At 43.8% G+C, this 102,240-nt stretch overlaps 1 protein-coding gene across 1 annotated transcript; it reads right to left on the minus strand.

Annotated features, from left to right (window-relative positions):
- Positions 1 to 3,037: 3,037 nt before the first annotated feature.
- Positions 3,038 to 63,099, minus strand: SYT12 (synaptotagmin 12). Its single transcript, XM_056851564.1, has 7 exons — positions 63,036 to 63,099; positions 61,475 to 61,668; positions 56,048 to 56,437; positions 19,039 to 19,254; positions 16,787 to 16,907; positions 14,575 to 14,708; positions 3,038 to 3,265 (listed from the first exon to the last, which is right to left on the minus strand). The coding sequence occupies exons 1-7, from the start codon at positions 63,067 to 63,069 to the stop codon at positions 3,092 to 3,094; spliced, it is 1,263 nt and encodes a 420-aa protein (XP_056707542.1). The 5' UTR covers positions 63,070 to 63,099; the 3' UTR covers positions 3,038 to 3,091.
- Positions 63,100 to 102,240: the final 39,141 nt, after the last annotated feature.

Below are 102,240 nucleotides of genomic sequence, written 5' to 3' on the forward strand. Positions count from 1 at the left end.
AATAAACGTGGTATTTCAGAGTTCCTAACAGCTACAATGGCAGGAAAGGCCCGACATGGGGGAGGGGGAGACTGACTTACATACCAGGATCTATTCTCTCTCTTGTAAATGTTCTCAGGCTGTACAATATTGGGCCTTCTGGTAGCACTGGGCTTCTTTTTGGCATAATGTCAATACCACCTTGGCCCAGGCCAGATATTGATTCATGTATGGCAGTGGGATTGTCTGGATCTTGATTTAGGCATCCCCTAGCAAACTTCCAGAAGGACCAGTATCCATCAAAACCTTTGGCTATTTAGCAGCTGGAAGAGCACAAATCCTGTGGATGATTGCAGGAGTTCCCTCATGGTAAATAGCCCTCAGCCAATGTATAGGTGCTACTCAGTGAAATAGGCAATGGTCCTCATGCAGCATCATCTTCAGGATCTGGTGAAAGCACTAAACTCTGTGGTCAAAGACTGATGGGTACAATAAGCAATTCCCAGTTGTCACAGTTTTGGTGAATGTTGTTCCTTTGGTTTTTAGGATGGCCTTAGACCCTAGACACCAACGACTGCACATTCTTTAGGTTATGCTTCAGAATATTGCATGGTATAATATTCTTGCTTTTGATATTCGGCTACAAGACAGTGGGAAAGTAATATATGTTCATAAGAAGATCCACCCCTCCCCAATACAGCACTGTGTCTACTTAGTAGGAACAAACTCATACAATGCAAAAACATTTTTTTCAAATAACTCATGCTGGGGACTCATGAAGTCAGAAAATCTAGACGTTCTTTCATTTGATGGTTTGGTCCAGATGCTAACACTAGTCCAACTGAGGTCTTTATTTGCATAGAAGGAAAATTAAGCATCTTGTTAGCTTTATTAAATGTGATGGGGAATACTATTTCCTCCTCCAACCTATGCAAAATCTATCACACCAGTACGCACTTGCTGGGGCCTTAGTGAAGCAATACATGTTGATGTGAGGGAGCAAGTCAAGTTTCAAAAGACCAAAGAGAAAAGAGCTTCCTTGATGAATTCCCAAAACCAAATGGATTCAGCATACACTTTAGCAGCCATAGTTCTGCTGTTGCATGGCTGATGTCTATCAGTTCCAACATGTTAAGATAATTGTTTGGGGAAAAGATTTACACTTGAGGGCCAAAGTGACCAAGGGTGCTTTTCAGATCATCAAGGCATGGTTTTATCCCCATGTCTGTACATGGCTCCTGTTCAAGTCAGACAAAGCAACACATTCTGTAAGTCCAAAAGATCTTTCAAAGCCAAGCTTACATTGCTCAAGATGAGAGTCAGAACTGGCACACTGGAGAAAAGTGTGCTGGGGTATCCATTTTATTGACAGTCCTTCTCTTGCAATTCTATTGAAATTTGCATAATTTTAACCGGTTCAGTAACAGGCTTAAATTGAGTTTTCACAATTCTTAATCATTAAAAAAAATCCATTTTACCATGTGTCAAAATGGCGACCCTGTCCATCAGATACCCAGATTCACAGATTCTGAGATGCAGAGTTCCTGTGTGATCTGCAGCTTTCTCATTGATTCTGCTAGTGACAAAGAGTACTTGAACACTCTGCAGACAGTAAGCCAAGGGAAACAAAGCAAGTGATTGTACATAAGGGCTTGTTTTAACTGAGAAACCTCTCTTTTCTCCTTGGGAAACCATTCCTTTAGATACTGGATGCAAATATTTAGAATCCTGTGACCGATGTGGACCTGAAGGTCACCCAATTCATCCCTGTCAGGAGGAATCCTGCAGGCATGCATCAACATCCATATCACATACTTGCTCCTTTGCCACACATTTCTCTGAATGCTTTTGCTCTCAAAGTAGGCATAGACTTGGCCAAGAAAAGCACCTGCTATCTACAGATACCATGTGACCACAACTTAGGGAGATCTCCAAGAATTACAACTGGTCTCCTGATTGCAAATCCCCTGGAGAAAGTGGCTGGTTTGGAGGGTGGATTCTAGGGCATTATACTCCACTGAGGTCCCAACCATGTGCTCCCCATGTTCTACCTGCAAATCTCCAGGCATTTCCCAACCCTGAATTGGCAACCCTACGACAACTGTATCCAAGCACCTTCTGTGGGAAGAAATCTAGGGCAGAAAGGAGCCTTCTAAGTGATAGTAATGTTAATCCTGAGACATTACACTTAATCAGAATTACATTTTAGTCTAGAGTTCTTGGATGGTCATTTGAGGTCTTTGCGATCATGCAAAACACCTTGTGGGTAAATACAATTGTTGCAAAGAAGCGGAAGAAGAAGCCAGGGGCACCTTCAGGACCAATTTTTCATAGAATAAGCTTTTCTAGGGAAGCCTACTTCCTCATATGCACAAAGTACATACATTTCATGAATTGAAAGTCCTTTCCTACAAAAACTCACATAGCCTCTTGGTTTTTGCTGCAATGAATATGGCGACTCTTTTGGAATATGCACCAACTTCAAGATGCAAATGATTATGGTATGATGAGGCTGTGAAATTAAATATATTTACTTGGAAGTCTTTCTCCTTAAAATCAAGTTCCTTTGCACTGCATGAATCTTGTCTGCCCATAAATGTGACAAAGACTGAGTTACACAGGTAGGATCCCAAGTAAACCAGTTTGGAAGCAGGATCTATTGAACTAAGTGGGTGAAACCAAGCCTGCCACTCCCACCCCATACCCCAGCTGGTGAAAAGACTGCATGGGGCATCAATATTCAGTATAAAATTAATTCATCTGTGTTTGGGAGCCCCACTGGGTTTGCCCAAGCTGGTGACGTTTAGACTGATGGCGCCACAGTCCACCTGGTTTGTAAACAAGCTATTGCAGCAACAAGCTATCGCAAGCTATTGTGTATTCCAGTAGCTTCCTCTTCTACAATTGAATTCTCTAAAGCTTTCTCAAGGTTCCTGTGGTCCCATTCGGCAATTAATCTTTTCTTCTGTTTTTTTTTTTTTTTTTTTGTGAATAACTGGGAAAATAGTTTTTTGCTCCTAGGTGTTGTAAACTCCATTTGCCAACAGCTTCTGCCTACTGGAAGAGTTTAGGCACCATGAAGGAATATTCACACCAAGGTGCGAGTATGTCTTTAGCTTCGTCGAAGTGGGTGCCACATGGACACTGGCTTCCTCAAGGTGGCCAACATCTGGTTCCAGTGCGTGATGCCCATGCCACCTGCTGCTGGACCTATGACAACATGGCCAATGTTTTCAGCTCTCCCATCTTCACAACATTCTGCCACAGTCACCCGCAGAGATAACTCCTGTGAAGAGATAAGTGCATATTAATAACCCTCCAATGTAAACATCTTAGAATTCTGCTACTTTGATTTTCACCAACATCTGTTTTATTTAGAGCAGTTCATGGTATAGTGGAGCATTGAGTAACTTGAGCTGAAGTTCATTCTCATACTTGGGAAGCAAGATAATCCCACAGGTATCGGCTCACATCCTAATGTATCTTCTTACATCAGTTATGGCCGGTATAGCTTTGCATAGCATCTATAGCTTTTCCTGCAGCCAAAATGAAATGTTAGGTGTTTACACAAAGGGATATTGTGCATCCATAAAACCCTTTGTGCTCCACAGCTATCCTGTAAACAGACTGGTGTGGGGCAAAATGGGGGAAAGTGCCAGGGCAGCAGTGCAAAGAGAGCTGCATGACAGGGACCAGGATCCTTATGATGCATCCTGTGAGCTGTTACCCCAGAGTAACATCTTATACTAGGATCAACCATAAGGTGTGTCTGTACCAAATTCAGTTAAATTAAGCGCAACTCTATAAAGGTTAACATAAAGAGAGACCTGAAAAAGTAGTTACAGATATCATGAGAGATGATTTATAATTTCTTTAATTCTGCCCATCATTAGCTATACTGTTACCAGGTCTGTGTGACACTAAAGGACCTAATTTACAAGACTAGATTCTGTATTACATCTCTATGACGCAAAGTATAAAACTACAGAGCAAGGGGGTGATGCTGCTCATAAAGGTTCAAACACAAAGCATCATGTCCTCCAAATGATGAAAAATTAACAATACGTTAATAGCTGTGAACTTAGGCATATCGTGAGAGGGAGGGGAGGAAGGAATGAGTCAGTGCTCGGCTCTTGTAGCCCTTTTTTACATGCTCAGGGTACTGCCGATTGCCACTCTGGGATCAGGAAGCAATTTTCCTCCAGGCCACATTGGCCAGGGATCCTGGAAGCATTTTTTGGCCATCTTCTGGGCATACAGCAGGGGTCACTGTGAGTATGGGAGGGGGGAGGTAGCTGTGAATTTCGTGCATTGTGCAAGGAGTTGGATTAGATGACCCGGGAGATCCCTTCCAACTCTATGTTCCTACATTTCTATGTTTCTAGCTAAGAAATACTGCGAACTGTTTTATCTACATATTGTCGAAGGCAGAGTTCATTGGTCAGAGTTCATTGGTCCTTGTAGGTTATCACGGTCACACAGCCTGGATAACCTACAAGAACCAATGTTTTATCTACCTTCTTGATAAATATCTTTAATGGTTTGGGTGGGTCATCACAGCTACCTTTTCAGGTACACCGTCTGCTTAAAACAGCGAGTGCTTAGTCATGAGTCTCAGCATTTTAAACTCTCCAAAGCCCCTGAACACATGAAACATGATAAATTTCAACAGCTGGCAGCTATAGAGGGTTGGCCTGCTCCAAGAATAAATTAGGCAACCCAGACATCTGATCTGCATTAGGACAACAGTAGTGAATCCCAGACTTCTGGCTCTGCTCAGATTATCTAAAGGAACTAATGAAAAAGTTATTTTGTTGCTCATTAAAAAGTCAGCATTCGCGTGAATAATGACCAAGTGAAATGTGTAAATCAAGAACAGTTCTATTAACCACAATACGCAGAGAGATTTCTTTCCTGCCTGAGCTGAGGAGTACAGCCAGCTTCCTGCAAAGCTGCATAAACAACGGAGACTATTTCAGTATGCTGATAGGACCTGGCCTTGCTTCCTTGAACTAAATTATTTTGAAAGGCAAACAAGCAAGCAATGCAAAACGAATTGCAAAGGCAAGCACACCATATATGATCTTGCATCTCAGAAATCTATTAAGAACTGAGAGGAAGATCCCTGGCACCCAGTGCAAAGATAGTGATGTTGTTACCCAGTATTCTGAAGGGACATCACCATGTATGTCAGAGGGCACCGGGGTGGGGGCGGGGGCGTGCAACTCAAGCTTTGATTTTTTGCGGACATGGTCCATTATGCCTAGGTTGAGCCTGTCATATTAGATAGTGGTACATATTTGTTTTTTTCAATTGATCATTTTACACTGCTTTAAGATTCCTTTTGGATCCAAAAGTGGCAAAATTAAAAATAACTGAGCAACCCAGATCCAGCACAGGACATACTAACATAGTATACCATCCATGGATCCCCTTACTGGGTCAAAATTTATGTGTTGAATAGGGTTCTCTATACAGGAATAGCATCCCCTGGCTGGATACCTGCATATCCCAACTAGGACTAGATATGCAGTTTCTGTTGTATTGGAAGCTAGTCACAGAATCATAGAGTTGGAAGGGACCAACCGGGTCATCTAGTCCAACCCTCTGCACAATGCAGGAAATTCACAACTACCTCCCCCTCCACACACCCAGTGACCCTTACTCCATGCCCAGAAGATGGCCAAAAAAAATCTTCCAGGATCCCTGGCCAATCTGGCCTGGATGAAAATTGCTTCCTGATCCCAAAGTGGCGATCAACATTTCCCTGGGCAGGTAAGAAAGGGCCATGAGAGCCAGACACTGACACAACCCTTCCTGCCCTCCTTCTCATGAACTGCCTAAATTCACAAGTCCTCTGATGAAGTGTGGATGAGTATGTGATATTGTGTTTATCAGCAAAACATTATGCGGATGGTATGTGCCATCGTGTGCATTTTGCGATACAGACATGAGTGCACATTCTCCTATCTGAGGCCCCTGAGGCGATTTATTATTTAGCCATATAGCCACATTTTACCTGCCTTAAACAATGCTTTGCAGCATGTAACTGTTTCTGAACTGGGGATTACGCAAACAAAGCATTATAGAGCAAAGCAAATGAACGAGCCACTTCTAACAACATCTCCAGCCATATTTAATCAAAGAATCATCGAAACAGTCAACATATATATTCCCTTGCAATCCAGAAGGCAGTTTTGCACTTCCAATGTTCAGCCTAATGTACCATAAGCATCAGTCTCAAATATTCATTTCCCCAGAATTTCAAAAGTCTGTATACTCCAGCAACATGGTGAGACCCAGTGCCCTAAGCAGGCAAACTGTACGGTGCCTGTAGTTAATGGGTAAAGTCTCAGCACTGGTTTTTATCCTGGCATAATTTTTTTAAAAATGATAAACCCATCATAGAGGGGGTTTATCTTAACTCCTCTTGGCTTTATATTTATGGGCTCCCTCACAAGCAATGAGGCGACTGCTGCCATTCACCATAATGTGTGTGTGTGTGTGGGGGGGGGAGGATGAATGTAATATATTCCAGATATAATCATGTGGGGACACAGTGACAAGAACTGTGCGCAGCAAGGGGAGGTGACATGAGGGAGGAGCATCCTTCCCCTAAGCAACCGCAACTGGTTCTCTTCCACTGACACTTACTTCTAGTCTCACTGTCCCACTGGAAGAAATCAGCTGGTGTTTCATGTGGGGGGGAGTGAAGTATGGGGGAAGAGGGTTCAGTCTTCCTCTTCCACCCATCCCGCACTTTAAATTGTTTCCCTACACACCGTTTCCTTGCTTTCCACTGATCCAGCTTTTACGCACAGTTCTGCTCCCTCCCCTAGGGAGAGAGGAGGAAGTGGAACAACCTCTGCCACCTCAACTAGACAGAAAAGGGGAAAAAAACATCCTATTGTGTTATCATTAAAAGGGCTCTTACCCTATGCTGGCTTAATCGTGTGCCTTGAAAACTCATTCCACTATACAAAACTCTGAGAAGTGAAGCTCATCTATTATCATCGCTGATCTTACTGTCTGCAGATATGAGGCTCACTTCACGCTGAGGTTAAGTGACTGCGGCCCTGGACAGCCTGGCCTGCGGAAAGCTGTTATCTATAATGTCTCCAACTGATTTTAATTTGAGTCCTAGAAGCAGTTGTGCATTCCCCAGCCTATATACCATTTTTTCAATACCAAGAAGGCTTTAAAATCAAAGCTTAAAAACCAAATGCCAGAGATATTGGCCGCCAAACCTTGTGCCTTTGGCCCATCCCTACGTATTCATCATGGTTCCTCCCTTTCCCCCAGCAAATTTCTCATTTATCTTTTGATATTTATGTGTTTCTCTTGCATCCACAAAGACTGAACTGTTGAAATCTAAATGCTTGGCAATCAGTTTGCTCCCCAAGAAATCTCTCCCTGCAGCTCTAACTTAAGATCAGTAGATTATACCTAAATGCAAAAAGAATGTTATAAGGCGGAATTGCCATAGCAGAAGGGAAGGATTCTGTGAAGCTGGCCAGGAATTTCTTATCTTGTTACTAATTCATATGCAAGAACAATTGCAGAGAGGAGCAAAGCAGTCCTAGGCAGAGTTTCTCCGGAAAAGCCCACTGATATAAATGGCCAGACTGGATAACTGTGCATATGATGGCACCTTGTAAGTGCCTATTACTTGGAGTAAGGCCCACTGGTCACAGTGGAATACTTCTGAGTAAACATGCATGGGTGCACGCCCATGCCATTCATTCCACTGCAGGTCCACTAAAATCAATGTGGATTCTCCAGAACACATCGTTTGCTTACTGTGGCCTATGGGCTATAAAGACTGGGGGCTGGGGAAAGCAACCAGATGCAAAGGAGGGTAGGGTTCCTGATCAATCAACCGCTGTGTAGAAGTGGGAATTCTGGCAGATGTACTTTCCCCCACTCCCTTCTGGTGACAAGCTCCACCCTTCCAAAACTCCCTCTTCTCAGCTCCTGTTAAAGAAGTCCTTTGTGATTGCTCTGGTCAGCCATGTTTTAAGAGCTGCCGCTGTATCAATAAACAATGACAAACAAACCCATAGCAAAATCAGCTCAATACCTGCCAATATCTTTTTGGCATTAAAGATGTACACATTTTGCCATTTTTTTAAACCTTCCTTCTAAAAGTCTGACAGCAAACCCTCCTTCTATCAGTGCCTGAATGACTGGCATACAGATGTTGCTGCTCCTTGCCTCCTCCTACTTAAATGCAGTCTGTTGACCATAATCTTGTTTAGGGGAGGGGCCCATGGCTCAGTGGTAGAGCATCTGCTTGGCATGCAGTTGATGCCAGGTTCAATCCCCGGCATCTCCAGTTAAAGGGACCAGGCAAGTAGGTGATGGGAAAGACCTCAGCCTGAGACCCTGGAGAGCCGCTGCCCGTCTGAGTAGACAATACTGACTTTGTGGACTGAGGGTCTGATTCAGTATAAGGCAGCTTCATGTGTTCATGTGATATCTTCCTGCATACTAGGGAGAAGAGAGGAGGTAATGGAATGGAAGGAAGGAAACCACCTGAGGGGAAGAGTGTTGGAAACAGGTATACAGACAGGTCTGTAGTGGGTTTGGGGGCTTCAGGGGGAAAGACAGAAAAGGTATTCATCGACACCCCCATTTTGTAACAACTTAATCTGCTAACGCTCTCTGACTGATCAGCCCGGGTGACAAATTGTTTCTTCCAGGTCAATCATTTGTGGAACTTCAATGCCCCTCCGTGCAATCCTGAGTAGTTACATCCTTCTAAATCCATTGAAGTCAGTGGGGCTTAGAAAGGTGCACCCCTGTTGGGATTGCACTCAAGCTCAAACATTTTATTAGCCACCCACAACTGTATTCTTATTCAAGGTGTAGTTTCTTTCCTGCTTGCAAAAAAACAAAACAAAACCCTGTGCAGATTTATGTACAAAATTTGTTTCTTGGTCTCCCACCTCTTCGGTATCATCACATTTTCTGAGCCATTGTCTTGGCCTCTGCATTTCCCCCCAAGAAAGGAAGGGAAAAGCCACAGTGGTAGGTCTTTGCTTGGTTGTTATGGTAACTCATCAAATTTCTTATTACCATGCAGTTGCTGAATAAAGAGTTCTCCTTATTATTGCTCCTTTGAAGATTACTCTTTCAGATATATTAGCTTCCAGCGAAGGAGACATGGAATGACCAAAAAGCAAATGAAATTATATTTGGCCTCTCAGGTGATGCAGGGATTTTGTTGCAACCCAACCCTCCAATTCTGTAGGGCTCTCTCCTTTCCCAGGGTTTAATTTGACTGTCTCTGCCTTGCACACCAATACCTTGTACGCAGAAACCTATTTCCCATCAAGAAAAGACTTGCGAACTCAGAAAGATTAAAAACTACAGATGTCAGAAGCAGTAAAGAGAAATGAATATTGTACTCCTATACTAATTTAGGTGGATGTTGTTGTCGACGAATGTTTTTGCATGGATTCATCTGAAGGTCCCATTCACTCAATCATTTCTCGATCTACCTGCAGTGACGGTTTGAGAAGGCAAGGCAAAAATGGAATTTAGCCAGCAGTAGTGGGAATACGCACCTGGCTTGGCATGGGCAGATGCAGCTGGAAACCAGCATGTGCTAGTTTTGGGAAATGACCATGTGAAATGACCTCAAGATAAAACTACTGCTGAACTCATCCCCAAAACAGACCTTTCAATTAACACTTTGGTTAGGATTGCACTGTTAGTCTCACAAACCCTTTTAATATTGCTGGTATATTTTTAAAAGCTCAGATGGGCAGCCTTGATCCTGGTTTTAGCTGCTGCAGAACAAATAATACTTTAAACTATGAAATCTTAAGGCACATCCTAACCCTCCACTTTGGGGCAGAGATGTCCTGGTCTTCCCAATTTGTCTTTGAAACTCTAAGGCTGTACCACTCTTTCTAGCTCCAAAGCCAATCAAAAGCTCTTAGGATGCTGATCACACACCCAGTGCTAGCCCATCTTGGCCAACAACATCCTGGCATACAGGGTGACTCGTAGCTGTGAGCCAAAAATTTAGACTCTGACAGTGCAGGCACATGACTTGCTCAGCAAAAACTGAAATGGATGTGGGTGGGGAGGGACATAACCTGAGGACAGAGACCATGGTTTTGCAAACAGAAAGTCACAGGTTCAAATCCTAGCATCTCCAGTTAAAAATATAAAAATTAAATTGAAATCTATCCTAGAGATAACAATGCTCTGGTGTGAATACTCAGAGCTGCTGGAAAGTATTTCGTCATAGCCTCCCTAATCTTTCTATCATTACCTGAAATAATGTTTAAACAATGGTAAACCTCAGAGTAGTAAGGATAAATTTCCAGAACAGAAACTAGCAGGGAAGCTTTGGGTTCAGGATACAACTTCAAGAGAATGGAGCCTTGGATACTCACCGTGAGGGCTCCTTCTCTTCCGAGGAGAAGGGCATCTTTATGTGTGGGTGTTTTCCTGCTCTTTCCAGGAGGCAGGACCAAACTTTACTTCCTGTCTCCTTGGCGGGAAGACCACCCTTGATCCCCAGTTACAGGCTTGCCTAGCTACTTAGAGAAGTGTAAAAACATCAAACTGGGAACAGTACAAACAAGGTAAAGTTAGGAAACAGGAACTGTAATGCATTATACATTGACCCTAACTGACCCTGGTGGGTTGACGAATAAACTGAAACGCTAACGGAGCGTTATAACTTAACACTGACCCTGGCTAACCCTGGCAGATAGACAGGTAAAACTGATATAACCTATCCTGTTCCTTCTGTTATCCGTTTTAGCCCAGGTGGGCAAGATGCCCTTTGCCTCGGAAGAGAAGGAGCCCTCACAGTGAGTACCCAAGGCTCCATTCTCCTCCGAGGCAAGGGCATCTTTATGTGTGGGACTTCCAAGAGCTCCCTATATGGGTGGGTTAATTTCCTTCGTCCACGACATGTTGGAGAATCCTGCGTCCAAAGGCCGCCTGTGCGGAAGACCAGGTATTAATTTTGTAATGTTTGACGAAGGTGTTAATGGAGGACCAGGTGGCAGCGTGACAGATCTCGTCAACTGGAGCCTGTCTGTTAAATGCTGCCATTGTAGCTGAGCTACGTAGTGAGTAAGCAGTAATATCGTCTGGAACCGGGACTTTGGAAGCTTTATATGACACCACAATACACTGTCTCAAGGTGTAGCTGATAGCAGCTGTCGACATCCGCAACCACTTGTTGGGGTTGGAGATGTTGATGAACATAGAGTCTGATTTTCTGAACTCTGTCGTTCTGGTGATGAATATGCGTATGGTTCGTAGAAGATCCAAGGAATGCCAGGCTTTTTCTATTTGGCATGATGGTTTCGGACAGAAGGAGGGCAGAGAAATCTCTTGGGATCTATGAAAAAGGGAATTTACCTTTGGGACGAAGGTAGGGTCCAGTCTTAAGACTAATTTATCCTTGTGGAATACGCAGAGGCCTTTGCTGATTGATAGTGCTCTCAGCTTTGAAACTCGGCGGGCCGAGGTGATCGCGGTCAAGAACAAGACATTCATCTGAAGGAATCTTAGGAGTACTCAGAGGTTCAAAGGGGTCTGAGGTAAGGGCTTTTAGAACTAGATTAAGTTTCCATGTAGGGAAACGATGTACCGTAGGTGGTCTGATTTGAGTAACTCCTTTTAAGAAGGTAACGATGTCCCGATGTTGAGAGGTGGGAACACCTTCAGAAAAGGGAATCACCATGGATATAGCCACCACTTGGCGTCTGAGAGTGGACGCGGTCAGATTTAAGCGTACTCCTTCCTGGAGAAACTCTAAGATCTTGTTGACTCCCGGCTCTAGGGGATCTACCTTTTTCCTACGAGACCATCGAACAAAAGCCTTCCAACATGAGGTGTAGATGCGCCTGGTAGCCGGTTTGCGTGCCTCCAGGATGGTGTTCACCACTTCTTCCGAATAGCCGCACGTTAGGAGTCTCCTCCGCTCAAGACTCAGATGGTCAAACAGTACCACTGGGGGTCTGAGTGGACTAGTGGTCCTTGCTGCAGCATGTTCCGGGTGGTTGGTATTCTCCAAGGATCCCGAATTGACAGTCTGAGCAGTGTGGTGAACCATGGTCTGCGGGGCCAGAACGGGGCTACTACCAGAACTTTGGCCTTCTCCAGCTGAATCTTGCGGAGTACTCTGGGAAGGATAGGAAGGGGTGGGAAGGCATAGAGGAGCTCCTGAGGCCAGGGGTTCAGAAGAGCATCTGCTCCCTCTGCCAGTGGATAAAAGTATCTGGTGAAGAAGCGTGGGACCGTGTGGTTGTTGGCTGATGCAAATAAGTCGATTGCCGGGAGGCTGAATCTGCGCGTGATGCCCTGGAAGGTTTGTTGATCCAGGGCCCATTCTCCTTCCTCTATGGTCTGACGGCTTAGCCAGTTAGCCATAGGCATTGTCTCTGCTCTTGCAGGATCCCTGCAAACCCCCCATGAAACTCCACCAAAGGGGGCACATTAAAACAAGCCAACAAAAAGAGCCTTCAATAGATGGGCACCTCTTTTTATAATAATGGGTTTAATATGTTAACATAGTTTAATAGACTCTGTCAGTAACAGATTCAATGGCTACATTCTGAGAGTCCAATAGCCAGTGGGCTATTTGGACATTCTCCTTGAATAAACGGAACAATTAAAAATAAATCAGAAGTAAACCACAGTGGAGACAATATGAACCAAGAGTCTGATTCCATATAAAGCAGATTTAAATTTGTGCAAAAGTCATGAGAATTAGCACTTGGATGCAATCAGCTTAGAACTGATTGGACATTAGGTAGGCTGGAGGTATGTAGCAAATGATCCTCATCCTGGTCCTGAAAAAGCATCTTCCACTTGTTTGTTATTAGGGAACGCCCAAACTCCTGGATGTTCAGGCCATCTCACAGTTGCCAGTTGCAAATATCTTGACTGATCAATGTTCAGACTGAGTGTTCGCTGAGCCATTCCTTGGATTTCACCAGGCAGCTGCATGTTTAACACAATAGCAAGCATGCATGATCGGTCTTTGCACATATGCGCTGTGCAGCACAAACACAAAGGCCAGAGAAATCACAGATTCCAAAGAAAGGACACTAGACAAAGAAGTAAAATTATCGAAAACAAACAAATAAATGGTGTACCAAACATCGAACTTGCCTCCCTCCCTTTTGGGAGCCACATCTCCTGGCGACAGTACTGTAGTTAATTTGAGGGGGGGGGGGATCTGTTCTTTTTCTTTTTAAGCACAGATATGATCAGAAGGATGGAAGGTTTACCATCCTCCCTATGGCCCTCAGGGTTTGCACAAATAGCTAAAGAGTCAGCAAAGGTAGGAACAGAATTTATAAGTATAGCTGGAGAAATGCTATGCAAGGCACAAAACCTACCAAGCTGTGCAGCACTATACTGGAGTGAAATGGGGAACAAGGGAACAGCTCTGGGGTAACGAGTGCTATTAATGCCCAAGCACACTGGGTTTTTGGCATGTAACTCTATGGTGACCGTGACCATTTCATCCTTTTGACAACAAATAGCTGGGAAGAAGCGGCACAGAAAGAGCCCACGTCACTGCCTTGCCAGTACCACTAGATACAGCCAAAAACATTTTTCTACTTTTGGCTCAGAGCACACCTGAATTTGGATACCTATGGTAGTCTGCACACTCTCCCTCTCAGATCCAGAACGACCTGGTTCACCAGTACACAGGGTCAATCAGTTAATAACGCTCAGAGATCAACCTAATAGTACAAATAGTCACAAACAACAACAGTGACAAAAACTACCAAGCAACCAATCAGGTTCATAAGGAGTTTGGGATTGTTGTGCCAGCAAACTAATCCTGGGATTGGCTCACCAGAATTGCTCCCATTGAATATATTAAGTTTGTCTGAAAAGCTCATTCGTGGCAAAGTTCACAGCATCCTATCCATTATGTTACTCAGGAGGAAAATACTGAGACAGCAGAGGCAAATTCTGTCAAGGTTGTACCTCTACATCAGTGGTGGCGAACCTATGGCACGCGTGCCAGAGGGGGCACTCAGAGCCCTCTCTGTGGGCACGTGCGGCGTTGCCTCAGCACAGAGTTCGCCTGAGTTCGTTACTAGAAAGCCAGAGGGACACGGGGCCGGGCTGCTCCACACCCCCTCTCCACATGTGCCTGAGGGCATTTCTCACATCACCCGTCCCTCTGCCCAGCAGCCCAATGGGAGCGCTTCCTCCCTCCCCTGTCACATGTGGCAGGGCGGCTCACATGCCGGGCAGCTCACATGTGGCGTGAGGGTGCAGCCTGGACAGCGGCCTGTTGAGTCTGTGGCGAAGGTGATTCCTGTGGTGGGGTTGGAGAGGAGCTAGGTTGGAGGGGAGCATAGCTCACAGCGTGGCATAGCTGGAGGGGAGTAGAGCGCTCAGGCCACAGTGTTGGCACTTTGCGATAAATAAGTGGGTTTTGGTTTGCAGTTTGGGCACTCAGTCTCTAAAAGGTTCTCCATTACTGCTCTACATCATTTGTGCTATTGCTTTGACCTGTATGCTTGATGCTATAGGATGCTGTTTCAGCGCAGACGTACATCAAACAGTCCTCACTTTGGACCAGGGGATGCTTACCTGCAGGACGATTGCTGGCACTGAGAAAATCATGGCTTCATTAAACACCGGGTTTGTGTCATCTCTTTTTGTCGCTGTCTTCTTCTTGCTGATCTTCCTCCCATCCTGCAGCAAGTACACTTTCACAAAAGGATCTGATTGGATGGTAAGAAGCAGATCATCTTAACTGGGTCACTGTTTCAGGACAACTGTCTTCTGTATCCAGGCTACCTTTGAAGCTCTGAAACGTCTCAATTTGGATATGGCTAATGTATCTTTGGAAGCTGCACATATCCTGCCGATTTGGACTACGTAAACGGGTGTGGTACACTTTAGTACTATTTGGTAAAATATTTTAAGGATTTTTTTAGCTGTTTTAAACTGCTATTCCCCTCACAGCCTTTGGGGTGGAGTGGGATAGTAAATCTACATAAATAAATAAAAAACTAGATGCACTCTCTTATGACAACCAAGAGAAATCTAGTTAATTGAAATGGGAAACTAATTGATCACATCTTAGCCTTTCTGAAGATAATCACCTCGGGCAGATTATCATTTTCTGTGGATAGGTATTTAAGTAGCCCAAACAGGATGCCCGACACCCTGTAGAATATTTGATGACAGCCCCTGCCGTGATGGCTCTCTGGAGAGGCCCGGAGAAGCCGGAACTAAAATAGGAGGTGAAATTATTTCCCTCTTTTCCAGATGCAGCGATCTGGCTCTTACACTACCAGCACAAAAAGGTGTAAAACCAATGCCAAAACCAGTAGCTGTACAGTTTACTAGGTTAATGACTAAATCCACTAATTTTCCCCCAGTGCGTTTCTCACTATCATACTTTTTAAAAATAAGTATCTTATTGCTTATGATTTAGATATTAGGCTGTGGGCATGGTTAGTTCATTGCACCCACAGATTGAAGAGTGTGCTGTTCTAATATCTCATTAGTAGCGTATGGCTAGCCAGGACTTATATCATGAACCAGAAATGTCCCCTTCATGGCTTCTCCTTGTCTAGGCTACGATAAGGGAGAAAAAGACAAGGCGCTCCTCATTCCACTCTGCTGATGAATGTGTTACTTCAGCTGCAATCAATTCCAAATCAATAGCTTTCTTTACATTTTAAACATTTATTAAATCATTGTAGGACAATAGAATAAAATGTAAGAAAATTCCAGTGATTTACTGAGAAAGACTTGGTTATGAATAACCATTTGCGCATAAATGTACTACATGATTTTTCTGAATTCTCAACTATGAGGTAGAAGTCCAACAATTCAAAAGTACTATCACTGGACTGCATTCTCTTAATATACGTTCTACTAGAAACCTTTGATAAGACATCAACTTAACAAGATGATTCCCATACTTACAGTAACCATTCTTATTTTAATGGAGGCTTTGAACTTTTCACTGTCTAGCAAAGGTCAGTCTAGCAACTTCTATTAAATTACAAATGAATTATTGTAATGTTTCTGGTACTGTATGCTTTAACAAGCACACTACCAGGCCCAATAACAATTTGTACACCAAACATTTTGTATACATTCTTAATTATAATTTTTCAAAATGTGCTAGCTTTGGTACACCTGTATACAGTAAAAAGGTAACTAAATCCAAGTTGGACAACAGCAATGCCAGTGTATTCTAGTATTATGACAGACAAATTAACAATCTGCAAAATATTAGAGGCTGATCCAAAGGTCATTTTCTGCCAACAAGAGTCACTTCCACCAGTGGAAGGAGTGATTTCGGCCAATTTCCCCCTTCCTTCTGCAGCCTTTAGACTCTCCGAAATGCTGGTCCTGGGGAGACAGAGGATCCTCAAGATCAGCATGGGGGGATACGAGGGCTTGCAGTAGGAGGAGTGAATCAGCAAAAATAGGCCACCTCTGCTGGCAAAAAACAACCTTGGGGCCCAACCATAAGGCTACAGACTAGTAGCTACTAAAAAGATTTAGCGTCCAGACAAAATACTATTTTGTACGAATCACAATAAATACTATTTAGCTCAGCGGGGAAGAGGCTATGACTTGGGAACTAAAATGCAGGGATGCTCATTACATCTCTTCAGATGCACATGATGAGTCAAAGCACAGCAATGCGTGTAAATTATAACACAAGCATTTCTAATCTACCAACTAAGATTTAAGGTGGCACTCTCAATATCTCACCAGCCACAGCTGCATTGCAGGGGATGGGGCACACTGGTACATTTCAAGACTCATTACTGACCTGCAGTCATTTTGCCATTGGTCCACACCAGATTCTTGGCCTTAACCACAACTACCGTCAATCGCTCTGCTGTTGGTAGATAACTAAGCGAAAGCAAGATTTCACCCACAGAATCAGTTGCCTACAGGGAAACAGAAGGAACCGTTCATTTCTCATTGCTTCGACATTCTTGCAATAGGTACACTGCTATGTATTTACTTTATCCAGTATAGAAGTTACTATTTATAAGCAGCAGTCTTACAGTGCAATCCTAAACTGAACTATACGCTTCTAATTCTGTTAATCATTGCCACCTCTGTCCCACAGAAGCAACAGCCCATAGTTTTTGTCCAACAGAAGCAACAGCCCATAGTCAGCTCCTCTGATGTGTCCTGAGTTAACAAGATCATCTGCAGCAGGGTTCCCATTTCCTCATTTACCCATCAACGAGGTCAACCCCTACATTTCCCAACAAAATGATGGCCTCTTGCTACAAAAAGCAAGTGGAACTGCAATAGGCAACTGGCACTTGTGAGCTGCATCAACCAAAAGTCGTGATTACTACCCTTCTAGTACCACATACCTGATCTTTATGGGGAAAGGATAATGGGAAATAAATGGAAGAAGTGCATGACAGTGCAAGAAGCTGAAGCCGAATACATCCCTCATGCCTGAAATGGCCACTTCCACATGGGGTTATCTGCCCCAAAGTCAGTGCTGTTGAGAAACAGTCCCCCCCTGCTTCCCCACAGAACAGTGGTTCTTTTGTGCATCTCTGGGAGCTTCCCTGGCTTTTCTCCCATCTTTCTCAAACCTGCTTTGCTCCAAGTTTTAGGAAATATCACAGTTAAAACCTTGATGGCTGCGGTGGGTAAATCCAGGTTTTTCCACCCAGCCATTTACCCCCCACAGCGACCACTTCTCTCCCCCCCTCCACCACTAGGGGGGCTTTAATTTTTTTAATGGTACTAGAATCATTATATCAATATACTATTGTAATAATAGGTTTAACAGGTTCTCCATATTCTCAGCTGACATAAAAAAGAGCAAATCTCTAGTCCCTCCCTTGCAGAGATCTAAGGGGAAAGGCGTATCTCCACAACAGAAAGGGACAGAGGTTTATTCTGTTTTGAACAAGAAATCTGGGAATTCACAGAACCTGTTACATCTATAGCTATAATGGTATATCACCATAATGATATCATATCTAGTGTCATTTAAAAAAAATGCAAAAGCCCTGGTAGCCCAGGGGAGGGGGGACGGCCACTTCTGGGGGATTGGAGTAGGGAAACTGCCAGGAAACCTGCCATAAGAAGGCCCATTACTGCTGTGCTTTATCAGCTGCTTCACCAGCAATGGGGAAACCACAAAATCACATCCCATATGGAAACCACCATATATCTGTTTTATTGTCAGCTGAAGTGCTGATCCTGATTACTCCATCTTCCCTACCGACTAGGCTACTGGTGTACAAAGACCATCAACTAACCAAAGGCAAAGGGGCACTTTCTCAGCCACCTTTCACATTTTTAACCTGCCGTTCCTCTGAGGAACTCAGGGCAGCACTTACAATTCCCACCTCTTCTATTTTACCCTCACAATAACCCTGTGGGGGGGATTAGACTGAGAGTGACGTGCCCAAGGTCACCGAGGAAGGTTCATGGCACAGTGGGTATCTGAACCTCGCTCTTCCCTGTCCTAAGCAGGGTAACAATTTCATGACATCAAAATCTGAAAGGGCCCACATCTTTGTGGCAGTGTCCATTATAACAAAAACGTTGAATTGAAACCACATTTCTATTAGGACAATCCAGGAAGCACAGATTCATGAACTAAAGTTCATATTTGTTAATGGCCACTAAAATTGCTGCAGCTTTTTTCTGCTCAAGTCGATCTGCTGATTAATGCAAAAATCACTCTGGAAGAAGACTTAATGGCCGAAAACACTCCTTCAACTCCTGGCAATTGCGGACATTAGGGAATCATCAAGGTAACCACTGTAACATCTCAAGGCTAATATCAACATTCGGATGACCTGGGCAGCTGCCAACATTACATTACTAAGGGGCTGCAGATGCTTCTCTGAACCCCCAATCATGTCCATTCTCTATTGTTCTATTCCCCACGAGCTGCATTGCAACATAACGGTCTTCCTGGCATCTGTTGTGACGACGTGGAGGTGTGTGGGTAGAGAGAACACTGTAGCTTGCTAACCCGTTGTCAGGAACGAAGCTGACAGTAATAGGAAGGATGTACCAAGACAGAATTTTTACCTTGTTCATATCCTGCAGATACAGCCATGCATTGAAAGGCCGGATAGAGAGATCCAAGTCTGACAACTTTAGCTCAGCTACACCAGTGCTGATGTTTCTCTCATCCTCATCAATGCCAAAGACCGAAAATCTCAATCGGTTTTCCTCCAGGGCAGCCGGATCCAAGGGGATTGAAAACCTCTCGTCGAAGAAGACCGAGTAGGCGTTTCTTTGGATCTACACAGAGAGGAAAAGACAGGATAGGAAAGATTCAAAATTTCAAGTGAGACATCTATTGATGGATCCCGGGAAACACTGAAAAACATTCACGCCAAAAAGGCACCAACTTGGTAGATCAGAAGGTCTAGACCAGAAGATTTAATCCAGTTAAAAGGTTCTCACAAATCAAGTGCTGGGAAAGACCCTCTGTGAAAGCTTTGGAGGGCTGCTACCCAGTGAGACCAGAAAGCAGTACTTTAGAGTGACAATGGCCTAATGCAAGGTAAGGCAGATTCAGACCAGCAAACCATAGCTTTGTATTCCTGAAGCATTCTTTGCCTCTCTTCCCTTCATTTAAGAGGAGAATCCTCCAAACGAGATATTAACAACTAAAGGATGAAATCCTCAGCAGCCATATGAACAAGCAAGGGGGAAATGGATTTCTTCCTTTTTTTCTAGCATCTCTGTAACTTTACCCTACATGGGATGTGTTTAATGCAAGGAATGACGTAATTATTAAAATGAGCCAACCAGCCCTTTAGAGAAATCTTATCCACCCCTCCTTGATCCCTCTGGCGACGGCTGAGATTCCCCGCTGGCAAAGGTATTGATAAATTTATCAGCAAACACTCTGCTTGCTTGTTCAGTTCTTCAGCTAATGAGGAGGTTCTGTCCCCGCATCAATCTTTGGGAAATCCCTGGAATGTAAGAAAATTAAACAGGGAGAGAAGGAAATCACAAACACGGTTTCACGACAAATGCTAAGCTTGCAGTTTTGCTGACGCTTCGAAGCTCAGCTCAAGGAGAACGCTCCAGGGAGCGGTTAAGCAGGAGTGGAGGGAGGAGAATGCTGCGCCAGCCCTCCTGCAATGGGGTGAAATAAAAACCCGTGACCACCTGCACCCTGGCTTGGTGCCAGCTGCTGCTGCTAGAAGCGTGAGGCCGGTAACATCCATTCTTGAAAAATCTCTGCTCCTGGAAACGCTGCTGCCCTGGAACAGGCTCATCTGAGGGCTCAGGATTCAGCAAATGGAAAAGTACCCTGCAAGCAGGACTTCATGCATTAAACAACGCTGCGATTAAACCACGCAAGAACAAGATCAGATCTGGCATCTGGCGCAGAATTAATACACCAGAGAAACCATCATGTTTCAAGTCCTTATGAGTGAGCTTTGGCAGAAGTCAGTGAAGTCTCAGAAGCCAGAGGGAAATTTTTCTCCACATCTAGTAGAAGCAGAATAAATACTACAAATGAAAGCAACAATATACAAATGCTCTTAGTTTATTCAGTTTACAGAGTTTGGTTCCCCCCCCCCTTTTCTCCACTTTGGAAAAAAAAATTGCATTGATAAATATATTCCAGAAGGTGAACTAAAAAAGAAGCAAGCAGCAGTTTTGTGCCACTGTCAATTTATGCCATCGAAAGGTCTGAATCCTTCAGCAATACCAACCCACCTGCATTTCTGTCTCTTAGGGTTTCCCATACCCTCTTTATTTACTTTCTTACCACTTCCAAGTCCCCTGATTTCTGTAGCCACATATCCCTTTTTACCACTTCCAAGACATGCTTTTTCTACTTACTACCTGCTGCCAGAAGCACCACTGCTGTGTTCTCCAGAGGACGATCTCTGTGCGAAATCGACAACCTTTGCTCCTATCTATGGTTTGTTCCTCTATGAAAAATGTTCTTGGTGCACTTTGCTGATTAGAACATTTCCTCCTTGTGCTCACTCGCCAAAGCATTTGCATTGCCCAATTTACCTGATTTAGCTGCGTACGCAACAATAGCTTCCAAAACTGTAAATTTATGCCGATCCCTGAAGCACACCCAGTGGGCATCTACAGGCAGACATGTGCCACCGGAGGCCAATGCAGCTGTCACCATCTAGACAGGGGCCTAGACCAACTCAGTGGATTTACTTCCCTCCTAGCACTGCTGTATTTCATCTCCCAAAGCTGGTGGGAACTGATGAAACGCAGCCCCTTACGCCGCCCACTCCCATCACAGCCTGCAAAGCGGCAGTGCTCAGAAGGCTTGCCTATCTCCTCTGGGTTCTCATCAGGTGTTTGAAAAGGCACCATGTAGTGGAGGGTGTAGGATGGGGGCAATTCTCACTCTCCAGGCACTGCAGCAATTTATGCTGCCGTCCTACGTCCATGGTAGTCACACACCCCAAAAAAGGGGAGAGGGGAATGGGGGGGGGAGTTCTTTTAAAACCTCACCTTCTGTTTCCATTTGAAAACTGACATTTAGGTGTCAGGGAGAACCATGACACAGACAGGGAGAGTTTTCCATTAAGGGACTAGAGCAACTGCCCTATGAGCGGGTAAAACGCTTAGGGCTGTTTAGCTTGGAAAGAAGGTGGCTGAGGGGAGACATGATAGGGGTCTATAAAATTATGCATGGTTTGGAGAGAGTGGACAGGGAGAGGTTTTTCTCCCTCTCCCATAATACTAGAACGTGGTGTCATCTGCTGAAGCTGGAGGGTGAGAGACTCAAAACAGATAAAAGGAAGTATTTCTTCACACAACGCATAGTTAAATTGTGGGACTCCTGCCCCAGGATATGGTGATGGCTGCCAACATGGAAGGCGTTAAGAGGGGAGTGGACAGGTTCATGGAGGAAAGGGGTATTCATGGCTACTAGTTGGAATGGATGCTAGTCATGCTGCATACCTATTCTCTCTAGTATCAGAGGAGCATGCCTATTATTTTGGGTGCGGTGGAACACAGGCAGGATGGTGCTGCTGCAGTCGTCTTGTTTGGGAGCTTCCTAGAGGCACCTGGTTGGCCGCTGTGTGAACAGACTGCTGGACTTGATGGGCCTTGGTCTGATCCAGCAGGGCTTTTCTTATGTTTTTATGTTCCATGAGATAATGCCTATTTGCGTGTCCATTGGTTGCCACTCAAACAGCCACATTCCACGAAGAAATGCCAAATGGCCTGCATTAGGATTGGGACTCCTTGGAAACACTTCTTCACGTAGCAAGTCTTAAGACCAGTTCACAAAATCAAGCAACACGTGTTTACACAAATGAGCACCTGGATACACACAAGTGCACAAAGATACTTTAGTCTAAAGCTGATGTTTATATGAGGACAACCATTTATTATGATTCCAGTGGCTTGCTCAACTAGGAAAATGGTTCAGCTCTACCCTTGCAAGTGGCTGGCTCACCCTCAAGCTTCTCCACAGAGTATGATCCCTTCATACATGGCGGCCTACAGAAAGAACACAACCCCTTTTTATGTAAACCAGCCCTATAGGAGGCTGGGGCTGCCTGTGGGACAGCACCCCTAGATGTCATTCCACCCAGGAATTTATTGGGTATCATTGGAGCAGTGATTCTCTCTCAAGGCTTCACCCCAAATTACTCTTTAGATGACATGAACATTAAGGAATATGAACGGTGCAACGGGAGAATATGCAGCATGGATGTTCGTTGGAGGGTGTACAGTCTCAGAGCTGGTGTGTGGCGGTATGCCCTATAAAATGTCTCGGGTACATGAAATCTATTGCCCCAGCTACATAATGTTGTCCTATTTTGCAGAGGAAGGGCATCACGTCTGGGAAGCAGCTCTCACCCTCTCTGCCCCCGCATGTCTCTTGGCCTCATGTGTTGATTGCCAGCAGGAAAGGAGCACTTTCCTCCTATTACTCACTGCAGACTGCAATTAGCATGAAGACACATCTCACAGAGGGAAGCATTTAGATACAAATTAGAAGAGTTCTCTTGGCCTGCCTCTGAGAATATAAATTTATGAAGTGAACCTCCTCCCCTCCCCTCCTTGCCAGCTTCTGTCTCCCACTCCCAGGATGCGTGGGAGGTTTGCTAAATAAATGATCAAGCCTGCCGTGCAAAGTCAAAGAGGGCAAGGCTTTGGCATATGGAAGAAAATATTGTACCAAGGTCCATTCCCAACCCAAGCCTCCCTTCCTCCGCTTCTTCGTCTTCCCCCTTTGCCTGCAATGAACTCATCAGCAACGGGTTGCTTATTTTCATCAGCTTCCACTTCAGTGAAGCAAAAGCTCCAATTCTGGGCAAAAGATCTGACTGAAAATGTTTTCTGTAGCTGTTTTACAGCAGGGCTGTTGGTGTGACAGGAATGTATGGCAGCTGCAGAGCCCACCGGGGCCCCGTATTTTGTACCAACATGTTCCCAGTGGGCAATATTGGACAAAATCTTGTTGCAGTCTACACATTCATGCTGTCATGACACCCACCCCTGTAGGATCCTGGAACTGAGGTCCGTTTTCTCCATGGGGAGGGGCCTTGGCTCAGTGGCAGAGCATCTGCTCGGCACACAGAAGGTTCCAGGTTCAATCCTTGGTGCCTTCAGTTAAAAGGACAAGGCAGCAGGTGATGAGAAAGACCTCAGCCTGAGACCCCGGAGAGCCACTGCCAGTCTGAGTAGACAATACGGACTGTGAAGGACCAACGGTCTGATTCACTATAAGGCATCCTCGTGTACATTCACATAGTTATACCCTTTACTGCTCTCAAACACACTGTTGACATTTTACATACCTATTAAAAGATGCAAGTGCTATATCCTCCTCTTAGTTAGTGAAATCCTTCAAGGATTACAGGGAATGGTTCCTTTATCCCACCATTTGGTCCTTATTCCAGGACCAGACTTGAGGACTTCTACGAGCAAAACTCCAGCACTCTTCAGATGCTCTGTCCATTCAAACTGGAAGCCTATCAACAGTGTGTATTGGGAGCGTTGAGTCCCCGTGATGCCCTTGATACATGCAGTCGCTGTGTCATGTGAATTGGATTTTCCATTTTTCCATGCATGCACAGCTTTCATACACACAAAGCAGAATGCTAGAAGATAGTTTCAGAGGGTGCCCCATGTTGGCCTGCAGTAGAACAGCTAGATTGTGTTTGAGAACCCTAGAAAAATCACTGTTCTGCCTTGTATGTATGGAAAATCCATGCATTGTCCCATTCACATAAAATGGTTACTGCATATATCAAGTGCTGTACGGGGACCGCATGCTCCCTATATGTGCTGTCAACGGAGGCCCCACATCTCATGGACATAACATCTGAAGAAGGCAGCCTTCCTGCCTCTACATTCAGTTCTCCTTTTGTTAGGGATTGCTTTCCAAACACTCCAGCAACGTTTTGCCTTTCTTGGTGCTTTTTGTTATTCTTAAGAACACCAGGGAATAAGACTTGTGCATCAGATTACCTGGAAGGCACAGCCTATCCACCATTTTTTCCAGCTGTAATCTACTGATCCTTCCTTTAGATCCGTAGCACATGACTAGTCACAACACTGAGCAAACTTGCAATTTGGTTCAATGCTGCAATGCATTCATGGAATCCCAGGGATACAGATTTCACATTCAGCCGTTACCACTTACAAGCTTATTGCTAAATTTTGTGTATGAAGACAATTTGCTTGCTCTTATAGGTGTTTAAGTCATGATAATATTATTTAACAAGTGTTTCACGGTACTAAGCCAAAAAAGAACAAACCCTACTCACAGGATCACAATCAAAACAGCAACATGCAAAATAATTTGGAAGAAGAGATGCAAGGAAAAGAAGATGGTATATATTTGTATTTAACTCAACTAGCTGTTATTGTCATTTATTGATTACTTAAAGTTGAGTGTTGCTTCTTCTGAAATTTCATTTTTCTTTGCCCTTTTTATTGTTTTATTGATGCTGGTGTTGATTTTATGCTCGTTTTTATTTTTACTTCTTTAATTGTTTTAATAAACAAGCTGCCTTGAGATATGAAGATAAAAATGTATAATTACCTAAATAACTAAGAGACAGAGATCCAAAGTTAAAGGAGAAGAGATGTGTTTTTAGCCACTTCTGCATGCCTGCAAAGAGGCAGAAGGGCAGAAGCATGAGGCTATAAGTGGCAGGGAAAGGACGGCCGTGCAATATACGGTAGATGAAATCGCTCTAGGTTTAGACCAGAGCTTCTCAAACTGTGGGTCGCGAGAAGGGGAGCGTGGAGATGGGAGGCGGGAGGAACAACTCGCCCAGCGTCAAACTCCTTCACAGCACAACGCCAAACCCTCCAAATTGCTCTGCGGCTGAAAGGAGTGGAGTGCAGGAGCTTTGCCTGAGCTGTGATTGTGCTTTTTAGGCGGGAGTGACGGCTGTGTCGTGTAAGTCAGGGGCGTCAAACTTACATCCCGCGGTCCAGATCCAGCCCCTTAAGAGCTCCTATCTGGCCCACAAGCCAGCCAAGTGGCTCTCTGCAGCATGGCCAGTGAGTTTCCATGGCAGAATGGGGATATTGGGTTGGTTGTTCTCAGAGAATTCATGGAGGGGGATGACCTAAAATGAATGACAGGATTGCCAGTTAGAAAGACTGCAAGGACAGAAGCAAGCACAGGCCATATTTGCTACAACAGGTTGTAGCTTGAGGTTTAATTAAAAACTCATCAACAGTTTCCTTGAATGTTGTGTTGTGGGTGGTATTGATTATTTCGTGTCAGGGCAGCATCTTGGGTGCCATCCTGATAGCTCTTGGTAGTTTGTTTTTTGTGTAAAATACCAAACTCACTGCGTACAGCTCATTCACCTACTCTCCCCACCTTGCATAAATCAGAACTGTTAAAAATGCATGGTCCAGGATGACTAGTAGTGTTTTGGGTTATGCAAGAAGAAATAATTGGCTTTAGCAGCAATAGCAAAATTTGTTTAATAAGATGGACGATAGATAATTTCTAGTCTCTTGCTTTTGCCAATGGCAAAAACAAACATTCTTGTCAACCCAAATGCTGCTTGTGAAAAATGTTTTTGCTGAATAAGCCAGTATTACAAATCAGGCCTGCCAATGTAAGGACTTTACTAAAACGGTTAACATATGGAAGAATAGGGTGGAGAATGATAATGTTTACAGCTACAGATGATTTTATAATTGAAAATAACCTTCCCAAAGATTTAATTGTAAGAGTTATAATTGATCATCTGAAGTGCCTGGAGACATTTTCAGAAATATCTCCCTTCAAATTTTGATTCTGAAAAACTAAATTGGGTTCATAAACCCTACTCAGTTGAAATCAAAAACTTCAATCATCTGCCATTAAAAGCTCAAGAAGAACTTGCTGAGTTATCAAGCGACACAGGTTTAAAACTTGAGCTTTCTAAAAAATCGTTAAATGGATTTTGGCTTGGGATTAGGACAGAATTTCCAACACTTCCTGAAATGGCCTTAAACACACTTCTGCCATTTTGTACTACGTATTTATGCAATGCGGCATTCTCAGCATTGACGATTATAAAATCAAAATATAGATCAACTCTGATAAATGTTGAAGATGCTTTACGTCCTGCAGTAACAAATATTCAGCCAAGATTTAATTCTTTATGTAAAAATAAACAAGCACATCCATCTCATTCGTATGCACATTTGCTTTCATCTGTAATAAATGGTAAAATAATATGTATACCAAAGAATTGTTTTAAAATAAATTTCTTTATGGTTTATTATCAGTAAATGTTTGATTTGTATACCTATTTTATATACCGGTACCTATACACCCAGGGTCCCCTAAAAAGTTCTTGGGCAAAAAGGGGTCGCGAGTGGAAAAAGTTTGAGAAGCTCTGGTTTAGACAACTGCATCAGCAGAACGGAGATACAGAGCAGGCACTGTTCTCTCTAGAGGAAGTGCTGGCACGTTCCCCTAAAACGCTGGTGGATTTGCTGCTGCTAAAGGGGTTGACAGCTACATTTCAGACTGCAATGCACTCAATGCAGAGAAGTCCTAACGGGCAGCAATACCCAACTGCAGCAACATCAGAAAAACAGCCCTTCCAGGTTCCTGTTTGGGCCTTGCGCTGCCATCCCGGCTACCTTCGATTCTTTGGCCAACTCCTAATTTTCTCACTCGGTTAAAAAGGGAGGGTGTGTGTGAATCATCTACTGGGCTGGGGTGTGTGTGAAAGCAACCAGAAAATGTTTATACTGGTTCCATCAATCATCACCAAGAATACTTCTTGAGATTGTTTTATCTTGTGCAATGGCTTTCTATATCGGTCATGATAAGACACTGTATTCGGAAGAGTGTTAGGAATGAGTTGTTCAAGCAGACTCTGATATAACAGGGTTTCTGTAGATCTATTTATTATAGCTTTTATCAAGGAGCCCTTCCTGATCATAGCTAGCACTCCAGAGTGATTTGAGTAGCAAGCCTGCTGTGAAAACACTATATTTTGGTCAGTGCTTCCTCTCTTTCAGACTAAACTCATAAGAAACGTCTTCCTTTTTGCAGCAGAAGCTCACATGCACAATATTGATCCACGTCTTCCCTCCTCTCCAAACAATGTTTTCATTATTTAACAAATACGGATTCAATTTTTTTTAAGGACAAATGTGTACTTATTGATTTATTATTATTTTCATGATTTATTATTCATTTTCATTTTCATTTATTATTATTTTCACCTTTCTCACTGGGACCCGGGGCGAATTACAAGTATGATTAAAAAGAAACGTCTCAGTCAGAGAATGGATTACAAGATACAATAACATTTGAATCTCAACAAAGATTCTTAGTAAGACAAAATAATGCAGCGGAGGAAAGAAAAAATGGGGAGGGGGAATATCTAGAACATGTAAACCTGTCTGAAATGTACATATGGCACATTTTAAAAAGTCATACAGCTTGCTGGAAGTGTGAAGGCAGGAGAAAGACATTCTGCTGAATATAACTTGGATCTGCCAACTACTTGTAGGGTTGCCAACTGCCTGGAGAAAAAACAGTCTTGCCCCTTAATGGGATGTTATTTACCTCCATGCCAAGAAAATCTTCAGCTGCCCATTTCCACACATTAAGCTGCTATTAAAGGGCCAGGAAATGTTTTCTTCAGGCATGTTGGTAATCTTGCTAGCCCATATCTCTAATGGGTTTTAAATAAAAGGGGTAGGTTCAATCAAACTGCTGTGTGTGTGTGTGTGTGAAACTGTAGTATAACTGACAGTACATATGTATGGGAATGGATATACTAAGCAAAGCAGCTTGTTTTTTGGCCACTATAAGCATCACTATGCAGAAGAAGGCACCAGCAAACCACCTCTGTTACTCTCTTGCCTTGAAAACCCCATAAGGGGTCACCATAAATTGGCTGCGACTTGATGGCACTTTACACACACACATAAGCATCACACCCTCCCTGTATGACATTTTCTAATGTTCCCAGTGACCCAAGATGCAGCCATGACAGGAAAAGTGAAAATGACCCCCCCTTTTTAGTGTCTGCATAATTTGCAGACCATCTTGGATTCGAGCAAACCAAACCTGCACCATGTTGCCCGTAAGCCAATGGTGAACTTGAGATATTTATAAGGACATTCAGAGTTCAAGCAACGTTAGTAAGTCTGAATTGGTATCATCTGCTAAAAAAAGGCCAGTCTCCAGAATGAAAAGCAGCCACTCTCCTGTAGGATAAGAACCATCTCTGGGCCATCAAGCAGGGAAGTTTTGCAGAACTTGGTTCACTTTCTTTCCCTTCCAGGATAAGAATGGACTAATACATGTATATCTGAGCAAGCTGGTACAAGTTATAGAGGCAAATTACTCTTTGTGGAATTATTTTCAAGTTGGTGGCATCTTTTCATATCATTCTTAGGAGAGTGAGAATGGACATGGGCCACCGTGTCTGGCGGAAGCTCCTGACATCGCATTGCTATTCTCTCTGTTTCATAACTTTTGCTTTGACACTGTGTGATAAAAGTGCCTTCCTGCTTGTTTCTAAGTCTACTTCTTCCTATGGAGCACCTCTCTGAAAAGAAGGCTTCAGGGCTCAGGCTTTTTTCCAAGTTGCAGTTGTGTTTCTTCCATGCTGCTTCCTCTAGTATCTCTGGCCATCTGACACAAACCCCCCTGGAGCTTGGAAAAGACCAAAGAACACAGCAAGCACCAGCAATCAAGCAAACATTAAACTTTCATCATTTCTCAGCAACAGGACATATGGCAGAGGCAGCCTGGAAATGTTTGCTTTGTGCGCCCAACTCGATTGTCACAAACACAGAAAGAGACAACCAAACCCCAACTCTGTTTGGAAGCGTTTCAAAAGGCAAGGAAAAAAATAACTTGTACTCACAGATTCTCAACAATCTTCCTCGTGAGTTCTGTTGAAATCCATGGAACGTTTTTAACTAAACATTTTAGGTCAAAGTTGCTGGTATCACATACTGATGGGGGAGGGTGAAAAGTACTTGAAGACATCCAGTCCGTCCTTCTGCATTTACATAGGATTCTAAAATAAATATAACCCAAAATACCTAACACATTAGCCTCTACCATACAATTATTCCCCTAGATCATCAGTCCCGCAGAGGTGTTTCCTGGCATCTCTTTGCTTCTTGACTCTTGGGGATACAATCCAAGGAGTTTTAAATTAAACAGTTAAAGAAGGAGCTTCAGGCCTCACTCTACAAGCTGACTAACTAGAGAAGTGCTGAACTCACTGTGGACGGCCATGTGTCCTTAGCTCGGACGTACATACACATATTTTTAGATTTCTGGGATTGGAAACTTCTTGTGACCATGCATGGAAATTGAAATGAAACAGTCTTTTCTCCAAAGCAAAAAGCGGATCCAGACTTCTATCTTCCTGATGCAAGAGGGGCTTTACGACAGCCCACAATTCATTGCCTGTACTTCTGCCAATCAGTAGTACCTGCCACCACTGTAGGATGCTTGGCTTGGAACCCCCCAATATTTTGTGAAGCTTCCCATTTTGTGATCAGCACTGCCTCCACAGAAGCGATTTTGTGATTTGCCCCATCCCCAGGGCTGCCGTTTTGTGATGGAACCTATTACCCTTTCTCAAAATTCCAGAATACCCACAGATTCAACAATATTGGGAACCCAATGCCAGTCAGGTATCTTCAAACACTGACATATTATTTGAAATGGAAAGCTATAAACCAAGGAAACACACTTCAAAGGGTTGTGTTTTTTTAAGTTTGAAAAATCTTGCAGGGTTGACATTCAACAGCCCAAACTGAGTAGCTGCACCTGTGGGAAATCTTAATGTCTGCTTTGGGGATTTTAAAACTGTTGTTCTGTACCACATACCTTTGGAATAGGCTAGAAATTGTTTTTTGTTTTTTTTTACAGAATCCAGGAAGAAATTGAAAGCTTTATGCAAGTGTCCAAGAAGACATTGATCACACACCTAAACAAGATGTGCTGATAATCATAGGTGAATGGAATGTAAACCTAAGAAACAAAGCAGAATCAAATATTGTTGGAAGATTTGGGCTAGGAACACAAAAGGAAGCAGGAGAGTGACTCAGAATTCTGTGAAGACAACAATTTGTTCATTGTGAACATGTTTCAGGCAACTGAACAGATGATCAAATAGTTACATAATCAGAAGCAGAAGATGGAGAATCTCTATTTGCTCTGCCAAAACATGACCAGGAGCTGATTGTGGTACAGACCATGAATTGTTAATATCGAAAATTAGAATAAAGCTGAAGAAAAACACGAAAATATTCATAGTGCCAAAAATACAATTTAAACAACAGATTTGCCTTACTACGTTCAAGTGAACACGATCCGGAAGAACTACAGGTTGAAACCAGAGATATTATCAAGGGAAAATGTGCAAAGACTATTCCTGTAGCCAAAAGAAATGAAAAGCCTTGATGCGTGACTGATGATTCTCTTAAAATTGCTTCATATAGATGAGATGCAAAAGTAAAAGGTGACAGAAATAGAATCAGAAGTCTAAAAGTAGCATTCTAATAAGCTGCATGTACAGACAAAGAGAACTGTTATAATAACCAGGAATAGAAACAACAAGAAAGGATCTGTAAAGGAATAGAACAACAAGAAAGGATCTGTCCCACAAGATCCAAAAAAATCACAAGGGAAATTTAAAGTATGGATAGGCATGCTGAAAGATCAACATGGAAAAACATTAACCAAACAGGGCAAAATAAAGAAGAACAATACACTGAACTATACAGAAGAGATTAAAGGATGACAGATTCCTTCAAAAAAGAATCTTTTGGGAAAAAACCTTACAGTTTTAGAAAGTTAAATGAAAGCTGCTCTGGGGGGGGGGGAATCACCAGGAGTACACAGGATAGCAATAGAGCCATTCCAAACGGCAGAAAGAGTCCATCAAAAACTTAACAAGAATATACCAACAAATATGGAAAACAAAACAATGTCCCACAGACTGGAAACGCTCAATCTATATTTTAATTCTGAAAAAAGGAGACATTAAAGACTGTGGTAACTATCACTTTAATTTCTCATGCAGGTAAAGTGATTTTACAACAAAGACTGTTACCATATATGGAACAAGAAATTCCTGATTTCAAGCTGGATTCAGAAAAGAAAGAAGCACTAGAGATCATGTTGCAAGTTTAGGTTGGTTACTGGAGCATACGAGAGAATTTCAGAAGAAAATCAGCTTGTGTTTCATAGATTACAACAAAGCTTTTGACTGTAAGGATCACGAAATGCTATGGATGGTTTTAAAGGTGTGCCACAACATCTGATTGTTTTGATGCAAACTGCACTCAGGACAAGAGTGTTAGGACTGTTAGGACAGAATATGGAGAAACAGAATGGTTTCCAATTGGCAAAGGTGTCAGACAAGGATGTATGCATTTTTTTCTCCCGATTCTCTTCAATCTATATGCAGGACATATTATAAGGAAAGCTGGATTAGATGTCAATGAAGTTAAAATTGGTGGAAGGAACATTAATAATTTGAGTTATGCAGATGACACCACACCACATTACTGGCAAACAATAGGGAAGAAATGACTATCAGTGAAGGTTAAAACAGGAAGTGCCAAAGCAAGACTACAGCTGAATATTAAGATGACATACGTACTGATTTCTGGGGCATTACACAACTTTAAGGTTGATGATCAAGAAATTTAAATTGTGAAAGATTTTCTATTCCTTAGGTCCATTATCAACCAAAAGGGAGACTGCATCTGAGAAATCAAAGAGACTGAGACTAGGAAGGGCAGCCGTGAAGGAGCCTGAAAAGATTCTTAAGTGTAAGGATGTGTCACTGGGGATCAAGATCAAGATAATTCATGCCACAGTATTCCTTGTTACTATATATGAGTGTAAAAGTTGGACAATAAAGAAAGCTGACAGGGAGAAAGTTGATTCATTTGAAATGTGGTGTTGGAAAGAGTTTTATAAGACAAATAAGTGGGTATTAGGTCAAATCAAGGCTGAACTCTCCCATGAAGCCAAAATTACTAAACTGAGGCTATTGTACTTTGGTCACATTCTGAGAATTATTCTGGCATGGAGAATCTTACCATTCATCAGGTGCTGATATGTGATAAAAAATAATCTATAAACATTCAGAAGCACAGAGGTATTTGAAATTTTGTTCACAAAGACTGAATAAAGGCTCCACAGAGATCCATTTGTTTCACAGAGAACATTACCCTGGATTAGCTTTTGCTTTATATCCTGTCGGAACTGTATCCAACCCATTACAATTACTCCACCAAGTTTCAAAGATGTCATTAATTTCTACTTTGAAATTCCAAATGCCTTCAAAGAAAATGACAGGATTTAGAACAGAATAGCATGTATCCTAGGAAAGGAAGGCATAACGGACTCTAAAATCTGAAAGGGTGAATTCATCCCCAAGAAATGCCTGGGTCTAAATACTACCCTCTTTTACAGCCAACGTATTGAACAACTGCCCAGGTGGGCTGCACCAGCAAAGGTGCAAACAAAGCAAAACAAAAGGTGCACAAAGAATCTTCAAACATAAACAATATTTATTCAATTTATTTTTTCAAACAGCTGTTGAGAAACTTTTTGAGCTGTTGTTGGAAGCAAGGTCTGATCCCCCGAGGAAGTGTTTCGACACAAAATGCGTTGGGAATGGGATCTCTCAAATAAATATTGTTTACATATTTGAAGATTCTTTAAATATACGGTATATTAAAACCAAAAAGCAATAATAAAAGCTTACAAACGTTATAGAAGTGAAGTTGACGATTAAATGTATTATGTTGACAAATGATGATAATTTGAACCTTGTTAAGGGGGTAAAAATATGTTCTTTTTTGCTAATGTTTTCCCCTACCCTCTTTTCCTTTCCTGTATTCCTATTTAATACTAGAAACCAATAAAAAATATTTATTAAAAAAAAAAGATGCTTTGGGCGCCTTTTGTTCTACAGCCATCGTTCTTTTGTGAACATTTTACGTCAATGCTTTTCAACTTCAACACCAACATTCCAGTCTTTTTTCCATTCTACTGGAATCCCTATATTCCCTCTTCTCTACAACCTAATATATCCTTCTTCTGTATAACATTATCTTGTTTTGTCCATTATGGCACATTTTGTATTCAAAGAACCACTCAACAGCATCTTAATGATAGAGGTTTCTGGCAGTATATAACAGACCTGTGGGCATTAATTACCTGATGATGTAAAAATAACTTCTGGGATGAGAACACCCTCAAGCAGAAAACAGCAACTACGGTGTAGTTATATTGTTCAACCCACTGTTTCCCAAACGTTTGATACCAAAGGCACAATTTCCTTCTGGATTATAACTGAAGGCACTCTTACACTCAGAAATATCGATATATATTTCCTCAGTAGGTTCCCAGAACAAGTGGTAGTCATCCTACTTACAATAGTGAATTGTGATTACCTCTGCTTTGAGATAAGACTGTATAAGTTTCTTACAGTCTAATAAAATCTAATTACGAAAGAGGCCGCTGCAAACACAGGAACAACTCTGGTGCTAAGTGGACTGCTATCCCAATGGTGGCAAGAAATGGATGGTGCAAAATGGTGATTGCTTAATTGATTTCCTAAAGCCATCAGCTCCTTGGAGTCACGCAGTCTATACAAACCACATCCCGTGTTGTTTTTAAATGGATGTTAAAAACAATTTTTATTATTTGACACTTGCAATCACAAGAAATACACGAAAGTATAAACATGCATGCCTGAAATCTTTTTTTTTTTTTTTTTACCCAAAACATTTTCAACAGGCATATTTCTGAATTTCCAAGTGCTGGAAGCACGGACCACCCCAAGCCAACCGCAAGAAAGCGGTGGAGCAACGGAGAGGACTGCAGTAACTTTAAAGTATGATATGGTAATACAGAGTGCTTAGCCTGGGTTGACAGTGGCGCAGTGATGCCTGGACAGGCAATGGTAGATCTGCAGTTGAACACACATGAACACATGGAGCTGCCTTCTACTGAATCCGACCCTTGATCCATCAAAGTCAGTATTGTCTACTCAGACTGGCAGCGGCTCTCCGGGGTCTCAGCCTGAGGTCTTTCACATCACCTACTTGCCTAGTCCCTTTAATGGGAGATGCCAGGGATTGAACCTGGGGCCTTCTGCATGCCAAGCAGATGCTCTACCACTGAGCCACGGCCCCTCTTCCCTAAATTAACAAAGCCAAGATCCCAAAAGTTTCCAATCAAAGAAGTTTGGCTTAATTGGAGTGTGTAAAAATAGGCCCAAAGAAGAAAGGAAGGTATAGAACTGCAGAAAGAAAGAAAGAAAGAAAGAAAGAAAGAAAGAAAGAAAGAAAGAAAGAAAGAAAGAAAAAAAAAGAAAGAAAGAAAGAAAGAAAGAAAGAAAGAAAGAAAGAAAGAAAGAAAGAAAGAAAGAAAGAAAGAAAGAAAGAAAGAAAGAAAGAAAGAAACTAAAAGACTGGAATGACAGTCTTTTCGAACTACCTTTAGGGAAAACTTCCCCAACGGATTCATCTGTCAATGTTATCGAAACCTTAAACGGAGACAGATCATTGGTCAATGCATCCCAATACTAGCTATTAAGGTAGCAGCTTTCAAAGGTCTTCAACTGGGGTCTTTTCCTCACTCAGCTGTCTGAGACCCTTTGAACTGAAAATGCTAGGGAAAGGTTTAGCCTGGGATCTTCTGCGCGTGAAGCATGTGCTCTACCACAAAGTTATGTCTCAGGTACATGGCCAGGTACATGGAGCCCCCACTGCCACTCTAAAGCACACCCTTTCCTGTAGTGGCACATCGCAGGGAGATTAGCAGCGGTGGGCAAGCATCAAGAAAGCCAGTCAAATCCTGCTGATCTTCCCAGTGAAAATCCCCTGATAGCATTCCAACGAACCCCGGAAACTACATAACTGAAGCAATGTGTGTGAGCACACATTGCTGAAGATGCAAGTGGTCGTTTGAGGAACTGCCATATTAGAGAAGAGATTAACACCTCCTCCCATTCCTAGTACAACCACCTGCTTGTATGAAGTTCAGGCACATAAGTGGATAAAACAAACAAGTGAGCCAAACCAGGGAGAAAGGATGAGAGTAAGGAGGGGAAGAGACAGCTTTAGCGTAGACTACTTATGTGTGCAATTCATAGCCAACCCAGTAGCAGTGTTTACAGTTTGTCTGCCAAATCTGTACTCTGGGGATATAACTCATTTTTGCACATTTTTAAAGGCCATTTGAGATAAATGTTTGCAAACATCTGAAACACAGCTAGAGCTCAGAGATCGTATATTCGGCACACAATATATAGCCATCTTGCTTTTTAAAATTTATCACCTTTTCTGCTGCAACCCAAGAACCGAGCTGTCGAGCCTCTGTTACACAAGTAAATTTTGTATACCAGAGTCAGTGAACAATGCCCTTCTTTCCCATGCAAACCTGTGCTGCTCCATCCTGAGAATCTTCCAAACTATGTGGTTACTGTACTGACGTTACTAGCAATCTGAGCACCCCAAAACAGCCTCATACCACCATAATGAACCTATGAACTAGCCCTGATTTATTTTCAACAATATCGCAATCAAATAGCAAATCTACGTTAATCCTTCTGATATAGAGATGGATCCTAACGATGCAGAAAGAGCATTTCAGGATCTAAAAAACAGACTGGAGAATAATTTGCAGGACAGAGAAATGGACCTCTTATTTTGCAGGGGATATGCTAATACCCCACTGTTCTTCTGTTGATAATCTGCTGTAAAGCTGTGCATAAGCCCCCGTTATCATCTACCTAACAATTCCACAGACTGGAGAGGCAGCAGCAGGCTTTCTGTGAATTAGCCTTTTATTCATGCCTCTTAGGCATGGCTTCACACGTCTCTCTGGCTATCTACAAAATATATGAAGACTGAAAACAGACTGACACTGAGCCATTGTACTCTGGATTGTAAATCACTTAAGCGGCATCCACACATTGTTGGATACTGCAGTCATTTACAACGAGATGCTCCCGTGTAGGCAAGACAATCTAGGAGGCAACTGCTACTTGAGAGACCCCTGTCCTCCCTCCTGTTGTGACCCCCCCAATCTTATCCCTGCTTAGTTGTTTTGAAGAGTACCCCCTTAAAAACCTAAGTGCAGTGGGGACTCCTAGGATGAGTCTCAGAAAGCACACCTGGCCTGCCATGACCAAGGTGCATTCTATCATGGAGGCAGGATGCCACTGGTATGCATAAAGCATTTACATGCCCCCAGCTCCAAGGCATGCGTAATACAAGCATATCCCTTGCTTCAAGGGATGCTTCATCAAAGCAGTATGAACCACTTCCAGTTAATGGGAAACCTGTATCACCTCCCATCCAACCACTGATCAAGGCAGCCTAGCCTCCAATCTACTCAGGATGAGCCACCAAGAGGACCGTTTTACCACCATTTCACACCAGCTTCTTTGTTACTATGCTAATCCCATCAATCAATCACTCCATCTTGGAATATCAGGTGTCACCTCCTAATCTTCCCACCAGATTTGAGCAGCAGTTTCCTTCAAACTACCCAGTCAAATTCAAACTTCATTTATTGGACCAATCCCAATCCTGGGAAAGTGGAATCTCATATCTAGGTAAGGGGCTCTTTCCCACATAAGGACCAGCCAAGGTTGCAGGCTCCTCTCTTGTTTTCCCTTTACTCTGCTGCCATGGACTTCTGCTGCACTGATGTCCCACCATTCTCAGCCTCTCACACACCTTAGATCAGGTAGTATTGCCCATCTGAACATCATTCCTTGCCTCTCCATCCCTCATCCCTCATCCTTATCCCATCCTCATAGTGTGTGTTTGTATTTGGGAGGGAGAGGGCAGTTTATTGTGGCGTCTTGTGGTTTATTGTAGTTCATACGTGGTTCTATAGTTGTGTGACTGATCGCTAGTGAATAAAGCCTTCATTTAGTCTGAATCAGTTGACCACCATTACTTTTTCTCTTGGAATATTGATCTGCAAAAAAAACCTTCGTATACATAGATAAAAGATCCCTTGTTTCTCTCCCTGGAAACCGTGTAACAAGCTAATTTCCCCCCTCCTTGGGCCCAGTTTAGGTAACATACTTAAAGCCCAACAATAGCACAATATCCAGTGACATACGGATGCAGGCTTGCTCTCAGCTGAATCAATCTCACAGGGGTTAGGTAAACCAAAAATTGAACTTCTTGAAAATAGGGCAGGCTACAACTATAAAAACAAGCAATTTTATCCCCCCAGAATATTCTCCTAGTACATCAAGGAACATGTATGGACATACGAAGCTGCTTTATATCAAGCCAGACCACTGCTCTATAGTTCAGCATTACCTAGTCCAACTAGCAGAGGCTCTCCAGAATCTTTGGTCCTTGATGCGTTGCTGTTTCGCTCGCCATCACCCTTCTGACGACTTTAGGTCTTTGTGATGATTCTGCATGTCATTTCCAACCTTCAGAGGTCGCCTCGCTCTCCCCCTGCATTTCCCCGCATTTTGCCCGTGGTTTCAAATTCAGGATAAAACAGGTCTCTGAAAACGGGGGGGCAAAGCACAGGGATACGCAGTGGGAGAGCGAGGCAACCTCTGGTGGTTGGAAACGGCATGCATAATCAACACAAAGACCTGAAGTCAAAGTCTTTGGAGGGTGAAACAGCCATGCATAGAAGACCTTAGGCAGCAAAACGTCTTTCCTATCACTTGCTATGTAAGATCTTTAACTGGAGAAGCCAGGGAATGGATACAATATCTTTCGCTGACCCATAGCCTCTTCGCAAAGCCACCATTATATTTGGCCTAACCTCCTCTCAATCGGGCTCTGTTCCTCAGGGAGACAACCTGTCTCTCCACCATTCTATTTAGTTTGCTCCGTAAACATCTTGGAATTTTTTCATTATGAACAACATTCCCTTCAAATTAATTCAGCCTGCTGCGCAACACATGTATCACTGAGCTTCAGCCATTCATTACAGCATTAAGTGGAATCAGATTGCTTAGCAAAGATTTCCTATCTTAGCACAAAAAAAAACCTTGCTATCTTTCACAGACAAGGCTTTAAAATATCTGGAGGCATCATTTTAGAACTGCTAGAGAATTGACATTACGGCCATATTACTGTACATTTTAATACAATTTTGATACAACCCTAGTCAATATTCCTTTTCAACAGGAATTAAGGGTTCTAAAGACTGATTCACTATAAGATGTTTACAATTAGGTTCCCTGTTAGCATGCAGCTGGAAATGTGAACTGATTCCAGTAAAGTCATTATGTCGGAGGTGAAAGAGAACAAGCGCATCATTCAGTCACACTTTACAGCAGGTGTGAACTGACCCTATGAGTATGCTCACACAGGAACGTCTGATGGGCCTTGTTTCAGCACATTAGAACATAAAGCAGAAGAACTCCTGAGAAGAGTTACATCCTTCTAACCCCATCGACTTCATTGAATTTAGAAAGCTTTAACTGTGCTTCAGACTGCACTGGAAGTCTAAAAAAAGAATGCAACAAAAAGATCAACTGTATTTTGATTAATGGTGAGTGGTTCTCCGTAAAGAATAAGATGGTCATTATTCCCAGCAGGAAGAAAGGGTTGGGGTTCCATATTCAGCACAAGAACAGAGTGTCTTAAGGGGGGGCCAGTAAGAAACTGGTAACGTGGCAAAGAGATTCTGTCATCCCCTGACCATGTAAAAAGGGCTGTTTAGAACAGGCTGTTTAACCCATGAAGCATAATTTTTTACACTGAGAAGTCCTTCATTTTGCAAAACAAGGAACAGGAGTGACAATAATTGAACTTTTTGGAGCCTCTCCCAGCTGTGGTGTACAATCCTATTCCAAACAACATTAAATCGTACTTTGAAGCTGAGCTCTCACACATATCATTCAGAAACCTGAACCCTCTAGTTTCCCCAGCAACCATGATTTGTGTAAATCCTCAACTTTGTCAAAGGATTAGCCTTCCACTTTATATTACGCAGCGCAGCAGTAGGATGGGAAGGTGACTATTTCATCGGTAGATGAATGTAGGTATTGCTCAGCTGTGGCACTAGACAAATGTGCTGCAGGTCACTCTGTTTCTGCCCTCTCTGAAATCCTTGAAGGGCTTCCCAAGATGCCAGGGATACCAGAGGCTGCCAAACAGGCAGGCTGCCTTGCAGCAGGGGACTTGGATATGCTATTAGAGGCATGCAAGGAAAGAGAACCAATGTGCCATAGCAGTGCTGACACAACGTGCCATACCCAAGGGCATTTAGATCAGATTCCACTCAAATCAGCAAAGCAGATTAACTCTTCAGATAGCAATGAAACCCTTAAGTGGAAACAACATTAACGGGACTATCCAAGCCCATAATACATCTTCCAAATCTTAAAACACTGCCATTTTTCACATTTAGTAGAACGCAGGCAGAGGACACAGAAAGAACTTCCAGCCATGGGACTGGCACCAGATCTTTGTCATCCATCTTGGTATAGCCTCTGTTAAGCGTCGTGTACTGGGTTGCATGAAAACTAAATATTGTTTCAAAGCGTCTATGATGGAGCTGTCCATTGAAAGCCCACTGAAGAAAGTGAAGCACAACATCGTTAAAAATGTTGTAGGAAGACCAACAATGTGATCAGCTGGAATTTTAGCTTTTTTTGGTTGCAGCCCAAAATGGTCAGGAAAGGGCGGCCTAAAAAAATTAAAATAAATAAATAAATTGAACCACAGCGTTCCACTGGACAATGATAAAACCCATCTGGAATACAGTGTTCTGAACATCACCATTAAAGAAGGATATTGACTAGCTGAAGGGGTTCAAAGAAAAAGATATCAGGTCGATGCCAGTTTCAAAAGGTAGCTCAGATGAGAAAAACAGAAAAGAACTGGGTTTGTTTAACGTAACAGAAAATTAAGGGGTATGTATTTCTGACTGCAAGAAGGCCAGACAAGTACCAGAACGTGTTAGTAATGGGAAAGCAGATTAAGTAAAAGCCATTTGGAAAACTAGCAAATGCCCACAAATGACAGGAATGTGTGTGGAGTGAAAGTGCTGACTGTTGCTCACCTCTGCAGCAGCACTAACCAAGGTGTTAGTATAGGTTTATGGGTGCGTTCACACATGCCGAATAATGCACTTTCAATCCACTTTCAATGCACTTTAATGATCGTTTGCAAGTGGATTTTGCCATTTCACATAGTAAAATCCAGCTGCAAAGTGCATTGAAAGTGGATTGAAAGTGCAATATTTGGCATGCGTGAAAGTGACCGAAGTGTTGGACTAGGACCTAGGAGCCTCACATTTGAATTCCCACTCTGCCGTGGAAGATCACTAGGTGATCTTAGGCCAGTCACTCTCTCACCCCCTAATGTACCACACAAGGTTGTTGTTGTGAGGATAAAATTATGTTCTAAGCTACTTTGGGACCCCACTATGGAGGACAGTGTGGTATAAATATCTAAATAAATTAAATAATGCCAGCTAGGTTAGCTTTTTAGCCAAAGTTTGAAACCAAGGTTCAATTTAGTTTGAAAAGCCTGGTTCAAGCTAACTCTTGATTAGGGGCCGTGGCTCAGTGGTAGAGTGCTTGGCGCAGAAGGTCCCAGGTTCAATCCCCTGCATCTCTAGTTACAGGGACTAGGCAACTAGGTGATCTGCCTGAGACCCTGGAGAGCCGCTGCCGGTCTGAGTAGACAATGCTGACTTTGATGGAACAAAGGTCTGATTCAGTATAAGGCAGCTTCATGTGTTCATGTGTTCTCACTAGTTCAGTTCTTCCACTGCACCCTGGTTAATAATGACAAGAGAAAGATGGATGGACCACATGAGACTACAGTAGTGTAGTGGTTAAGAGTGGTGGACTGTAGTCAGGATAATCGGGTTTGGTTTCCTGCTCCTCCACATGAGTGGTGGATTCTAATCTGGTGAACTGGGTTTGTTTCCCCACTCTTACACATGAAGCCTGCTGGGTGACCTTGGCCGGTCACAGTTCTCTCAGAACGTTCTCGGCCCTGCCTATCTCACAAGGTGTCTGTTGTGGAGGGGAAGGGAAGGCGATTGAAAGCTGGTTTGAGACTCCTTGGCCATTTATGCAGGGCTGTTTCCCTGCGGTCACCCCCCACCAACAGATCTAGTGCTTCGCTTTGATATGCGTGCATTTCCTGACCGTCAGAGGTTGTCTCACTCTCCCTATGTGTTTCCGAACGTTTCGCCTGCATTTTCCGGATTCATGCTTTAACAGCATCCGGAAAACGTTGGCAAAATGCATGGAAATGTGCGGGGACAGCGAGGCGACCTCGGACGGTTGGGAGAGGCATGCATAATCAAAACAAAGCACCGGAGCAGTCGGCGGGGTGACCACGAGGGAAACAGCCCTGCATAAATGGCCCTTAAAGGTAGAGAAAAAGCAGGGTATAAAAACCAACTCCTCCTCCTCTTCTCAGTCATGGCATCCAAACTTTGGAGCTCCCTCCCCAGGGAGATTCATCTGTCTTCTGCCAGAGGGTGAAGACCTTTTGATTTGTCTGGAGTACACCCACTAACTCTTACTGGCCCTCCTCCCTGGTTGTGTTTGTATGGCTGCGTTTTTATTGAATTGTTTAAATATTTTACACAAATCTTCTTCTAGATGCTGTTTTAAATGTTTTAATGTTTTGACGTTCACCTCCTTGGGGACTGTATTTGGATGGAGCGGGGCATGGAAATGTTTAAAGTAAATAAATAAATGTGCTACTTATTACTGCTCTAGATGCTCTGGGTCTAGATTAAGCCACTGCAAATGAGAATGGGATACCTTTACTACCAAACGCCGCATTAGAACACCTCCTCCTGTGGCTTTTATCAGTTGCCGGTGGACTGATCTCTGCATAAAACTGTACAGCCTGTAGCTGAAAGATGCTCTACAAATTTTTACTAATTTTCTAAAAAGACTGGAGAACATTAAAGAAACTATTGTGTCTTTATTACTAGTCTCAGGACACAGAAGAGACAATAAACAGCAGCAGTGAATTGTAAATAGCAGAGATAAATAATAAATAACAGTGGGGCATAAATATAAATCAGTCCTTATTCGCTGAGGATATTTTTTTTTAACCAAACCTATTGCCAAGGTTTTTCTCAGACAGCGTTTGTACTTATTGGGGCCTGGTTAAAACTCAAGTTGGAAACTCCAGTTTAGCGAGGGTATTATTTTTCCTCTAGTTTTCTGTAAGTAACACACACACACCAACAAAGGTCTGATAAAACTGAATACCTAAAGGATGGAGATCCTTGTTTTGGAAGAAGGTATTGCAAGCGATCGAGGGTAGAAATGTATAAATGAACACTTCTGCTGTGAGCAGATAGTGTGGCATTTATAACCGGTGCTTAGATAATTGGTATAGCTTTCCGAAATAAAAAGCCCCAATCAGTTTAAAATGAAAATTTTTATTTCCCTTGTGCAAATTAACAAAAATATTTTAGTTGCTCAAGTCGAGCTATTACACATTTGTAAACTGGGGAGCAAGGAAATAAAAGTGGTACAAGATAGTGGTAGAAAGAATAATACTAGAGAGAATACCTAATTTTTCCCAGATAGGCATCGACCTGGACTCCCTACTCTTATCTAGTGAAAGTTACATCCTAAATTTAATAAAACAAAGACTAATTGACCACGAGCTACAGCGTCAATTTCCATCTACTCTGCCAATTTGCTCACCCCAATATTTTGGAATTCCTCCAAATCTCGGTTCAAACTATTTGGAACGTCTTGACAATCCCAAGCTTAGGAAAGTCTTTATGCAAGCCAGGACTAACTCACTGCCCTTGGTGATCCTTCGTGGCAGATTCTTGAAAATACCCTACGAAGAAAGAGTCTGCAGATGCGGCGCAGGATGCCCTGACTCTCTGTCCCACATACTTCTGGATTGCCATCTATATGACACCTCAACAGAAAACCTTATAAAACCCCTGCTCCAGTACTCTAAACAGCAGAAAAACGCTTTACAAACTATTAGCCGATCGAGACTCAGAGATCACTGAAAACGTGGCAAGATTCCTGATGATAGCGGCCAGTCAATTGGAACTTAGCCTGAAGAAGGACCACAACACCAAGGATTGAATTATATTTAGACGCTATTTAAAAATTTTATTTCTTTTATTCCTTTTATCTATTTAATTTTTTACAAACTATACTATGCCAATAAAGGTATTTGAATTTACCTACTTTTTGCCTTTAAAAAAAAGATCAGCATCAACATCAGCGGAACAGGAAAAAGTGTATGCCCCACAAGCAATGAGGGCTCTATCATATTACTTTCAACTCCCAAAAAACTTACATTGGTCTACAAGCATATTTAAAACAAATTGTTGTGATGTCCTCACCTCTGAAACCTTCTCTAAGGACTCAGAATGTGATGCCAACATGTGATGCTGGAGTTCTGCAATTGCAACTCCAGATGTGAAATGTCCTCTTCAAAAGCAGCCGCAGTGTCATGACTACAGTGCTGGCAAAGGAGGAGGGGGTTAACTCTCCCAACCCGCACTGTTTCCCTGATTTAAAAAAATGTCTCTCGTCAGGCTACTTGAAGCCCCAATAAAGGAACAAAAGACAGCACAATATTGAAACCTGTCTTTTCCATGCAACAGGGTACAAAAACAGCAAGGGCCATTCCTGATTGGGGAAAAGGCATGGGGGGAACAGTTAACCCCCTTCCCCAGTGCTGTGGCTCCAATCACCTCCCCCCCCCTTGCTTTTCAGGGTCAAAAACACATAGGCAGATCTAATCAAATAATTCCAGGGTAGTTTGCCCTTAAGAGAATGACTGAAGGAAGAAGCCATGTTTCCTACGTATCTGTCTTCTTTCCTTGGATATTTTTACAGCAGTTTCAGTCCTCTTATTTGTATTGAAAGTGGAGAGTCATGCCTGAGGTTCAGAGAAGGGATATGGTTGGAGACTGGGCAGCAGTTAGAGCCCAGAGCAGAAAGCACCTCATAGAGGTAGAAACAGACTTTTACAGGACCAATGTGTGACACCCAAGAAGTGCAGGCTACTGAATCATTTGAAACACTCCATATTGTCATACTTTCTGGGGAGATTGGAAGAAGCTAAAGTTTCCCTTCTCTTAGCAGACTCCGCTCGGGAGATAACCACTCAAGTAGCCAAATTTTGCCTCCGGTCTAGTGGGATTCGTAAACGGCTGATTGAAAACTTTTCCCCATAGAAGATCTTTCCTCCTCTTCTTCAAATCATCCCTCCCAGAATCATACACTTTTATTATTTTAACCTAATTTTGATTTTTATTCATCGAAATAAAACTTGATTGAATCATTTGAATACAGTGGTTTTCATCCAATCGGCAAAGCTGCTTTTAATTTCTTGCTCATCGATTTGGAGGTTAACCACTTTGTCACTATGGCCAAATAAACAGCAAGACATTGGGAGCTTATTGCCCAGGAGGAAGAGCAAAGGTGAAACATGATTTGCAATAAGTCTTTGAACTGCACAGAGAGAAAAGTTGCCTCCTGTGACCTAGGAGGATTAGTAGCATAGAAAGCAATCCTTTTTAAAACAGTGAAGGTATGTTATTCAAGGCCAGCAATTTTCTTTCTGTTTTCCATATCCAGAATCCCAAACATTCCCTTCTTTTGCCAAGCTCATATCAGTTTGTCCACATATGACATTTATACAAACTGTTCTGTCTGTAATTCTCCAGCAGAGGCAACAACAAACCAGAGGAGTCAAAGTGAAGGTAGGGAAAAAGCACACAATGGTTGGTACCTGCAACAGCCACCTTTGCAGTAAACCACCGAATCCAGAACTTTGCAAATGATGTCTGAACCCACCAGCAGACGATGGGTCAGAAGGAAGTGGGCGACAAACGGAACTGCTCATTGACCTTCAGCTTTTTCTCAACCTTCTATTCTTATGCTTTTATGATGAAGTCACACATTTTCCCATATGGGTTCACTCCCCATAACTAGCTTACCACTCCCACTCAGCTAACAGTGACAGCTTTCCCCACTGCAAGAAGGTTCTTCTGCAGGAGTGGAGTGGTAAGATACAACTTGCTTTCCCATATTCTAATTTTACTTGCATTGCAAAACCATATTCAGTGCAACAGCCTCCCGACGCACTTTGAATTATTCCTTTTGCATGAGTTCTTTGCATGGTCTTGCATTCCCTTGGTCAGATGCTTGTGTGATGAGGTTGCCAACCTCCAGGAGGTGGCTGGAGATCTCCTGCTGTTACAACTGATCTCCAGTTGACAGAAATCAGTTCACCTGGAGAAAATAGCTGCTTTGGCCATTGGACTCTACGGCATTGAAGTTCCTCCCCTCCCTAAACACTGCCCTCCTTAGGCTCCACCCCCCAAAGCTCCAGGTATTTCCCAACCCTGAGCTGGCACCATACACATGCGCACACTTTCTACTAAATGCTGTGAATGCCTCTTTACACAGGTCAGCATGTTAAGCTAGAACAGTGGCAGCAGAAAGACAATTTTATATATATAGTGTAGGTTCATCTAGAGCCCCAGTTAGTGCTCAAGTGAATATATAAAGAAGAAGATCTTGGTACAGAAGCCTTTCCTGGAGAACTAGGGTTCTTTTGGCAAATTAAAAATCCTGAATATTCTCTTTGCTTGAAATGTCATCTGTCAGTGTGCTAACTTTAATGGGAAGAAGTAAATTGCTCTGTAAAATGAAAAAGATACTGGAGATGCAGCACTGAAGGAGTCCTTGATCTTTAAGCAAACCGCATATTGAGGTGAGATTAAGTACCTGAAAACCAAGCACACCCCGGTAAATTATTAATCCTGGATTCTATATTTCATCTAAAATCTCCAGTGAGTGGACACCTTTTAAATTTTATAGGCATAATGAAATCACCAAGGAAAAAACATTTAAACTGATTCAAATGAATGCCCTTTAGGTGCTTCCTAAGCAAAAGTGCAGTTCAAAGGTGCATGTTGTAACTGTTAAAATAATTGTATGTTGATTCAGAAAGCAGAAAAAAACTTTATGCTGTTTAGGATTATTTGTTTAAACTCTACCTTTAAAAAAATAACTCTATGATTATTTCACTGTTTCAGAAAACAGTACATGATTTATTACCTATTAGTAACTCTAGCTCAGAATCTATGCCAATTACACATACAAAACAGAAATCTATGTTTATTCCCAAGAATGGATTTCGGCTGATCTCTCTCTCTCTCTGTGTACCCTTGCAGTACACTAAGCAATACTATTGTCTTGCACACTATATTCCCAAAATGTAGGACTGAGCAGAACAATTTTTTTCTTCTGAGATAGGAAACAAAAGGTTGACTGACAGAACTGCACTGGGAATCAGATGAGTCATGCAGAGATTGAGTACAATGTCATATGGATACTCCCCTTTACTGCAGTAGCTTCTTACTGCCCATGTGGAGAGAAATCCCCAAGCGGAAGCAGTCTGCAGATGCTGTGCTGTTCCTGTTCGAAAATCTGAATGGAGTTTTGTGATGGCCCAATCTGAACTTTCATGACACTTTCATGTCACTGTTGTAACATTTAAAAGACTCTTAAGTGTTAACCAGTGTCAGGATCATTCTTTTCTAATGTGCTTCAGAATACTATGGTTCCAATCCAGGTATATTCACATGCAACAATGTAAATGCAGTTGAAATACACTGATTGGGAGTAACTATTTCCATCAGCCTTGCAAATACAGATGGAAATATGTATCGTATTGTATCACATCTCCTTAATCATGACCCTAACCCCAATACTGTGATGTGAATTGGAGCTGCAACATGTGCTACATGCTACAGTGCACATGGACCTTTGCATCCTGTGAGCACATAAGGGTTCCTGACTCAAGAAGAGAAGCCACGTGCATAACTTGCTTGCTTGCACATAGGCAAGTCTCTTGCTGTATCAGAATGCAAGAAGTTTTCTTACTAATTATTTCCCTGTTCCATATAGCAGAATGTAGGCCTGTATCTCTGCAGGGCCCTGACCTGGATGGCCCAGGCTAGCCTGATCTCGTCAGATCTCAGAAGCTAAGCAGGGTCAGTCCTGGTTAATATTTGGATGGGAGACCACCAAAGAATACCAGGGCTGCTGTGCAGAGGAAGGCACTGGCAAACCACCTCTGTTAGTCTTGTGCCATGAAAACCCCAAAAGGGGTCGCCATAAGTCGGCTGCAACTTGACGGCACTTTACACACACACACATCTCTGCAGGGGTCACTCTACCTATAGGTTTGAATGAGACTGCATAACCAACAAATTCTTAAATCTGTATGGAAAATCACCACACCCATCTCAAGTATCTGGCTGTTGTACCTGTTAAGGTACTGATACATGACAAATGGAACCTTGAACACTTACTGAGAAGGTTCCTTCTGCTCTGAGTTGCACGGGCATCTTGAAAAGCTGGGTGATTCTCGTCTGCTGCTCGGGGAGGCAGGAGTTAAAAGTTTTGGCTTCCTGTCTCCTGACGTGAATCTCCCGTTACTTCCAGTTTTACTATTGACAAGCTAAAAACAATGGTCAGGATAACAGCTTAACTCTACTTAACTTTGTATAATCTTACAACTGTAAAGAGACAATCGAGTATCGTAACTGTAGAAACATGCATATAACAAACAGCGTTAATAGAAAAAACTCAACATAAGAGATGGAGAAGGAGGCCTTAGATGGCTATTTCTCTTTCTTACTTAAATTTCTGGCTATTTTGAAGTCAGTCATGGTATGGGTTGGGCCCAGCCATGTTGAGTAGAACTTGCAGATGATAAGCTGTCGCTTCATGGGTGCCCGTGCAACTCAGAGCAGAAAGAACCTTCTCGGTAAGTGTTCAAGGTTCCATTCCTGCTCTGAGTGCAGGGCATCTTGAAAAGCTGGGATGTCCAAGAGCTTTATTGCTAGGTGGGAACTAATTCTCATCATCTCCCACCACTTGTTGTAACACTCGTCTGCCAAAGGCTGCGTCTGCCAAGGCGTACGTGTTTATACGATAGTGTTTGACAAACGTCGAGACGTCCAGGTTGTGGCCTTACAGATTTCGTCGATAGGGGCTTGTTTATTGAATGCCGCTGTAGTGGCCACACTTCGGGCAGAATGGGCCGTGATTCCCTGTGGCACGGGTAGGCCCGTAGACTGGTAGGCTTGTATGATACATTGCCAGATGGCAGCGCTAATGGCTGGTTGTGACATCTTGCGTCCTTTGCCCGGAGCCGATATGGAAATGAAGAGGGAATCTGACTGCCGTTTGGAAGCAGTTCTGCGGATGTAGATCCTGAGAGCTCTCCGCAGATCCAGAGTGTGCCACTCCTTTTCCTTCGCATTTGACGGATTAGGGCAGAACGAAGAAAGATGTAATTCCTGGACCCTGTGGAAAGAGGTATCCACTTTGGGAACAAAGGTGGGGTCGGGTCGTAGCACCACCTTGTCTCTGTGAAAAATGCAAAGCTCTTTTCAAATGGAAAGGGCCCCAAGTTCCGAAACTCTCTGGGCTGACGTGATAGCTGTCAGGAACAGTGTTTTCATCCTCAGAATACGTATGGGGACCTCTCTTCATGGTTCAAAGGGTGCATTGGGGACCACGTTCAACCGCCACATTGGAAAACGATGAACAATCGGCGGGTTGTTCTGAGCCGCCCCCTTTAGGAATGCCCGTATCTGTGGATGGTTGGCCAGTGGGAAACCTTCTAGGACCGGAACGGCGGTGGATATTGCAGAAATCTGCTTTCTTACTCCGTCTTGTAAGAAGTTTAGGAGTTGGGGAAGAGATGGAGACATTGGTTCGACTGATTTTCTTTTACACCAAAGAGCGAATGCTTTCCACGTATAGTTATAAATTCGTTTGGTGGAGGGGCGTCTGGCTTCCAAGATGGTGTTGGTGATGTCTGCGCTTAGGCCCAGGGCTAGCAGCCTGCCCCTTTCAATTTCCAGGCGGTTAGTCTGTACCAGTCTGGGTTCGGGTGTAACACAGGACCCTGATGCAGAAGATCCTTGAGGACAGGAAGACGCCACGGATTTCCATTAAGGCAGGATACCATGGTCGACGTGGCCAGTCGGAAGCGATCAAGTTCACGGTTGCTTGTTCTGACCTGATCTTCCTTATCACTCTTAGGAGGATAGGTGGGGAGGGAACGCGTATAGGACTCCTTGTGGCCATGGTGACAGGAGGGCAACGATCCTCTCCACTTGAGGATGAAGGTAGCGAGAGAAGAATCGAGGGAGTTGGTGGTTCTGGCCCGAGGCAAACAGGTCTACTGAGGGCTTTTCCATTTCTCCATCACCATGTTGAATGCGTATGGAGAGAGAGCCCATTCCCCCTTGTCTATTGAGAGCCGACTGAGCCAGTCCTCTTGCACGTTTAATGTACCTTGGATGTGCTCTGCTGTTAACGACCGTAGGTGTGCTTCCGCCCATAGCAAAATCCTTTCTGCTTCTTGGTGGAGGGAAGAGGATTTTGACCCCCCCCTGACAGTTCAGATGTATCTTTGTTGTCACATTGTCAGTGCGAATGAGAATGTGCTTGTCCTGAAGCACATGTTGGAAGCTTCAGAGGGCTAGTTAAACTGTCAGCATTTCCAGGATATTGATGTAGCAAGATCTTTCCTCTGTGCACCAGGTACCCTGGGAGAGTGTTCCCTCTACGGTGGCTCCCCAACCTTCCAAGAATGCATCTGTGAACACCTGGGTCGGTTTGTCGTGCAGGTATGGCTGTCCTCTTAGGAGATTTTGTTTGTTGATACACCATGCTAGGCTTGACTTTACTTTGGCTGACATCTAGATGGTCATGGTCATGTCTACGTGTGTAATGTGAAGTTGATAAGGTTGTAACATCCACTGGAGCGGTCTTGCGTGAAAACGTGCCCAAGGTACCGCTCCCAGTCACGAAAGCATTAGTCGGGCCATTGCCATGATCCTGACTGTTTTGGATCTGGCTGTTGACTTGTCTAGAAGTGATATCTTTTGAGCTTTGTCCTCTGGAAGTGATAATGAATTGATGGTGGAGTCTATTATGACCCCCAGATGTTGGATCTTCTGACGAGGTACCAGCTGGCTCTTTCCCATATTTATCAGGTATCCATGCTCCTCTAGGACCGTGATTACCCGTTCTGTGTGTAGCTTGGACAACTTCTCTGAGGGGGCACACACCAGGATGTCGTCCAAGTGGGGTGCAGTTGTATTCCTTCCCATCTTAGAAGTGCCACGACGGAGATCAGGATCTTCGGGAAAAACCCGGGGGCTGATTTTAACCCAAAAGGAAGGGCCTTGAATTGGTAATGGGCACCCATGTACGCAAAGCGTAGGAATTTGTGGTGTGAATGGTGTATGGGAACATGCATGTAAGCCTGGGTTAGATAGATGGGAGGTCATAAAGGTGTTTGGGCGAAGAGCCTCTATAATGGAGCGGACTGTTTCCATACTGAAGCGTCTTGATTGCACATACCGATTCAGGTACTTCAAATCGAGGATGGCCCTCCAATCGCCCGATTTTTTGGGGATCGTGAAGAATATTGAATATAGTCCCTTGGAAATTTCTTTTGCAGGGACAGTTTCTATGGCTCCTATCTGGGAAAGGTGAGATAAGGTGTCCATCGTCCGAGCATGCTTCTCCTGTCGATGGGATCGTGGAGACTGAAGGAAGCGGTCCTGAGGTAAGTTGGAAAATTCTATCAGGTAGCCCTGTTGGATTACCGGAAGTACCCAAGCATCTGGTTGGGAATGAATCCATTGTGGAAGGAACTCCTGTAAACGTCCTCCCACTGCCAGTAGACTGGAGCCACTGCTTGTTGTTCTTGAAAGACTTGTCGGACATGTTATTGCAGAAGGAATGCTGTGCGCCTCTTCCCCCACGTCCGAAGCGACGAAAGGAGCCTCTGGGGTTCCAAGAAAATCATCTCTGCTCCTGTCTGAAAACAGAGTTGCTCTTACCTGTAACGGCTGTTCATTGAAGTCTTCGGTTGTAAGGTCTGAGTCCACCTGTCAAATCCCAAACAGAACATCCAGACAGAGTCGTCTAAGAAGCAGTTTATTTGGGAAGCATAAGGTGTATAGCAGCAACTTACAGGAAAAGGTACGAGGACTCATGTGGGGGGAAGCGGGCAGGCAGAAACATATACATCAGAAAGGCACCATTGGATACCAGGCTGAGCCTGGTTCCCATGATAGATTACAGTTATCGCGCTGGGGCGCAGGCCGTCATAACAAACCTCTGAGCTACTTGACCTTGACTCCAGCTGCGCTCTCAGCCTGGAGCTCACATCGGTGCAGACACACATGTGGGACTGCGCCTGCGCGCAGGCCTGCCACCGGAAACTTTTATAAGCTTCAGACCTCTAATTGGGGATGCCCCTCCCCTCGGCCGGCTTCCCGCCGAATTCACCGCGTGCTCCTGGGCGGGGCATCTCCTTCCTCCTCAGTTCCTCGCCCGCCGCCGACCTGTACCACCGGGGCCTTAGCCCTCATATCATCCTGGCCATTGCCATACCCTGGCTGTAGCCGGTAAGAGTCAAATCTCAGACAGTGACCTAACTTTCTCTAACACTCTCTCTCTTTTTTTTTTTTAGGACAACAGCGGGGTCGGAGGGAGGGATGTGTGTCTGCACCGAAGACTTCAATGAACAGCAGTTACAGGTAAGTGCTACTCTGTTTTCATTTTCAGTCTTCGGTGCAGCCCCACATGTGGGATTTTAGCAACCTTACCGTGGAAGGAGGTGGGTGTCGATCTAGGAGAACAACGTCTGGAGAACCGCTTTCCCCACTGCAGCGTCACGTCTTGCCTGCAGATCCAGCGCATAGTGTCTGACGAAGGTGTCCTCACTGGCCCATGTCGCCGCTTTGAGAATTTCCTGGATGGGAACCTGTCAATGGAGAGCAGTGGAAGAGCCCTGGGCCCTGGTGGAATGGGCACAGACCTCCAGGGGACAAGTTTTTCTCGCCTCCTTATAGGATAATCTCACTGCGGAAACCACCCATCTGGCTATGGACTGGGGGGAAGCAGACTGACCCTTCTTGGGACCTTGGAAACAAATAAAGAGTGCTTTTGATCTCCTAAAATGTTTGGTCCTGTCAATATAATACAGGAGTGCCCTTTTTTACGTCTAGGTGTGAAGGGTTTTCTCAGCCGGCGAAGTTGGCCTAGGGAAGAAAACTGGCAGGACCAAGTCCTGGTTCAAATGGAAGCAGGAAACCACCTTAGCCTTGAACTTAAGACTGGGGTGTAATACCACCCTTTCATTAAATATCCTGAGGAAAGGATTATCAACTCTTAGTGCTGCCAATTCCCCAACCCTCCTGGTGGAAGTGACTGCTACCAGGAAGGCTACCTTGGCTGCCAGTAGAGACAAGTGAGCGCTGGCTAGTGGTTCAAATGGGGGCAACATGAGCTTAGGTAGTACCAGTGACAGGGACCACTGAGGGACCAACCTGGGCGCTGGTGGAAACAGGTTAATGAGTCCCTTTAAAAAAACATTTGGAAAGGGGATGTGAAAAGGCTGTGTACCCTTCTATTGTATCGTGAAAAGCCGAGATTGCGGCTAGGTGTAACCTCACTGAGGCCACAGAGAGCCCTGTCTTAGTCAATTCCAGTAAATAATCAAGTATACGGGGAAGAGGGCACAGGAAAGGTGAGATCCCCTTAGAATCGGACCACCTGTCAAATCTCTGCCACTTTCTGTCATACGAGTAGTGTGTGGAGGGTTTCCTTGCCTGGAGAATAACCTCCTTTACTGGGGATGAGAGACCTTCTCCTGCCAGGGGTCTATCTTCCACGCTGCCAGCTGCAGTCTGTCCACGTCGTGGTGATATAGGTGGCCCCACCTGAGCAGCCCCGGGTTCCTCGGGAATGGTCTGCACAACCCTCCCGCCAGTGTCATAAGTTCTGTGAACCATATCTGGCAGGGCCACTGCGGGGCTACCAGAATACACGCAGTGTTGTCCGCTCTGATCTTTCCCAAGACCCTCTGCAGTAGGGGGAAAGGGGGAAATGCGTAAAACAGGGTGCCCGACCAGGTTAGCTGAAATGCATCCCCTAGTGACCCCCGTTCGCTCCCCGCCAGAGAACAAAACTGTTCTGCCTTTCTGTTCTCCCTGGTGGCAAATAGATCGACCTGTGGCACCCCCCACTCCTGAAAGATGAAGCGCAGGAAGACCTCTGGAAGTTCCCATTCAGGTCGCGGTAGCCGTCAGAGAGAAAGCCGGCGTCTTCTCCCCCTTGTATTTGCAGCGGCGGCCATTTTAAGGGCTCCTTCTTCTTATTGAGAAAAGGCGGGTTAAGGTTAGATGAGGCTTTGGAGGGTATTATAGTAAGGGTCCAAGTAAGAAAAGGGTAGAGTAGAATAGGCTAGGCTAAATATAGATAGAAGATGACTTTCCTAACACTCACTAATCTAGCAGCGGCTAGAGATACGTGCTCTCCCCGGCAAGGCAGGAGGAAAACTGAAGTAACGGGAGATTCACGTCAGGAGACAGGAAGCCAAAACTTTTAACTCCTGCCTCCCCGAGCAGCAGACGAGAATCACCCAGCTTTTCAAGACGCCCTGCACTCAGAGCGGGAACCAATATTCCCCCTGCCAGATCCCGCAGACTCCCAAGATCCCCATCTCCAACAGACTGGTTTGTACAAACTATCCTCCTACGCACACGATCCCTCCCACTCTTTCTCCAACCTGTCATCTTGCTGATAAATGACAGCAGTAGCAGGAAATTCATTTTCAGACAATACAGTACAATTGCAAATGCCCTGACAACATGCATTAGTACACAACCGCCCGTTCAGATTTCTGCTTGAGATATAAAATAATTCAGTTTCACCATAGACTGTAATGCTTTTATGTAGCCTTTGACTGTAATTGCAAGAACAGGCTGCATGAATATTTGACGGCACAGTGTGATGGATTTGCCTAGGAGAACGGTGATGAGGAGACTGACTAGGTGAACATTAGGTCAAGGCCAGCTTTACAGTTTTCACTGATTCTGTGATCCCACTGCTTCTGCCAACCTATGCCTACTCAGCAAATTGATCACTGCTGCATCGTGAAAAGGGCACTCTGATTCTATTTCTGTTGAGCCACAGGTGATGACGGGAGTCTTCCAAAGGAGAGGAAAGAAAGCGGTGATGTCGCCTAACTTGCCTTAGGGCACTTTCACACATACCAAATAATGCACTTTCAGTATGCTTTAACAATCGCTTGCAAGTGGATTTTGCCATTTCACACAGTAAAATCCAGCTTTCGAGTGCACTGAAAGTGGACTGAAAGCGCATTATTCGGCATGTGTGAAAGGGCCCATAAGGAAGTAACTAAGGAAGCCTTTCCCTTTCCAGAAAGAAAGTTACCATGCCACGCATCTGACCTGCATCAGCAGGGTGTCAATCAGAGGCCACGGATGCAATTATATAATATTAGTCGCTTCGTTTAACAATAGTAGCCCATGGAATGTAAATTCAAGGGTAACCTCAGTCTCAAGACAGCCAGGCAGAAGAAAATTCTTAAGTCTACATAACAAATGCCATGTTTGTGATAATAAAGCAGCTAAGCCAAGGGCAGCCAGAAGGGTCAACCTACTTGAAATAAACTTGGAAATATTCATTCTGTACTAGAAGGCTGACTATATAATCACATTTTATTTATTTTAAGGATTCATTATTTTCATTATTATAAGTCATTAGTTGCTCCTCTGTTTGAAAAATACCTAACACAATGAGCAATACAATAAATTCCAACCCCCCTGCTACTGACATTGCCACATGCACATTAGTAAACAATGCTTCCAAATAAAGCCACTTACCTCTTACAGTTTTCTTTCTGTAAACATAAAACCATCTGGGGTACAAGACAACCCCAGAAATCTACTGACTTTGAGGGCATTTTTACTCTATTTGGGGGGGCTGTTTACAGAAAATACCAATCCGGGAAAGGACATGCGCTCTGGAGAGTTACCTCCCCCTCCTGATAACCTGATGTTGTCTCACCACAGAGAGTTATGTTCTTGGGATACAAAAATACCCCAGATACAAAAATTAAAAATTAATGGTTTCATAATTTTTCTATTCCATTTACAAAAGTTTTGTAGTTTTTTAATATCTTCAAAACACAATTTTTGTTGTTTCAAACTGGAAAAAAACCCCTATAGCTTTAAAAAGGAGCAGAACTCATGAGTTATTCAATGTGCAAAAGCAGGGATGGGTGAATCTAATAAAGAGAAACATTCTGCGTTAACTTGAAAGTGTGTTTTCCGGTGTTTGGGTACTGTGAAACAAAGTTACTATTTCTACCAAAGTTACTATTTTTTTACACCAAAATGTACTGAAATCTGACACGCAACACAAATGACAGCCAATCTCTGCTGCAAAGAATCTCAGACCAACATCAGTGCCAGAGATCAGGCCACACTTTAGAATCAACTCTAATCAGAGGCCAAATGGATACAGAACCTGAACCCAAACCCCACTGCCCAAAACAACTTTACTACTAAATAACAATACCGCACAACACCTCAAAATAAGCTCAGTTCAGCAATACTTCTTCGAATAACCAGAAGACAAACAACCACCACTTGCCGTAGCCATGAGCAGGACCTGAGCTATTTGTAATAAACCCCAAGTATAAGAGAGGATGGTTAAAAAAAAAACCTTACCCTAGAAATGCCAACGATCTGTTCATCTGGAAGCAAACTGATGCGCACAAAGCAGGACTCAAAGTTGATGTCTTCCTTCTCCATGAGATCTTTCCCTTGCAGCAGAGTTACATGCAAGGTGTTGGAGTTTACATTGTATTCCATATTGACTTCCACTTGCCCGACTGTGAACTCTTGGCCAAAATTATTTCCAATGGAGGAGATGGAACTGAGAGAGTCCGTTGAGATGGACTTTTTCAGGGGTCCGTACGGTGCTAACTCCAGGTCTCTGTTCATCAACTCCAGAGTGCCTAACTCATTGATGTTTTCAAAGGTATCGTCCATTTTCAAACTTGGCTTGCGAAGAGGAGATGTCCTTTCTCCAGCCTTTCGGAAGTTGTTCATACCTCTCTACAGAACGGAAGGAGAAACAGCACAAGTGAGAGTTCACTGATAACTGACTTTGAATGGTTTACTAGTGTGTACAAATACTGCATGTCAGCCTGAAGCTTATATAAGCAGCACAATGAAAATATTCAAAGCAAGGTGCATGAAAAAATGCTTTTATGTCTCACATAAAAATTTAGTTTTTAAGCTGAAAAATAAATGATCCATTATATTTTGAAAACTGCAATGGCATTTTTGAGATTTATTTTTCAAAAAGATGTTTTGAACTTCAAAAAGCAGCTTCCTCCTCTGCCCCCCAAAGGAATTATTCACACTGTGGAAAAGTATTTTCCTACTGGAAAGGAAAACAGAAGGATATTAAAACCGAATTAAAAATTGTGATAATGAAGATGTATTGCTACATTGGGAATACTTTAAGACAACAAATGTTACCTATCCATTTAATTCTGCCCCTCCAAGGAGCTCAGGGCAAAGTATATGTCCCCCCCACCTTTCACTGTCAAGACTAATCTGTGAGGTATTTTAGACTAACCGTGCAATCCTGAAAGGGGGGGGGCAGAGCCGCACAGGAACCAGCGGGACCCCTACGCTGGCATCCATGCCGCTTGTGCCATGCAAACGGACACAGCTGTGGTGCTGGGCAACCTACACCGGTCCCCCTGGACACTGGCAGCAGTGCAGTGCACGGGTGCTGGAGCTGCCTCCCACCGGTGTTTTCCTGGTGTATCTCCCTGTGCTGGCATCTTCGGAGGCATGCCCGGGTGTTCCTGGCAGCAGAGCCAACTTCAGGCAGCTTCCTAACCCCTTTCGGCCTGGGAATGCCCCTTTGCGCTGCGGTGTTGCTACGCTAGCTATTTTGCTGGCATAGCCCCACTAAGCTCCCAGCTGTCGCGTATCAAACCCCCCCCCCAGAATGGGCTGCCCGAGAGCAAGACTGGCCCAAGATCACCCAGTGTGCTTTGTGGCTGAGTGGGGATTTGAATGCAGGTTTCACAGGTAGATCTCACGTTATGGCTGCTATCCAGAAGCTGCTAGCAATGCTTGCTACACAAGGGAATTTTCACATGGGGGCTTTGATTTGAACGTTGGGTAACCCTCATTACAGAGAGATGTAAAAGAACTCCTCATGAAAATCTCTTTAGTCTGAAATTTTTTAAAACTATTTATTATAATCATATTGACAAAAAGAGGAGTTCAGTTCTACTCATGCATCTGACGCAAGAATGAAATTGCTCCCGTGCACTGTTTAAACATAATTTCCAGTTTTGACCATTAATATACATCTCTGCTTAACAATTTCAGGCGGTCTTCATGTCTTTCCTATTTTATAATTTAGCTATCTGCTTTATTTCTTATGAATACAAAGCCTTTATTGGCATTAGCAATACAAACAGTAGCGTCTGCATAAACAAACACAATTTATGATCATAAAATTTAACCCAAGAACAGTTTTAAGTGAAATAAGTAATTTACTTACTTCAGAGCCCTAAGATCCCCTCATGAATTACACAGGCTTTCACACACTTTAATTGCTTTATTTCTTTCCCGTCCTTTGTTCTACAAAATTCCGTTAATGGCTGCCCCATCTGGATATTTTATTTCAGTTATTAAATATAATAATAATAATAATAATAATAATAATAATAATAATAATAATAATAATAATAATAATAATAATAATAATTTAATTGCATAGACCAGAAAATATCAAGGCACAGATTCTAAGCTACAAATCTAACAGCCTAAAACCTTATATTTTCAAAAATTGCTAGCAATATAGGTAAAATTCTATATAAAACAGTATAAAATATAAAGCATAGATCTGTAGTTAATACGATTCTTTATCATTACCAGCAACCCTTTTCTTGTTTCGAACTTTGACTATATAAGCACAAAATTTGGCCACTTGCTTTGAAATAATGAGATCATCAATTAATAGCTTTTCCAACCATACCTGCTCTGAGCATTCTGGGAGTTTAGCTAGCAAAGGAGAAACTAACTTAGTCCTCAATCCACTGTAGTATGGACATAAAAAAAAGATGCACCATCGCCTCCACCTCACCCACTGTACATGGGCAAAGTCTCTCTAAGTATGGAAGTTTTTTTATATTTGCCTTCAAGTACAGCTGAGGGAAGAGCCTCACATATGGCCAGAGCGAAAGCTCTTCTCGTTTGATGGGCATCAAGTTGTGAGAGATAATGAGCCAGGACCATGATATACCTGAATTTCATAGGAGACCTAAAACATGGTGACTTGTTGAGAACATGTTGTCGCTCTGCATCCTCTATTTAATGAAGTCTTTTGCCTGTTCATAATCGAGCTTCAGGAGACTACTCGGAGAAAGACCCACTCTCCCTAAGGTATTCCTAACCGCCTGTACCCACATGGGCTGGAAAGATTCTTGGACTAACAGCTGAAAAAGGCCGCTTCCATTTATATTTATCTTAAGCCATTGTTAGACTGATAGAAAAAAACCCTAGCCTCGATTCGCGTAACACCCAACTCAAATCAGTCAAATTAAGGCGTTAGATACACAGGGGGGCACCTGCAAAATAGCATGAAGGAATTTAGACTATACCTTTTCTAAAGAAGCTAGGCAGGAAGTAAAAGGACTTAGATACCATAGAGCAATTGGAGCAAGATTTTAATTTGATACAACTTTAATAATAATAATAATAAATATTTCCGGGAATAATTTCTTAATTTACACCATACATTGAATTGGGTGGGGAGGACAAGCATGAATAGGATTCAGGTGAGTAACAAGGAAAGTGTCTCCAAAATACCACCTTGAACTGAAAATAACCTGTATGCAACTCTGTTAACTCTGGATTAAATGATGAGCCAATACCACTAATCATGCATTTCTTAATGTTTATTAATTAAAAAGCTTGATCCTCCAACTTCATAATTAAAGTCTGCCGTTGACTTCCACGGGTTTTATATCATGAACAATAATGAGCATGACTGTCTTTTATGTGAGTAATCTAGACTGTTTCTAACAAGGTGACTATAACCATGGCTTCAGGCCATAAAGTCCTCATCCTCTATTGGAATATATTAGCTCTGACTGAGAATCAATAACTCAATTTATGCAGCCTCGAGTTTTCCAGTGTTTGCCGGTGTTAATAGCCCGATTGAAGGCTTTAGAACTGCATCCAATTCTGTTCCCCAACCCATCTTCTCCTGCCAGTGTTGTGTCTGTCTCTAGAGGGGCTATAGGAATCAAAACATGCCAGTTATTCCTATTTATGAGGCAAACAGCCAGATTGTGAGGGGAAAGCTGAGAAGTATATTAAGCTCTAAGGAAATCTGAAGCATATTTATTTTTATCAAATATAGAATATTAATACACTTAGTAAGACCAATCAGGCATGCAAACACTAAATCATTCATCTGTTACTACAGCTGGAGATATATATTAAATAGAATCACTATTGGAATAATAATTAAATACACTGCTTTACTAGGTTGATACCTGCACGCATAGTATTTGAGAGACTTATACTAACCAGTATTACAAGAACCTATTATACCAGATGTTTGAGTAATTGAGAATAGAATTTACAACATATACACATGCCTGGTTGGGTCTGAATTGTTTGTATTGGTATTTGTATTCATTAATGTATTTCTGTAAATGTGTGCAGGTTTACAAAGGGTTTTAATTAACCACTGATGAAGGCCCCATAGGCCGAAACGCGTTTGGTATGTGGTTATAGTTATCAACCTCAGGAAATGCCATTGTGCTTGTTTAATGCTTTTAAATAATTTTAACTTTTATATAGCGCTTCTAATAAATTATATTTTCAGCATTAATACATAGACTTATACATATTTCCCTTTCACCCAACCTTGGGTACCCAGATAATAATTAAATACACCTAAATTTTTACATCAAATTCAACTAAACAGGGATTCATTTGTTATGTACACTACCCAAAGGACTTCAAAGTTCATTTAATTTCCAAATATTTTTGTTATGATTTTGATACGCAGTGAATTTCACCGAGGTCAGTAATTCCCATGATTTATACAAACTTGTTTCGAAGAGGATGCATTGACATTCTCATGTATTGATTCCCAGAAGATGTACAATATACCCAGAGAAGATATACAGCTGTACTTGACTCAAGTCAACAGAGGTTTTATCACCAGCTTCCAATGAAGTACTTCTCTAAGGGACTTTCCAGACCTAGCTGCAATATATCTAACAGCCAAGTATGACCCAGGGAGGATAAAAAAATCCACACGGTTTGCAATATTTTGCAAACAAGTGTATTATCCAGAGAGTACAGAAAAAAATAATGTTTTAAAAAGAGGGAAACAAAATAATATACAAAAACCTTTATAATGACCAAAATCTTGTGAAAATGTGATCGCTGCCTAGGCAACCACAGCCCCAGCAGAGTAAGAGGAGTAGGAATGGAAAACACGGACTAAGCAAGAGGAGGGAGACCAAGGGATAAATAATTACTCCTCGCACGTCCTATTTAATACTGCAAATGTCTTTAAATTCCTATCCTGACATGAGTTTATAGCCTTTAGTGACTGGACAAATGGCCCAAAACAGAATTACCAGAATTTTATATCAGGCAAATGTAATGCTTATCCTTCTCTTTACTATTTCACATTAACGTGATGGCAGTGTAGTTACTGTCACAGATGATGGCGACTTAAGAGTCAAGAAAATGAATTCCTTAATGCAGTTCCTTGTTCTTTCAAACATTGGTTCAGGCTTCAGGCCTACAAGAGAAAAGTTTAAGTTGGAAAATAACTGAGCTGTGACCTTTAGAAACCCGGATAACAGACCCCAGTGCAGGGCGTGAACAAGCCTCCTAGCACCTCAAGGACAAGAAACCAAGAACCACATCCCATCTCATTAACAAGATGAAATCACGGATGACAGAACCTGTGGGGTGGGGGCTGGACCAACTACAGACAAGTCTAGTCACACCATAACACAGGGATGATGGAAGGCTGGATGGATGTGGTAACTGATGGATTCCTTAACAACTTCACAGTTGACCGCTCTTTACCTTTTGCTTGATCTGAGAATACGTAGCCCCATACTTTTGCTCCAGGTATCTGTAGTCATAATTTGGAAATGGAGATGGGGCAGGGTAGCTGCCAGATTTCCAAAGCTTCCACAGGTTTACGCCAGCTATTCCCAGCAGAGCAAGTGCACCAGTAATATAGACGCCTATTTCCCATCCAGGTGGGCTCTTTATGACTGAAGGAAAACAATCATATGAGAGAAGCATGTAACCAGATCTACCGCATACTCACACATGTAAGGCACATTTAAACCTCATAGAAACATTTCTGGACTACGTAATGAATGGCCTTCTATATGGTCTCTTTCTAGAATGAATGAGTAATGCCACCGCGAGAGAGAAGTTGAAATTCCTAGGACAAATTATTTTTAATTTTTATTCCATAGAAACAGAACATTTCTTCATTCAAAATGCAGCAAAATGAATCTGCCAGAACTGCCAACACATTTTTAGTTGTCAGAATTGAAATGTAGCATCTCTGTGCAAATGTTTTAAAAAAATGCATTTTTGATTGGAATTACAGCAGTGACTTCAAATGAAGGAAAATGTAGGCATTTTATTTTTATAATCATTGTATATTTTCTTTTGACACAAAAAAACTCTTGTTAAATAATTTTATGTTATTCAGTCCCTGTTCAACAGTAGTATTGATCTGTGAATGCCAACATTAGCGGTTTTTGCATCTTTCACCTTGGATTTCCATGGCTTTTAGAATGCATTATATATTTCTTTTCTCGATGGATTTGACAAATAATCTTTTATATTTTGACAGTCTACTTTGCACACAGCGTGCTTCCATATTTATCCAGGCCATTCTTTTTATTAGTCTTTGCACTGCAATCATCCTTTCAGCGCAGATTTATGACCAAGATTTCAACTTCATGCTACATGAATTTTGTACCTGCGCAGGAAAATGCTCCTGCTCACTAGTGATAAACGTATCTGAAGTAAACATATACACTTGATGGCTTCAATGACTCACAAAAGGACAGCAATGACAGAACTAAATGAACAAATTACAAAAAAAAACACTTCTTGGTACACTGGGGAGGGAGTCTTCAGGATTTCTTCCAGTGACCCTTTCCAAAAGAACCAGAGGCAGGTAAGTGTACATACACTGCATTCTGTTCACTTCTCAGATACACCAATTTGGAAAAGTTCTAGAAAGCAGTTGGAAGAATATAGCCCTTTACTAGGAAATGGATGGCTCTATGCCCCTTACTATCCTTGCTTGCTTAAACGGGATGTGCCTTTTAAAAAAATAAGTCTTAGCGGTCGTCCCCAGACAGCATATTTTTAAGAAAAACGTTTCCTGAGAGCTGCTCACATCAGTGATGCCGGTCTTCTCAGAAGTAAGAACACATTCCACGATGGCTTTTAAGTCAAAAGGGGCAGGAAATTAACTAGGATGCGTACCAACCCAGAGCACAGAGGAGCTATGAGGATCAGGGGAAGAGTACATGAGCAAATAAAACGGCCTTATACAGTCAAAATCTCCACAAATAACGTCCTAACAATTTCATCAGTGTCAGAGATTACTCACCGCTGAGTTGGTGTTCAGCAATGTTGTTGTCCATGGCTGCTATCCTGGGCTAGAGCGATGGTCTAAAAGAGGGAGACAGAGAGAGTGACAAAAAGGCGTAAGCAAAATAAATTGGGTGACGCTGGGACAACGCTGTGCTAAACCAAGGTTCTGCAGGGACACAAGACCAGCTCACGCAACCGTCCAAGACAGCATGCTTGTATTCTGAGTTCATCAATAAAGAATGAATAGCAATTCCCACAAACACAGAGGCGTTTCATTCCACATGCAGACTTGCAACGTTCTTTTCATATAAAATGTGTTGTCATTTCATTCATGTGTTTTGATTCCCACTGGAGCTGATAAAGCCCCCTCCTCTCCACTTGCTGTGCCGTGGCCTCAGGCGGCTGCCAATTGCTGCAGCATCCAGGTAAGCAGAGAGCAGGCAGGGGAGGGGAGGAGGGAGCCGAGTTCCAGGACAACACACTGCTTGGACAAACAACATACGACGCTTTTCCAATTCAGTTCCGTTACTCAGATGAATTAAACAAAACGGGGTTGCCTGTTTTGGTTTCTTACTCCTTTGGAAGCACACATCTATTTTTACTCTCTGCTGTTATATCCCCGGGTGAAGCAGCCCCAATGCAGTTCAGGCTGATTCTCACCACACCGGTGAAACCTCTTGTTATGGGGAAGGAGGTTCCAGGGAATGGTCAAAATCAGAACTGCAACATGGAGGTTTTTAAGCAAAGGCTAGATGGCCATCTGTCAGCAATGCCGATTCTATGACCTTAGGCAGATGATGAGAGGGAGGGCATCTTGGTCATCTTCTGGGCATGGAGTAGGGATCACGGGTGTACGGTGTGTGTGTGTGTGTGTGAGGTAGTTGTGAATTTCCTGCACTGTGCAGGGGGCTGGACTAGATGACCCTGGTGGTTCCTTCCAACTCTGATTCTACGATTCTATGAGGATGAGGATACTTGCTTTCTTACTGAGCTACTGTCTGCCAACATTTTTAAAAAGAAAAAAGATTGGGAGACCTCAGTTTCCCACGAATGCTTGCAATGGCTACAGCTTTGCGCAGACCCATTGCAAGCATTCATGGGAAATTGGGTTTCCCCCCGATTCTTTGGTGAGGAAGCAGCCATTACAGACTATGAAAAGTAAGTACTTTTAAAATTCTCCGGGGGGGGGCATTTTTCGAGGTAGAGTCACCAAAAAAGCAGCGTAGCTATAAGGGATTCTCCTTGCATGAACCACAAAGTTTGGTAAAGTTTGGGTCAGGGGGTCCAATTTTATGGGGTCTCGAAGGGGTCGACCCTCTCCTCCATAGATAAGCATGGTAAACTTCACCGTGCTTTTCTTTGGAGGAGGGGGGTGAGCCCTTTGGGACCCCATAAAATTGGACCCTCTGACCCAATTTTCACCAAAATTCAGGGTTCATGCAAGGAGAGTCCCTTGAAGCTACCCTGAAAATTTGGAAACCTTACCTCCAAAAATGCCTTCCCCAGAGCGCATTTTAAAAATTCCCATAGGGAAAATCCTGGAAAAGTCGAAGCTGAAAACAGCCAAATACCTATTTGGCTGATTCGGCAATTGGCTATCCGGCTTCGGCTTTACTCCCAGTTTTAATATTCGGGTTAAATTAAACCTGAAAAAAGCCGAAAAAGCCCTTTTCAGGTTTATTTTTTGTTTGGGTTTATCGATGTACACAGCCCTAAGTAATCACAAAGATGTATAATCAGTTAATTCAGGTTTCTTAATTTTTTCCCCAAGACAACCTTGGAATATCCTTCAATGAAATATTTTAAATAGGAGGCGCACAATCCAGTTAGGGACTTAAAACCACTACACTTTGGTTGGTCTTCACCCAGTGAATCCAACTGTCTTCTACTGTATTCCAAAAACAACAGTGTGATACCTATTTTCCGAGACAAATCAAAAATTCAGTACTGAGCTAGTTTTCAAATGCTCCAGAACTCTTCCTAAGCCTGGATGCTCAGCACAAAACTGATGCAGTAGAGAGACAAGATGTTTCAGGTATGGTGGGAAAGCAGGTGTGATATGTTAGCAGTTGTAAAACATCACTGTTTGGGTGCTTTTTTCTAAATGGTCCAAGGTGGCTGGCTACCTTCAATCATTATCTTTTAGAACATAAGAACATAAGAAAAGCCCCGCTGGATCAGACCAAGGCCCATCAAGTCCAGCAGTCTGTTCACATAGTGGTCAACCAGGTGCCTCTAGGAAGCCCCCAAACAAGACAACTGCAGCAGCACCATCCTGCCTGTGTTCCACAGCACCTAATATAATAGGCATGCTACTCTGATCCTGGAGAGAATAGGGATGCATCATGACTAGTATCCATTTTAATTAGTAGCCACGAATACCCCTTTCCTCCATAAACCTGTCCACTCCCCTCTTAAAGCCTTCCAACTTGGAAGCCATCACAACATTTTGGGGCAGGGAATTCCACAATTTAACTATGCGTTGTGTGAAAAAATACTTCCTTTTATCTGTTTTGAATCTCTCACCCTCCAGCTTCAGCAGATGACCCCACGTTCTAGTATTATAGGAGAGGGAGAAAAGCTTCTCCCTGTCCATTCTCTCCAAACCATGCATAATTTTATAGACCTCTATCATGTCTCCCTTCAGCCGCCTTCTTTCCAAGCTAAACAACTCCTCATAGGGCAGTTGCTTTAGTCCCCTGATCATTTTGGTTGCTCTTTTCTGCACCTTCTCAAGCTCTGTAATATCCTTTTTTAGGTGTGGTGACCAGAACTGTACACAGTATTCCAAGTGTGGTCTCACCATAGATTTGTACAATGGCAGTAGGATATCAGCAGTTTTATTCTCAATTCCTCGTCTAATTATGGCCAGCATGAAATTTGCCTTTTTTACACTGGGTTGACATCTTCATCGAGCTGTTGTAAAGACTGCCTAAAATCACTGGCATTCCATGAGCTTAAACCCTTCAGGATGCATGAATGGAGAACACGAATGAATATTGCACAGCATGTGTTTACATTTTTTCTTGGCCAGGTCTTTGTTTATGCCTTAGTGGCATGAAGCAAACTTGCTTCCTTGGAGCTGATCCTACAGAAACCTCCTGAGATTTTCATGGGGACTGACAGAAACCAAACAGCATTAGAAAAATTAAAGAGAAACAGTTAAATTCTAGAAGTCAAGATACAATGGCATCATCTTGAAGAAGGCTGCTTCATTTGTAAACTTTGCATTATAGACAAATAAAGTACACTGGTTTTACATTAACCATGGGAATCACAGGCAAGGAAGTCAAGACACTTGAGGAGCAGATAGGGATATGTCTTTTCCCATAACTTTTTGAAATATTAGGTGCAAAAAGTGAACACATCTACATTTAGAAATCATAAATGCGTATATTTTTGTCACCGCAGATCTCATCCCCAAAACAATGTTTTCATAAGTTCAAACGACATTACACACCAGGATCCTGTTACCAAGTGAAATGGAAAGCACTGAACCAGCCAGAGAGATTACAAAGAGTTGACAAGCAAATTCTACAACTCAGATTCAGTACACATCAGCAACCTGCTCCACATCATGAGAATGAAGAGGCGGTGTCTATCATGCAGGAAAGCAGAGGGGAGGGTGTGCTGCCAAAATATTCAGTTTAGACTGGGAGATTTTCAATGCAGCAACTAGACATTTGCAGCCCACACACTGGGCGGAACTTCAGAGAAGCTTCTGTGAGGCTACTATGTTCGTGACAGCAAATCTCCCCAGTGAATAGCCTTTGGGGAATAGGGTAACATAATCTGTACTAATGGGAGGGAACATTTTCTGAATACGCCGCATTTTTAGGATTTGTTTTTTGCTGGTGGTTTTAATAAACTGCACTCTGAACGTCTGGAATGAAAAATATATAGTAGTAAGGGGGCACACTTTTAGTGCGTCACAGCTCTTCCGATACAATTCCCAGCCAAGCAACCTCTTCACAACCATCGGAAACCTGATTTTGACTCCTCCTTAGATGGGGCTCCTTTCCCCAGCTGATTCAAATTCTACTACAGTCTTGCTTGTGTACGTGCTCTTATTATTTCCCCATCACTTGCCTCATTTTCTGCGCACAAACGGTTGCTTTGGGTAATAGACATCCTAGTCATTAAATATAAAGTTGGCTTTATTCAGAGGTCACTGCAAAGTAGGCGGATGATGCCAGAACCAGCAAATAGATATCTACAACAAAAAATGTTTATTGTTGCTGTGGCCTGCAGGAGTGTCTCCCGCTGCACATAAGTGACGTGCTCTAAATTCTGCTGTGTTTTCAGGAATATTAACTCTGCTTTTAACCTCCCCTACCTTCCTTTGCAAAGCTGCTGGAGCAACATTCGGCTGTTTAGAACGCTGCTGTGTTTAGCTAGGAATTCTTTCACTGCAATACGTAATTGTAGGCAGTAGGGACCCTGTAAAAATCACAGTGAGATGAATTGTAGGGGAAAACCCTCCCCCAGGACTACCCCAGGGAGAGCGCACAGACATCCTTCACCAGGATTTGAGGGACGGGTGCATGCTCCCAGGATGTGGCAACCGACACACAGCTCAATTCCAAATACGTGAAAAGGGAACAGAGGATTCGTCCTTCCACCACCCTTAAGATTTTTTTTTTAGAGAACAGACTGAAGGGCAGAGACAGCAGGACAAAGGGCATACTGCAATGGACCCCAATTTTAAAACTGGGGGGGGAGGAGGGGAAAGGAGGCTGAAGTGATCTTTTGGGGGAGGGCTCTGCACCTCCTGTGTTGGTTGAGCACTTGCTGCCCTTGGCCAACGCTACAGCCTCCCCATCCCCACACAGAGCCAGCCATCACTTGCCACCTTCCATTGCCAGGGATATTCCTGAAGAGCACATGTGCATACTCTGCTTTGGCAAAGACAGGGGTCACTAGAAACACTTTTAACCAAGGTGGATAAAAATCAATGATTAAAAAAATAAAATAATCAGATTTTTAAAATTTAAATTGGATTTTTTAAAAATATGCTTTTTGAGGAAAAAATCTATCTAAAGGTAGTTTTCTGTTTAGGATACATTATAGTCCAAAGATTATTCATCACGGAATAAGGATTCATTTTCAATTATGTAGCATGAGACTGTATATTTGTGCAATGTTTAATTTTTTTTAATGAATTCCATTAATCCATTCCATTAATCCATTCACAAGTCATGCTCTTCCAGATGTTTCTGTAAAATGATTTTGGACAATTTTTCCATCTAGAATATATTATCACAGATGCTTGGTTCTGCAGTCCTCCAAACTGTGAATTTGTGTCTGCAGAGATAACATGTTTCTTCACAGTAAAAAAGCTATAAAATAAACTTAGAGTTGAGAAAAAGACCTTAATCCAGTTGTTCCTTTGGAAATCTACGTACACAGACTCAACCCCTTACCTCTTAAATGCTAAGTTGCAAGCAGTATGAGGAGGGAGAGGCAAGCAGTAAAAATGATGGGGAAACCTTTTGAGCAGCATTCTCCTCAAGTCTTGGGATCTTTGTATGTATAGCCTGAGGTTCATCATATTATTCTCTCCCTGGAGGATAAAATCTGTAATGGCAGCAGGCAGTAAAAGAGACTCCGTTTGGGAATATTTTAATGATGTTCCTCTACCTATGGGTGAGGTAGGCATGCGTGCAAAATGCAAACACTGCAGCAAAGAAATGCAAGGCCTGGTGGCCCAAATGAAACTGGAGATAATTTTGAAAGTATTGCAAGGTGAACTATCTATGTTTTTCTAATAGTATAACCAAATCAGTATTTTTGATATAACTGTAAAACTAATCTGAAAAGTTATTATTCTCAAAATGAAATCTTCATCTTGTTGTAAATATTAAGATTATACCAGCAAGAATGAATCTTTATGTAGAAATCTGTGATTTAAATCATGAACTAAATCAAATCCGCCCTGCTTCTAACACTTCCCTAGCTCGTCCTTTCCCCATCTCTGTTTTCAAAACACATTCAATACAATGAATGAGAGTTTATTTATCATAAGAAGAAGAGTTGGTTTTTATTTGCCCATTTTCTCTACCTTTAAGGAGAATCAAACTGTCTTACAATCACAATCCCTTCCTCTCCCCACAACAGACACCTTGTGAGGTAACTGGGGCTGAGAGAGTTCAGAGTGAACCGTGACAAGCCCAAAGTCACCCAGCAGGCTTTATGCGGAGAAGTGGGGAAACCAACCCGGTTCACCAGATTGGAGTCCACAGCTCTTAACCACTACACCATGCTGGCTCTCATGAATATGAACACGTATGAAAAACCCAACTGGATTGTTACTTCTGATTCTCTACAAAACATGCTTTTATACTTCTTCTGCAGGGTGTGGTCAGCAACTGGAGCGTAGGTTCTCTGCATATCACTCATGCCATTGCATCATAAAATATTAAGCAAGACAGTGAGTAAAATAGACAACAAGATGTTCCTGTCTAAGAAATGCAACAATATCCCATAGATGCCCTTAAAATAGGAACAGGAACAACAGAAAGTTACATGTAAAGACATCAGTACCAGCAACCTCAAGTGGAAAATCCAGAAGGGATAAAATGAAATCTCTTATCACACTGGAGTAAAAATCCAATTCCACCACAATACCACCAGGCAGGCATAGTAACTTTTGCATAGAGACAGTAACAAAGTAACCCTCAGCACAGTTACACCCTTCTAAGCCCACCAACTTTTAATAGATTTGGAAAGGTGTAACTGTGTTTAGGATCGCACTGTAAATCACAGAAATGCTGGGAGAAATAAACAGGAAAGAAACCACAGAAAATAATGCCAGCCTCAAGGAATGTTTAACCATACTATTTTCATCAAAACCAACTCTGTTTATCATAGCTATACTGTCATGTACAAGTCAGTTCCCAAATGCACACATATGTATCACTTTTGCCAGCTGATAGTTGGGCGCTGTTCAGTCTTGGCTGGGTGCTCACAGGACATAGTGAAGTTCATGCAGGACCCGTAAAGGGTGGAATTACCATGGGCAAGAGTGGCCAGGAGTCAGACTTGGCAGAAGGCAAGCTGCAGTACCTTGGATAGCTCCAGTAGATGATGGAGTCAAACTGAGCTTTTAAAAACTTGGGAGGCTTTTGAGTGGGCAGGTCTTCCAGGACCTCTTACTACATACTTTGGGGGACTGGACTACTGGCACTGGGGTTTAGGTCCAGAAGCAGCAATTTAAGACCTTTCTGATTTGAAGCCATTTCTTTCAATTTCCTACTTAGGGAGTGACTGATCCTTAATGTACCCTACCGCTAATTTTATTTATTTAAAACATTTTTATGCTACCTTTCCACTTGATTAGGGTCCACAAGGTGATGAACATAAAAAACCTAAAACATTTGAACAATTAGAATAAATTTACTATTATAAAATAATTCAATTAAAACACATAAACGAACAACACTAGAAGGGGGCCCAGTAACCATTATTGGGAATAGGAAAGGAGGGAAAAACCAAAGATGAGAAGAAGAATGAAGAACCTACACAATAAGACATAGTAGCTAAGATGTAAGAGTCTGTGTTTCATTTAACAGAAATCCAATTCTTTGAAGAAAAGCTCATCTACAATTAGATTCATGATTCTCTGCTTCAGGAGGTAGTTCTTGGTGAATCCAAATATGACGAAAGAAGACATTTCCCACATATCTAAACTTCTCAGAAATGGTTGCTTGAGCATCACTCTCATACACATTTATTTGGGATTTGTACATTTAAATATTTCTAGAACAGGGGTCCTCATCATCATCTAATTCTAGAGTAGCATAAAAATAATCTCTCTTTTCCATGATGTTGAAGCCAGGTTTTGTTCAAATTATTTTATGATGTGTCAATACAATATGACAATCAGTTCCCAAAGCTGTCCTTGTTATTAAATAATGATACTACTGGACTTAAGCTATCCATAGCAGAAGAAGAAAGAGACAGAATAACGTAACTTGATCTCATCCACTAAGTTACTGAAATGGGGTTGGATCCTACAGATCTTTCCCATTTACATGCTTCCTGCAGCTTCCAGAGGCTGTGCTTGCAGAAGAGAGAGGTCAGACAATTTCAGCCAGTACCACTCATTCCTGCAGCTTTTATGTACATGGGATTTTATCCATAAGGCTCCTGTAACTCATGAATCAACTTGGGGGCAGGCCACAAGGGGCTGCTGTGTGAACAGAAAGCCTGGAAAGACCCACATCAACAACCTATCATTAGGTGTTGGTCTTTCCATGAAGCCTAACCCTTTAGTCTAACCCTTATTATCATCCCAAACTGAAGTTCGAGGCATTAAACTTTACTGATATCCTTCCTTTGTACCCTTGCTCTTCCCTCTTTCATGCAATGATTTCTCTTTTGCATATGTTACCCTATAGAGCACTGTACAAGTTGTATGATATAAATAATAGATTGGATTTTCCTCAAAGGAAGACCTTGAAGAAATTTCAGTATTTTCTTTCAACTAAATTATTTCTCCTGAATTAAAATTTACCTTCCAGGCCCTACTTTTTGATATGCATTCCAATGAGTTTTTTATTTAAAACTACCAGAAACAAACAATGGTTTTCTGTGTTATGCTAAAAATTAGGACAAAGCCTCAGCTGAAGAATCCCAGCATAGCTTCACGTACTTTAATAGATCTATTTACACTTATTTAATTTACATCAACATTGTCCTACATGGTGACTGAGCACAGCTCAGCTCACATGGTTTGCAGGCAAAAAGAACCTAAAGGGATACAAGGAATGTGAAAGACCTCTACAATCTTGGGAAACCCACTATCAGTAAAAGCAGGCAGAAATGAGCTAGATGACCAACGGTCTCACTCAGTATAAGAGAGCTACAGATAGATGTAACACAGTATTATTTCCCCTAAAAAGGATTTCCCCCCAGTGCATTATTCCAAACTTCATGTTACCTCTGGGCCCCTCTGCAGAGATAGTAGGATGTTTGTTGAAATTCCGCATTCATATCCTAAAGAAACATTATTTAATTCTGAAAATTTGTGTCACCAGTAGTTTCAATTAAGCACTGGTAGCGTCTGTAGCGGCTGATAAAAATCTAATGAAGACAAAGGTGGTTGGAGACAGATTCTTATTAGTTTTCTTTATGAGCTGCTATAGGCTGGAGAGTGGTGACGGGAAAATCTAAATAAAGGTAAAGAAATCAATCCATTGGCAGAAGAGAAATAATAAATATTTGGAAACTGATGAAGAGGGGGGAAAACATACCCAAACAAAGACTTTCTGGAACAAAGCTGGGTAGATGGAAAGGAACAGAGCTGAAGTCTGCAACAGTGCCCCACACCATCCTTTTGTTCAGTATTGCTGTCTTGCGTCCATTTCTCTATGATAAATGTCAGGATAAAACAATGACCAGTGTAACTCGTAGATGACCCCGCGTACTAGTATTATGGGAGAGGGAGAAAAACCTCTCCCTGTCCACTCTCTCCAAACCATGCATAATTTTATAGACCTTTCTCATGTCTCCCCTCAGCCGCCTTCTTTCCAAGCTAAACAGCCCTAAGCATTTTAACCGCTCCTCATAAGGCAGTTGCTTTAGTCCCCTGATCATTTTGGTTGCTCTTTTCTGCACCTTCTCAAGCTCTGTAATATCCTTTTTTAGGTGTGGTGACCAGAACTGTACACAGTATTCCAAGTGTGGTCTCACCATAGATTTGTACAAGGACAGTATGATATCAGCAGTTTTATTCTCAATTCCTCGTCTAATTATGGCCAGCATGGAATTTGCCTTTTTTACAGCAGCCGCACACTGGGTTGACATTTTCACTGAGCTATCCACTACCATCCCAAGATCCCTTTCTAGGTCTGTCACTGTCAGCGCAGATCCCATCAGTGTATATGTGAAGTTGGGATTTTTTGCCCCAATATGCATCACTTTACACTTGCTCACATTGAATGTCATTTTAATGCCCATTCTTCCAGTTTGTAGAGATCCTTTTGGAGCTCTTCACAGTCCGATTTTGTTTTAACCACCCGTAATAATTTGGTGTCATCTGCAAACTTGGCTACTTCGCTGTTCACCCCCAACTCCAGGTCATTGATGAACAGGTTGAAAAGCACCAGTCCCAACACAGATCCCTGAGGGACCCCATAGCTCACATCCCTCCATTGTGAGAACTGACCATTGATTCCTACTCTCTGTTTCCTATTTTTCAGCCAGCTGTCAATCCATAAGAGCACTTGTCCTCTTATCCCATGACTATGAAGTTTGTTTAGCAGTCTTTGGTGGGGGACTTTGTCAAAAGCTTTTTGGAAATCCAAATACACAATTTCCACAGGCTTGACACTATCAATAACTCTAAGAGGTTAGAGAGACAGGACCTACCATTACAGAAGACATGGTGGGTTTTGCCCAGCAGGCCTTGCCCTTCTATATGCTTGACGATTCTATCTTTAATAATGCTTTCCATCAATTTACATGGAACAGACGTTAAGCTAACTGGCCTGTAATTTCCTGGGTCCCCCCTGGAACTTTTTTTATAAATGGGTGTTACATTGGCCATTCTCCAGTCCTCTGATACAGAGGCTGATCGAAGGGACATATTACATATCTTTGTTAGGAGGTCAGCAATTTCCCATTTGAGTTCTTGAAGAACTCTAGGATGAATACCGTCTGGTCCCTGTGACTTGTTAAGTTTGCAGTTTGTCTAGACGTTCTAGGACTTCCTGCCTTGTTACCACTATTAGACCCAGTTCCTCATTCTCCCCTATCCAAAATTCTCCCCTCTCTTCAGGAGAAGGAATCTGCCCTGTATCTTCAACAGTGAAGACAGATGAGAATTCAATTAGTTTCTCAGCAATCACTATCCTCCCTTAGTGTTCCTTTACTACCACTGTCATCCAATGGTCCAACCGCTTCCCTAGCTGGTTTCCTATTCCTAATATACTTAAAGAATTTCTTATTGGTTGTTTTGATGTGTTTAGCAATATGCCCCTCAAAATCGTTTTTTGCATAATTATCTGCTTGCATTTCCTTTGTGCAAGTTGGTGTTTGCTTTTGTATCCTCGTTTGGGCAATCCTTCCAGTCTCTGAAGGAAGCCTTTTTCTCTCTAACTGCTTCATTCACCTTACCTGTTCGCCATGGTGGTGACCTCTTGGACTTATTACTACCTTTCCTGACCTGTGGTATACAAGCTAGCTGAACCTCTAGTAACGTGGACTTGAGTAACCCCAAGCAAAGGCAAATTTGTACTGTTCACTGCCTTCAGTGCAACAGCAGGTAGCAAACACTTAAGCTGAGCTGTGGTGAACCTGTATGCTGATACCAAATTATTGGTTCAAACCTATCCAGGACTGGAAGCAACTGCAATATTAAAGAGGTACCATTTTTAACCAATACAACCTGGCATAAATGGAGTGAAATGTAGGGAGGCAAGCAAGTCACCACAGCCTCTTGAGTCATGGGAGATGGGCTTCCCTAAAGTAATTTTGTGCAATCCTAAGAAGAATCATACCCTTCTAAGACCACTGACTTCAATGGGCATAAGAAGGAATATGGCTCTGCTTAGGACTGTACTGTAAGGTTTCCCTTTCTCTCAGAGGACAACTGCTGGTAAACGGGAAGAAAGTTGGTTCTTGTAGGTTATCCGGGCAGTGTGACCGTGGTCTTGGTATTTTCTTTCCTGACGTTTCATCAGCAGCTGTGGCGAAACGTCAGGAAAGAAAATACGAAGACCACGGTCACACTGCCCGGATAACCTACAAGAACCAATGAACTCTGACCGTGAAAGCCTTCGACAATATTTTGGAAGAAAGTTCTTCCCTTTTTCTCCTTTCAGGCTGTTCATGTGGAAAAGTCACTTACATAGCTGTTTCACAAAGTTGACTAGCAGCAAATTTTATGGGCAACCATCTTTTGGGAGTTTTTTTCAATCAAGAAGATGCCAGGCGCTGAATCACTTAGGTGCTTATGTTTTGGGTTTATATAGGGAGATTTGTCACAGAAAGGTCAAGAGTACTACCACCCAGTTTAGGGTATGCTGAACGATAAGAATTTTATGTGCTAGGGGACATCTTTGGAGGAAAGTGAGATGGCACAAAGTCACTTTTGCAGTTTTAATTTTATTTAAATTGTGTTTCACATTATAAAGTAAGCGTGGTACAGGGCAGAGTCTGGGGCTTGAACTGGGAGGAGTCCAGACAGAAATTCTGGGTGAAGTTCTGGGCTAGTCACTACTTCTCGTGCTAACCTACCTCGCAGCACTGTTGTGGAGATGAAATGGGGGAAGCCTGCATATGCAGCCCAGCCTGAGTGATGCCGATCAAGAAAAAACCCCCATTAAGGATCGATAGAACGCTTGTCTAAAATACAAATAAAGGGGCCTTAATTGCAAAAGGCAGATTAATTAACGGCAATCCAAATTTGTGATTTGTTCTTCCTATGGATTTTGTGCAAAGAGAATGTGCTTTTCCAATGAAGACCATCCTTTTGCTGCTTAACAGCTTCTCTGAAACTGCCACTAATCGAGAGTCTTGATTTACACGCGAGAAATGTATTCCCTGCCCAAGGCAATTCATTATTCATGCAATATTAGGCATCCTATTCTCCCAGGGCCGGCGGTTTCCTCCAGAAGGGGAGAAATGGAACTGAAGCACTCCAGATAGCTATACAGGGGAAGGACAGCAAGGGAAGAGGGAATCAGCACGAAATGACAGTGGTAATAGCAGGTACAGGGCGCCAAATGCCTCCCGCCCCGCCCCCTTCTCAAGGCACTCCAGTAGCCAGCTGCTTTTGTTTCGGCGGGTGCAGCAGGCGGCGGGTGCAGCCCTCCTCACCTGGCATTTATCTGCCACCAGTACCGCCTCCTTCTCACCCTCCCCCCCCCACAAAAAAAGATCTTGCCCTGCTATGAACAGAAAGAAATGAGGCCAATCGTCAAATCCGTGCCCCGGCTTCTGTTGTCTTGGCTAGGGCAGGGGCAGGGCCGGCGCCAGTCATTTTTGCGCCCTAGACAAGGCTAACTACTTGTGCCCCCACTCCCATTGCTAACCAATTTTCAAAAACAGATGTCTTGTAGAAAAATAATTAAAAGCACAACACTTTTTATAAGGCGTTATAATTAACTATATTCCATAGCACTGTTGCGGTACTTATCTTAAAATAAAAATATATAAATGGTCAGTTGCATTTTTTCCAAGAAACTAATGTTTAAAGCCGTGCCCCTCTGAGGTCTGCGCCCTAGGCGACCGCCTAGTTCGCCTAATGGTAGCCCCGGCCCCACGCCGGAAGGAGAAAACTTCCTGAGAAGCTTGTGAGCTGGAGAGAAGAAGCCAGCCGTTCTTTTAGTCCTGTGGTTTATGCACGGGAGGGTTTGCCTTGGATTTGCTGCTCTCCAGATGCACATTTTCCCCATTTGAATTCTCAACACACTGCATGGGGGCTTATTTGGCCATTTATGCGTGGGAGGCTTTGCCTTGGATTTGCCACTCTCTAGAAGAAGAAGCCTGACCTGGATGGCCCAGGCTAGCCTGATCTCATCAGATCTCCGAAGCTAAGCAGGGTCAGCCCTGGTTAGTATTTGGATGGGAGACCGCCAAGGAAGACCAGGGTTGCTGTGCAGAGGAAGGCACTGGCAAACCACCTCTGTTGGTCTCTTGCCACGAAAACCCCCAAAAGGGGTCGCCATAAGTCGGCTGCGACTTGACAGCACTTTACACACACAGAAGAAGAGTTGGTTTTTAGATGCCGACCTTCTCTGCCACTTAAGGGAGACTCAAATCGGCTTACAATCGCCTTTCCCTTCCCCTCCCCACAACAGACACCCTGCGAGGTGGTTCACAGTGGGTAGCCGTGTTGGTCTGTCTGCAGCAGTAGAAAAGTAGTAGAAAAGAGCAAGAGTCCAGTAGCACCTTAAAGACTAACCTGTGAGGTGGGTGAGGCTGAGAGCGCGCGACTGGCCCAAGGTCACCCAGCCGGCTTCGTGTGTAGGAGCGGAGAATCAAACCCGAGTCACCAGATTAGCCTCCGCCGCTCATGTGTAGGAGTGGGGAAGCAAACCCGGTTCTCCAGCTCAGACTCCACCGCTCCAAATCACCTCTTAACCACTGCGCCACGCTGGCTCTCGAGATGCACAGTTTCCCCATCCAAATTCTCCAAACTCAGCAATAAGCCCCCATGCAGTTTTTGGAGAATCTGGATGGAGCGGCGAATCCGAGGCAAAACCTCCCATGCCTTGATGGCCATCGTTGCACGGTTTCCAGTGGGGCTCGCTTTGCCCTTCGATGCGCCTCCCTGCCACGCTCAGAAACCACGCAGCGATGGCCATCGAGGCAGGGGAGGTTTTGCCTCGGATTCGCCGCTCCATCCAGATTCTCCAAAAACTGCATGGGGGCTTATTGCTGATTTTGGAGAATCTGGATGGGGAACCGGTGCCTGTGGGCTCGGGGCCCCTAGGGAGAGAGAGGCAAGCCGGGCTTGCCAGGGCAATGGCGGGGAAGGCGCCCCCCCCCATGGCAGCCGCTTCGCCAGCCAGCACCCCACCAACCGAGGCGCCAACTTTGGGTGCAAACGCACGGGAGGCTTTGCCGCTCCCTAGAGGCACCTTTTCCCCACGGCCGCTCTCCAGATGCTCTCCAGATGCGCATTTCCCCCGTCTGAATGCTCCAAACTCTGCATGGGGGTTTATGGTTGAGTTTGGAGAATTCGTATGGGGGGAGAGGCGCATCTAGAGAGTTGCAAATGCAAGGCGAAACCTTCCATGCATCAATGGCCTATGTTTCTTTGGGGTCGATTAAATTCACATACTCTGGCCATTTACGCACGGGAGGTTTCGCCTTGGATCCGCCGCTCTCTCCAGATGCGCATTTCTCCCCCATCTGACTTTTCCAAACTCTGCACGGGGGCAGATTGTGGAGCGATGAGAATTTAGGCGGGGGGGGGGAGCGTGCCTTTAGAGAGCGGCGAAGCCCGGCCTCGGGACCACGCCGTGCGGACCCGCGGGCCGCCAGGGAGAAGTCCGCACGCAGCCTGGCCCCGGGGGGCGGGAGAGGGCGTCTTTGCCAGGGATCGAAGCGGGACGCCGAGGGGCTCCGCCAACGCAAACAAATCAAGGCAACGTCGCAAAAAGAATAATGCAATGTTGCAAAAAGATGCGATGCAATGTTGCAAAAAGATGCAATGCAATGTTGCAAAAAGATGCAATGTTGCAAAAAGATGCAATGTTGCAAAAAGATGCAATGCAATGTTGCAAAAAGATGCAATGCAATGTTGCAAAAAGATGCAATGCAATGTTGCAAAAAGAGGCAATGTTGCAAAAAGATGCAATGCAATGTTGCAAAAAGATGCAAAAAATAAATAAAACGAAACTGCCCAGCCCCCTAAAAGCGGCAGCTCGTCCGGGAGGAGAGCCTGCCGCCGCCGTAGCGCTGCCCTCCCTCCGTCCCTCCCTCCCGGACCTCGCCGCCCACCGCTTCTGTGCGCGGCCACGTACCTCGCGGGGAGTTTGGCGCAGCCCGAGCGACCCGCGAGCTCCTCGGCGGGGCTGGGCTGGGGCTCCTCAACGGCCGCGCGCTCCGGGCCCCGGCGGCCGGAGGAGGGAGCCTTGGCGCCGAGCTCCGCCCGGGGAGCAGGAGCGCCGGCCTGAGTCACCCCCGCGCGCCCTGCCCGCCGCTCCTCCTCCTCCTCCTCCTCCTCTCCGCGCGGCTTGGAGATGCGGAGCGAGCCCACCTCCCCCCCCGCCTGCCTGCAGGAGCGCCGGGCACCCCTGCAATGCCTGGAGAGGTCGCCCAGCGCGCGCGCACGCTCCTGCGCCCGGGAGAGAGGCACGAGGTGACCGGGGCGGGGGGAGGCGGCCGAAGGGAGCGGGGCTGCCGCCCCCCCCCCGGTCTGCAGCGAGGAGCAGCCCTGCTGGATGGGGTTGCTGCAGGCTGACCCGGCGGTCAACCGGGGCCCAAGCCGAGGCGTTGCACAGGGCACACTGGGCATTGCTCCGGGGCTCCAGCCGGTGCACTGAATGCACACTGGGCATTGCTCCGGGGCTCGAGCCGGTGCACTGAATGCACACTGGGCATTGCTCCGGGGCTCGAGCCGGTGCACTCAATGCACACTGGGCATTACTCCGGGGCTCGAGCCGGTGCACTCAATGCACATTGGGCATTGCTCCGGGGCCCGAGCCGGTGCACTGAATGCACACTGGGCATTGCTCCGGGGCCCGAGCCGGTGCACTCAATGCACACTGGGCATTGCTCCGGGGCTCGAGCCGGTGCACTCAATGCACACTAGGCATTGCTCCGGGGCTTTGAGCCGGGGCGTTCCACGGCCCACTCAATGCACGCTGTGCATTGCTCCGGGGCTCGAGCAGGGCAGCGACCGGGCACCGTCGGCCGCCTCGCCCACCTCCACGCCGGCCCCGGGTGGGCTTCTGGTTCCAGGGTCACTCCTCGAAATTAGCGCGGATCGGAAGCAACGGCTGGCAGTGTTGGGGCTCCCGCACGGTGCGTTTGTGTGAAAAGGGGGGGGGAGAGTCTAAGGTGGCGCAGCTTTTCACGCAGGTCCTTCTTCTGCAGAACTATGCAATATATGAAGGCTCTCCTGTCCTTTTTGGACCTTGTGTGTGTGTATGAAGTGCCGTCAAGTCGCTTCCGACTCATGGCGACCCTATGAATGAAAGTCCTCCAAAATGTCCTATCTTTGACAGCCTTGCTCAGGTCTTGCAAATTGAGGGCTGTGGCTTCCTTTATTGAGTCCGTCCATCTCTTGTTGGGTCTGCCTCTTTTCCTGCTGCCCTCCACTTTTCCTAGCATGACTCTCTTTCCTAGTGACTCTTAGTCTTCTCATGTTACCAAAATACGACAGTCTTTTGGACCTTATCACCCTGCAAAAGAGGGCTCTGGGCTTCTGGGTGCCTCAGACAAAAAACTGAAACAAACCAAAGGCAACCCGCAGCTTTATGAAGTCCTTTGAATGGCACAACAAAACCTGCCCCGCCCACAGTAGGGATGTCCCTACTCCTTGCACGTGAGAACCAAAGAGGAGTGTTTCAGAACTCCACGTCGACGCTCTGCGGTTGCCCTTTCTAGTCCTCTTCCTCCACCCACCATCACAATGAAGCGGCCTCCCAACCGGAGTACTTTTCGGACAGACCCAAACCAAAGCAGTCACCTTGCAACTTCTCTGCTGGTTCAAACTGTGGACTTCCCAAATAGTTTCAAATGCAGCAAATCAAATTTTATTTCGATACAATATCAGCTCTGAATAAAAATCAAAGTTAGGTTAAAATAATAAAAGTTGATGGTTCTGGGAGGGATAATTTGAAGAAGAGGAAGAAAGATCTATGGGGAAAGGTTTTCAATCAAGACTTGGCTACTTGAGTGGTTATCTCCTGAGAGGAGTCTGCTAAGAGAAGGGAAACTTTAGCTTCTTCCGATCTCTCAGGAAAGGATGACCATACAGGGAGAATATACTGCGATATTATGTCATTGTAGGAGGGACATTGCAGCAGAACATGTTCTGTGGTTTCCAGTTTCTCTGCTTTGCATGGGCATAGTCGATGAAAGGGAGTATGGAGATACCTGCCTTCCAGGAGAGCTGAAGGTAAGGCGTTGAAACACACAAGAGTAAAGGCCCTTCAATATTTGGATACTTCCAGGAATCCAAGGTAGTCTGCAGGGTGGAAAGGTTCGATGTATTGCAAGATGGGTACATATTTATGAATCAGCCCTATCCGATTGAAGGGTCAAATGTAGCATGATGGTATAAGCTGGGAAGGCGCCGGCACAAATCTTGCCTGAGCCATGAACATAGCAAGTGATCTTACGCTAGCCTATCTGCAGTACAAAAACCAAACGCGATGAGTGATAGGATATTTCTTCATGGATCCCCTGTGGCTTCCTACCTTGCCAGTAGCGGCTGGGGTGAGGGGGCTGATGTTCTCTCCCAGTGTTGTTGTGGTAAACTCAGTGTGGCTGCTGTTTCTTCCACATGAAAAAGGTATCACACTGGGGCTACTGCCAGCAGTTAAAAATAAACAGTGGATCACATCCTTAACTCTCCAATGCACTATTTGAATTCTAACTCTTATTACAACTTAAGTAGGATAAGTCCAGGTATCAGCTTCTCCCTCGGCTCACAGTAGGATTGCCAGCTCCGGCTTGGGAATTACTTGGAGAGTATGGGGGTGGAGCCTGAGGTGGGCGGGGGTTGGAGAGGGGAGTGACTTCAATGCCATAAAGTCCAATGGCCAAAGCGGCCATTTTCTCCAGGGGAACTGATCTCTGTCACCTGGAGATCAGTTGTAATAGGGGGAGATCTCCTGGAGGTTGGCAATCCTAGCTCACCTGGAGGTTGGCAATCCTAGCTCACAGCCTCACGAAAGTAATTCACTTGGTCTGCTTCCAGCAGCCTGTTTCTGGTGTCTCCCTCCTGGAAGAGGGTGGCTTGAACATAAGGCTTTTAATTGACATTATGACAAATAATTCGTTAGCAGCTCCTACTATGCAGAACTAATGGACCAATCCTTCTTAATAAGAACTGATTAAATTATTGGGGAAAGAGCTGGACCTGAGGAGCAAAATCTTAGCCTTTTCCCTAGTATTTCACGGTCCATTCTTTTATAGACCACAATTCTTTCTGCCCTGCATCCATTGCTGACAGTACTTCTGTTCCAGGCTACACACCCAGCCACAGGCCTTGCATTGTTTTAAGCCTTTGACTACCTACATACTGAACAAGGACACCTACTCCCTATTGAATAGATCGGCATGTTTGTGGGAAGTGGGGAGGCATCTTCATAACTACAGTTCTAATGCCGATTTACTAATTAAAAAAAAACAACCACCTGAACCATGTGCAATTTTGGACTTGAAGGAACACTTGGAATCCTTCCAATGTAGGTATTCTGGCACCTCGCTGTCTAGTTTCATTATCCTGGCAGAGGGAAGTGGGAGCAGCAACAAGGGGAAAGAATGACTCAGCTGATATGTGCCTGACAGGGACAACATCCAGTCTTCCTGCCAAACAGTTACCCAGTCTTCTCACAAAGCAGGATCATCCCAATTGTGCACACCAACTGTTATACCATAACACTAGCTGTGAGAAGACTTTCTGGTTCTATATAAACATGAGCCCTGGTGTTCGCATGAACTGTTATGTGATCTGGAGCTGTACCTGCTATGCAGGGACAAATTTTTAGAGGCCGAACCCCTCAGTTGAAGGATACAATCCCTAAGAATGTAATCCCAGTGCAGGGTAAGGATAGTCACATCTGGAAATTTGTTTTCCATTGAAGCAATTATTGAATACTTAAATCCAAAGATTTGAGCATGTACAGCTAAGAAAGATCTTTCTACAAACCTATAAAAAGCACAGGTTTGCAGAATAATCTGAAATATAAAAAAAATACATTGGGAGAGGATTAACTACTCCAAATAATAGAAACAGCACCTGTAGCTTTAAGAAACAAATGTCTTCTCAGTGGCAGTTGTTAGGCAACTACAACTATTGCCAACCTTCAAGCCATGGTTTCGGTCAGTAAAAAGCAGGGAGGAAAGGCCCTTTCCAAGGTGTTTTAGCCTTTGAGAGAGGACTCATTGGGGTAGGCCTGTCAAAGACCACCAGGTGACTTGCATGACTCGCCCAGGACTTGCTGCATGCTACTATTCAAGAGCAGCCACCCCACAAAAGCCAGTGTGGTGTAGTGGTTAGAATTTCAAAGTAGGATCTGGAAAGAGGCTATGAGGGCTTTTAGGGAAGGGAAAGAGGAAATAGTAAGGGAGGGAAAATGAAATGCCCTCTACAAGTCCTTGTGAGCCCCCCACTTGTACCAAGCTAATTCTAATTAAGTGCCTAAGTTGGCACACTTAGGAGCCCTGCAGTCTTCCCATCAAAGGTCCAGGCTTGAGTATAGTGTGAGGAATTTTCTTCTCCAGAGAGGATGGCACTAACATGCTACATATCTGAAAACCTCACAGTTGATGACCTATATACCAAGATTTTCCTGAGTGAAACTATTAGAGCGGACTGAGAAGGGCATTGACCAAGTGTGACCATCTAACAAAGACTGCTACTGAAAAGACACCAGCACATGGCTTAAACCATTTCCTCTACTTTCTCACCTCAAGCCTTTCTTTTAAATAAAAGGAAGCGTGAAGTTAGCTCTTGTGGTTTTAAACTGTCACTTTCAATAGTTCCTAAGCAAAGTAAAATGACGGGAAGAGCTGGGACTGGCAGAGAGAGGCCTTCCAAGTACTAGCTACATGATTGATTTGGATCTAACCCCACCATCCAATCTTTGTTTATGGCTCAGTAGTTCGGTGACTCTAACATCTCCATCATTGGTTCCATTTCATCTTTCACTCATGCCTTCCAAGTTGGGTCCAACAAAATTATTTTCAGTGACGGACTTGAACAGAATCCAAGGCATTTCAGCACTGCAGGCAAAATAATAAATCTGTACCACGCATACCACACTGGTGCTTCAAGACAGATATGTCCTAATTTAACCAACCAGGCCTGCTAGCCGATGCAGCTCTAGTAGGGCCTACTTCACTAGACTATAGATTTACTTAGACATTCTTAAAATCCTTCTGTGCCACCCTATAACATAATTACGGAAGGCAACATAATCCATTTCCAAACCATGCCATAGAGGATGTGATAAAAAAAAACACCAAATGGAGCTAGGGGCAGTCCAGGGGGATTTAAGTATAAACATGAAAGACGTCTAAGGTTACAGAAAAATGTGACACCAAAAAAAAAAGTGCATCAGGGGATTAAAACCCCTCAAAATAACAATGCCTGTAGCTTTAAAGAAAAAAACCTCAGTGGCTATTGGGGGGTCCTAGGAAACCATAACAATATTACTAAGCCTTCCAAACCTTGGTTTCTGTAAAGCAAAGCTTGGGAGGGGAGCAGGAGTAGCCTGGGAGGCCGAACCTGCCCTGTAAAAGGTGCCATCCATCCCCTCCACTGTCATATAGTGGAACAGCCCCACTGACCTGCAGGCCCTGTTCTGTCTTGCCTTCAGAGGCATCTGGGCACCAGCAGCCAAACCAGCTACTGGGATTTAAAACGTTTTTTTTTTTTTTTTTTAAAGGACTCGCTAGGGACAGGCCAAGTGGCAGCTACTGGAAACTCACTACCCACACAACTCAACCTGGCTTGGCAGCAGTGGCCACTGGCAAAGATCTTAACAGTCAGAAACATTCATATAGGAACACACGGTTGCATGGAAGGATTTACTGAGGTTCCCAATTTTTGCTCAATGTCCTGGGCCCTGCTGCTGTTATTCACTCATTCTGGCTGGGGATCAAGGGGAAATGTAGCCTTTGCCCACTTCTGTGCAGAGCCACAGATATCTCTTTCTATTTCCGTCCTGGCGCTTGCTTGCCTTCCTCAGGCACTCTGTGCCTCCTTTGACTCCAGTTGTCCCTGAACCATGTAAGCTCCTGCCTTTCTTGAAGGGAAAATCCTGGCACTAAAGCCTACTGTTCCTTTCCAGTTCATGCAGTGTCATTTGGATGTCATAATAACTCACGAGACTACAAGCCAAGGCACAAGGTCTCTGGGCTAGGTTGATTTGTGACATTCTTGACAGTTGCCCAGCAATACATGTGGGGCAACCTTGACTGAGCTGGATGTGTTCTGCAAAAATGTTATGCAGCTACTTTGTTTTATACAGATGGGGCATGACAAAGTGCATCTCCATGCTGTGTCAGTCACCTTAGGGCCAAATTACACATGACACCGGAGTTCTATGACTGATTTCCCCAATATGTTTTGTGGCCTACACAGCTCAAAGCCGCCTTTGAAAGACAACTTCAGTAAATAAGGGACTTGGATTCAATTCAAATAAAGGGAACCCAATTTTGGAACTTCAGCATGAGAACTCCAAGCTGGTTAATTGATCATGACGGTGTCAATCAAAGGTTGGTTTGAAGCAGTTTCTCTCTAGGTTAGATTTCCACAGTACTTAGCATTTCATTGTTGAGAAACCACACTTTTCATTTAACAAATTCTTTTGAACATCTGGCTATATATACCATATTAGGTATCTCTGATTGCATTTGAAAGCTGACTTTTTCTTTAAAGCCCAGTTTTTTTTTTAATACAACCCTGATGTAGGCAGAGAACACTTCTTGTTTTCAAAAGCTTCTGCATTGCATTAGAATTCTTTCGAAAAATAATTCCCACAGGGCCCAATCCTAAACCAAGCCAGTTGCCTCGCCTGGTTGAACAGTTCTTGAAATAAAAAAAAATTCTGGCGGTCATGTGAGACTCTTTGGCCACGCCAGTCAGGTTGAATCCTAATGCGGACCACACATGAGGATTCTTGTTTTATGTCAAAAAGGTTCTTATCATTTAACTTTGTGGCCAGGTCATATGACCAATTCATTTTCCATTGGGCAAACATCTTCTCTTTTTGGATACATGTTGTTTTTTGCAAACTTGTTATATGATCTGTTGCCCGATGCCTCCACTCTCCCCCCCCATCTAAAATCCTTTCCATTTCCTGGCTGTGTTTGTGTTGGCATATTGCAGGAGTGGTGAACTGGCAAATAGCTCTGCCGTGGCTAGGCCTGGGAACTACCATTTCCAGAAGGCAATACAATAACCTGCATATGCACAGCTTCATCAGCACAAGTGTTACAAGCCAGGAGAGAACTCAAACAGGTGAGCTTTTCCCAAATGATTGCTGGAGATGTTAGTAAAGTACCAAACAGATTCCAAACTGAGCCAAGGAAAGTTTGTCCATCACTAATAAAGAGAAAGTTTTTGGCTGATCCAATGACAGAAGACATGGAAGTGTACAGAAAGCAGCATCTCATACTCTAGTTACATAATTTAGTACTACATCAGGAGCACAAAAACTTGTGTCAAGAAAAAAGGAGTGGAAGTTGTACAGTGTTTTATACAACAGCATCTGAGCACCCTCTTGCTTGGGCTGTCTGATCCACACTGACCCTGCACTCAAGGACGTTGGATGCACACCTGATACCACTCAACATTTTCTAACTGGAAGATACTTCTCAAAAACTAATAATCCATGGGACTGCATTGGAGAATTTCTGCAAACCGCGAAGTATAGCTAAGAAATAAAATGCAATCAAAACATTTTAATGGAAAATAATGATTAATGGAAATCTTAATGGAAAATGGAAAGCCATTAAGCAGAATTGTCTGTTTAGATTTTTCAAAACAATGATTATCAATTAATGTCGCTGATGGAGGAGTAAGAAGAATAGGTCTGACTATTTTTTATTCAAAAGTTTTCTTCGTTCCTCAATAGTCAAGGTCCATATAAGCCTTAGAAAAATTAAGCTAAATAAAGAGATGAAATCCCTACAGAGAGATGATACCTGCTATTGAACCAATACATAGAGTTCTGCCTTTGGCAGAAAGAAACCACAGCCAGAGCTGTGCAAAACTAGAAATACTTGCAGAAATGAACAATCTGAATGGGGCCTCAAAAGCAGGGAGGTGGAGGTATCTGTTGTCTCCTCTATCCTCCATGACCCAGGGCAAGATCTACATTTTTTTTGAAGTAGGGCAAAATACAAAATGATGCCCCTATATATTATATCATTTTTTCTTTATATATACGTGTATAATCAAAAACTCTTTTAAATGATAGAATAAAATATGTTGACCTCTATGAACTGTTAATGAAATATTACACTTTCACATTATCTTATCTATAATGTTTGAAGATTCTCTCAACCCCCCTGCACGCATAGAAAGTTTTTCAGCCTAGCCCTTTCCCTGATATTTAAAGCAAAAAATACAGCACACATAATTTTGACATGGGAAAAACCAAACACACCTCACGCTCCTTCACAGCCTGATAAAATGCAGCCCAAGAAAAGCTTTACCTGGTAATTATACTGCTAGAAGCTAAAATGACTAAACTGAAGCGACTGTACTTTAGTCACTAGAAAAGACAATAATGCTAGGAAATGTTGAAGACCGTAAGGAAAGAGGAAGGCCAAACACGAGGTGGATTGACTCAATAAAGGAAGCCGCTGCCTCAGTTTGCATGACCTGAGCAAGGCAACGAGAGGATGTTTTGGAGGTCATTGATTCATAAGTCAGAAGCAGTTTGATGGCACATAACACATGTGAACAGGTCCTCCATTCTTGTCCCCCCCCCACTGCTCCCAAGGTGTAAAATTAGGCACTTTGGGGAAGGCTGCTAGTTTTAAAGTGGGGGAGCAAGAGAAGAACCTGCCCTCTTCTCCTCTGCCCCATTCGATTCCAGGCTGCTCCAGGGCTTGCAGCAGCACAGCAGAGCACAAGGCGGGGGGGGGCAGGGAAGAGGGGTGCATCAGGCATTCTGAACTGTTAATGGTCACTGGCCCCAAAACTCTTCTCCCCCTGTGAAACTTTATAATGTGCCCTAAGCCCCCCCCCCCCCAAAAATCTTGCGTGCCCAAAGCCTACCACAGCTACTTGTCAATGCACGCTCCTTGAAAGGGGGCGGGGAAGGAATTGGAAGGTCCTGCTGGTAGAAGAACAGAGGGTGCCTTGGCTGGGGGAAGGATGGAGATTAGCGAAGCCAAGGAAGGTTACTTGGGGGGGGGGGTCTATGTCTCCCACTGCATAGAACTTGACATCTTTGAACATCTCTTCAGGAACCTTTAGTTTCCCCTCCTCTTTGCTCACCATAGTCTTGCCCAACTAACAGCCGCAGCTTCTGCCTTACCAAGGGCTACGACTCCCTTCTGAAGCCCAGGGTCTCCCTCTTCTTCCCCTCCCTACCTCCTAGCAACAGCCTAATTGGGGGAGCTGGGCATACATGCTGCAGAACAAGCCATCTCTGCTGGGCAATTGAGCCTCCCTCACCTCCTAGTGGTCCTGACCTGGATGGGCCAGGCTAACCTGATCTTGTCAGATCTCAGAAGCTAAGCAGGGTCAGCCCTGGTTAGCATTTGGATGGGAGACCACCAAGGAATACCAGGGTTGCTATGCAGAGGAAGGCACTGGCAAAGCACCTCTGTTAGTCTCTTGCCATCAAAACCCCAAAAGGGGTCACCATAAGTCGGCTGCGACTTGACGGCACTTTACACCCACACACACCTCCTAGCAGCAGCCCAGGGAACTAGCCACACGAGCTGCAGAATGAGCCATCTCTTCCATGCAACTGAGCCTCCCCCCAGCTCCTAGCAGCAGCCTAATTGGGAGAATGGGCATGCATGCTGCACAATAAGCCATCTCTTCTGGGCAATTGAGCCTCCCCAACCTCCTGCTGCCGCCCCCTCTGCCTGCCGCTCGGGGAACCTGCCCCCTCGCCCCCTAGATCAGTCTCTGCCAAGACCAACAACACTTGGTCTTAATTTGAGCAAGGTCTTAATTTGAGCATATTCAGTTGAATATGGAAATGCCCTATACCAAGTAAGACTAGGATTGCCAACCTCCAGGTACTGGATGGTGATCTCCTGCTATTACAACTGATCTCCAGCTGACAGAGATCAGTTCACCTGGAGAAAATGACCGCTTTGGCAATTGGACTCTATGGCATTGAAGTCCCTCCCCTCCCCAAACCCCGCCCTCCTTAGGCTCCGCTCCAAAAACCTCCTGCTGGAGGCAAAGAGGGACCTGACAACCCTAAGTAAGACTGTTGTGGACTGTAACACTGTTCAGGATTTTTTTTGTTTTGACACAGCAGGCCTGAGAGGTTGCTTTTAGATTTGTGTGTAAATCTGCAAGTGTGCTTTTTTTTTTTTACTGTTCCACCAGAACCTACAGCTTTAGCCTTGAGAAAGATAACATATTGGCTTTATGTCCAGAATAAATCCCAGAACAAATGGAATAGTTTGCAATAATTCTTTGGAATGCACAGAAGTGTATAACATCATGCTTTTAGAGAAAACAGATTAGATGGTTTAAGAAAGCCATGTGAGGCACATGCAATTGTCTCTATACCCTAAAACACCTACCCCAAACCCCTGAATCTCTCAAATCTGGATTGTAGTAAGAATTTTCTGAAAAGGCTTGGTGCAAATTTTAGAAATTGCTTTTTATCTTGAAGTGCAGGCTACTAGAAAAAGATGACATATATGCTTCTTTTTTATAATCTCATTTACATATGCTAGTGTTTTCTGTATAATTGTGAGTCTGGTTTATTTAATCTGTTCAAGAGAAAATTAAATTATTTTAAATAAAGCACTTATAAGACAACTAGCAAACCACCCTGTAAACAAAGTCTGCCTAGTAAACGTTGGGATGTGAAGTCACCCCATGGGTCAGGAATGACCCGGTGCTTGCACAGGGGACCTTTACCTTTAAGGGCTTGCTAAAAGTCTAAAAAAATGTGCAAACTTCAGAAACAGGACAATGACTCAGCTCAAACCCAACCCCCTTCTGACTATATATATTACTCTTCCAACACCCTTGACACTGAGAGACACAGTCCTTCAGTGTTACTTCTCTGAAGATGCCTGCCACAGCTGCTGGCGAAACATCAGGAAAGAAAATACCAAGACCACGGTCACACAGCCCGGATAACCTACAAGAACCGATGAACTCTGACTGTGAAAGCCTTCGACAATATTCAGAAACATACTACACCACTAGGCTACTAGAAACACCCATCATTTGTGCAAATGACCCATAATTGCAGCACTTGCACATTTATTGCATAATTGGAGCTACCACCAATAAAGAATTATTAGTCTGCTAGTTTGTAAAGTTAAAAACTTTAGATATTGAACCTCAATATTTAGCATACTTGGACAAACAGAGGCACAAAACTGACTTATACTGAATTAGACCATTGGTCTATCATGATCAGTTTGGTCCACTGAAGACTAGTAGTGGTTCCCCAGGTTCTTAGGCGGAGATCTTTCACATCACCTACTACCTCGATGCCCTGACCTGGATGGCCCAGGTTAGCCTGATCTCCTCAGATCTCAGAAGCTAAGCAGCGTCAACCTTGGCTAGCATTTGGAAGGGAGACCACCAAGGAATACCAGGGGCGTTATGTGGAGGCAGGCAATGGCAAACCACCTCTGAACATTTCTTCCCTTAAAAACCCTATGTGGTTGCCATAAGTCAGCTGTGACTTGACGGCAACCCCCACCCCCAAAAAATTCCTTGATCCTTTATTTTATTTATGTTATTTTGAGGCTGCTCTTTCCTGGCCAGGCCAGGCTCAGTGCAACTCACAATCTGTTAAGACCCACTAAAATAAATCCAAATCCATACATGTTACAATAAAATTAGAAAACCCAGATGCCCATTTTTAATACAGCAGCATATAATAATACTGGGAATTAAAATGGGAGATTCTAGGGATGAAACCTGGAACCTTCTGAATGCTAAGCAGAATGCTCTACCACTGAACTATGCCACCTCCTGCTCAATGCATCTGATAACATAGTCTTGTTTCTACCAATGTTTGTAACACCTATGTTAGCTCCTTGGAAGACAGTGGGGTAAAAACTTAATAAATAAGCCGCTAAATCTTATAGCTTAGGGCTGGCACCATGCAAACAGCCATCACACATTAGCATTCTGTAAACTCCAGGTTTGCGTGTGGGGTGTGTGTGATTTTGTAAAATTATATATTTAATGTGGGGCACTTCCCCGCAGAAGGCCTAATCAAATCAGAAGCTGCCAGAGATGGCATACAGAAACTGGGAGTGGCCAGGGTGAAGCAGCGACAATCGCTGCAGCCTATGGGTGTGTGTGTGTGTGAGCCTGAGCCTAGAGTAGATGGTTTTCTCCTCTGCTGCAAGCCCCCATCTTGCCAATCATGCTCCACAACAGAGTAGTGATGCTGAAGGTAAGCTCAGCTCAGACTTATCCTCATGAACTTTCTAGGGGCAGCTTCATGACTAGGGTTGCCAACCGCCAGGTAATCAGCATAGTTGCGAAAAGATTTAAACAAAGTGCAAAATTTTTATAATGCTACCCAATACACAAACCATAATAAATTATATGAACAAATATAACACAAACGACATAAACATGTGCATCATCAACAAGCAGTCCAAGACCAACATACATAGTCCTAAATTATACAATCCTTCGAAAGGTGAGTGTTCAGCAATCCCTTGAAAGGTAAATGTACATAGTCAACAGTGGTCCCACGAAGATTTCCACGAAGTGTAGACGTGGAAACAGTGGAACCACTGTTGACTATATACATTTATCTTTCAAGGGATTGCTGAACACTTACCTTTTGAAGGATTGTATAACTTGTGACTATATATGTTGGTCTTGGACTGCTTGTTGATGATGCACATGTTTATGTCGTTTGTGTTATATTTCTTCATATAATTTATTGTTTTGTGTTATTGTGTAGCACTATAAAAATTTTGCACTTTGTTTAAATCTTTTTGCATCTATGCTGATTTCCAAACCTCAGGTACTAGCATAGAGGTGCCTTTTTCCTACAAACCTCCAGGTAGCAGCAGGAGATCTACTGCTATTTCAACTAATCTCCAGCCGATAGAGATCAGTTCACCTGGAGAAAATGGCCGCCTTCAGCAATTGGACTCTATGGCATTGAAGCCCCTCCCCTCCCCAAACCCCACCTTCCTCAGGCCCCACCCCCAAAACCTCCCACCGGTTGTGAAGAGGGACCTGGCAACCCTATTCATGACACTGCAGGAGGGCCAGGTGCAGCTCCAGTTTGATCTTGTAAGGCATCTCATTGGCATTTTTAAGACATGGCAGAGCCAAAGGCCGGCATGAACGTCTACTGGAAAGGGAAGGGGAGAGGCTTAGGGTTGTCTGGGAAACATGCAAGGTTTTGATAGTTCTGTATGCCTTGCTAAATATGACCGCTATAGCATTTTAGGCCCTGACCTGGATGGCCCAGACTAGCCTGATCTCATCTGATCTCAGAAGCTAAGCAGGGTCAGCCCTGGTATTTGGATGGGAGACCACCAAGGAAGTCCAGGGTTGCTGTGCAGAGGAAGGCACTGGCAAACCACCTCTGAACGTCTCTTGCCATGAAAACCCCAAAAGGGGTCGCCATAAGTCAGCTGCAACTTGACGGCACTTTACACACACACACACACAGAGCATTTTAGCACACAAATCAGCCCTGCATGGTAGACCGCGTTGCAGGTGATGGGGGGCGGAGAGTGGCTTGCCAAAGGCTGCTTAACAAATTCATGGTAAAGTCATCACTGAAACCAGTGACATCCTGATGCATAGTTCAGTCTCTTAGCAACTTTGGTTATCGGCTCTGTTTATAGAAATGACATGTTCAGAAAGCCGTGAGGTGACTCACTGCCTATATTACTTCCGCTACACTTGTCTGTAAAATCAGGTTGCCCCAGTCATGTCACTCCTCTTCTTACTGTGTTTAAAATCTTATTTGGACTCCTTGAATCCTTGTGCACCAGCATCCCCTTGTGGCAGACGAACCCACTTTCATTTTCCATTAAGAAGATTTCAAATGGCTGCTCTTGCACTCTCTCTCCTTCCTTTGCATTGCATCAAGACGTTTTATTTTAAAAGCAACATTATTCTTCTAGCAGCTCATCTGATTTTGGTACTCTCTTTCTTGACCGCTGTGACAAGCCTTTTCTACAAACTGAGGGGACTCATGCAGCCTCCTATGGTTTCGAGAACCAGGTTTGCTTTAAGTAGTAAGTTTTTCCCTGTTACCAGGTGTTCTCAAGGTAGCAAGTGTATAGGCATGGGTTTGCTGTGGTGAGGTGGTGCACAAGAAGAACACAGGGATCACGGAGGTATTATCTGTATATAAAACAACCCACCCTGACCTGGATGGCCCAGGCTAGCCTGATCTCGTCAGATCTCAGAAACTAAGCAGGGTCGGCCCTGGTTAGTATTTGGATGGGAGACCACCAAGGAAGTCCAGGGTTGCTGTGCAGAGGAAGGCACTGGCAAACCACCTCTGGTAGTCTCTTGCCATGAAATCCCCAAAAGGGGTCGCCATAAGTCAGCTGCGACTTGACGGCACTCCCAAACCAACCCAGAAATTTTATTTATTTACAGGTTGGTTTCAAAGAACAGATCAGCAGCTCAGGCCTCCAGGTAGACAAAGGAGAAACCTGACCGAGGCACATACTTTTAAGTTAGTTGTGACTTCAGAGAGTGGTTTAAATTTTCTTTAATGCTTTCCAGCAGAAACAGGCTTTTACTGACTACCCAGTAGGTTGGATCCTCCCATCCACACCAGCCTGTCTTTCTCCAAGACAAAGGAAAGACTAAATGGTCTCTAAAGAAGTGAGCTGTGACTCTCGAAAGCTCACGTGTGTGTCTGTGTGTGAAAAGTGCCGTCAAGTCGCAGCCGACTTATGGCGACCCTTTTTGGGATTTTGATGGCAAGAGACTAACAGAGGTGGTTTGCCAGTGCCTTCCTCTGCGCAGCAACCCTGGTATTCCTTGACGGTCTCCCATCCAAATACTGACCAGGGCTGACCTTGCGTAGCATCTGAGATCTGATGAGATCAGGCTAGCCTGGGCCATCCAGGTCAGGGCCTTGAAAGCTCATACCCTGCCAGAAATTTAAGGTGCTACAGGTAGATTTGCCAGGTCCCTCTTTGCCATCGGTGGGAGGTGTTTGGGGCGGAGCTTGAGGAGGGCAGGGCTTGGGGAGGGGAGGGACTTCAATGCCATAGAGTCCAATGGCCAAAGTGGCCATTTTCTCCAGGTGAAGTGATCTCTATCAGCTGGAGATCAGTTGTAATAGCAGATCTCCAGCTAGTACCTGGAGGTTGGTAACCCTAGCTCCTGGACTCTTGCTCTTTCTGCTGCTTCAGACAGGCAAACACGCCTACCCGTAGTGATCTAAATGGTACAAGGTCTGCTCTTTATCAGAGACAGGGCTAACAATTGGGTACTCTGTTAACTCCCACAGGTAGAGCTAAACCGCTGCCACGTTACCAGCCACTACCCTTCAAACTGCCTGCTCTTTTTCTGAGTCCTCTCTGCTCTATCCCCAAGGCAGGCCTGGAACCAACCCCTGCTGTGCTTCCCTCTAACACAGTGGTTCCCAACCTTTTTTTGACCAGGGACCACTAGGACTTTTTTGTTCGGTGCAGGGACCCCAAGGTTCAAAATAAAAATTCCGGGAATTTGAAAATAAACTTTAATCATAACTGTTAGTTAAACATTAAACTTAGAATTATATTTGAATATATATATTTTATAATAGAGAACTTTTAATTGCAAATATTAATTTATTATGGGTTTATAACTTTGTTTCGCGGACCTTAATTTAGTTCTCGCGGACCCCTGGGGGTCCATGGACCCCTGGTTGGGAACCAGTGCTCTAGATGGAATGTTTACCATCATAACCAATACTGTAGAATACATAGCCCCTGACATCCCATCCACTGGCCACAGCTTTAGCGTCGCTTCAACTTGGCAATGAAAGCAGCCTGAACTACAGAACTACAAAAGATGTTTCAATAGAAAATTCATACTGGATCCTAAGAACCTGTTATTAGGTATAATGCCAACGGAACTGGCGCCTCAACTCAAAGATTTGTTCAAGTATGCTGCTACTGTGGCTAGAGTCACTCTTGCAAGAAGATGGAAACCATCAACCCTCCCAGATGTGGAGGAATTGAAGGATAAATTAATGGAGTGTGCTACTATGGCCAAAATGTCATATAGGATGAATACAACTGACGATGTGACCTACGAACAATTTTATGATAAGTGGAAACTATTTTATAGATATGTTGAGGCTGAAGGCTAATCAGAACAATATTAAAAACTAAACGCCATATAACAAGTTAGTTTTTCAGTGTAGAGTAGGAAAATGTTTAGCTAGTTGTAAAAGATGTTGATGTTTATGAGTATATTATTAGAATGTACTTACTTTTCTGCCCGGAAAAGTAGGTAAAAACAAGAGCTATTAAGTAGCCCGTTCAACTAACTTTCTAAAATGCTGTATGTTATATGTTATCTTTTTTTGTATATCATAAGAAGGATACCCCTTACCTTTTACCCATCCCTTTCCCCCCCTTCTGTAGCCATATAATAAATTTTTAAAAAGCAGCCTGAAGGGACTAACCTTTGAACCATACAGAGAATAGGTATGAACCTAGCTAAAACTGGGTATGAACCTAGCTAAAAAGGTTTAATATTTCAATCATATTTTGTGTTCAGATTTTAAAATCTGAATTTAAAAGCTTTTGAAAACTGGTGATGGGGAAGCCTTGAAATCTGGTTGCTTTAATAAAATGAACGCAAAATGACCTCTCCAATCTGAGAGTTTTAAAAGCAAAAACCTGTTCTCACATAGGGCTGCTGCCTGTACAATCCTTAACTCAGTAAATTCTCTCTATGGGATGAGTTACATTGCGGCTCGTGGGTTTTAAAAAGTGAAGCCGTTTTGGAGTTAGCATTTACTACAGAGGAAATGTCAGTTGTGCTCATCTTCAGACACAGAAAACCCTTCTTAGTCATTTGGAAATGGAACGGCTGCATTTCTAGGCCAGCTGGGAAACAAACCAGCATTTGATGCAGTTGAGCAATCTGAGCCTGCTAGCTGATTGCATCAGATTAGTTGCACAGATTCAGCAGCATCAAATTAGTTGCACAGATTCAGCAGCCCCCCCTGCCCCATGTTACCATTTGGCCACCAAACCCACCACAGCCAGAAGGGTAATATTCCTTAAATTAAAAACTCACTGTGGGGGGAGGGCAACATGATAGCCTAGGATTATTTATGATGCACAGTGCTGTAACAGTGGTTGAGAGTCTGAGCCATGAATAACAGGGTTGCACTTACCTGTACCTGCTGTTCATTGAGTGGTCTTCTGCACAGGCACACGAGACTGCGTAGGCCAGCCAAGGGCCATTGATGCATGGGAGGTTTTGCCTTGGATTTGCCGCTGGCTAGATGCAAATTTTTCCCGCCTGGATTCTCAAAACTGTGCATGGGGGCTTATTTTTGTGTTTTGAGAATTTGGATAGGGAAAATGTGCATCTAGACAGCGGCAAATCCAAGGCAAAACCTCCCGTGCATAAATGGCCAAGGAGAGGCCTTAACAATCTTTCCAGAAGAATCAAAGCGTTCAATGTGCTTCCTCCTCCCCTCCATCTCGTGCCGCTGTTTCCTGCCCAAACAGGCACGTGATGGAGGCAGGGGGAAAACTCTTTCCTCAAATTGTCCTTAGCTGCCATGGAGCATAACAGTGACATTGCGCAAACAGCCCACTGCAGGGAAAGGAGGGAGAGATGTGAGAGTCTGCACAGACGACCACTCAATGAACAAGTTACGTTTAAGTGCAACCCTGTTCTCATCATTGTGGCTTTGGTGCAGTCCCACACGGGAGAGTAGCAAGCTCACTTATCGAGGAGGTGAGTTTGGGCTGGTCAGTGAAAAAGTGACCGTAATACTGCTTTTCCCACACCTGCCGCATTTCTCAAATCTACATCGATGGAATAGTGCAGGGGTGGGGAGCCTTTTTTCCGCCAAGGGCCATTTGGATATTTATAACATCATTCGTGGGCCATACAAAATTATCAACTTAAAAATTAGCCGACCAAGCCCCAAGCAGGCAGCTGCCCCAAATGCCCCCCCCTTGGCGTGGGCAAGCAGGCTGGCATCCAACCGGAGATGCACTCGCCCACCTGGTGGCACAGGATGGTCTGTTGCATAGCTGTTCAGCCGCACACTGGAGTTGCTCCTGCTCCACATGGTCAGGGCTGGATTCTACAGCCGGCTCCTGCTACCTCCGCCTGCAGGGATGAAATGAGGACACACTGGCTAAGAACTCGCCCCCGCGCATTCTGGCCCTGCCTCCTTTAACCCCTCGATTGTCGCCACTTCCGCCCCCAGCCCTCTTGTAGTACAGAGGGAATACGTTTCTCCACGGCCCGGGTGGGAAAGGGTTAATACAGTTTCTTGGGCGGTCCTAGCAGCTCCATAGCTAACAGCTCTTCTGCAAGGGGGGAAAAAGGTTCCTTTTCTTGGCAAAACAAACTCACATCCACCTTGAATAGAGGCTATTCCTGTTTGCGGGAGGGAGCGGATCGCCAGTCTTCGATCCTTCTGAGCTAGAGATCTGCCAGGACCCATGAAGGGCCAGACCAAATGATTTGGGGGGCCTTAAATGGCCCCCGGGCCTGACGTTCGCCACCCCTGGAAAAATGCTTCACAAATTGCGTCGACCAGGTTGCCACTCTGCAGACATTGAACTTGTGTCTGCCTAGAAATGCAGCAGATGATGCCTGGGCCCTGGTGGAGTGAGCCTACAGAAGTCGACAGGATACATTAGCCGGGGTATACACTAGTCTCGTTACAGACGTCACCCATCTAGATATAGTCTGAGAGGAAACTGCCCTGCCTTTCTTGGGGCCAGCAAAGCAGGTGAATAAGTTGTGGTCTTTCTAAAACTCTTGGTGCGATGCAAATAAAAGCGCTCTTGTAACATTTAATGTGTGTAATGATTGCTCTGCAGAACAGGTTGGGGCAGCAAAAAATAATGGAAGGATTATATCCTGTGAGATGTGAAATTCTGAAATCACTTTTGGCAGAAAACTAAGACTGGGGCAAAGGGCCACCTTATGATGTTTATGATGTTTTACATGATGTTAGCCCAGCTTGCCAGGGAAGAGTGGGATATAAATAAAAATTATTATTGTTGTTGCTGTTGTTATTATGAAATTTGGTGAACAAGTGGTCACAGCACAGTGCATGCTGCTCTCCCACCCCACACACAGAGGTGATGGCTACAAGGAAAGCTGTCTTGAAGGATAGGAACGACAACTTGCGCTTGACTATGGATTCAAAGGATTTGTGCATTTAATTGGCCAAGACCAATGGCAGGCTCCATTGGGGAACTGGTGGGGAAATTAGAGGAAATAAATTGAGTAAACCCTTTAAGAATCTCATGGATTGAGGGGCACAGAAAATAGTGAAATTATCTACACTGATGCAAAAAGCCAATATAGATGCCAAATGCACCTTTAGTGAAGAAACCGAGAAACCTCCATCTTTCAAGACCAGTAGGTATTAAAAAATCTCTGGCAGGGGACAGCTGTCAGGAGCAATGCCCTTGTAGGATGGCAATCAGGGGAAAACATAAAATAGGCATCCTGCCCACTGGAATTGAAAAGCATCCTCCTTGCAGCCCCAGGAGGCCTAACAACTTGAAAATCCGTACCACTTTTTGAAACCTTTGCAAGAAGAAATGCCAAACCATGGCTTGGATCACTCTACCCCTCTTGAGGAGCAGATATACTTTCCCTGATGCAGAATTTAGCACTGCTCCAATAAATTCTATAGATCATGCGGGCTGCAATTGTGGTGGACCCTACGGAAAAGGAATGTTGAACATGTCTCCTTGAGGCTGAAATGTGATGCCTTTCGATTCAGTCTCTTCAACAGGTGCTGGAGGAGGAACTTCAAAGATGTCATTGTCCAAGGAAAGTGAGTCTGGCTGCCATAGAGATGGGAATAGGGTTCTCAGATGGGTGAGAAGTTGGGATCCAATCCCTCTCCGGCAAGTCAGTGGCAAACTTTAGAGGGAAGATAATTCACAGTGGGCATCTCTCCCCTGGACATCACAGACTCTTCTGCATACCACACCTACTCCCATCACGCCTGCTATTCACATTTGCATACTGTTAACATTTACATATTAATGCTTGTCTGAATTCACTCTCCACTACTTAAAGACAGATGGATTCACATTCTAGCTGTATCTGAAGAAGTGAGCTGTGGCTCACGAAAGCTCATACCCTGCCAGAAAATATTTTTGTTAGTCTTTAAGGTGCTACTGGACTCTTGCTCTTTTCTACTACTTTAGAGGGAAGGTGACTGTTGAGTTCAACGCTGAGGTGTGGGGTCATTTCAACTCTGAGGTGGGGTCGTATCTCGAAGCTGAGGTGACGGTGTTGAGGGACAGCTAGAAGGGGACTGTCGTGTCGACGTCAAGGCAATTCATGATGCCAAGGGGAGGCTGTAGAAAGGTGTTTAATTTTTTTTCTTTGCTTTTTTCGGAGGTGGCTCAGATGTGGCCTTTGGAGCCAAGGGCTGCTTCTCGGTCAATGCCACTGGGGGATCTGAGGGAGCCGATACAACAGACAGGGTACAAGTCCATTTTTTCTGGTAAAGTTGGCCTCTTTTCTGCTTCAGATAGCAGGGCCCCCAGGGCTTTTCCCGATAACACAGCCTTTAGTCTTGTAGCCCTTTCATGGCACACTTTCAACATAAAGAGGAAGCAGGGCTCACACAGCACCATATTATGCCCCTCTCTGAGGCAGAGCAGACAAGGGTCATGCTGATCATTTTGGGGGCATTTTGGTCCCACGTTTCTTGTACTTTTGGATCCTGAGGTAATAAATAGGAAATATCAACAAACATTCTCTCTCCATGGTGGCGAAGAGAGAATTGAGGGAGGAGCCCACCTCCATCATGTGCCCATCTGGAAAGTTTTACAGTCTCCTTCTCCACCGCTGGCATGTGCAGTCCCATGTGTGCACAGAAGCCATGACAATGAACACATACTTCCAGGACTGAATTTCGTTTCTAGTATAAATTCACCTGGCAGACTCTTACATGCTGTTCTTCTCGGCAGCAACAACCACATTCACAATCTGAAGATACTACTGCTGACCTACCTTTACAGAGTTGTTACATTTTTAGCTATTTCAATTGGATTCAAACTAAAATTTGAGATGTGTGTATTTTAGTGCACTGAAAACTCAATTGAGATAGGACAGGCTACAAATTTAAGGAGACTCTGAGCATTGTATCTTCTCCAAAGTAAAATATGAGTCCCGTGGCGCCTTATGTACCTTCTCCAGTGTTTGACAATAAGTCTCTCTCTGTGTGCTGCTTTGAACAACCAAGTAGCTTGTGAAGTGCTAGCAAATGAAAAGAACAGTTGGATTCTGGTTGCAGGCACTCCTATCTGATCATTTTTAAAATGCTATTGCCTGTGTAATACTGTTTCCTACAACCTTAATTCGGGTACCACGACAGGTGTGCATTCTCCACATCACTTAGCATGCCAAGTATTACCAATTCCCAAGTATTTTGTACACATGGAAAGAGCTGGTTCCTTTCATGTTAGCTAACTTAAAACTGTATTCCACCTTCACTCCATGAATTCCTATCAACATCCAGAACTTGCCCAAAGAGCTTACATGACTAAGAGAGGATTTTTGCTCGAAACTTCTTTGCCTCGTACTTCATTTTTCCACAAGAGAAGAACAGGGAGCGTGTAAAAAAAATTCAAAGCTAACAGCCTTTCCCCCCCTTTCTTTCAAGCAAAGCCTGATGATCTTTCCCCTCTGGTATACTGCACAGATGCTTAAGCATCACCACTCCAGTCTCAAACCTGATTTAGATGTGACCTCAGCAGACAGAACTTACCCATGTGACTTTGCACATGCCCAGAAACTTGTTTAGGCTGTGGCAATCCCTCTATACTCATGAAATGCCTACAGGGGCTACAACTCTCTGCCATGCAAACAATGCATGCCTAAGTGGCTGGGAACTTGCAACATCATACAAGGAAATTCTTCTCTCCCACCAGCAAGATGTTTAAACTAGCCAGGGCCATGACAAGGCTGGTCTCAAATCATGGGTATAACTGAAGACAACAGGCTTATTTCACAGCTACAGTGGCCATAAAGCAGTGATCGCACAGAATAAGGAGTCATTGTCTTTCACCTTTAATGCAGTGATATTAAATGTATACTGCATATGGGAATGCAACCGCATACACAGTTGCTTCTCTGGCCATAAGATCCAGATTGAGTTTTCTGCAGATGGAAGACACCTGTCAGTGCAACGCAACTTTCCTGCCTCCCTTCTCCTGCAGCAGACCTCTGGTCTCCCTGAAATGCTGGCAGACTGATGACCCCCGTGAATGGCAAATGGAGGGTCTGCAGCAGGTACAGGGAATTGGCGGAAAGTATACCTCCCCTTGCTTAATCTGGATCCAACCCACTATCTAAAAAGTTATCTAAAAACCCACTATCTAAAAGCAAGCACCATTAGATTTGGTACAGAACTTTCATGCTGGAGGTAATGCTATTGTGCTGAAGAGGCTCAACAGACCTAAATGATTGTTACAACAAAGGCTTTCTGATTGGCTTTTGAGCCAGAAGATCTCACAACCCCTGAAAAGATACAGCAACGTGAATGACTGAAAGAGAAACCACCTAGTGATCTCTTCTCTACATATCTTCTTACAAATGCCCCACAAAAGGTGCATGTTGAAGCTAGCACCAACAACTGTTTATCTGCTCGTGGTCACTCACACATCTTGCTCTTTAGGAGTCACACTGCTTTGTGAGGAAAACAGGTTGAAACCCAAATACACAACGCTATAAATGAAAAGTTGCAATTCTAACAAAGCATTTCAGAGGTCAAGTTAACCAGAGGAAAAGTGCCAGCACAGCAGTAAGGGTAAGGTAAGGAAGCTATTAGAGGGGGGGAAAGGCTTCCTTCAGAAACTGGAAGGATTACCCAAATGAGGCACAAAAAAAAAAAAAAAAAAAAGCAAATGCAAGATTGCACAAAGGAAATGCAAGCAAGCAAACAGAGTTGCAAAAAAAAAGTTTTGAGGGACATATCACTAAACACATCAAGACTAGCAATAAGAAATTATTTTAAGTACATTAGGAGCAGGAAAACAGCTAGGGACCACTGGATGATAATAGGAGTAAAGGAACAATAAGGGAGGATAAAGCGATTGCTGAGAAACTAAATGAATTCTTCTAATCTGTCTTCACTGTTGAAGATATAGAGTAGATACCTTCTCCTGAACAGATGTTTTGGGGAGAGGAGAATGAGGAACTGGGGCAAATAGTTGTAAAAAGGCAGGAAGTCCTAGAACATCTAGACAAACTGCAAACTAACAAGTCACAGGGACCAAACAGTATTTATCTTATTCTTCAAGAACTCAAATGGGAAATTGCTGAACTTCTGACGAGACAATGATATGTAACATGCCCTTTAGATCAGCCTCTGTACCAGAGGCATGGAGAATGGCCAATGTTACACCCATTTATAAAAAAGGTTCCGGGGGGACCCAGGAAATTACAGGCCTTAATGTCTGTCCTAGGTAAACTGATGGATAGAATTGTCAAGCATATAGAAGGGCAAGGGCTGCTAAGTAAAACCCAACATGGCTTCTGTAAAGGTAGGTCCTGTCTCACTAACCTTTTTTTTTTTTAAGTGTCAGTAAGCATGTGGACAGGAATGAGCCAGTGGACATTGTCAAAAGCCTTTTGGAAATCCAAATACACAAAGTCCCCCACTAAAGACTGCTAAGCAAACTTCATAGTC

Source organism: Euleptes europaea, chromosome 6 (assembly GCF_029931775.1).
Source record: "Euleptes europaea isolate rEulEur1 chromosome 6, rEulEur1.hap1, whole genome shotgun sequence".
Classification (NCBI taxonomy): Eukaryota; Metazoa; Chordata; class Lepidosauria; order Squamata; family Sphaerodactylidae; genus Euleptes; species Euleptes europaea.

What these genes read in the sequence shown, in the direction of transcription:
- SYT12 (XM_056851564.1), bottom strand. Translation starts at nt 63,069, where the DNA reads ATGGACAACAACATTGCTGAACACCAACTCAGCG. An exon ending in TGCTGAACACCAACTCAGCG is followed by an intron (nt 61,669 to 63,035) that starts GTGAGTAATCTC and finishes GTTTTCCTTCAG; the next exon opens with TCATAAAGAGCCCACCTGGA. An exon ending in ATCTGCAGGATATGAACAAG is followed by an intron (nt 16,908 to 19,038) that starts GTAAAAATTCTG and finishes GTTTCCCTGTAG; the next exon opens with GCAACTGATTCTGTGGGTGA.